The sequence below is a fragment of the Poecilia formosa genome, unplaced genomic scaffold, assembly GCF_000485575.1.
Source record: "Poecilia formosa unplaced genomic scaffold, Poecilia_formosa-5.1.2 Scaffold305, whole genome shotgun sequence".
NCBI classification, from domain to species: domain Eukaryota; kingdom Metazoa; phylum Chordata; class Actinopteri; order Cyprinodontiformes; family Poeciliidae; genus Poecilia; species Poecilia formosa.
Window position 1 is genome coordinate 628,491 of NW_006800244.1, and position 124,107 is coordinate 752,597.

A 124,107-nucleotide genomic window follows, 5' to 3' on the forward strand; every position below is an offset into this window, starting at 1 on the left:
TGACAGTTTGTTCACCAAGTTACTGTGCTCTCTGAGAGGATCTGTGGTTTAAGTATTTGACATTGTTCCATGCCAATGGTTGACATTAGTCTCTAACAAAATGTTGGATCATCTACCAGGAACACTCCAAAGAGCATGAGTTTCTGTAGTATAGTGGTCATCACATGCAAAAGGTCTCTGGTTCAAAACCAGACAGAAACAGATTTTGCATGTTCTATTCATCACAGGTGTTTACTAAAGGTCAACAAGGGTTCTGTGGGGTCATGGTCTGTACTCTGAATCCAGGCATCTGAGTGCAAGCCTCAGTTGACATTTTCATGTGTTGCATCTCACATCATCAACTTTGGAACCTCAAACTGAATCAAAGCAGAGAAGTTCAGTTCCTGTAGTGTAGTGGTTATCACATTTGCTTTACATGCAAAAGGTCTCTGGTTTGAAACCAGACAGAAATGGTTTTTGTAGGTTATGCATCTCTTGGGGTGAGTGGCCCACGGTGAAATTGAGTTTGACACCCCTGGTCTAGATTACAACTTTTCATTCTCTTTTTCTGCCATAGTAGTGTGTGTCTTTTTTTAACTACATTTTATTATGTAAAGCACTTTGAACTGCTTTGTAGCTGAGATGTGCTACAAAGCACATCTCATCTATAAGTTTTCATTATAACAATGATGTGTACCAGGAGGCAGGTGGGTTACATTTATGCGAGACTGTGAATGTGACATTAATGTACACTGTGTTGAATGTTTTTTTTTTTTTTTTTACAAATAAGCTTAAGTTACTAGGCTGTAAGACCAGTCAAACTCAACTTGTTTTTACTATGACATGCTAGCAACTCAGTGCATGTGGCATTAGGTAATGCTGACTCCACAAAAAGTACGAACAGAAGATCCGAAAATTGGTTGGGAATTGTTGTTAAAAATGTTTATTTTATACACTAGCACCTATGTTTATTTGTGTTGGACTATAGGCTTATTTTAAAAATCATAAGGCAGGTGAAAAAAAGCAATGTTGCTTTTTCCACCTGCCCAAGAGTGTAAGTCTGCAATTATTTTATTACCAAAGTACATTTAAAATGTGAATGTAAGGGGTATCTGTAAAAAGCTGTGGAGATACAGTCACTGAACATATGGACAAATTAAAGCATTTCAAACAGATGGCATATTGATACATTTTGAGTAACCCTACTCTCTTATTCAGTCTAGCTTTAGTTTTTGATTAATACAATTAACATTTTTTTCCCATCAACATCTGAGTAACTTATTGCAAAAATATAACAAATTATATATATATTTATATTGGATATCTAAAGCATATATATATATATATATATATATAGTATATCTAAAGCATATATATTTTATCTATCTTTTAAATACAATTATGTAAATATGTAAAAAGAAATGTAGGTCTTCAGTTACAATGGCGTCTGCAGAGAAGGTGCTCTCCTGAAAGCTTTGCTCTGTTTTGTCACCTAGATCCGGTTCTGACTGGTTTGAGCTAGTCTCGTGAGCATGCGCACTCGGTGTAAACAGGAAGAACCAAGGAAAAGTAGGTTAAATTTGATCATAAAGCGAAGAGGATGGTCGGATACAGACGGACGACGGTTTTTCTTACTTTATGAATTTGTCCACATGCATAGTATTCTTTGTGGCCTGATAACAGTTTTAGAACATTTTGCGAAAGCAAGTTTTGAATTTTACTGAAGAATATAATCGCCAACACCGTGAGCTTTGCCGACGTTACACGGAGAGTGACGCGGTGTATTTCCTTTGGGGTGCTTGTTTGTGCTAAAAAAAAACCTGCATTTGGTTTGCCGCCTGTTTTTTGTTTTGTTTTTTTCCTCCGGATTTTGTGATTGTGTCAAGGAAACCCTTGTACGATGGTTCAAAAAGACAAGACTTTAGACACTCCTCCGTTAGATGTTGAGCCGAGCCCCAGCCCAGTCTCTGGAGAGGCTTGTGTGGAGGCCCCGGGCCCAGTGGCGGACTCCAGCATCGTAGTGGAAACTACGGGCCACAGAAAATTCATTAGTGGTGTAGTTGAAGGTAATGATGACTAAATATAAAAATTCACTCTATATTAAATTGATTTTTTTTAATTATCTGTAAACGGTGAGAGATTGAACGTAGAAATGCTGCAGTGATAAGATGCTCTTTGTAATTTATCATTATAACAATGATGTGTTCCCGGAGGCAGGTGGATTACATTTTAGCGAGACTGTGAAAGTGACATTAACGTACAGTGTGTTGAATGTTTTTTTTTTTCTTTGCTTGCACCAAATGCATCCTCACCATGCAGGGTTTCAGCTCAGTCTGGAAAGCTCTGGAATCTAAATTGATCGCTTATTGAAAAAAAAAAAAAGAATGCAGTAAAAAAGACAGATATTCCAAATTTAATCATTTATCATCTACAAGATAAAATCGTGATTCATGGGAAATGAGCGATATTGTAGGTCGAGTTGCATTCAGGTTTGCTCCTTTGTCTTTCATTTGGCCCATGAAAGCTTATGTCGCCCCCCTCTTCCTCTCCCCAACTCATAAAATGGGGGCATTTGGACAGCTTTTTTTGGCTTTTAGATGATCACAGATCATCTAAAGATTGGTTTTGCCCTGGACCTCTTTTTTTGCCTCTACATTAATTTAGGTAGTCCAGTCCAGACTTATCATTTCAAGATATTATAGATTTGAGAATGCCAAAAGGTTGTAAAATAGTCTAGTAAAATACGATCAAATGGGAATCCAAAATTAGCATGTGTGCATGCAGCTTTAATGTCCTTTCCAGCTATAATTCATATCTGAGGGGTAGGTTCTTTAATATGGTAGCCTTGGAAGTCAAAATATGCTGCTAATGTGACTTGAAATGGAAAGAAGACTGCATTGAAATTCATTATACGTTTTCTCTATGTAGGCTTTTACGGGCGTCCATGGACTATGGAACAGAGAAAAGAGCTGTTCAGAAGGTAATGTGCATTCTTCTAATTAAAGGTGTCAATAAAATAATATCAGGTTATTTTGGATTATGACAATGACTGTTCTACATTACCAAATTACACAGGCAACAGAAGTGGGGGCTGAACACATATCTTTATGCACCCAAAGACGACTACAAGCACAGAATGTTCTGGAGAGAACTGTATTCAGTGGAAGAAGCAGGTGAATATTTTTGACTAAATTTCTCCATAAGATGTGGTGCTTAAGAAACACGAATCATAGTTGTTAATTGTGTGTATTTTTTCTTTTTTTATCTCATCCGTTTTGCAGAACAACTCATGACTTTAGTTAGTGCCGCCAAGGAGCATGGGATAGAGTTTATATATGCCATTTCCCCTGGACTAGACATAACTTTCTCTAATCAGAAAGAGGTTTCTGCACTTAAAAGAAAACTTGATCAGGTATTGAAATATTTTAACACTGGAATAAAACCTTAATCATGGGCACATTCCTAATGTACTACAAATTCACTTCTTTGTTTTTAATTCCCTGCCATCTTTTCTTTCCCCCCGCTCAGGTTACTCATTTTGGCTGCAAATCCTTTGCCTTACTTTTTGACGATATTGACCACAACATGTGCCCTGCTGACAAAGAAGTCTTCAGCTCTTTTGCTCATGCTCAGGTTTCTATAACTAATGAAATCTACCAGTACCTGGGAGAGCCTGAAACCTTCTTGTTTTGCCCCACAGGTACTCCATCTTTCTTCCCAATTTTACACAGTTCTCAATGCCTGTATTGTCATTCATTGAATTATTTTCTTCTTTGCTGAAACGCAGAGTACTGTGGAACATTCTGCTACCCAAGTGTCTCGCAATCCCCCTACCTCCGCACAGTTGGAGAGAAACTCCTGCCTAGCATTGATGTGCTGTGGACAGGTGAGTGTAAAAGTGTCCTTTCATATGAGCATCATTCCATTGGTTCAGCTAAATCTCATTGGTGTTATAGCTGCGGAATAATATTGACTATTTTTAATATGCTGTACTATCCGCAGGGCCCAAAGTGGTTTCTAAAGACATCCCAGTGGAGTCCATTGAAGAGGTGTCAAAGATCCTGAGAAGAGCCCCTGTTATTTGGGACAATTTTCATGCCAATGACTACGACCAGAAGAGGCTGTTTTTAGGTCCGTACAAGGGCCGCTCCACTGAGCTGATCCCCCGGCTGAAGGGAGTCCTCACCAACCCCAACTGCGAGTTCGAATCCAATTTTGTCGCCATTCACACTTTGGCCACCTGGTACAAGTCTAACATGAACGGGGTTCGCAAAGATGTGGTCATGAGTAAGTATGAGCCAAAGCAGCAATCTCAGCATGAAAAACATTACACTGAGAGATGCTATGCAGCTTTGAAAAGGTTACATTTCTCTCTATTTTACAAGTTTGGATGAGTGTACAAATGCTTAGAATTTTTCTAGAATTATTCTGAAGTCTGCAAAACAGGATTAGGTAATCCTATTAAATGTGCCAAAGAAAACATGCTAATTTGGACACCTAAGGCCCTGGTAACCGTTGCTCTTAAACAGGTTTGGTTTAGATCCTAAAAATGATTTCTACTTGAGGTATTTTGGAAGTAGAAGAAATTTGCTTTGAATAATCTGAAGTTTGCTTAGGGTCTCCCATTCACCCGCTTTCATTATCTCTCAGACAGGTCCACAGTGGTAGATTCGAAAACATTTTTTGTCTTTTCCTCACACGTAGGAATTGTTTTGAAGTTAAATAAAACTTCTGTGCGAACTCTTTACTAATACGAAATTGTGATAATGCAGCATAATAATGCTTGTAAGTTATTAATTTGCGTCTCTCTGGACCAGCTGACGGCGAGGACAGCACTGTGTCCATCCAGATCAAGCTTGAGAACGAAGGCAGCGATGAGGAGCTGGAGACGGACATGCTCTACAGCCCACAGCTCGCTTTAAAGCTCGCTCTGACAGAGTGGCTTGCAGAATTCAGTGTGCCTCTCCAATACAACAGTAAGAGCAATCCCAATGAATATTTTAGGCGCCTTTTTTTTTTAAGTGAAAACCCAGTGGATTAACCCTGTGCTCCTTCAGGCCGACAGGTGCCTCAGAGTGGTGCCAAAAGCACGGCCATTGATGTATCTTCCATGACAGCTCCGTCCCTTTGCTCCTCCACGTCAGTCACTACTGTTTTCCAGCAGCCCATCATGTCCCCTGCAATGCCCCCCCTCCTCCTCGATCCCCTCCCACATGCCCTGGTAAAAACGGCTGAAGAGGTAGAAGAGGTGAGATTTAAATAGTTGTATAGTTAAATCTAACAATTATTCATGTTTAACGATGAACAGAGCTGTTTGTATTATGAAATAATACTGTATCATTTCTCTAACCCTGCACCCGTCTCATTAAAACTGTCTTCAGTTGCTTTTCAAAAAATATATATATATTTATATCTATGATTTACTGTGTCAATGCAGGTGGACGTGGAAAAGAAGGATTCAGATGAGGAGCCGATGGAGATGGTGGTGGAGAAGCTGGACGAGCCAGAGGCAGAAGCCGACCCGGAAGAGAAAGACGTCGCTCCCATCTTGGCTGACAAAATGGCCGAGGACCTCAAGCCCATGGATACAGACAAGGAGAGTCTGGCAGAGTCCAAGTCCCCAGAAGAGTCGATCCAGGAGGATTCTGGGAGTGATATTGCTCCTATGCAGACAGATGATCAACTCAAACAGGTACTAAGATTCTTTATATTTGAAGCTTAAGACAAAAGTATTATAGAATAAACCTCTAAGTTCAGATTTTGCTTTTTTTTTGTGTGTGTGTGTGTTTTTAAATCATCAGGATCTGTATGTGCCCGGCCCCGACGAGAAGCCTCTGTTCACACCAGAGCCTCCGACGCTGGAGGACCTGTGTCTCCTGGCTGAGCTCTTCTACCTGCCTTACGAACACGGACCTAAAGCCACACAGATGTTAAAGGAGTTCAACTGGCTGAGAGCCAACAGCAGCGTCGTCAGCGTCAACTGCAAGAGAAAAGAAAGTGAAAAGGTGAGGCTTTTTCTGAAGAGAGAGACGTCTGTGTGAGAGCTGCGGTGCATTATTAACTAAACAAGCTGGTAATGGAGTTGAAAACAAAATGGCGGATGTGTACTACCCTCAGTGTCCATTGGGTGGTGTTGGTGTGATGGTAAACTGGATGCTTGCACAGTGTTGAGCCATTCTTGTTTGTTCAAACGGCTCCCCTCATATGAAGTCACCTGTTACTTTTGTGTAATGACATTTCGTTACAGTGGAAAAACACAGGTATAAACAACAGAACGATGTTCCATCAACCCTTTAATTATTTAAGCTACATTTGAAGACAGGTTTCACTCTCGTATATTAAACCAAAATCATATTTTTTCTGTGGAAAAAGTTGAAACAAGAAATCTTAAGATTTATGCTGTAGTTTTCACAAAATGAATTCAGTACAGTTGAGTTCAAACACACACAAAAAAAATAAAAAAATAACAAAAGACAAGCCGGTTTAATTCATCTCCAGATCAAAGCAGGCAGATTGATTCTGTTCATAAAACCTATTGGAAATAAACAGCTGCCTAAGGAAGAGGGGCCAATTAATTGAGCTGCGATTTTACATCCCAGATCGAGCATCAATGAACCCCTTATGCTTAACAACGAGTATTTATTATCTTTCCGGATCTTTACGTTCAGGTGGCTGAATGGCAGCTGCGGGCGGAGAAGTTTCAAGACATGTGCTGCTCCGTCATCCACATGTTCACACGGCTGTCCAACACAGCCAACCGCACCATCCTGTTTGACCTCTACCCCTACATCTGGGACATCAAGAGCATCATGTCTATGGTCAAGTCTTTTGTCCTGTGGCTCGGTACGTATTGAGGAGCTTTGGGGCCTCTTCGTCTTGGCAAAAAAAAAAAAAAAAAAGTAGCTTGGCGTCTAATATGTATACACAAACACATATTTGTTAAAAGAAACTTTCAGAAAATTAGATTTAATGGAGCAAACAGATCAGTTATTGGTTAGGTGCATAGATTTAATAAGTGAGGTTTATTTAAATGTTAAAATTTTAGCATCTTCACAAAACATTTGTTCATGACAATAATCTGAAGTTAGTACTATAAGCAATCATAGATCAGTTTTGCACAGACGAAGCAGAATGCATCAAGGAAATGCCTCCTTTTGCACACATGTTGATTGCTTTCTGTAATTTACATGTTTTTACGTCAGACTGAATGCCGCTTGCACTGCTAGCAGCCTCCCTGTTTATCCAACAAAAAGGTCCAACATTTCCGATATCCAGCATAGATAATACCACTCCAGGGTTACTGCTGCTTGCTGTGTGTCCAGTAACATCACTGCTACATTCCCACTCAGACACACTTGCCTCCATTTCTGTCTGTGGGGACGGGCATAGGGGAAATCCCTATCTCCCCCCCTCCGCCTTGTTTCATGCCCTGGCGCGCACGCGAGCTTGGAGAGCAAGTTGACTGACTCACTGTTGAAGGCCATTCTGGTGCATAGAGAAAAATAAACTCAAACATATCTGAAGTGTTTTAGCTGAAAGTATTTGAAACATTGCTGAAAATATTTTTGCAAAATTGCCTCAGAGACGAGGCCGCTAGTTGGATGATGATTGTCACCTGATTTGTTACCGCAGTCTGTATTAGGCATGGGCCGGTATGAGATGCTCGCAGTAAAAATACTGAAACTTGCATTAAAATGCAGAAAATCAATAATCAGTCCTGCCAAAAAAAAAAAAGTAACCTATTGTTAGAATATCTGTAAAATCAGAACACCAGCTAAAAGTAGTATAACGTAGATGTTTACTAACCTGAAATGTTTGGTTTTGCTTTTGTTTGGGTTTTTTTTATTTGTGGAATAGCACTAGTACAACACAAATTAGCTATATAATTAATAATCTGCTTGGGTGGAGAAGAAATGCTGCTTGTAGCTTGCCAAATGTAGTTCTTAATCAGTGGCATTTTAATGAAAACTAAAGGTCCTCCTTTAGTTGAACACATTCACTGTCCACGCTTTTTTTTTTTTTTTTAAATTAGAAATATTTCCAAGCAGATGAGTTTGTCTTTCCTGTAAATGAGCGAGAGGTTTTGTAGTTCTCTAGCCCAGCTGGTGATATCAGGAATAGGTGGGGGAGGGTCGGCACTGCATTGCTCTGGGAGAAATCTGAGTATACAGGCTATAATTTTTCGCAGCACTGAAAAGCCGTCGTAGCAACAAACCGCCTCATGCCTGATCTTTATTGTCTACCCTTAAAAGAAAGGAGGTGGTCTCCTCTTCGCACTTGTGTGCGCTTAAACACTGGATACAGTTTGAGTGGCGTCCACTATTGGAACGATGTCTCATTCTTTCAGAGTTGCATTGATTACCCTGAAGCACCAGCATGGCCTGTAGGTTACTTCCTGTAACCCAGTTTCATTCACAGGTTTCTTCCCCGTTCAGCTACTTTGTAAAGCTGGGATCTCGGCCAACAGAACACAGCAGGCAGCAAAACCTGCTCTGGAAAAAGGCTCCACTTCACGCGTTACACGTCTGACTTTACCTAAAATGGACATATTTTTCCATAAGCCAGAGACGCTGAGAAAATCAGTCTCCGTATTTTAATTACATTTTTATCTGCTGCCGTGTTGCGCAGTTTCTTAACGCTGTTTGTTTGTGACCTTACACAAGTTGTCTCATCAGTTCACATGAATTTCCCTTGATTAAAGCCTTGCAGCCGGCACTTAGTCGCAATCTCCCTAAATGTTGTACTAAGAACACCTACTAATAACTATTTTCTACTGTTTTCTCCCTTCACTATGTACAGATGGAAGAATCCACAGTACAAGTTTCTACTGCTATTGGATCGACAGTGGCCGATGTATGCACAATGCAGGCGTTGTCTCTTTCCTTTGTTCATGTTTGAATTTGATCCATGTAATTAAAAAAAAAAATTTCTCAAACCAAATTTATGTAAAACGATTGAATTGGAGGAAAGGAAACAACCCTCCGGATGAAGTCACATCCTGCGCAGCGATTTTTAAGCTTGAATTCCAGTGGTTAACTTCAAAAATTTCTCTCTTTAGCGGCATCTTCCTAACTTGTTTTTTGTTTCTGTCAGTAGGCCTAAATAAACTCTCAGACCAGCCTGATGCACCTGCCCAGAGGAACTTGAGTTTTGGCCTCAACATCAAATGCATAAGCTCACATCCACAGCAGCTGGATTAAAAACAAGCAGTCACTCCTGCTTCTTGTTTACATCCAGCTGATCCAGGTGGAGGTAAATCCACAGAGATTGAGCTTTATTTTATTTTATTTTTTTCTTAAACATAAATAAGTAATGTTCAGTTCAGAGTTCCTTCTTGCGGGTGCATCTGCATGCTGTGCTGTCAGCTCTTCCCAGGACATTGTTTTGATCAGTGTGAGGTTCACGTGTAAAGCAGGGTTAGGCGTCCTGCACGCGCGCTGCATTTGGCTGGTCACATGACAGGGCTTCTTGTCAACCAGGTTCAGACTTCGTTAGCTGCCGTTTTATTCAATCTGTCAAAGAGCCGTGCGTGCTTTAGACATACGTTTTCTCTACTGTGTTTTGACCTCGTAGTTATTTTTTATCTTTATCGTCTTCTCTTTTTGTTTTCCCCTCCTTTTTTTTTTTGACTGAGTTGTTTTATCTGTGGCTTTTAATATCAAACTGAGAGGCCCTTTAAGTCAGGGAGTGTGCTGACTCCAGTCTTCCTGGTTTTTAATGACTCGTGCCTCCCTCTCCCTCCCCCCGTCATGTGACAAGGCAGATAAAACGAGAATGTGACTTCACACGGGGTGCTAAGATCAGTGGGGTGATGGCAGCTAAAGCTTTCTGTTGTGAGCCTTAGACAGAATAGTTTATCCCACTGTTGGTCAGCATTGTTCCATCAGCAGGAGGAGTACCTTTCCTTTTCACACAACAAAGGTTGGAGGAGATTAAGAAAATGAGCAGATAACCTGCAGACTGAGATTTATAGCTGGTTAATTTTATTGCCAAACACATAATCTTGCATTTGAGTTTTCACCATAATTCCACAAACATGAGATTTAGATGCCTGAGCCCCATCACGTCATTGAAGTATTTTTATGCACCACTAATTTATTCCATTTTATGTTTTAATGATTAAAAAAATATTATAATTTATATTACATATTACCCCCTTCATTCCCCACTCCTTTCATCTGTATCAGAGCCCCATCCTGTGGTAACAATGTCCGCTTGGCTCTGCTCCTAACAGGGTGTCGTAGTCAGTCCTCAGCACAATTCCCTAAAGGAGAACAAGAGTCCTGGGCCTTTAGGGGAGGTCTAGCAGGAGAGTTCCAGGTATCTAATGCACCGAAATAATGGCAATAAAAAAAAAAAAAAAAAAACAGTGCTGTGGAAGACGATGGTAAATGTGCGCAGGTATGATGAGGTTTGGTCTGTCAAAGGTGAGCTGATTGTAACAAACTAATCCTGTAACATCCAGGTTTTTGACTTTGGAGTGTTGTCAAACTCTACGGGTGGAATGGCAATTTTCCCCCGTTTTCATAAAAGAACCTAAAGCCGTTCAAATTGTTTTTGACGTGGCGTTTTGTGGTTGACGTCTCTTAGTTTCTTTCAGCAGCTGCCAAAGGAGATGCTGTTTTTCCCTGGCGCAAGCGGCGCAAGCGAGCATGGCTAGGTTTTATTTTCATGACATGACGTTTCTTTGCAGGAAAGCACAGCGCAAAAAAAATTATAGATAAAAAAAACACCCCTGTGTTTGCAAGCGCACGCGCAAAAAGCATCGCAGCGCAAGCGAGTACGCAAGCGTCTGTGCAAAGGGAGAACTCCAAGATTAAACACACCAGCCTCCTCTCTAAAACACCACTTCCATTTGGTATGCCGTCGAGCAAAAGGACTCTTATTTGATTTCCACCCCTCTGGTATTTTTTTCTTGGAGTTCTCCGCATTTCTGCGCCAGCATCATTATTTTTCTCAACAGGAGGGCCCTGCGCAAGCGTAATATTGCGATGCCTTACCAAAGGGAAAGGAGCATCTCCTTCAGCCAGTAAAGCCTTAGTCAGACCAAAACGAAACCCTCACTTCACTGTGTTTGCAAACACGTGTTTTTCTCTGCGCCAAGGAAAAAGTTAGAAAAAAAAAAAAATTTGGTGTTTGCTCTAGTTGTCCACTGTCAGACCAACAAGGAACTCTGGGTCATTGATTAATCTTAACTTTCAAAGTCCTTCGCTGTCTTTTACGGTACGTTTTGGGCTGACAGTGGCACGACTTGGCAAATGCACAGTTAGGCAGTCAGCCGAAGCAACAGACTGCCTGTTCTCTGTTAGACTGAACCTCTTTGTTTTGATACCCACAGAGATTGTTGCCAATAGATGGGGCAAACGATCTTTTCTACCAGCCTCCACCTTCTTTGCCAACCTCCAAAATCTATACCATAAGGCCCTACTATCCCAAAGACGAGGTAATGTCCCTTTGATTGAAGCCGTACTTTGGTGTGCCACATTTCTGTAGCGATTTGCTCAGCAATCTGTAAGCTACTGCTGTCCTGGTGAAATGGGAACGATTGGTCAAAACTAATCAATTGTTGGAAAAAAAATATTTAACAGATGACTTCAGGGTGCCGAACAGTTTGGAAAACGGTGGAATTTGATTTCCTTATTTTTACAGCTAATTGATTATTGGAATAATAACTAGTTTAGTAATCAAATAATCATTAACTGGAGCATTCAGACTCTAAAACATGCCATTGACTGGAAGAACAACACCCTCAGAGTAGTCATTAAGACAAAACTGTACAAAAAATACTTTGCTTTAGACGATAATATGTTTATTTTATTTAAAAGGCACATTGTTTCAATGCATTTCTAATATTGCATAAAATAAACTTAAGCGGTCTAATGAAAAAACTGCAGAATGTGCCAACAAACGGCAATCAGATGACTAATCGAGCTAATTACTCAGTCATCGGAATAATAGCTTGAATAAAGATTACTGAAATAATCGTTAGCTTGAGTAGCAATTAGCCGGCTTCCTCTGAGAGCGTAAAACTTCAGTGATCGCTGTGTCTGCTTCTCTTTCAGACTGCGGTTTATAAAATCTGTAAGGAAATGTACTGCGAAGGGATGGAAGATGAGCCATTCGCTGAGGGGGAACCGGACCTCATTGGGGACAGGTAAAACATCAAGACGAAAGTTTTCATCAACTCCTTGACTGACACCTACAGTCAAGTAGTTGTGAGTGACCAAGCATTTGACTGCAGGCTAGTTGGAGGACTGCTGACGGTGAGCTCGGACTATGGGTTCGTGCTGGAAGATGACGAGGGGATCTGCGGTTACGCTCTCGGCACTGTAGATGTGAAGCCTTTCATCAAGAAGTGCAAGTTGAGCTGGATTCCCTTCATGCAGGAGAAATACCACAAACCAGACTGTGAAAAGGATCTTTCTGAGGCCGAGGTACGATCTCGCTTCGTCTGGATTGGCATTCTGCAGCACAGTGTCTCCTGTTATTGACTATATTGCGTGGTGGTCTACTTTTCATTTCTGCAGAAGATGATTCTGAGTTTTCATGAGGAGGAGGAGGGTCTACCGGACTCTTTCCTGTCCAATTTCCCATCTCTCATCAAGGTGGACATTCATGCCAAAGTCACTGACCCCAGTGTGGCCAAAAGCATGATGGGATGTCTGTTATCTTCTCTTAAGGCCAATGGTAAGTAGCAGCTATCCCAAAGGTTGGCCTGCCTTTATGTTTTTCAGTGTAGTGTAAGAATTCACAGGGTCAAAATGAGCGGCACGTGTGTTGAGTTATGTTATGTCTGTAATTATAAAACTTAATTTTAGGCCAATTAGCTCAAGTTCAGCCACTCGGTCTGATTCAGTTTCAGGCTCAAGGTGGGCAGAGTTGGTAGAGACGTTCCCCAAAATCACTTTGGTTCTACAAAATACTGACTCAGACTGGTTGAATACAAATCCATGCCACACTTTTAATATTTTTTGAAAACCATAATTTCTTCCACTTCGCTTACTTATCTTTGATCTGTTTAAATACATTTCTATCAGAATACATCAAACTCTGTGGTCGTCACGATTAGTTTTTTCTTCTTCCTCTTAGGTTCCCAAGGTGCTTTCTGTAAAGTTCGTCAGACTGATAAACGAATGTTGGAGTTCTACAGCAAGCTGGGATGTTTTGAAGTGGCCAAAATGGACGGCTTTCCCAAAGACGTCATCATTATGGGACGCAGCCTTTGAAGAAACGCACGGCGACAGAGCGAGATCGAGTCAACACACCTTAAGCGTTTTTGGTACCTTCATGTTGGATAAAACTTTCGTTATTTTTATACTGCCATTAAATTCAGGCTCACCCCAGGATGTGCTGTGATTTTTGGATTTTTGTGTAAAACGAGCACAAGAATCGCACAGAGAAACCATGATCCGCCCTTAATGGGTGTAGCTGGATTTGGCAGATCAAGAGCTGTAACATCCAATAAGAGGTCTCTAGTCACTCCCAGGTAGTAACATCAAGCGTTTCCCCTAGGATTGTTCTTGTAGGACCCCAAGACTTGCCACTACATCCATCCCTCCATTCATCATCCCTCTGAAAAAGGAGATGACTGTGAACAGCTGCAGCTATGAGAAAAAGGTGGCTCCTAACTTGGGCTGTTGTACAACCTTCAGCCTGCTGTTTTCAGCCTATTTTTTTGTAATTACACAATAAAGAAGGGAGTTGGACGTCAAACGGGAAAAGAGGTGCTGAAAGAATGTTTTGTGTTAATTTTTTTTTTTCTACATGATACACTGGGAGATGAAAACCTGAACATCAAAGAAAGTGTTGATGGAAATTAGCCAAGGGGTTCTTTGAATTTTTGCTCAAGTAGCTGTTAACATTTGCTAAGCGATAGAAAAGCTTCTACATGTTTACAGTTTGCTACTTTTTTGTTGTTTTTCTTTGCATCACTCCCCTCCAGCAATTACTCATTAGATCTTTGTATTTGATTATTCATATAATTTTAAAGTTTGTAGCATCTTCTGGGGCTTGCTTTCCATTATTTTTCTCAGATGTTTTTTTTTTTTTGTACATTTAATTTGCTTATGCTTTTCTAGAGATTATTAAGCTGTGTGCATTGAGTTTCTTCCTAATTGCAGTAGAATATCTACTTGATTACGCCCTTTTTTTTTTTTTTTTTTTGAAAGAAATTAAAATGCATCATTGGGACCAAAATATTTTAAGTTTTAGTAGCCTTTGGGTTTAGGTGCATTGGTTAAAAATACTTCACTTCTACTGTAGTTAAACTGTTTGTTGTACACTTTTAAGTTATTTACTCAGTGCTTTACATTAACCTCTGATTTCTCACATTTTCATTCAAATGAATGTATTCTCAGACGAGCCTCTGTTGGTGGTTCCACATGTTTCAGCTGCAGCTTTAAGACTCTGTAGCTAAATTACTGTCGGCCTTTTTCTTGCCCGTATGTTGATCGTTTCCTGTTCCGACTCATTTCCATTTGTTTCTGCAAATGTATATTTTTTTTCATTTTCCTTTTTAGTGAAGCACTTTGGCTAATAACAGGCGAGCTCTGTTGGTTAAATGAAGATCAGCGGTTGCTGTCCCGTAGCTGCCTGTCAATGTGACGTTTCCAATCTGTACATTCGTAACGTGCATGAGGTGTGTTCGGTTTGCTGTGGCTGACATTGGTTACAGTCGCCTCCATAAAGGAAGAAGCATGCCACTTTGAACTACATGCATAAAAGTGTTGTGCTTAGATGGTTTGTAAATATCATTTGTGAAGTATAAAAATGTTTTTGTATATTATTTTTGAAGATTGCTTCCATTCTGTCTTAGTGGAAAGAAAGCAGAGTGTTAACCCCTTGTTAGACAGAGCCGTCCGACTGGTCAACAAGGAATGAAACTAGCTAACCTGCTCTCCTCCAAATGAAGTTGGTTTTTAGTTTCTTGACTCTTCCAAGAGGATATTTTACAGTTTGATGCTTGTGATTTTTATTTTATTTTATTTTTTTTTTGCCAGCTGCAGAAATCCCTCAGACCAGACGGTTCAGGTTTGGGGATGGGAGTCATTAAAGTGACCGTTTATTTCTGTACAAATTTTTATGTAAGATAACATTACACTAATAAATCATATAAAGATCCTGGTTTGTGTCTTTGTTTCACTATTTTTTTTTTAATCATCAATCTATCATCTCGAAACTGAAAGGGTGATCAGAGATGCTTAGTTTTACGTACCTAAATATTTTGTAGCTACATTTAGTCTTTTTTTTAGTATCTTATTTGTGATTTGTGGTTAAAGATTGCATGTTTATATTCTGAAAACATTGCAACAAAATAAAACTTAAGTAAAATTTTTTATAAAGATGTATTTTAATATAAAGTTTGTTTTGTTTTTTTAAAAAGATTGAGGTAATCAATATTTTGGTTTTCTTTTATTTCTAATTTTTAACTAAATTGTGATGAAAATCCTAATCTGAACAGAAGTGTGATAACAAAATTATATTTTAAGGGATTAAATTCCAATTTTACAACCCCAAAACTTAGGTTTGTGTTGTAAGGAATTACAATATTTAATACCGCCTTGAATAGTTGCATGTTTTATTTTTATATTGATAATTTTGATTAGAAAGCAATCTAACTTTTTTCAGATATTCTCTTTTCTCTTTTTTAGTTTTTCTTTTTCAAAAGGCTGAGAAACTATTTTTGTTTGAATGTATTATTTTCTGACTTAGATTTTAGGGTCTGATATTAGAAAATGCAGCAATAAAACCTTATTGTGGTGTGCCCTCAAAAAGAGATTAGTATATCTACTTCGAGTGTACAAATTATATTCTTGGAATTTGCATTTGTTTTCCAAAAATTGCGAGGAAATTGTTATTTAAATGTACTGAATTAAAATGAATCAGATTTTGGCGCTTGACACCAAGCTTACTTAACGATACGTTACTAATTTCAGAAAAGTGGCAACAAAATTGATTTCTAGGAATTTTAAGCACTGTCCTGAACATTATTATTATTATTATCGTTATTATTATTATTATTTATTTATTTACTATTGTTACGGTTATACTATATGCCCCCAGTAATTTCCGCTGTTTTGTTTTCCAAAGAGCTTTTGCTGTTTTATAATGTTCATACATATTTCACTTTCGAAAATAAATCAAAAAGAAAAGCGGAATAAATATACATCAGAAAGAAAATGCACTAGCGAGTGATTTTATTTCCTTGACGGTGATTGGTCAAGAGGACCAAAACAAAAATCTGATCAGCTGGCGCATAAATATGACGTACCTCTTTCGCCCTTGCTTTGCGACGCTCTCCTTTTCACAGAGCGTTGGTTTATCTTAAAAATTTAGGATTTAAGACAACTTTTGACGCTTCTACACAATGTCTTTCACTGAAGAGGAATCCTCGGTCCTTCAACGCACCACAGAGCCAAAGTTGGAGAGCTTTTTGTTCAGTAAGGATAGTTTAATCAGTTTCAAATGTTGCTCTGACGGCGCACACGTGGATTTTTGAATGCTATGATGTCTCGTGTTATGCTGCTGTATATAAATTTCATGGTTTTATTTTAATTCCAGCCTGCGAGCTGTCTTCTAAAGTACCCTTCTACACTTTCCAAGGAGATGAAGAAGAGGATCTCGAACACTTTCTGGAACTTAGAACCGTATGTTCAGTTTTTACTGTAATCTTTTATGCCCACGTCACGTCTGTCGAGGTCTTTGGCCTCGATGTTGCAACTTTACAAACCCATTAGTAGATTTTTTTTTTAAATTTAGATTTGTGTTGCAGAAATGCAGATAGATAACTATTATTTCCTCAGATTTGCCTTGGTGAGGGAGCCAAGGAGGAGAGCAACGTGGTGGAGGTAATAGCCATTAACCACCTGGGAAAGAAAATCTCAGTACCCATAGCCAACCTTCACATCAAGTGTCTGCCCATGGTGAGTTAATCACATAGTCAAACATTCTAAAGATGAAGCTGTCCTGAAGTTGACTTACTTTTTTTGTTTCTTACTACATTTTTTTAGGTGAGTCTGGGAGAGTTTGAGCTGAAAGCCCCAGTGACTCTACGACTCAAAGCTGGAACAGGACCAGTTTCTGTCAGCGGCCTGCACCTTATCGGTAACTTTTACTCTGATACAGTCTGCTTACTGAAACCATTCACACACTTTGGAGACTTTCACATTTTGTCAAGTTACAAACACAAATATGAATGTGCTGAATTGGGATTTTATATGCTGTTTGGACAAATGCAAAGCAAGACATAATTTTAAAGGTCACATGGTTTTAAGTTTTTTTTTCTTTCTTTTTTTTTATTCTAAAGAGGGACATTTTCCCCACGTTCTTCCTCCGTTAGATTTAGTTCCAGGCTTTGACTAGGCCATTTGAACACTGCTAAGCCATTCCATTTCAACTTTGACTTTATCCTACTGAAAGGTGAAACTCCACCCAGGTCCAAAGTCTTTCAGAGCCTTCTTAACTTGGTCCATTCGCCCCATCAACTCTCACCAGTTAAAACAATTCCCACCACCGATGGTGTTTGAGTGATTTGCGGTGTTTTAGTTTTCACCCCATGTTGGGTTAGGGCTAGAACTATTTACTATTTACTTGAAATTCACTCAAATACACAGAGAGCCAACGTAGCTGGAAATGGATTCGCTTGAGAAAATGATAGTAATACTGGTTGGCTCATTATTAAATTCTGATCCTGTCTCTACCTTTCTTTCTCAGTCCCACAGAATGAAGACTCCGATCAGGATGAGGAGGAAGGCGAAGATGAGGAGGAAGAGGATGTTGAGGAAGAGGAGCTTCCTGCTATCAAACCAGCAAAGAAGAAGAAGAACCAGTAGACAAAGAGGACACTTAAATGGCTGTCGATGTGAGAAGTGATCAGGTTTTTTTTGTACCAGATGGACAGATTTTACACCCTCTTCCACACAGCTGCGTGAAAGCTCAGCGCGGTGGCAGCTAAACACGGCGTTAAAATGATTGGAAAAGACAGTTATTTGAATAAGAAGCGTTTTTTGATATCAAAATATCCACTTTTTTCTTTTTTACTGTGTATATAGTGACATTCCTATTGTAGTAAATTTCACTGTACTATCACTGGTGGGAGGAAAAAAAAGAAAACACGCCTGTTGCCACCAGCCAATGCTAATGTCATTTATAACATTGCGTTTGTCCTGCTCAAGGAGAAACGTTCTGAATGAAACAGGTGATTTATATGCAGTTCAATAAATGTTTGACAATTATCTTCAATGTTGAAAATAAGTTTTGCTCAGAATTTTGCATACACTCTCAGGAATGCATCAGTTCTGTGCTTTTTGTGATTTTTATCTAAGAAGTTTTCATTTCAGGCTGGTTTAATATACAACTATAATGAATTTCACAGCTTATTTTACTGTGGATTTTCTTAAATCATACAGATGCATCTCGGATTAGAATATTATTGAAAAGTTCATTATTTAAGTAACTCAACTTGTATGCAAGCATACATTGCACTGTTTTCAAGCCTTTATTTCCGTTATGATTTTCTGCTTGCAGCTAATGAAAAAATTTAATATTAGAATACAACACTGGTCCAATAAACATTTTCAATATAGATATGGACATAATGGGGAAAAATATGTCAGGTACCTGTTTAAAACTTATTTCATGTCAGATTTTATGACCCGTAGAGGGAAGTGGTTTGGAGTAAAATATGCGCTTCAAACCCAGAGCAAAAGTAAAATACTGGCTGAACCTGATGAGTCATTTACAGGCACATGAATCCTGTACAAACACAGGCTGGAAAACCCAATCAGAGACGAAGAAGCTGTTATTGCAAATGTAAAATAAAAAAATAAAAAAAGGTTATAGCGTGCATAATGCATTAAGACCTTAATTTGTAATGTGATAAAACTAAAATTGACCATAATGACTTTTGTTGCATATAGAGGGTAAAAAAAGGTAAATGGTGTCTAGGCTCAACGATACAATCTCAACTGAGAAGTTGCGTTATAACGCCACCTCTGGATGGAGCCCAGTTTTAATGGCTTGCATGTACTATAAGATCCCTTTTTATTCTCTGTAATCCAGGGGTGTCTAAACTTTTGTCATTTTATAAAATTTTTTTTACCCTAATTAAAAACAAAATATCTCCATCTACACCAACCGTGACACTCTTTCTATAATGTTTCTGCTAACTGACTTTATTTAAAGTCAAACGAACAAATGTCAGGAAAATTCAACTAAGGATTCGTATGTGACGTGTACACATCAATTTTACATTATATGTAGTAAAAGTAGTTGTTTTTTTAGTCTAATAGTCTCTACACATTTGTGATCCACGGTAGGTTTTGCTTTCATTACACATTTGCTGTTATAACAGGCCAGCCCTCATCAACTAGCATGATTTTGGCCTTACAGCAGGATTACCCGAAGAATCAATATGAATTTCACATTTTAAAGAGACCTATGATGTAGCCATATGTTCAGACTTCCCACAATTATAAACACAAAAGCGTATTGAAAATACCAGAAAAGCAGCCGAAGCAGAGCTGAGGAAAAGATAGATGGATAAGCTCAGAAATGTCCTCTAAACACTGACTGCAGGCTGCCTGCAAACCGCCAACAACAATGAATAACTTAGAAGCAATGTCCGTTAAAGCTTTATGAAGGCAGATGGGGGTTATATCCTGTTACGGTGAATCATCTACATACATATTCTCAACTGTACAAACAGCCTTGCAGGAAGACACGGCCTGTGGTGGGAAGCTATGCTGTGTTGTTTAATGAGCTCACCTGCAGATAGAAGCAGCTGTTCTGGTTTGTCTCGGCGGGTTTTGTTGAAGGGATCTTCTGTGTGCTTGAAATACAAAGAGAACTGAGTTTCTTTGTTCCACATCCTGATCTGTTCAAACTGTTTAAGACATTACAGCTGTTTAATGAGGGTTTGTTTTTCTTCTTTTTCTAGGATTTGATATTAAATTGTCAAAGTCAATGGAAGTTACATGTAAGCTGCCCCGCATAACTCACATGATCGTCCATGACGCCCAGGCATCTCAGGAGGAACATTCATTTAGTTCACAAATTCAATAAACTGAAACTCCTATGCAGTAGAATAGAAATTATTACACACAGGAAGCATTTATTAATGTTTGATGATTGCAGCATACAGCTAATGAAAACCCAAAGTTCAGAATATGAGAATATAACATGAGACGAGTAAAAAAAAAAAAAAAAAAAAAAAGCATTGCTTCTACAGAAATATAAAGTTATTGCATTCACAACCATGGGGTAAGACTGTTAACCTAACAGTTCTCCAGCAGACCCTCACTGACACACACCACAAGGAAGGTAAGCCATAAAAGTTCCTAACTAAAGCAGCTAGCTGTGCAGAGTGTTATATCCAAGCATATTATTAGAAAGTTGAGCATGCCGCACATAATCGAAGTTGCCTGAAGTCCATTATGAAGGTTCCCCAGACAGAGGCATGTCGTATTCTGGTGACAGTCCGTTGTCCAGCGTCAGAGCAGCCACCTACCAGGAAACATTAGAGCCCTTCGTGCTTCCCTCTGCTGACAAGCATTACGGAGATATTACATTTAGTTTTGCAGCAGGGCTTGGTGGCTCCCCATACTGACTAAGTTAGCGATATCTGCTTTGATGACTTCAGTATTGTTTCTGGGTTTAACCAGCATAAAACTCAGCTGACTTGAACCCCGCAGAGAACCTGTGAAATATGGACAAGAGGAAAATAAGAGACTCCCAAACCCACAATTCAAACAACAAATATGCAGCACATGCAGAGGCTTGTTAGTGGGATAACTTTTCTCTGATACAAGTCACCCTTTTATTGCTCTTAAGTAATATTCACATTTCTGAATAACTGGATCAGATTTAAGCCATAATCATCGAATTTAACTGAAACAAACACTTCAATACAGCATGAGCTGCCCTTTCTGACTCGAAATTCTTAACTTTCACTGGTATTTTTTATTTTTTTTATTTTTATTTTTTGTTATTTGTTGGTATTTTAAAGAATCACCCAGAGTTTAATTGTGAATGTTGACGGTCAGGACGCAGCAGTGGGAAAATGTATCCTGACTCAGTCCTGCTTCCGGTGCGGCCATGGTGGGTGATGCCCCCTAATGACAACTGTCTGTAAACAACACCGCCATCCCTCCTGTCAGCCAATCACAGGGCACCAACGTCATGTGACAGGTGGGAAATCAATGTATTACAATCTTCCAGTTAATGTCACCTTCACAGAGAGCAGGTGCTGCTGCTTCTTATTTTCTGAGTCATAAACCACATCGGGCCGCTGCACAGAAGGCTGAGGGAGCGTTTTGGGAACATTTGCACCAATTTTATTAGGCATAAGGATTTTATGGTCCAGTGCTGCGCCCCCCGCTTTCGTGTAGGTTAAATGTGTGTCCAGAGGAGTGTTTGGTCCTGTGACACAGAGTGCTTAGTAAAATAGTTGAAACAAAACAAAACAAAAAAAAATGTTATTCCATATGAATGTTCTGGCAAATTTTAGTGTGAAATTTATTGTAAATGGGTCAAAGAAAGTGATTTTTATATATATATATATATTTTAAATCATGAGGGTGTTTGGTTTTCAACTGTCTGTATTTTGATAATTTTCTTATTTATTTCGGCTTAGATCTTGTTTTTCTTGTTCATTACTACACATTACAGTTGCTTTGTACTTCGTATTCCTTGTGCATGTCTCTTCATTTTATTTTTCACCGTAATTATGGTTGAGAAAATCTTTGCAACATGACAGCTTTCTGTACAAACTCTTAAATTAAAAAATGTGAGTGGTCCTTTAATAACTATTAAACAACAATTATTATAATCATTAATACTATCCTTTTTCTTGTTTAAAGAAATGATAAGACATACCATTTTCATTTGTTTATTTCTGTTACTGTTGCTTTGCAGATATCAACAAAACAATAAATTGTTGCCCAGTAAAATGCTCTTTTTTTCTTGAAGTGTTTGCAGAAACAGTAGAAACCTGAATGGAAGTAAAAAAATCAACAAAAAAAACATTCAGATATTGAAGTTTGCATTGTAACCCCCCTTCAATCTTCACAAATGGAGACTTATTTATTATTTAATGAGAGGAGTTTAAACTGAGACATTGAGGGGCATAAAACTCCCTGATTATTTTTAATTTAATTTTAAGTCTTTCTGGTAACCATCCATGTCTGCATGTCTGAACACTGGAAAGTCCCAGTGTATACAAATACAAAAGTCAAAACATTTTTTTCCTGCCAGACGTTGCTCTTTCAATTCCTTAAATATAACTTTAAAATATAAAATCTGCATGAATACGACTCATTGTTAATTTATTCAGTGGGTTTAAACAAGCGAAACCAAGGACTGTAGGGTAAAAGAAACAAATAAGAGTAATTATATTTTCTATTACTATGGTGTAACAAAATCTCATTCTGATATGCACAAAGTGGGGCGTTGTTATTTTGAAATTCAATTCAATTCATTTTGTGGATTGTAACTATGCCACTATAATATTTAAACTCTCAGGCTGTTTGTCGTCATGTGTTGGATTCTTCTGTGGCCTGACTTTTAGAGTTGACACTCAGTAAGTTTTCTCATTTTAACCCTTGTTTTTCTCCACCTTCCACCTGGCAACGTCTCGTATCCACAGCAAAAAACAGTCTGTCTGTCTGTCTGTCTGTCTGTCTGTCTGTCTGTCTGTCTGTCTGTCTGTCTGTCTGTCGATACTTTTAGCGTTTCCACTTCCGACACTTCACGGGGACACTCTAGTGTATCCCAAAGTTACCATGGCAACAGCTAACACTGCTCTGTGCTCTGATTCAAAAACAGCTGTTGAGCACAGGAGAGCTCTAAAGTGTCTACTATTTTCATAATTCATGAGATGTTGAACGTATTACCGCGGCTTCATTTGAAGCAGCCTTTGCCCGTTTCTCCCCAGCTGAAATTTGAAACACGACATCGGACTGGTTCGTGTTACCAACGATTTCCACCAGCAAAAAATAGACCTCCGGATCAATAACTGTTGGCCATGGATCTCTGTGTTTGATGTGGGCTCGCTATGTGGGCATCTCTTGGTTTTTCTGAGTTGGCGTTTTGGCACGGATTTCAAAGCGGACGAGGGTTAGAATCCTAAATGGTTGATGAATGGCCGCTCTGTTTGCATTATGCTGTTTGAGTCCACGGCCCTGTCAGTGCTACTGTGTGCAGACCAGTACCACGAACACAGCACACTGCTCCATACTAGCAGAATTTATATTCATTTGCCTTTCATGTGGCCCTCATCCCAAAAAAAAGGCCCACGCATACCGCTGATGTTGGCTCCTTCTGTCATCCACTGCAATATTTTGCATGCATTCAGTAAATGCATCCCCTCCCCCATATTTGTAAAGTTAGCCTGAATTCAACCTCACAAAAGAAATATGTAACATTTGAAATGTAGCGTTAAACATTTTTGCCTTCATGTAAAACGCATTACGAGAAGGAAATCTCTGAAACAGGGCAAAACGGGAAGAAAACCTGTTAGATGCTGCAACAGACTGGAGAACAGCGTCATTTTACGTTCTAGCATGAAAACAACCTTGAACATACATCCAGAGCAACGAAACAACATCTTAGATCAGTGCTTCTCAATCTTGGTCCTGGCATAGTCAAATTCCAGATGTTAAGTCCAACTGACAATCTGTGATTTGACTAGAATACGTTTCCACAGACCCTTGCCATCCACTCTGACTGAGCTCTGGAAAGGCGGTTCTGATAACAAATGCAGACAAATCTTTTCAGATTTTTATTTGTAAAACATTTTCAGAACTATTCATCCTTGTCCACTCAGTTCATAATTAAGCACTGCTCTGAGTTTTTAACCCCCAGTGAAATCCAGTGTAACATTACGGCTATAACATGACATCAGGGAGGAATGCTTATATGCATTGTATGTTTTCTTTTTTTTAAAACTTTCCTTAAGATGCATTGCCAGCTCAGTGAAGCTTTCCTGTGGCAAACTGGGGCTACAAAGGCAACACACCTGTGTACACAATGCTCCACAGTTCACGGTGCCTCGCAGCATGAAGAGTGAAAGTAGAAAAATGAACATGTCAAAAGCTTTGAGGGACCCCAGATGAAAAAGTGACACTGATGCTGGAACTTAGACTCCTCCAAGAAGTGTTCATCCGTTCAACACTGTTTCTCTGAACCACCACCCAGCCTCTCCCTCAAACATTCACCCTTCTCCCTCCTTTAACTCCCACTCATCCCACTCATTCCTTTCATATGTATCAATCCTTCCTTTTCTCCTCCTCGTCTCCTTGTTTTTCTGGTATTAATCATGAAGATCTCCCATCTGAGGCAAATCAGAGCGCCTTCAGATTTATCTGGACTCCCCCCCCCTCTTCCTCCATACTTCAGCATGCCTCATTAGATGAGTAAACTCCCACTGCTGCAGAGCGGTCCATGCTATTTAGCGCATTACTCATTTAAATACACCATTAAGAAATTGCCTACTTGGAACCAACAAGGTCCTTATTTCTTCTACCTGTCTTACGCAAGGATTTATTTATATTTGCTGCGTTTAAAAGTTTTAAAATGAGCTGAAGCTTGCTTTACTATTCTTATTATTCAGAGATAAGTATTGATACTGATAAGTATTGGGTGTTTAATATAAAACGGGATCATAGGATCCAGGATCTTGTCACCTGACAAGTATTTTTCGATGTACTAGAAGGTTAATTTTACAATTTAAAATACACCCTGCAATATAAGCGATTAAATGTAAATTTTTAAAATAACCTTTAAGCCTACTTGTGGGTATTAAACATGCTTTTCATTAAGTTCTTATTTTCATAATTAGAAATAGTTATTTTTATTGGTCTGATGTAATATTCTTATTCAAAAGGTCATCTTTTATTACCTCTAAGCAGAAAATCATTATAAATAACAGAAATAAAGTCTTTCAGACATGTGGAATCAGTCTATATAAAGTCTTTCGTCTTATCTTTTGGGATGCTCAGGGTTTTTTCCTCCAAACCAGAGCCGGTCCAAGACAAAGCCAACCAAGGAGCTGCTTCACTTCTTCGAGCTCCACCAAAAAAGACACTTAAATTTTAACACAGACCATAGATCTAGAATTTTTTCCCCTTTGTTCATGGAGAAGAAGAAAGTTAGTAAATTTGATTTAACGGTGTCAGAGGACAATTTTTAAAATGATCTAAAATTTAAATTTAAGATTTAAAGGAATTGGCACGTTTGCTTTGTAAAAATGCAAAGAACATTCTTCATAATTTGATTGTTGTGCTGCCATAGCTACAATCTGATGCTGTGGGTTTAATCTTGTTGCTTAAACCCAGTTTGTTCGCAAATACATCTCAGCAAACAGATTTAAAGTCTTTCTGTTCTGCCATGTGTTTCTTTGGTTGGAAAAGTGACATTCTGAAGGTTTGGTTTGGATTTTTGGAAACTGAGTTTTCCAAAAAAAAAAAAAAAATTAGGGGAAAACTTTATTTCTCCCCCCAAAAAAAACTGAACTAGAGAGATAAATGGGTGGGGGGAGGGTAGGGGGAGGAACTCACTGATCTGATGAGTGTGTCAACAAAAAGAGAAGACAATGCATTAGGGAATATCTTAGAGAGGTGACAGCTGCCATCCATCAATCTGCAAACTGTAATGAGTCCATCTCTAAACAGTGAATCCATCATTCCACTCTGGGATCATTTGCAAGTCAAGACAGTTACCAGTCCTCAGAGGACCGGACATGTAAGCAAGCCTGCAAGAAATTTTAATGAAAGTAATTGCAAATAATTGGACGCTTGAGTAATCGTTTATCTCCATTCGTTGACTTTTAATTGCTGCATGTAATTCTAGATTCATTTGTTCACAACTGAATCTCCAGCTGTATTTATAATCACGCTACACATTAGCAATAGCATGTGGAACTCTCTTATAGTGACATACAGGAGGAAAAGGGGAGAAATACAGAAAACCAGCACCCATTTCAACTCCGTCACTTTCTGACCAATTGACAAAAAAACACACACACACACACACACAAAGAACAGCTGCGAAGCTTTCCACACACAGGTACGGCCGGCTGGGGTCCTGCAGCAGGCCGGGGTGTGTTGAACTCCTGCATATACAGCTCAAACACACCTGCTACGACCGCAGCTGCCGGTGCATCGCCTATGTACCCCAAATACAGAATAAACACTGTGGCTGTGTTCTGACACCTGAGCACACACCCAACTATAAACACAACCGTCAAAACAGCCAGGTTTGAGCTAGCATTAATGGCAGGTAACACGGTAAAGTTAATTTGAAATCAACTCTTTAATAATTCAGAGGGATTAGATGCGACCTCCTTTAGAATAGCGGCTGTACAGTAGCGCACACGTACACAGAGGTGGAAAAGCAGTGAATAATGACGACGCTATTTGGGCTCCAAACACAGGTCAGACTGTAGTTCTGTAATTAAATCTCATCTCCTTTCTTTACTGCTTCAGGGGGGGATATAGAAATGTTTGACGTATAAAATCAGACCGGGCTAATAAAACGAGAAAACAAAACAGGAGGGGGAAGATTTTACAGCCAATAAATAAGTGATAAGCTTCACTCCCCTCACAACCGAGCCCTTTCTCTTCCTTTTCCTCTCAACCCTGACTTTGCCCCCCAGCTCTCTTATTATCTCACTGTGGGGGAGGTGCACTGTTAAAAAAAAAAAAAAGAGCATGAGTGACAGATATATAGAAGATGACGATATTCCATCCAGCCCCTCATTAAAACCCTACGCTTATGTCATCCGCCGCTCAGACCCTCCCTCTCCTCTTCAACCACTGTCCTGCCGCTGCAAATCAATCCCGGCAGAGGAGGGGAGAAGGAGGTGCTGCTCATCAGTTATTCCACTTCTCTGACCTAACTTGACAAGCGGCTCCCTTAATGAGACAAAGAGGGATGAGACAGAGATTTTGCCAGAGACCAGGATGTTGACGAAGAAGTGAACTGTCCTAAATTGGCAGATAATGGGTCTGCTGAGGGCCACGCTGGAACAAATCATTGTTCAAACCTCCTCCACCGTGTTCTCTCTGTCTCAGCTGGATGAGCTACAGTCAGGGCTCTTTATTTGTTTTAAATTAAACTCTTGCATCCCCCCCCCCAAAAAAAAATCTGCTTTGTAGAGGAGTTTTTTTTTTTTGTCCAACTCCTTTGTGATTTGGTAATCAAATGCATTGGGCTAGTTTCTATATCTTCTGTATGTAGAAACTAGCCCAGTGCCTTGTTCACATGTGATTTTGATCCCTTCCCTCCCCCCCCCCACACATAAAAAATGTCTTCAAATCTTGACAGTTCCTAGAGAGTCTTCTTTGCTGTCTGAGCTTCAGATTTTTTTTCAGTCTGCTATTCTGTCGGGTTACTTTTCTGTTTTTCTGAAACCGGTTGAGAGTTTTCTTTTGTGTTTCGGATCATTTTCTGGCTAAAAAATTCACCCTTGTTTCACAAAGTTCTTATCAAGAATATGTCAGTACTATTCTACAATGACTGTTCCTTCATTGTGAGGTCTGCGGGAAACAAACGCTGGAAACAAGCCAAACCCTGGATGTTCTCACCGCCAAACTTCACCGTCGGTGTGTTTTGGTGGTGATGTGCAGCGCCATTCTTCCCTCAGAAAAATTACATCCAAACATTCATTTCTGGAATTGTCTGACTAGACTTTTATTATCTTGCCCAAATCTTCTGCAGCAAACTTTAAACAAGCTTCAACATGCCTTTTCTTCACCAGTGGAGTCTTGCGCTGTAAGAGTTCATTGAGTTTATTAATGGAAGCGCATTTTCATAGGAGAACAGTACCTGCAAATTCCATGTTAAGTGTAAAGGATGGCTGGACCTTGTGATATTTAATTCTTACAGAACAGAGAGAGAGAAAAAAATAACATTTGTTCCCTTACAGTTTTGTCCTGTTTGTATTGTTTGTATTTATTTTCTAACATTTCAATAGTTTTTGTAATCACATTTATCTTAATATCAAAGAAAACCTCAGTAAATATTAAAAGTAGTTTAAAAAATGATGATTGCACTTATTCAATGAAAAAAAAAAAACAACCAACCTTGCGCCATATGAAGAAATAATTGCCCCATAAGTCAATAATCAGCTACCTTGACGGGAACAACTAGCACGAGTTGTTTGTGATAACTGGGAATGAGATTTACATAATTGTGGGGGAATTCTGTTCATCTCCTATTTGCAGTATTGTTTTAAGACAAAGCAAGAAAAGTTTACACGCCTGAACTGCATACTTCAGTTCTCAATGCTGAAACAAAGCAAAGCAGTCCAAGGTCACCACACTACCACTACCATGCTTGACTGAAGGTATGTTGCTGTTTTTTTTTTCCTGAAAAACTATGTTAATTTTACAAAAAAAGATATTTAGTGAACTAATGCAGTAATAGAACAAATACAAAACGACAAAAAAAAAATTATATATAACTGGGCAGAGTTATTTTTTTCACATATAATCAGGTTGCTTTAGATGGATTTTTTTTCTTAATGAATTAAATCATAATTTTGTATTAACTATTTACAGGTTATCATTGTCTGATGTTAAAATTTATCTGATGATCTGAAATATCTAGGTGTGGCAAAAAAGCAAAACATAAACGAAAAGAGTCAAATACTTTTTCCAGCACCGTATTTTCCCCACTTTAAACTACAGCAGGACACAATGTTTGAGACGGCAACGTTCAATGAGACTGAAAAAAAAAAAAAAAACCTTCAAGATTCCTTCAGAGGGTTTTGATCTGCTTATTTATTCAACATCTTTCACATACTTTGGTTTATTCATATTCTTCTATAAAAAATACATGAAAAAAACTGACAAGCATTTGGAGTCCAGTGTTTTGTTTTTCTTTTCCTCAACCACATTGACATCCGTCTGCACTGAGACGTTTCCCTGCTCACTTTCAGCCGCAAGCAGGAAATAATCAAGAGCTAAGGAGATGCAAGTACATTAAGAGTGGAGTTAACAGTCTTTTTTAGGCACTGACGTCCCACAGCAGGACTCGTGATGAAGAACATGTCACTTCCTCATTTGCTGCTTGGATGGAGTTTAAGACTAAAAAATTCACATCAGCACTTACAGTGAAGTTGAAAAAAAAACTAGCTGCAAACTTACAACGGGTTTAGGAGTTACTAGTGTTACCGGGATGAACGGGCTACAATGATTTGCAGAAGTGTTGTCGAACAGATATTGAAATCGTATCCTGAAAGGGGTTCTGATGCAGTAACAGAACCAAACGCAGATTCTGATTCATTTGGTCCCATAATGCTTGGTTGAAGACTGGCCGTACAGGCCGTAGAAGTCAGGGTGCCTGGAGGTTTGCGACGCATCCATCAGGCCCCTGACGGGAAAATGCTGCAAGGTCTGACTCGCAGGAAGAGGGGCGTGCGGGGGGAACTCCTGAGAGGGGAAGGTATCCGCCGCCGGGTACGGAGGCTGGGCGCGGGAAGCCGGCGCTCGGGAGCAGCAGCAGTTATTCAGGGTGCACATCAGCACTTTCCTGCTCTCGTACATGGATTGCTGCGACGCTCCTCCGCTGGGGAAGTGGGACGATGGGAAAAGGTTTCCTGAGTGGTGGCTAGAGCTTGACCCCAGGCCCACCATGTGATGCGCCGCCGAGTCGAGGAGGCGACCGGAGGTGTGGGGAGTCTGGGGGAGGACCTCGGAGGAATACACAGAGGAGGAACGGTGGCTCTGCTCAGTCAGGAAGGGCTTTTTGCTGCTGTAGATTAAATGCGAAGGATCCTGCGAAGAGGAGTTTTCCGAGTTACTCTCCAGGAAAGCCATGCTGTATTTCCTCTTCTGCAGGCCTGAACTCATTCCCAGTTGAGAACCAGCATGGCTGCTGTGAGACTGGACGATCTCAAGAATGGACGCTTCATTAAACGGCTCTGGAAAAGTTAAACAGGCAAACTTTTAATAGGTTACACTCATCCATTCATTAGTTACTCGATGCGTCTCCTGCCTACCTTCGAGCATTTTTCGCAGGTTCTTCTCTCTCGTCGAGAGGTCGGATAAAAAATGATGAGAGTTGAGCTGGCCTACTCTGAGGGCAGGGAGGGCCCCACTTAGATGCGAGTTTAACCTGGAAGAAAAACACCCAAATAAAATCCACAACTGACAATAATGTGGATAAACCTGCAGGAATTCCTAGTTGGGGCACACTTAAACTATTATCCACATTCAACAGTGTTCCATTTGGGGTCATTTAGGTAAGTGAATGGTTAACTCTGCAAGATTAAAGGTGATGTAATTCATTAACACTCTGTACCTTTACCTCTACGAGGCCAGCATCAGCAGTACAGAGTCCCACACAGAACAGGATAACCCACGCAAAGTGGATAAACCAGATTTAATAAATCTACACCACAGGTGTCAAACTCAAGGCCAGGGGGCCAAATCTGACTTGCCGAAGCTCTTTATGTGGCCCTCTAGGCTACAAATTATACCAATAAGTCCTTCCAGTTTTTCAAAAATCTGCAAAACTCACACAAAAGTCAACAGATCTCCACATTTTGTTCTGATTTTACTGCAAATTTTCTCAAAATTGGTCAAAAACATGCAATTTGTAATTGATATGGCGAGTGATAAAAAAGTCACACATTAGCACAAATATTGTAAAAATTTCTTACAAACATTTCTAAATTAGCACCACAAAATCTGTAATTTTGATGGCAAAAAACACTAAAACGATTGCAAAATCCTGGAGGAACAGCTATTTATTGATATTTTAACTGTTTAATTGGTTTAATCTATATATTTTGGTACAACCGGCCCTTTAAGAACATCCAGATTTTTGATATGGCCCAAAATGAAAATGAGTTTGACACCCCTGATCTACACAGTCATTAAAACAATAAACAATTGTTCATACACTATCAAATATGCCTGCACTACTATATATGGAGTTACATCTGGAAACACAGAGGAAGCAAAACACAAAATGATTTTTTTTTATTTTAATGAGACTTTAAGCTGCTTCCATTCACTTCTGCACATGGTAATTTGCTACAGTGAAGAGGTAAACCAGGCTTGCCAAAGAGTATCATTACATTCTTGGGTGGGTTGCTGGGGTTTTAGGTGAACAAATTGCTGCTATCAGACATTTCTTTTGACTTCTTTTGTGTACATGTCGGCATAAGAATATTCGCCTTTTGAGCTGAAGCTGGAGTTCAGAGAGATAATCTGATGCCATCACTAATTTAGCCATGTGGTGCAATGGGTGTTCCATATGTCAGCTTTGGCTGTGTTTCTTCCACACTATATACATTTCTCCATTTGGACAGGGATTTTACTGTAACCATTGTGTGCTACAAGCCCAAACACAAAACAAGTGTGTTGCCTTTCAAAGTAATGCAAGAAAAAAATTACATACTGGCACCTTGTAACAATTTTTTAGTGCTTCCCTCAATCAGAATGATCTTATTTCTGCTTTGCAGCATACTAAACACTACTCTGCTGTTGCAGACCTTTCTCTGCATGCAGCTGTTTAAAGCCCCTCAGCTTGGATGCAAGCAATGATTTTTATATCTAAAGTTCACTGCCAAAGGAAGAAGTCAATAGCTGGCTCAGCTGAAGTAACATACTAAATATAGTGCTGCTTTTCAATTACTCAATGAATCACATGTAACTGTCAAAGGCTCCCTCTTAGTTTTCAGTTACCAAGATACAAACGTTTATGTTTTATCACATTTTAGATTGGAATTAAATAAAAAAAAAACTGGTTCCCTAAATAGACACCTACCTATCCATCAGTAGCTGGTAAGGTTTGGTGTTCTGAAAAAAAATAAAAAAAAATCCAAAGGTCATTAAAGCCCAAAACATGTCAGAATATCAACAATATAAAAAAGCGAAAGGAAAAGTTTTGACTTGTACCTTCATGAAGTTTAAACTCTCTGTTCTCTGACAGAAGGACTGAACCGAGCTCAGGAGCTTCTCCGACTCCTGCCGCTTCTCGTTGAGGTGCAGGACCTGCTGCGAGTTCTTCCTCGCATACATGGTGTAAGTGCTCTCCAGCATCTGCACAGTCTCCGCTTGGTTTGCCTCAAGCAGCGCATACATCCTCTGATACTGAGCTCGGACACGCTCCTTCAGCTCGCACACAGCCTCCTGTGGGGAAAGGCATTCATAAACAAGCGCGCATGCTATCAAAGCCCACCATTGACTTTGTCGACGGGCATTTTACCAAATAAATGCAAACAACTTCTGGAAAGTTTTTTGTTTTTTAAGAAGAAACAGTAAAAAAAGAAGAAGAAAAAAAGGAACTCGGCTGCTATAAGCTTCCTGTATTCTCAGAAGTGAATTAGGCAAATGTTTTACAAAATATACTTTCCTTCATGCAGAAGCTATTGTAGATGTGCATTTATTTGTAGCATGTATATAGAGACTCCGCTGCCCTGCCCTGTAGCATGAATCAACTTTTATTTCTATGTTTTTGCATCAAACATTTTTTGCTCCCTTTGTTACTTAGACAAAATTATCAAAATGCTAATTCTGGCATCCCAAGATGAAGTTGAGTTGTTCTGTTTAATATTTTACTGGAATGGTCAATAAGTTATCATAAGGTACAACAATGAACATTTGTTATATGAGACAGTTCTTTTGTCCAGTGAAATGGATAAGGTGTTTTAAAAAACCTTAAAAGTATCAATTGGTTTTAGCTAAGATAAACGCTGAGGGTAAAGGTCTGTGAATTTATCAGAATTTATAGAATAAAGTTTCCATTTAGCTCATTGGCTGCATCGCATTACATCACTTTGTTAAAAATAAACTCCCTATTGGCTTCATAAGCAGTGTGTGAAGTAGAAATATGACTTGTAGGTAGTACATGTGCTGTCTACACTGCTGTAGTTTAGGTGATCAATAGTTAATAGGCGTCACCCAGAATTATTCTGCAATATCTGTTCATTTTTGAAAAAACAATAATCCTAAAAATTAATACAAATCCACTCTTTTTATAAAGGTTTTATTGGCTCTAGAGGCCTTTATTTAATAGCAAATTGACAGGAAAGCGGGTAATGAGAGAAGGGGGAAGACATGCGGCAAAGGTAACCAGGCCGGGAATCGAACCTGCGACGGCCGTGTCGAGGACTAAGGCCTCCATATGTGGGTTGTGTTTAACCCCTGCGCCACCACAACACCTCACAGCCACTCTTCTTTATGATTACAAACTCAATGGTAAGGTGTAATTCCATCATATGAAGACATTTTTACTGATACACTATCTGACTGATTTGACTTTAATAACAACTGGAGCTGTTTGAGACATGGACATTTTGAAGCAGAGGAAAAAAGGTAACGTTGCTTTTACAAAGCACACAAAATTTGACCCCAAAGCCATCGATCCGATTTTAGCCCAGTCTAAGTTTCTGTGCGGCGCATGCTGTGCTTCACCTTCAGAAGGGTTTTATCCGAGTCCAGCTTGCTGAGCTGCTCATCGATGTTCTGAACACGACAATCCAGTCTGTCTTGCTGCCTCATTAGCATGGCCTGTTGAGAGAGAGAGAGAGACAAGGATCAGAGAGTCGAAGCACAACAGGATGCACTAAAAACACAAAGACAATGATATATAGAGACTCCGCTGCCCTGACCTCAGCAAACCTCAGATAACCATGACTTCCTCCACAACCCCGATTAGTCAGGGGAAACAGCTGCCCGCTGTAGGCACGTGCAATTACCCATTAGGAGGGAAGCGGCAAAGGCAAACACGACTGCACAAATCTATTTCTGATTGCTCCAAGGTTTGTGAGGGACCCTGTAACGATAAATGCAGCCCATTGTTGCGATCAGTCAACCTCCTTTCTCTTCAGGGCAAAATCAAAAAGAGCTGCAGGAGCCAAAGGCCAGCGAGAGAGCTAGTAAACATAATCCCCCTCTATTTACAGCAGGAGATAGAAATCAATCTGCAGACAGAAGCCGACATCAGAGCAAGAGCAGAGGAGGGCAGGTATGCTTTTTAATGAACCGTTTCTGCATGGCAAAAGGCACCGTGAAACCCTCGCTGTCAAGGCAACAAGGCCTTGCCTATGCATTTATATGTCAGATATATTTCATACGCAGGGGGAGCAAAAGCAGCACCACCTCTATGCTGTTTTACGCTGCTTTATGCGCATTACTTCCTACACTGGCGTCTGTGTGTGCATGCATGTCAGGGTTCAACTAAAGATAGGGTGCAAAAGTGCACAATGCAAAATATGACTTTGAGAACGGCGAGCATAAGACCGAGACTGAAAGCGAGCAAAGAAGGAGAAGGAGAACGAGGACATTCCTTTGACCTCTTGAGGGAGTTTCATGGTTGTTACATTAAGGTATCTGAGCAACAGGACTCTTCAGCTGCTGACAACACTCATACTGAAAGCAGGAGCTGATATTTTAACACCACATTACACAGACCAGAGCCAGCAGACTCAACTGGTTTTAAACAGCTATAAGAAAAAAGGTTAACACTTTATTTGAAGGGGGGGTGAATAAGACTGTCATGACACTGTCATAAACGTGATATAACACCTGTCATGAACATCAATAAGTCTTCATGAATATTTATGACTGTTGTCATAAAGTGCCATTCGGTAAATCATGACACTTTTAATAGAAAGTTGACATTATTCAAAATGTCTTTGTTATGACAACTTGTCATTAACCAAGACATCATGATCTGACATAAATTTGTTATAAAAGTATTTGGGTATAAAAACTGGTGTTAGATCTATTTATTTACTAATAAGCTTCTTGCAAACAACCCTAAGTTAGAGTATCTGGTTAGAAATAATTTAGAATGCTCATTAAGTAAAAAGATACACTCATATGCCTAAAACTATACATTAAATTATGCATTCGAATAACAGTGGCAGTCTGTCTGAACGTCTGCCAGACAAAAATTTGATCAGAATAATTTTGTTCAGCTCCAGTTATTATGCTACTTGTATTAAGAAATAATTGTATTGCACTTTATAACAACCAGTCATGTTAACTAGACATTTGTCTGCCAGTCTACCATTCTGACAGTGTGCAGCAAGGGACATTTTTGAAATGGTATTTAAATAAATGCTGAAATATGATGACATTGTTTTTTGTTTTTGTTCTTTTTTTAAGTGACCACAATGAATTGAGTCAACAACGACTACGAGAATGTCCAGAAGAGATTCACCAAGTTCGAATTCATGAAAATGATCAACTATTGCAAGAACAGCTGTAATTTCTGAGCATTTCTGGACACCTTCAAAGAGCTGCTTCCAGGAAATGAAGACAAGAAGAAGAGCTCCTGTTTTCAGAGCATTACAGGAAGACTATTACGAAGGAGATGGCTGACATANTACACAGACCAGAGCCAGCAGACTCAACTGGTTTTAAACAGCTATAAGAAAAAAGGTTAATACTTTATTTGAAGGGGGGGGGTGAATAAGACTGTCATGACACTGTCATAAACATGACATAACACCTGTCATGAACATCAATAAGTCTTCATGAATATTTATGACTGTTGTCATAAAGTGTCACTCGGTAAATTATGACACTTTTAATAGAAAGTTGACATTATTCAAAATGTCTTTGTTATAACAACTTGTCATTAACCAAGACATCATGATCTGACATAAATTTGTTATACAAGAAGACAAGAAGGAGATCTCCTGTTTTCAGAGCATTACAGGAAGACTATTACGAAGGAGATGGCTGACATAAAGCAAAAAATGTTACTGTTGAAAGAACCTATTTTCTTAAGTTAAAGAATAAGTAATTCTGTTTTAGTTTTTCAATCAGCATTTCAGACTAACAATATACTGACCAGACGTTAAACCCTCTGTTATCTTAGAACAAGTTATTTTTTGTTTTATTCCAACGTACAAAGGGTTTGTTCTACAGTTATGATGGTAGTTATAAGTAGTCCAGTGTGTTTCACTTCATTTGAGGTAAGACTTAATATCAATAACTCTGTTAGCATAACATTTGACACTGTAATACTAAATTACAGCTTTATAATTGTTGCTACTAGTTTCACTTTACTTGAGGTAAGAGATAATATTAATGACATTTCATGACAACTTCATAACTTACTTGTTTCACTTTACTTAATGACACTGTAATGAGACTTAATGACATTTTCATAACTATTGCTACTCGTTCCACTTTAGTTGATATAAAAAAATGTTAATGAGTCTGTTATTAAATCATTTGACAGTGTAATAAAGCTTAATGAAATCTTTATTGCTTGTCCTACTTGTTTTGCTTTATTTCAAGGAGTGGTAATATTAATCATTGTTTTGTTAAAGCTTTTGCTAGTGTAATAATTAAATCATTATGACAAATTTATATCAGTAATGATTTCTTGGTTAATGTCAAGTTGTCATAACAAAGACATTTTGAATAATGTCAACTTTGTATTAAAAGTGTCATAAATTACCGAATGACGCTTTATGACAACATAAATATTTATATATTTATATCATAAATATTCATGAAGACTTATTGATGTTCATGACAGGTGTTATGTCATGTTTATGACAGTGTCATGACAGTCTTATTCACCCCCCTTCAAATAAAGTGTTACCAAAAAAAGACGTATATGCTTACTAAAACTATTCGTACAGAGAAAAGCTGTTTTTTGTATAATTTTGAACCGAGAAATTAATCAAAAATCAAGAAAACAGTTAAATTAGCTCGCTCTGCTCTGCTTTGATAATATTTGGATTATTTCCAGCTCACTGCTTTAGATTGTTTAATAGAAAGAAATTTATTTAAAATGTTATCCCAGATTAATTTTTAGCTCCATCGCTTCCAAAAATGTAAACCATTATAGTACAATACAATTCAGCAACCTCCAGTTTTTTTCTTCCTCTCTATAGTTTCTTGTTTGACTTTCAGGTTGTCCAAGATCTTCTGGTGGTCGGAGAAGGAAAACGATAAAAATCATCACAAAATGACACCATGCTGTTGTAGGTTACCTATGCGCTTTCGGATCAACATATCCTATTGTGAAAGTTTTTTTTTCCCATCTTCTGTAATCGACATAAGACAGCAACATAATTACAAACCATCATGCAGCCACCTCAAATTAATTAGAAATAAAAACTTTCAACTTGTTTGTCTGTAATAACATGCTCTCTGATGAACTTTGTTGCTTCATTGCTCTACATCAACAAGTTCCAATGTACCTTGTAAAGCAGTGCACAAAAAATGCCTTTTTCCACATGACTTAACAAAACAACTAATCCTAAATTAGTTGGATTGTATTGGAGACAAAAAAAAATCCTTATTGGAACGTCCTTTCTCAGAAAACAAAACAAGACGTACACAATCTCAACTTTGCTTCTTGCTTACTCAGCATGCAGTTTTTGCTAAAAAAACAAACAAACAAAAAAAACCCTTCTTTTTTGAAAATCATTGAATAAAGGCTCCTATAATCATCTTTCTTTTTATGTAAGACAAATGTAACCAGCTGCTTTTTTTCCTGGTCAATTCCAGATTCACATTGTAGGGACTAACATAGACTCGTCTCCTTTTTGTATGTATTTTCTACGCCTTTGCTGCCGTCTGCCTCACAAATTACTTGACTTGAATGGTCCTGGACCGATATATATTGCATTGTTAGTATAACTATGAACCAAGTCGACCCCTTATGTCATCAGAAACCCACTCACTCAGTTTGCCCAGGACCAGAATTGAACCAGGAGAAGTAGCATTTAGTTTCTATGCTCTTCTATAAAACAAACTCCCTGAAAACCTGAAATATGCAGCAACTGTCAACTTCTTCAAATCCAGAACCAAACACATTTTTGTTCCTGCAGCTTTCAATCAAAGAATCCCACTAACAAACTGTTTTCACTAATCACAAATGAGTGGCTGAAACATGAGATCAAAGATAACAATCGTTGCTCTTGGAGTCTAATAACACCTGGCAGTGATTTGTTTTAAATTTGCATTTTGACATGTTTCCTTCGATGCAATGCTCTTCAGTGTTTGCTGTGTAAAAGCAAAGCTCAAATATTTTTACCATTTCATTGTATGTTTTTTTTATTTTTTATTTTTTTTGAGTTCTCATTGCGCTCTTTGGAAGTGTATAGCTGGAGCTATGCTAACATACTCGCCTGCTTGCCCTGTTTGCAGGTATTTTATAAAACTTAAAGGTGAAGCCGTTTCTTTCAAAATGGATGAGATCGTATTGCACTTTTTTGTTTTGCATTTTTGCACAAATACCGTGAAACCGCAGCTTTTCTAATCAAGGTGATCGTACAGAGAGAGAGACTCGTACCCATATCAGATGACTTAGCCATGAAGGCTCACATGACACCTTGTCTCTTCCAGTTTTAAGTCGCACCTTTTACACAGTATTCTGTGTTCATCAGTGGCTCGGCCTATACGTCGTATTTTCTAAAACAGCAGAGAAGCTTTGGAACGAATTATTGCTGTACATCACAATAGCTGCTTTTTCCACATTTTTGCCCCTCAGTCATATTTTCCAAGCTTTTTCATTTTCCTTCCCATTCCCATTTTTAGCTTGCTGCTTCAAATGCAACACGGAGGCCGAGGCCGCGCAGCAGGATGAAAGCCCACCTTTATCAACCTTAAATCTGCCAATGATCACTTTTCCACGCTGTCCTATTTAAGCTTCCCGACACCAGTGGGCTACCGGGAAGCTCATGTTTAAATGAGGAGCCTCGGGCTCAATGAACAGAGAGCCTCTTTCACAATCAACAGACAAATATTCCCCACTTCTGATGTCAGTGCACTGCCCTCAGCATTCTGGGGAACTGACTCACTCCAGCTATGATAGGAGAAAATGCAAACAGCAGAGCCTCCGTGAGGGACGGTTTCCTGCCGAGGTGCCTGAGAAAAGCCAAGGTGAGGTTGTGTGGGAGGGGTCCTCCTCCGCTTGCCCCGGGGGTAACATTGCTATTATATTACTCTTCCTTTCTCATCTCAAAATTACCAACGAGTATGCGGAAAGTTACAATTATTTTCTTTTTTTTTTTTTTTAAAGAAATCTCCTTAGAGAAGCAAAGACACCCAAAGATATGAACATACTGTTGCTACTTTGTTTTTTGTTTTTTTCCCCCTCCTCCGTTTGCCCCAAAAGCAACAAGAGTGCTGCCAGGGGAATTTAAAGTGCTTTCACCAAAATAGACCACAGCTCCGTCAAGGAGAAAGACCTCTCAGTAAATACTGATGAGAAGCCACTCCGAGCCTCAAATTACTTTAACAAACGACGCAGCGCAGAAGAAGCCCAACATTTTGGCTGCTGGAGGAATCAAAGTGGGTGTGAGGGTCTAAGCATGGACGGCGTTAATCTGAGAGAAGCCAGGATGTCTTTTTTTTTTTTTCTTTCCTCCCTGGGAATATAAGGTTGAGAAAGAACAAAAAAAAAAAATGGGTGGGTGTGTGCATGCAAGTGTGCAGAAAGGGAGAAAAGGGAGAGAGAAAGAGCAGCTGTGGAAAGGGCTGAACAGACAGCTTTTGTCCCAATAATAGCTCAGAACCGGGGAAACGTTTTGCACAAGGGACTTGGAATAATTTGGGACTTTTTGATTTACTTTGGAGAAAAAAAAAATGCTGTAACTTTCCCATTTGGAAATATTTCGGTCACTAAAAGCATCAATGACGAGGCAACGCGGCAGACGTAAAAACGTATTTGCTTCTTACTATCTTTCCCTCGCTGATGGGACGGCTCAGGATGGAAAAGTGCATGTGGGTGGTGGTTTTTGACACCTTTCAACTTACATCAGAGTTGTGAAGTCAGAGGAAGCTGCTATAAGACAGAACTTACACTCCCTGAACAGTTTCAAGCATCTCAGTGGGGTTTTGTTTGCTGGACAATCACAAAGTACATGATTCTAAAAAAGAAAGAAAACATATATGGTCTTAAAGATGCCAAATAAAAATTTGAAGTGTGACTTTGACTAGGCCATTCTAACACGTAAACCATAACATTGTAGTTTCAGCTGATGTAGTTTCAAGCCTTCTGCAGCTTCTAACAGATTTTCACCAAGCAGTGTTTTGTATTCAGCTGCATCCATATTGGGCCGATATCGATATCCAAAATTTATTCTGCCGCTGTGGCCGATAACCAGTCTACATTTTCCTGCACTTTAGACACCGTGTAAAAGTGACCACATCACCTACATTGGTCCTCTGCTTCATTTAAACACCCCATAATCAGTGCTGCATCACCAGCTCCATCACATGACCGAACAAATACCACATGACCAACTTTCGGCCAGTCCTAAAACACATACACAAACGACAACAAAGGCCAGGGCTCTCTTGAGAAAGAGATTTCAACTCAGGTGTTTTGCATAAAGGAAAACAAAAAAACAACAACAAGATGAAAATAAACAACGGTTTTTAATATCTAAACGGTTTTACTTATCGGACTAATACCGATACGATAAGAAATTACCAACATTGGCGGATGCCAATGTTGATGCATATTCATGATACAAACCTAATAGAAGCACACAGCACTTTTCAGGTTAAATATATACTATATATTTTTTACTTCTGCTTCCCACTTTGCACTGATTTGTGTTGGTCTATTGCTTAACATAAATGTTTTTGTCTTGTAACCAGACAAAACGTGGAAAAATTCAAGGGGCTGTAAATACTTTTCCAACACACTGTATCCCAGCCGCGACGGGCTGGTTTATGTGAGAACCTCCAAGCACCTCCCAGCCTAAGGTCAACCCTGCCAAGACAAATCATAACTCATTCGTTAACAGTTTGCTGCCAGATGATCGCTTCCTGCAGCATCTGCTTCCCACCTTTCTGTGTCTCTCCTTTCGAAAACGTCTCGCCCGGGTTCAGCTGAGAGCCCACGAGGGGAGATGAAACACTAAATTATCGGAAGCGTTATTCATAATGAGCCGCTTTAAATCAAGGCGGCTGGTATTAACCAACACACGAGGATCTGCCCCACCCTCCCCCCGCACTGGGGTCGTCACTTCCGGTGGGTGCCGACTACATTGCAGCACTTACCCAAGGGCGCAGTGCTGCTAATGCAAAGGCGTGGACCTCCTCCATGGGCGGTGTGATCAAGGTTAAAAGTGTGTGTGTGTGTGTGTGTGAGTACTTTTATCTGCTTAGAAGCACAGCTTTTTCCCCCCTGTCAAATCAGATTAAAAGACGACATAAAGAGAAAATATACTTTTGCCAGTCGAACTAGAAGAAAATATTTCCCACGCTGACGTGTTTTCTCCATCTTAGAGCGAACCGCTGTAAGTAGGTGTGATTTATACCTGCATTTGTACGCGCTGTGTGTCCACATCGCACACCGTGTGTCTTTGGTTCGTGCAGTGGGAGATGTAGCAGAAGGGGCACAGAGCCACCTGCTCTTCCTCACAGTGGAGCAGCCTGTATTCCTCGTGAGTGGGACACGTCCAGGCGCTCAGCTCTTCGATGTCTACCAACAGGTGTCCCGGCGCCGGGCACGGCTGCTGCAGGTGCGTCTGGACGTGGGTCTGGCAGCAAGGCTCCTTGCAACGCAGGCACACTTTTCTCACGGGCAGCGGGGGGCCTCGTCTGCAGAGGACACAGTGCAGCACGGCGGGGGCTTTCTCCGCATTCAGAGCGTTAAACCGCTTAACGATGTTGGCGAGCTTAAAGTTCTTCTCCAGCGCTGGCTTCTGGTCGTAGTCGTGGTTGCACTCAGGACAGCGGACCGCCGCGCTTTCCTTGGCCCAGGCCTCAGAGATGCAGCCTTTGCAGAAGTTGTGCTTGCATGGCAACTGGATTGGCTCATCAAAGACATTCAGGCATATCGGGCAGAGAAGCTCCTCCTCGAAGCAGTTTTTCCAACTTGCATCCATAGCTTCGGTGGAGATCCAAACTGATGGTGTACAGCTGGGAGGGGGAAAAAAAGAGTAGCAGAGTGATTTAGTTTCCAGAAGATCACATGGAAAGATAAGAAAAACTTAATTGTCAGGCAGCATCTAGTGTTACAATAGTAAAACAACAGGGAAGGGCCTTAAGAAGTGGTAAACATCAATGGCCACTCTGAGTTTATTAAAACTTTTATTCATTCTTAAAAATGTTTGTGTCCTTCATAGCACTACACTTGTAATCATCTCTACTAGCTCTACTGTTCGCAGAGTACTGTTTCCAAACATATTAGTAGAAAGTTCAGTGTAGAAAAAATAAATTGTAGCAGAAAAAGCAACACTATCTCCTAAGCCACTATCTTCAGAGGAACCCACTCAAGAGACTGGGGAAGGGGAGAGATTTACAAAGTATGAACAGCACGGCCATCTTCAACGACATACCATATTTTATCTGGTTATCAGCCTTTTGGAAATGCGGATTTCATTTTCCAGCTGGACTTGGCACCTGTCCATACTGCTGAATCCAGCGAGACGTGATTTAATGACGACAGTAGCAATATTCCTGAACTGCCAGTTAACTTACTTGAACTAAATAAAACAAGAGAGATCTATGATTTATCAAGGAGAATGTGAGAGGTACCCAACTAAACCATGCAGGCGAGCTAAAAACCCCACGCTCCCTTAGCACTTTAGCAGAGACACAGGCCGATCGCCTACATTCAGTAATACATGCAGTAATTCATGCAAAAGAAAACCCAACCAAGTGTTAAGTGCAGACATACTAATACATTTACATAATTTTCAGTAGGGTGAAATTTCTGTATTAAGAATACTTTTTTAAATGGCTCTGATGAAAAATTCAAATTTCCTAAAAATATGATAATTTTGCATTTGCCGTAAGCCACATTCATCTAAACTGACAAAAATAAACACACACAAAAAATGTATTGCTCCAATTTTTCACAGAATAAATTTACGTTTTTGTTGTGATGCACCTGCATACGACAGAAAAGCATAATAAAACTCCTAAAACTCTGTTCGGATTTGGTGGACCACCTCAAAATTATTAAAGCCCCCCTCCCACCCCCATCTGGCCAGTCCGACTGAAAACTTTCTGGAGACGCCCCTGGGCACAACAGGGGCAAGCAGGTACACAGATCTCATGTTTCTGAAGTAGCGGAAGAGAAACAAAGTGATTTTAGAGTGAACTTCATAAATCCTACATATGAATCTGAGTGTGATCTGATCTGTTCACCAACAGGGCCACACACGCTGTGGCGTTTAAAAGCGAGTGACAACTTGCTGCTGCTGAGAATTTGACTCCTCTCTGGTTGTTACACTAAGCTACGCTGACATTTTAATTACACGCTGTAATTTGCCGTTAAATGAGCTTTAAAGCATGAGTGTATTTCTGCGGAAGAGAACGACGTTACCAACTATTTATTGTCCATGTCGTCGGCAGACTCCGGTGCTCCTAGAATAAAGCCGAGGAGCTTGTCATCCAGCCCGCGATGAAACCCAGCGCTCTCCGGTTAGATTACAGCCGTCTGTCCGACGCAGCGCCCCGACGCCGGGCTTTTAGGACATTCCCAGCTGCTTCTGTCGACTGTTTCGCTTTCCCGTCAACTCTCTGAGTAAGGTTTTACTGTAAGCAGAGGCAGACGGTGACTGGTCGGAAGAGAGCACGGTGCTTTCACACCGACTCCAACCCCCAGCTCCGACACACCGTGACCCGTCACAGAGTTGACACACAGACGGGGAGGAGCCGAGAGGAGGAAGGGAAGGCGAGGCGAGCAAAGGAGCGGACACAGCAAACTCTACCGGACACACTGCAGAAGACCGGTGTGACCCGCCCGGCAACATGCTTTACATCCGAACCGGGAGAGGGCACAGCGGAGGCCCTCGGGGGCCCATGCGAGGGTCCGTAAGCAGGGAGGAAATGTGGGGAATAAATAAATAAATAAAAATAACCTGTGAAAAGACTTCTTTTCTTTGAAAGTTTTTCAAGCACTTTTTTAACAATGAACTGGAGTGCTCGTAAATATATTTGCAGGTTAAAACTACTTTACGTTTTTAGGTCCAGTTGCGATTTCTGCATGAAAAATGATCCTGGACTAGTTCTTCTACCCCTATCCTCTGTGCTCTACAATAATAATAGAAAAAAATAAATACATTTTTGCGGTGTAACTTATTTTTTTATTCTTTTTCAGTTACGCTCAAAATTATTCATTGATTTAGGTTTAAAGTGATCTTTTCCTGTTAGCAAGATGTTTCATTGACTGGAAGTAATAACTTTTCTGAACTGCTCAGCCAACAGAGGGCGATGACATTTTCAACTTTAAAGAGTTGAAGTTCATCGCCAAATATAAATAATCCACCAATTACTGAGAAAGGTATAAATAAACCATTTTTGACATGTCATCTTTGCAGAAGAATAACAATGATTTTTTTAACCCCCAGAACTACTTGTCCTTTTAGATATATTTATCATTTTGAAAGACGTGCCTATTTCAGATCCTATCCGAAACAACCTTCTTGAGTCAATGAAAATCATATGAAAACCAAGTCTAACTGAGGTATGAGTAAGTGTGAGTCTAACTGTAATAAATTCACCAAAATTCTTAATCATATTAGCAAAAATATTTAGTAGCATAATCAATTTGTGGTTTGACTAGTCTATGTATTTTTGTGAACTAGAGATGATCAAGTGCTAGTTTCAGCTTTACCAGACACTCACATTGCATCGCAGCTTATTCTGTACAGTACATAGGAGTGACCAGCCATGGATAGAAGAAAAGCAATAGGAAGTTGACTGATAGCCTTTTTTTCCCCTTTCAATTAGGTCCAGTGTTTGGTATTTACCTAACATTGATGTGTGACAAAAAATAAAAAAAGAAGCAAAAACAGAGGACACTTGAAAGGGAACAAGTACTTTTTCAAAGAACTTCAGAAAATAAGTTTAACAGAGCAGAAACGTCTTCGATATGTTAGGATTTATTGATCCAGTCCATTAGATTGCATTTGTCTGTATTTAGAAGCTGAACTTCCACCCACAGTCTCAATCTTTCTGCTGGCTCTAACAGCTTTTGTTCCTGTTTTTAGCTCCGTCCATCTTCCCATCAACTCTGACCAGCTTCTCTGTCCGTCCAGGACAAAAAGCCCTCCCACAGCTTCCTGCTGCTACCACCATGTGGATGACGTGTTCCTGGCTATAGAGATAAGCTGCAAGCTAGGTCTTCTTGTGAATTTCTTTTTTAAACCAGTCACTCTCTTCTTGTCACTCTTACATTAAGTCAGTAGTTATGATAATAACAGTTGCTCTGTCACCAGACTCAACCTTTACTGTGGGCCTCCTGGTTGATTGCCAAGCCTGTAGGTTCATGGGTAGGTTTAATGGTAACATTCATTCTGTCTAAGATAATACATTCAGAAGTGCTGACTGAGATGCTCAGAGCTTGGAATATTATTTCCTAACACTGTTTTGTAACTTTTCCACAACGTTAATCTTGCCGTTTTCTTTGTTCATCATGATGCTGCTTGTTCCCTACTAGTCACTTTAGATGACTCTTTAAATCGACTGGTTGCATTGCTTTTTTTATTTTATTTTTTTACTTATTCGTTTTAATTCCCAGGTTTCCACTTTCTGTTGGTTCAGCACATAAAATCCCAGTAAAACACATTGGAAAATTTTGGATTTTGCAAACCACTGTAAGAGTTATTCTGTCTGGAGGTTTTCTTTCAAACAATGAAAACAAGAATGAGATCATTTAAAATCCATTTGCAGAAGCTAGTTCCTTGTTTCACTTAGTGTCTGGCAATCCCCCTGCAGTCAGTCTGAACCTGAAACCTAATTAAAACTAAACACGCAAGTTCATACAGCAGAGCTTAATAAAAAGTGCAAACTAATTTGCACTCATTAATATTCTCCACATCTTCTGTCACTACTAATCCTTCATAATTAAATTACTACCAACACACTTTTGCACTTTTTTTTTATTTTCTTGCATACTAAGGATTGTTATTCATAAACTGTCGAAGGCAGTGACAACACTGTGTCCAGTATGAGCATTCAGACACATCCAACCGCTCACAACAACCGAGATCCACAACACTTTTCAATCAGTGATCCTGATTTATTTGTGCAATAGCTACACTCTTTAATGCACTTAAGATTACAGCCAGCCGGTTCACTCATAAAAAAAAAAAGACATTCAGCATCTAAACTTTTCTTTCATTCTGAATGATAAAAAAAAAACATAAATATGCCATCACATGCTGCATGAGAGTACTTATACAGTTAAGACATCACCAAAATATGCTGTTTTTACATTTCCGTGTAGATGGGGGAATGAAATATGATAGTTGGCAGCTTAACTAGTTTTTATTTTTTCTTCTTTTAATTATCAAACAATGTGTTTGTTTTTTTTAAACAATCAGGTGCTGTATATAAACGGAAAATAGCTCGTAGCTCAAGGCACTGAGGAGGTCCCATGTTATGGGAAACTGATATATTTTCTTTTGACATTTCCTGAAAACCTAATGCATTTCAACTTTTAAAACAACACACCTGGTTGCATGAGGAAAATAAATGTCATATGTAACACTGTGGGGTAAGGCTCTTGGCAAAGAGGGAGCTACGACAGCAGCGTAGCTAACCGAAGCTCTGCGGCTTGCTAAGGCAATGCTATTGAAAGATTTGAGACACAGACGGTACTGGCAGCCAAAAACTTTGGTGTGAACACAAACACATAAAAGAAAAATGTCCAGCATTTGTAAATACTATACAAAAAAAAAAAAAAAAGGAGCAACTGAAAACAAGACCGATAAACTGGTTTGCCATTTTAAGTCCCTTTTCTAAGGCCACTTGAATAAATAGTAGTGTTTCATAAAATGTAACCCAGTTATTGCTTCAGACAGTCTGATGATCAAGGATGCTGTGTCAGTGATGTATATTTTAGTTGTTTTTTGTTTTTTTTGTTCGTTTTGTTCTATTTGAGCAATACAAGCATCCCGTTTGCCTCGCAGCAAAGTTCTCACAGAACAACCATCTGAACGAGCTGGTTTGAGGCTGGGTTGGTAACCTCAAGGTACTCGCACCTCAGAGAGAAGTGGTAAACAATGGGCCTAGTCTGAGAGAAGAACACAGTAACAGTCAGAAATGTGTGGCTGATCCCCAGGATCGTCCTCCGGAGCGAAGCAGTTCTCTTGTGGATGACAGTTTCGATTTGCAGCTCGTTCTGGGAGCGATGCTCTTGGAAAACATTTGTCTGCGTTTTCTCTGCCTCATTGCAACGGGTTATCAAACACGGAGTCTGGCAGGATGGAAATCTTCAGCTTCTTCTCTGGCCAGCTGTATTCCTTAGGTAATTTTGACTGAACAAAAGGAAAAGGACACAAGAGGTGAGGCAGCTAAGCAAACCGAAAGTAAAAGATAAAGCACAAGGGTATTTTATTTTTATTTTTATGTTACCTCATCACGAGAGCCGAGCTCGTGTAAATCCCCCAGCATCTGCTCAACAAATTCTTCAGTCAGCAATATCTATGGGGGCAAAGGACAAACACCAATTAAATGCTTTGAGTGTAAACAAATCGCACCAAAACAACTCAGCCCGTCTTTGTGCGTACCTGAAGCCAGGGCCCATGCGCCGCGTACGGATGCTCTTCAGTGGCAAAAGCTCCTTCGACTCCAGTGGAGACAAACGTGATGGCCGTGTCTCCGTTGATGCTTTTATACGTGAAGTGTCTCCCGTGGAGTAACCTGCCCCTGCACACGATCAAATACAACGCAGCATGAATCCTTTAGTTCATCCGATTACGCACAGCTTCATCTGACCCAGACAAGTAGCAGGGCGTTTCTGCAAGTTCTGCAGCATAATCATTATTTTCAAGATTAAAGAAATAAGTGAAATACAACTTCTTCATTATTTTCCTCTCTCCCTCTGACTGCAGTATTTGTACATGCAGACTGCTGAATGTTAACTGTTGGCAGCTTTTAGTGATCACTATTTTATTCTGTTTTCAAGTCAAATCTCATGAAAGAAATATTATGGAAGTGAAAAACAATTATTTTGCTTTTACTTCCTAAACTATTTATAGTGAGACAACATCAAAAGCAGAAATTTAAGACCATACCACGCATGGCAAATGTTGATGCGTTTATTACTAAAATTGAGATAATTCATTTTTTGGGGCTAGAGTAGCGAATTGAAACCATTTCCAGTGGTAAAAAGCTCTACCAAGCTTCCATTTGACCTGAGTTTGAACCTGAACGTAGGGCGAACGCATCACTGGAAGTGTGCGACGAGAAGCTGAAGATCAGAGAGGTGGAAAGATGAGAGCAGCACCGGGTCGGCAGTCTGTTTACCGGCTGCATTTCAGGAGAGCTCTACCTTGTGTGTTCAGCTGCTCCAGCTGAGCAGACGGCCACAAAGCTGAAGGGAACAGCTGCTTTGACTCAGACTGGTTAATAGAAACACGTCGTAGTAAAGAGTCAAGATATCACATCGTTTCACAGAGAAACTATTCTTTTTTTTTTAAATTTAATTTTTAAGTGGAGCTACATAGCAGTTATCATCGCAATGTCAATACTGGAACTGCAAAAAGCCTGCTTTGTCGCATTAGTGGTCAGGCTAATAAACTGTAATTTGAGGTTTATAAGCCTTTACTGTTATCGTATGTGGATTTTTACCGTTGAGTTTCAAAGGGACGGACTGCTGCATGATGAAGAGGACGAGATCAAAAGTGAATTTGCCTTTAGACGAAATTGACATTGAGAGTGAAAGAGAGGCTGAGGAAGTGTGTGTGAGGCTGTTCAAATGTGACTGAAGTAGACGAAATAGTGTGCAGGAGGAAGATGAAGACGGCGATCGATTGCTTTTATTTTTTAAGCAGCTGTGCTACAGGTACTGTTTGGAAAAAGTATTCATGGTACACATTTCATTAAAAGTAAAAAAATATATATATTATAATAACAATTTCCAGTTGTGAGCTGAGAACGTTGCTCTGCCACATAGTAGCATCATAAAGGAAAACAATGGCCTGATGTATGTTTTTGTAAACCACCATCCCAAAACTATTTTCAAGTGGCATTAAGATGATGTGACCTTAGATGATCTAAGGGATATTATGTAATCTGCTGGGAACTTCTCATGCCAGTAAAGCTGGAAGCCATCAGGACCGTCCGCATCAGTTTTTATCCACATGTAAACGTCTCATATTTGGGTGCTCTGTAGGGCGAGGGTGCCTCAAGCATTTTGGAAATGTGGCCTTTTAAGACATTTTTTTTGTTCTTTTGAGGTCTGCGCCCTTCTCTCTCAGATGCCGTCTTGTGTTTATTGGCCTGCAGTAGGCAGGGAGCCACATTGTTTTGGCTCAACCAGTTTTTGCTCCTGAAGCCACAGGATCTTTTCAAACATTTAAAATGACTGCCTGACTGGACTCAAACACTCCAGAGAAGTCACCCTGTGAGAGCTGCCACAATCCTGCCATGTTCAAAGACAGAAAGCCGTTTTTACTTTTAGCCAGGATGCCCGACCTAAAATGACAGAAACTGATCGATTTTGATTGTTTAAGCCGTTGTCATAAAATGTTGATCAGCTGAAGCTCCTAAGATTAAGATTAAAACCTAAAGTCACAAACTTTTTCAGCAGGAATTGTTTATGAATTGTTAGTAGCATATTTACTAGAAGGTGCTTAAACAAATATTTTGAGGTCATCTGCACTGCAGATTACATTTAAAAGCTGTAGATCAGGGGATTGTCTGTTAGGGTTGTTTTTCCTTTGTTTACCTTTGCTGTGGCTCATCACACACGCTGTAGTTTCTGAACGTTCAATAAACGACAAAACTTGGACTAATTACCTCGTTCGTTTGTGAGCATACGTCACAACAAACATCAAATAGGACAAATATATTTCATTAAGTTTTAACAAATTACGTGAAATTAAATTAATTATATCCCGACTTCAGAAGATTTGCCTTTAGCTTTTCTGGGCTCTTTGGTTAGTTTCTCATATTGAGGTGATCAAACCAAAGTTCAGATCTACCATGACTGACTGACACCTCCTGGCCTCAGGTCTGCAACCAGCTTCTGACTGAGAAACCAGTAACCTGCTCCCAGTGTCAGAATCTCACTGAGGAAGAAACTGCGTTAGGTTTTCTGTCACTTTATTATTTCTGCTATAACTGATGCATATTCGCATATAAAATAAGTCAATAGAGTTTAATTTGTAATTTTTATGTCTTTGTGTCATGAGGTAGATCTCAGGCAGCTGGTGAGAGAAAAAGTAGATCTTGCTCTCAAAAAGTTTGGGCACCCCTGCTGTAGATAAACACAAAGTCAGTAACGCGCTTTGAAGCTTCCAATTAAAAGGCTCAACTAAAGGGAAATTTCACAGCTTTTAAGGAGTCTGGACAGAGTTCAATTCCCTCTAGTTGCAATTCTTAAAGTGTATAATCAGTTTTCAACAATCCTGTCCAAATGTGAGTTTGTGATTTGTGGGACCTTTATGACAAAAAAAATCCCCCCAAAAACCCAGAGGGATTACCCTTTCCAAAAATAGTGCTGGAAATCTTGTCTCGGCTCACGGATGACATACTAGTTGTGTGTCTATCCAGTGACATAACTTTATCTTAGGAAGTCGTTTTAAAAAGACAGCATTGTTTTTGTCTTGGCACACTTCAAACTGGCTGCTCTCTCTAAAACTAGTCTCTGGTCTCCCTCTAGTATTAACAAAGAGTCCTACACAGAGAAAGGAATAGTTTATGAACACTCTTTCCAATACATCTATAACAATTCGTCAACAAAAAATATATATTTTGATTAAAAAAGGAGAAAACTAGGCAACTATGCACAACTGCACCTTTGCTCAATTGAAATTGATGTTATCTATAATCTCCCCAGAGTGTTTCCTTATTCTGAAATGAACCTTGACCCATTTTTTTCCTACATTTTAAAAATGGTGAATTAAGTGTGTGAGTGGTGTTGTTTCGGCCGTACCGCAGACAGAGGGGCAGCAGAGTGCCGGACTCCTGGTTGAATTTCAGATGGACGCTCTCCAGTTGGCGAGTTCGGACCAACTCATGAGGAACGATGGCTGCTGAGCTTTCACTCTCCAAACTGTCCTTCCGACTTCTAAAAAACAAGATAAATTGTAAGGGGGTGGGGGGTCCCAAAAGTGACAAATTTCCTGATGAAACAGTGGAAAAACTGTAGGGCGGGGCCGGGGGGCGAGGGAAGAGTATAGGAAATGGCAGGGCTTTGTCAGCACAAGGGAATGTAGACAGATTGCCTCACAATTCCTGTCATGGAACCCACTCTGCAGGAGAAACCCAGTTCTAGAGAAAGGAGGAAATGAACAGAGACAAGCCAACGTAATATGCCGGTATCTTGGAAACAATGGTGATATCAGCTCAGATGTCAGCGGGGTTCTGAGTCACTGTGCATGAAGGAGGTCTGTCTCTCTCTCTCTCTCTCTGGGGCCTGTTGAGCTGAGCAGAGCCCATGCAAGTGGGTTGGTGTGTGGGAGGAGAAACTCACTGAGCTCTGTCGTGGTTCTGCTTCTGGCTGCTGATGGGTGGCAAGGCCGCCTTGCTGTTAAACTCCAGTCCTTTTCTCAGGGTCTCTCTGATCTGCTCTGTGTCTGTTGAGTGGAATAAGAAAAGAAAAGCTATGAGCCACTGAAAGCCGCTTCGTGCCTCAGTGTTTTAGATTTGCTCCTCTAGTCTTTAGGAGATGCCGCGCCTTTGTTTGAGAGCCGGCGAGGCTGCGATCCGATGCAGATGGATCGGCTGTCCTCCTCGTCGTCTGGAGGTCGGCTCAGGTCGTCCCACACACACTTGGCACTCACGCCGCTCAGGTTAGAGCCTTCGGTTTCAATACCCTGGTCCACTCTCTCCTGCTTGGATGTGCAACAGACATACGCAAACATTAACACTAGCTTAGGTGAAACTCACACGGGCCAAATATTTTAGAAGTGCATCTCAAGAAATAAAAAAAATATATATATATATCATCAAAAAGTTACGATCGATTTTGTTCAGGAAGCGTAGCTCATTATCTGGGTTCATTTACACACTGATCGATATCGGTGGTTCGTGCCGACTGAAACTGAACGCCGTCCATGTGAACAATTGTAATTATGAATGTGGCAAACTGAAACTGACTGTGCATGTGTGTGATATGTCAGGGAAGTAAAACTGGTTTGCTGATCTCTCATCCTGTAAGATGAGACAACAGCAGAAACATCAACAGCGCATTGCTTAGCCTGTAGCTTAACCGTCCCAGCTCCACGCTCGAGAAGAGCAAGCAGGTTTTACAGCAGCCGACGGGGATGTGAGAGGGGCGTCCCGTCAGCTTGTCAGTTCCCAAACCCACGGAAAAACCCCCCACAAAAAAAGCAGCTCATAAAGGCGCACGCGGGGTCAGTCTGACCTCTCTGAGAGAGTGGGAGGCTTAATTAAAGAGCGTTGTAACTTCTCAGGCATTATTAGAAGCTGCATGGGACCATTCTGAAAACACGTTTGTGTTTGTTTTCATGTTTAGCACAGACTGAAAAACAACTTCTTCTTTTTTTTTTTTTTAGGGAAATTTTACAACTCTGTGCATGTCACTGCTTTTATTCAGAATAAAGTCTGTCTTTGGTACCTTTGGCAGTGAGAGCAGGTGCCAACACCTGACTGGATTAATTCATTTTGTGCCCATATGAACGATTCATTCTGAATATTTAGTCTTGAATAGATTTCAACCCAATCAAGAAATTTTTGCGTACGTAGACACGGCTCAGCAGTTTCACCATGATTACAGAGGTTATAGGATTTTCTGAATTAAACATTTGTTGTTTTTTTTGCAACATTCTGATTTTCTGAAAATGTCTCTTTCAATTAGATGTAACTAGAAATACTAAAGATTAACTGACGTCAATGCGACTTACAGCGTATCGCTCAATGTGAGTTGAACGTTTGACTTTTTGAATTAGATACTGGAAATAAATTAACTTTTTGATGCTATTCTAATTGATGAAGATGCACAAACAATTCCTTAATCTACTCTCAATTAATTTTGCATTCATAATCTTTTAAGAGCAACTGTATGTGTGCAGATTTGAATGAAACCTTACTTGTAGATGTGGATCAATTTCAAAAATGGTTTCCCCTCTCCTCATGTCAGTGATGAGCCAGGGGCCGCCAGCTCTGCAAACCAGACAATCAATATTAACCTCAAGTTAAACTCGAAAGTCATCAAATGACCAAAGTTTGCACTCCCGGCTCACAACACACTCGAAGTGTAAGTGGTATGGATTGCTTTTCAATTGAAAGTTCATTTAACAGGAGCTGATCTGAGCAAAACACTATAATTTAACAAAAGAGAACTCATAACACAATAAATACTTTTTTTTTTTTATACTCAGAACTGTGAATTTGTCCAGCTGTTCGGTCACAGTTTTGCAGAGCCAGATGATTTTTTTATCCATTTCCTCACAAAATGAGTTCACATTGGCACTCACTACATTCAAAGTGTTTCATCACCAATACGGTGCTTCGTTTTGACTCATCAACACCCACGTTACTGAAAGAAGAGCTTCTCTGTCTTTCAACTTTAACCTTTTTTAGTTATGAATCAGAACATTAAATTGGCGTCAGATCATATTTTAACTCATTAGCGACGCCGCAGTTATTTTTGTCGGGGTTGTTACGCTCAAATGATCTACCAGCACGACGCGTCAGATTCATCTGAACAGTTATGAGATAAATTAACACCCACACTCGCTTCACTTCAGCAGCTCAGACTTCTCTAGGTAAATGTTAAAGTTCAGATTAAATATTTAAAGGTCTAATTTATTGATGCAGGAACCTAAAGCTGCAGCACAAAAATGTATGCATACCAAGCACATACCCAGCTGCAATTAGGTTGAATTTATGTTTATAAGGGACTAATTGTTTTTCATTAATTAATAATGTAGCAACAAAGTATTAACCTGAACAGTGCAGCAACTCTGATGTAATGTTTCTCAGGTTCTCTAGAATAAAACCTGCATCCTATATTTTCGTATTCCTCAAACAGCATCTAGTGTAAAATATTTTTGCAGCCCCAAAAACTGCTTAGGGAGAAGTCGGACAAGACTACAAAGAGTTCCAGATTCCCATTAAGTGTGCATGCACGCTTCCCAGATATTCCAATATAATGAGGTCGCATTTAATCTGCAGGAAGCAGGTTCAGTCCTAAAACACCCCGCCCAACAATCCACGGAGACTTAAATATCTACTGCCAAATGTCCTGTAGCAGTTACTTCAAGTCCCCTTTCAACATTATCTCAAGAGCTGAACAGATTACTTTTGCACTTCAATAAGACAGTAACTATTATGCAAACAAAACTCCTTGCTTTCAGCAGCTGCAGTTAATTTGCAATTTCAGCAAAGTATTATTCAAAGATAAAAAATATATATATATCAACATTTGTTTTGATACCAACATCCATAATCCTAAGAGCTGATGGCGCTGTTTTCAAGAATCTGTTTTGATTTAACGTAAACATAAGCAAACTGCATCAAATTCTATAAACCAGACAAAAAGTTATGCAATAAATCAGGATAATGACTGGGATTTTTCCCCCCCTTCAACGGTTTTACTTACACTTTGATTCCACGCATCAGCTCCAGGATGCCCTGTCCATTCCACTGCTGGGACGCCTGCAGCTCTTCCGCGCACACGCCCACAATCTATAGAGAGCGCAGAATTTCATAAAGTGTAGCAGGAACTCATGCAGCATGCAGAATGTTGTTTATCGTTTTCTTCCCCTTTTATTTACTGGACTTGATGCACCTGACTTGAGGTAAAAAAAAAAAAAAAAGCAATTCGAACTGTGCATCTCCACAGAACGGCATGAAAGTCTCGTGTCAAAATAACTTTTTTTTTATGTATTTTTGGGAGCTACAGAGGTTAAATCTGCTGACACTCAACTCTGTCTGGATTCAGGAACCTTGTACTTCTCAAACTAAGTGCTATCTTTTCTTCTGTTGGATAAAAGGAACGGCAGCCAACGTTTGAAAGCACTGAAAGCAATTTGTTCCAATCTCCTAATTAAGTACGACTCCCCAGCCTCTTCTCAAGGCCAACGGTGTATGTATAGCGAAGTTGTTTATTTATGTGAGGTATTGAAACCCACCTGGAGAAAGCTCACGGTACCAAACGGAGTCTGGATGGGGTGCATCTGTGGGTCTTCAGTAAGCAACATGTGCTGAATGCGAGACTCGCTGTTATCCAGTGGACTGTGCCATGACACATGATCCCCGCTACAAAATGTGTTTTCTACAGAAACATTAAAAAAAAGGAAAAAAAAAAACAGAGAACGTATGTTGCATAAAGTGAGAATTGCACTCATCCCTATTCTTAATTCCCTTAAGGTGATAAAGAAAGAGCAACAATAGAAGAAAAGTGTGAGAAAAAAGAACAAAAAGAAGTGAAACCAGGGATGAAACTGGGGTCCAGATGTGGAATGAAATGCATTAAAAATGGATTTCCATCTGACTGAATCCGTCTACTTGGGAGGTAATAAACACCCTGTCTAGAGAGGAAAGAAAACCAAGGGAGAGAAGATGGCCAAGAATCAGCATTGAGTTAACTTAAGGGCCCACCCACAAGCAAATTGACCCCAGCTGGAAAGCAACGCAAAGATCCTTAGATGTCCTCTCTTTCTGCAAGACTTTATCTAACTTCTCTCTGGTCGATAAATTCATTTTTTGGACATTAAGTCAATAATTGAACTGAAGCAGCAAATGGGGGGTGGGAGGGGGTCACAGGCAACAAGACTTCCTGGGAATCTAAGGTGCTGATGACTCTTCCATCCAGGCACATTGAAATATATCAGTCTAAGAACATATTCTGGAAACATGCATATAGAGGCAGTTCTAAAATAAAAATAATCCAGTGAGTCTAATAATGGTTGAGCAAACACAAACAAATTAAAGTCCAGAATATATCGTTGATTACTTTAAAACTGCAGGAACATTTTTCTTTTTTTTTTTTTTCCACTGTACTCTTCATCAGAGCCATTTCGTAAGATTTATGAATCTTACCTGACTGGAAGACGTAGCGAGCCAAGCCTTGCATGAGTTCTGCAGGCCACGTTGGAGGTGCTGTCTCTCCCGCTTCTCTCTTGAGCCTGAAGGTAAGTTCAAACCCAAATCCGCTGGGCCCGTCCGTTCCTGTAAATCTGGGGGGGGGGAAAAGTGGCCTAAGAACAACAGTAACTCCATGTTTGTTTAATCTTAAGTGCAAGGGATTGCTAAAGTCACAATGCATGTCAAAATCAATAAACTCCCATAACAATAGGTGGTTATTATGTAAAGTGTTAACATGTTAACCATTTCTCCCCACACAAAATGCAGTAGTAAAACAAACAAACAAAAAAAAACAACAATTCATAAATTAATAGAAATAAATATGTCAAATGTAGAAAAATAGCACAAAAAAATGAACTTACTCGTGGACCCGATTATCTCCATACAGGTCACTGAGTCCAAAGCTTACATAGTGCCAGTGTTCCTGGACGTCCTGAGCCGCACAGCCCGTGTTCCTGTACATGCTGATATAGTCTAAGGGGTCTGGTCCACCAAGCCTGGAAAAGGAAAACCACTGACCATGTAAAATTTTCTTTTTGTTGTCAGTGAACTGAGCTTCTACCACAGCCGATTTCTTCTTTCTAAACGCTATAAACCACAATATGAAACTATAAGTAGGATTAAATAATTAAATATTGCTTTCATATGTAGTGTTTGAACCAAGTTTATGTCGTTTTGAACTTGTTTTCTAAGGATATTCCTGGATGTTTGTTAGCGTAACTGTAAACGTTAGCATTGTGCGCTAAGCTAACTTAATGATATTTCTTAGCCTTTGACACACAAACTTTTCCTACTATTTGCTAGAATATCTACTTATGAATATAACTCAGACCAGCTACAGCATATCGTGTTACCTACCAATATTTAACAATGGCAGTAACTTGCAGCGGGTTGGCCTGATCGGGGTAAAGTCGCCGACATTCCCCATATATAGCCTGCAGTCCGGGAGGAAACAGCGGCACCAGCCCGTGGGCTTGCGCACCACTGTTAGGCCGTATTTCATCCATACTACGGCCTCGAATAAACCGGGTTGTTCTCTAAAAGTAAAACCAAAGTGTATGGAGTTTGTATCGGTTCTCCCCGATGAACAAAAGTATTCAAAACTACACCATAAAGGTCCCAGAAACAATAGTGCGCCCACTTTGCTAAACTCTTGTTGCTCCTTCCACACAAAAAAGCTCTAACAATTGGTTGGACAAGGATATTACGTCATAATACTGACGGGAAGTTTTAACCAATAAACATGGAGTATAGGATTAGTGGTTGATTATGATTGACTGATTCGTTGTGAGTGGGCGTATCCAGTAGCAGGGTTGGGATGGTGGGTTGGGCATTGAACGTGTAGAAGCTTCTCCTGAAACTGTACGTTGTTATTCGTGGTGGTCGAACTGATGCTTTCATAAAGTATATTAAGCCCTATTTATTAATTGTAAAACAGAAACAACTTCCCTTTTTGGAAGTTCAAATTAAACATTAATTAAACGTGTTAGCAAGGAACACAATATTGCGTTATAATATAATTATAATTAATTAAAAATAATGTATAATCATATTATAGGAAATAAGAAGCAGTCATGTTCAGTAAATTGAAATATTATTTAATATTAACTAACTCAATTCACTAAGTGAAACGCATTAACTATGCATAATGGTGTTTTCAAGCCTTTATTTATTTATTTATTTTTCTACAGTTAATAAAAGTACAGTTTAAGATTAGACCAATAAAAATATATTTTTACAGAAATGTGGCCTTAATGAGAAAGTATAATTTTTGATTACTACTGTAAATATATTCTAACATCGCATAATAGTACTGTAGATACGTATATATAAAATAATTGTCATAACTGACAATATGATGACAATTTAGATGATTAATAGTTCGTGTTATATTAAGAATCTATCAAATTTTGTCAATAAAAAATTAATTATGCTATTTGGCTTTTTTAAGTGATGCATTATTATAACTTTTACATTTTTATATTAATTAAATTATTTATCCAATGTATATTAAATTTTGAATGTATACCTGCAAGTTGTCCTGGTTTATTCTTTAGGTGATGTTGTGAGGTGGAGTTGTCAAATAAAAAAGGAACTCACAAGAACCTCAAAACTGCTCCATTTTTTAGCATGTTACTTAATGTTTTACTACACACAGATGCTTAATGTATAAATAGCTGTAATAATGTTTAAAGGAAATCACACAGAATATGAGCCACATTTTATAATAACTGTTTGTGATTATTCCTAAAGTGAATAACGTTTAGAAAAAAATACCAATCCGAATATTATTGTAGCTCAGCCAGTGTGACAGCATGACTAGCTCCCAGCATAAAGATCATCACGTTGTAATGATACCCTGCATATATATATATATGTATAAAAAAATAAAATTCTTGAGTCAACATAAGGTTTGCATATTCAGTTTAAATAGTACCAGAATGATTAGGACATCTGTTGTGAAAGTACAGATCTACGCAAAAATATTTTTCTGGCAGGCCATCGTTTTATTTAAGATAAATAAAGACAAGAAGGAAATAGATTTTTTTTCTTTAAAATATTTTATTTAAAAAATATCAAGTCCCAGGGATAAAATTAACAACACATACACAAGTTAAAGAAGTTATTTCACACCCTTCCTTCCTTGATCAGAGTTGATTGTGGTGTACGCGTTTCACAAAATCTTTTACTAACAATACCAATTAAACTTTGTGTAAATGAAACATGGGGGGTCAGACTTTGTGTGAAAAGTGCTGCACCAATAAAGATTAGTTGAGTTGCTTCCATTTAATTATTAAAATGAAACCTGAATAAACCCGAAATTAAACCCTCACTATGTTAATTCTTTGCAGGTTGTTTACGATGAATTTGGTGTGTTTCCATCATGCATTGATTATTCATGCAGTGGTGCAAGAGAAACCACATTTCCTATGCCACATGATAAATGGGGTATTCAAATACAGAGTACAACCCCCGTGACTGACGTCCATCTACAGCGTAGCTCGATCTGTGTGAAATAAACTGTATTCAAGTTGAACAATCACTGTCTCCGCCTCTGATTTTGTTTAAACTGTGATCAGAATGGTAGAGAATTGTGTAGGTTCACAGTGATGTACACACGGTTAAACAAAAAGGTCACAATTCCTATGAGTCAAATGCCCTGAGAGAAGTACTTTGTAGTAAATGGCAACAGCTGAAACTGTAGCGGCAACTCATTTCGTAAGAGCAGGCCTAACTTCTTTGTGGGTGGAAGTGAATAATAAGGTGAAACTACAATTAATAACCTTCCAATGTGAAACATTCAGCTTTGATCTCATGATGTGGCAGTCCTTATGTTATGATTCAGGAGGATATTATGAGTATAATGTCGATATTTCCTGTTTCAGTTTTTATTGGGTTTGGTTACAAATTAATAACATGAATATTCTTTCCAGCTACGGTGTTTTAGAAACTACATACATTTCTCAATGCTCTTGTTTTTAAACAGGTTTTTTTGTGTATATTGTTTCATCTGCAAAAACAGCTAGCAAGAGCAATTTTCAATTTACAAACACCTCGTAGTTCATTGTATTTACAGAGTCCTTTGCGAACTTTGTAAAACTTTGTAAACAACAGATTAAATCAGTTGTAATTTCTGCTTACATATTTTACCTGTTGTCACAAATTATAATCATAGTTGTCACAGAATTCAATCCCAAATACCGCAGGAAAAGCAGGAACAACACATATGAGGAAATATTGCATCATACAACAAAAAGAAATAAAATGAAATACAATAAAATAAAAACCAAATGTTACACACTTTTCTGAAATGCAACAAAAACATTCATTATTTACAATTATTATTCAATTCCAACTAACTGCCAGGAAAATAACTCAGGATTTTAGGCAACTTGGACTTCCAGTTCAAACACACAAATACAAAAATAGTCTGTATTCAACACTTACAGGCCTACCAGTATTAATCGATTTAGATGATCATGAGAGCTGCTGTCGGACTCCGTACAACGTGCTCGACAAACCAGTACCAAGCCAAAAGAACTGGATCCATAGATGACATCTTTACATGCCACCATCTATGGAATTCAGTTCTCACAGCGGAGCACTTATCAGCACGGCGACTTCAGAGGCGTCCTGATCCTCGAACGGCAGACCTGTCTGAAGAAACTCATATGTCAGTGTCAATTTGTTTAGATCACCACTCAGTCAGTCAAACACAGCAAAAACATCACAGAGTATGTATAAATAACCGCAACATAACTTCAGAGTTAAGCAAGAAAAAGGGAGTAAGAAGCTTGTTACATGGCGTACAGAATGACAAAGCGCCCATCCCCATTTCTCAAGAACAGCAGTGTGAGGATGAGATGATAACATCAACTCAGCTTCTTCCATGGTAAGATTGAGCAAGAGGCGATTACTGTGGTGACTAAACTCAGCCTCACGTAGCTAATAATGATTGTTAGTGGAGTATTTATAGCAAATATAGACTTCAAAGCTTAGGATATGTTTTATCAACGTGAGGCGCAAAATTGAAATGTGCATGAACAGTGTATGGGCCAGACCTGATTAAATAGATTCCCTTCTGGAGTTTGGAACGCCCCATTTCGGGACCTCAGACTTCTGCTAAACTCAAGTGTTCCTGGAAGCTCCGCAAAAACGAAAGTTTGTCCACTAACTGATGAGGGTCATGGTGCTCCGGTCAGGACATGAAATGAATCATCAGTTACACTGCCAGGAAAGGAACTTGCTGTGGGTCAGTGTTTTACAGACACACACAGTGTAAGTAAATTAGTTTGATATTAACTGGGCTGCTCTGAACTAAGCTAAAAACTTCTCATCCAAGGCCTAGAGTCAATATTGATAGAGACGGTCGAGATAAATGCTAATCTCAAAGTTACCGCATTGATGATGGTTTATGTATTAAAGTCTGTGCTCTCTGAGGGTGCAGTACAGTATAGAAATCCTTCTAAGGAAAACCACACCTGAGCACATTTGGGAAATTCACACCTTCCTGGCAGTCAAACAAGGAAGCAACCGGTTCTGCGGGCCGGCTCCTTGACAAGAAACATCCATTCATTAAGAAATAAACAAGAATTAATAAACGAAACGATAAGAGTTCCTGAACACGTTCAAAAACTGTTGCATTTGGTTTCGTTTTTTTTTTTAATTTTTTTTTTAAATAGAAAATCTACACTAATATCCATATCAAAATGTAACAATGTTGGATGTTTTACCACGTACCTGAAAAATATCTTCCCAGATCCTGGCTGTATCAGAAAAGTTCTTCTTCATTAAAACCAGGTGTTTTCCCGTGTGTACACACACACACACACTTCAGGAGTCCTTGTTTGTTCCATACACACATCCCTTCAAAGATTCACCTGCTTTTCCATGACCTCCAACTCCCAAGAAAATATGAAACAGTGCCTGACATTCGCAGCAAAAGTGCTTAAATACGGACCTTTCACTTCACCCATCAAAACCTCCCTCCTCTCTGTTTTTCATACACTCCCTCTGTACGGTAAGCCTGACAGTCACTTCCCAGTAAGAAGGAAGCAGTGGGTGTGAACAGCACGCCCCCTCACCATGAATCAACACATAATAGTTTCTGAGGAAAACCATCTGACTTGCCCTGCCCCCTGTTCCCATAAAGTAAGCAGGGGAAAGGCTGTGTCTACTCGAGGAACCAGGAATTCCCCCGCAGGCCACAGAACAGCTGTCAAGATGAGAGGAGATGACGAAGTGAACACACTGGAAGTTTGTCGGTCAGTTCATGCAAACAGAAACCGTGCTAGGACAACCCTGTGTAACATACTTGTTGAGTGGCATTTAACGCATAAATGTATTTGCACAATAGGGAACTGGAAAGTCTGCTCATACCCTCGTGGGTGTTTAACAGTACAGTCATGTAAGAGCTGCTGACTTAATGTTTCCAAAAGATTACTGTAGTTCTTTGAGCAATAGCTGCAGGGATGAATGTGAAAATGCACATACTCAGATGGATTTCTACCAAACTGTATGAAAAACTAGGTCTCGTATAACTTTGTTTGCTGTTCAGACAAAGTCAAGCATGATAGTGATGTAATGACTTCTTCATAGAGTCCTATTGTTCAGCTTAGTAAAGGGGGAAAAATAGCTGATTTCCTCATCCTCCTCAACTGCCTATCTTAAGTACAAACAACTAGTCTGGACTTGATGTGTTCCTCCTCAAAAAAATCCCTCTTAGATTTATTCACTGGATTTCCTTGTTCTCTACCAAAAGGGGATTCCAGATAGTTGGGAAACTATCACGTAGTTCCCTACCCCATGCTTGGCTACACGTCTATGCACATTTCCTGGATCCTATACATGCCTGAAACGTGTCAAGACTCATTGTTTTGGAGCAGGACCCATTAGGGTCATATATCCTGAAAAAAAAAAGAAAAAAAGGTGGTACAGAGACCCCAAAGAGATCCCCTCGCTATTGATGCGCCGTGATGCCAGCATCCACTTTCAAACTCTGTCCCTAGGCCTGTGGGATAAGTTGCAATTGACATTTTGCGCTGGATGGCCGAAACAAGCTGGGCTTTCATGCTGGTGTTTGAACACTGGGGAAAACACTTGCAAAGGTCACTGAGCCCATTTCCTTTCTGTCTTCCCCATGCATCTAAAGACCTGGAACACCCCCTTTTAACATCACTTTAATTCCTGACATATTCAAATGTCTTTGTAGGAAGTAAAAAGTAGAAAGAGAAACCCAAGAATGCATTTTTTAAAAGTTTTTTCCCCCTATTTCTTATTAAAATTCTAAAAAAAAATTAAAATTCCAAAAAAAAAAAAAGATGCAGCTAGAAATAGGCTGGTGACTGGAATGGGCAGAGTTTTTTTTGTTTGACTGGCTCTTATTGGTGTTGTTAGTTGGAATCTAAAACTCAGATTTTTCTATACGTTTTTCTGCAAGTTAACGCACAACACCTAACCCCCTAACAGGTCGCACTTATAAACAGTCTTCTGTGTGGATGCTGATCCTGAGGGAAAATGATTTTGCTGGAGGTTTTTGTCGGTATCGGTTAAGATGTTTCAAAATGTCGTTAGAGGAAGCACAACAGGAGAAACAAGCTCCTAGGAAGGAAACCATTTTCTGCAGAGGCATGCCGGCTGTTCATTCATGCAAATACTTTCAAGCTTTGGGGGCTGGGAGCATTTCAGTAAACAGCAGGAAGCTGACGTATTGCAGCAAATATACACCGATTGACCCTTTAAAAAGAAACAAAACTATGCTTCGTGGAATAGTTGGCAAACTTTTAGAAATTTTACACTCTAGGGAATACATGCTAATGTCTTCAGTTATTAACGCTAACAGCAGTAGCAAAGCTGAGCATTAAAATATGATGCTAATGACAATTTAGAGTATTACCTACATAATCTTAGCACATCGAACTTTGTTTTTATTATTTTATTATTATACAAAGTGTGATGTCTTCTGGTCTAAATATAATTATTGATTGTTCACAAGGGCTGCTAGAAATTTCTCATGGTAAAAACACCAGTTTCAGGGTATCGTGAGCATAACATAAAGATTTTACACCAACATGTTTAAATGACCTGATAACTTTTATTGAAAAGTGAATGCAAACCAAACTCCCCCATATTCAGGTTTACCAGAATAGGAAAAATAGATTCCCCTCCTTTAGTTACAACACCATGACTGTCCGTAATTGTCGGGAATATTTCGAAACAGGCGTTTTGTTTTGTTCTCCAAGTATAAGAAACGCCTTCTTTCAGCCAGCTGACTGGTTTACTCATTCTACACGGGTCATCCCTGGGATTTGGGGAAGTTTGTTTGAGCCTCATGACATATGGCATATTTCTGAAATCTCATTTTAAATGGTACAATGGTAACGGTAAATGGAAAATTTCAAATTATTCTTCTCGGAAAAAGTTCAATGGAAATTTTTTTTGAATTTTAAAACTGTTTTTTTATAACCTCTGTATAAAAAGATATGTGTAGCCACGCAGTGTCTGTTTGTAACAAAAAGTCTGCTTCATGTTCCTGTTAAGCTACAATTTAAAAGGATTTGGTACACATCTACATATTGAGTTTGGCAAAAACAAAAAGTTAGTAAACTATAACTGGACTTCTACAGGAAGTTCTATTTTTTTTTTCTTTTTATTGCAGAGGAACTTCTCCTCCATAACCAGTTGCACCATGATGCAGACAGCCTTGAAACATTGGGCTGCAATATCATTATCCAACATGTTACTACAAAAGACTTCAATGTATTCAAAAAGGTTTTTAAAAAGGTTTTATTTTTTTATAGTCTGCAGAGACAAAACTGTACCAGTCAGCTAGAGCTTCACAAAATCTGTGACTGGAAATCATCTATAAAGTCTCTGATCAGTGCATCTCTGAAACACTCATTTCACAGCTTGTCCATTAATAATTTCAAAACCAGCTGACATTTCCTTGTCAGTTGTCATTTTGCTTTTTAAAACGCAGCACCACTACATGTCTTTGCAGGCCTTCGGCCCCATCCCACAGGTGATCCAGGGAGAAAACGCCCCTTTGCTCCACAAATGTCTCAAACAGATGCAGCCCACCACCGACACCAAAGTAGTGTGATTTGGTGGCCAGGTAGACTAGACCACTGGGTCCCAGCAGTTTGTGCAGCGTTTCATGTAGGGCAGGGTAGTAGCAAGTGTTGTAGATTGTTTCTGATGTGAATATGATGTCAAATTTGGGCTGTGGTTCTTTCTTTAAGACCAAAGGAAGAAATGTCCTCCAGTCCCCAGAGTAAAAGAGGCACTTCCTCATTAATGGGTGCTTGGATAGATCTGTTGCTCTTTTCTTAGGAGGGGGGCTGCCAGACTTCAAATCCTCTTTCCCTTTCTCTACACAACCATCTTCTTGTTTTTTTTCCTTACCCTTCCCCTTTTTCTCACCATCACCCTCTACCTCATCATCCTCTTCACAGTTTAGGATTACGTTTGGCACCGTGAGCTGTTCGATGACTGTGCTGTTATAGTCTTGAAAAAGGATCTGCCTGGCTCCTCGCTTCAAGGCCAGTATTCCCAACAGCCCCGCTCCACAACCCAAATCCAGCACTGTTTTCCCACTGAATGTTTCTCCCTCTTTTTCCATTATCTCCAGAATGTCATAAGTGCACTCCCACACCTTCAGGCCGCCCTTGTACACACCAGAGATGAGATCAGAGTTCTTCTCCTCCCTGTGAGACAGGATTTTCTCCCTGTCCTCTCGCTCTGAGGCCGTCCTCTCGAAAACGGTTTCGTTGAGGAAGTGCAGAGGAGGAAGGGTTCCGATGGTAATTGTTTCAAAGACTCCATCAGTGAGGAGGAACTCAGGGTCAGATGGAGGAAGGTGCTCTTTAGCCTCTTTTACTGGACCGGCTGGTAAATCATCATCAACTTCTGCCTGCAACAGAAAGCAGTATGCTTTAGGGAATGAAAGAGCCGACCGTGAGTTTCAGTCAGAGACAATGTGATTGAAATTCAAATGAAAACTCGTAAGAGAACATGAAAGAAAAACTGATTGAGATTTTGACTTGAGTAATGGTCTAGATGTTTTCCATTTTGTCCAAAGGCCCTTTCAGAAGCCTCTGTGAAATCATGGCAGCACATTATGACAGAAAGTTAAGAAAGCCAAGGCTTTGCGGCTTTGGCTAACACCAAATTCCTCTTAGGTGGTTAAAAACTTTACATAATCAAACACAGAGTGCAGATCCATCGCCATAAATGATCAAAACTAAGAACTCATTTTCAGTGTACAACTGCAACAACCAACTTTGATGTGTTTTTTCAGCCAGGGTCTCAAAGCGTGACAGCGGACAACCTTTGATTTTTAATTCAGCACCATTTTCCCTTTGTCGTAATCTTTAAATTGATCAAAATTAGAATTGACAGGTCAAAGAAAGCTGATAATCAGTATCGTTCAGGAAAAGCCTCACAGCAAAAATGTTTTAGATTTCTAACAAGAAACCCTAAGTACTAAAGAGGACATTTATGTAAGCTGTGTTTTAGCTTTAATGTTACAGATAAAGCTAAAAGCACATCTAATAGATCTACTAATTTAATTTACAACATTAACTAGTGAACGTGTTAGCCCAAATTCTTGAGTTTTTCTCTGTCAGTTTTCTTTCCTTCTATAATAATAGCAATCTAATGATGACATAATGAGCTGGCTGACTGGTTGCTAAACTTGGACATGAGATTGCTGATCAGCCTTGTGATTCATTATGTGACTTAAAAACACTATTTGCATATGTCATGTGGGTCACACCCACAGCCACAGAACAATTCTGGTAACAAAAAAAAACAAAAAAAAAACACAAAAGCTTCCATCATGCCTTAGTAGTTTAGTGTCTGCACAGCTAATAATGATTCATACAGTCTACCCATCAGTAAGAACGCCAACGCAAACACATTTTTTTCTCTTTAACCTTTCGTTGTTACGGGTCTCCTATTGGAAAATAAATGAACTAACGCTCTCTAGTGGTTAACAGCTGACATTTTATTACAACTTTCTTTTGTCTGTAGCACAAAAACTGAAGCGGTTCCACTAAAATGTCTGAATTGTGAGCTTTTGTTGTATTTTTTTCTATTACTAATATACATGGCTTTAATTTAAATAGCGTGTTCTAAATAACTAGGATGGAAAAAGTATGTAAAAGATTTTGCTATATCAATAATGTGAGACAACTAAGAAGTTCAATGTAAACTGACAGCTACAAGTGGAAAGTAAGCCAAAGGACTTTTAAATGCTCCTTCCCTCATCAAAATAGTTTAAAAGTCAAGAAGGGCTCAAAGGATTTGATGTAAAAATAAAAGATACTTTCCATCAATGTAAATCCTGTCCCTCACTTTTGTCTGATTTCTAAAATATTAAGATACACACAGTCATGTAAGAAAAAAATTAGAGTGAGAGTGAATAACATGATCAAGAGAGCAGCTTACAGAAAAAAAAACTGTAATCGATTATTTTTTTATGTTTTTATTTGGCCTTTATTTATGAGTCTGGTAAAAATATTTAAATAAGTATTAAATAATTTGGGACCTCCAAATTTTAAACCCAAATGATCTGGGTGAAAATTTAAACATGGAAAGGCCTGGGCCAAGATGAAAGAAAGAAAGATAGAAAGAAAGAAAGAAAGAAATAACTTTCCAAGTTTATATGCTTTTAAAAACTACATTATTCTGCAAAATGACCAGTAAGCAAAACATTACTAAAATAGTCCTAAATTTAATATATCTGTTTTTTTTATATATATAGTTTAGAAATATATTTTCACCTAAAAAAGTTTAAATGTATACCATATGTATTTTTAAAGCCGTGGATAAGTTCTATTTATACCGCTTTTATTGTGGAAGTAGACTACCAAAACAAAAGCTGAATAGCAGTTTTATTTCCATGCTAGCTGGTACGTCGTGAATAAAATTAGAAATAAGTTTTCAAATCCAACTTAATAATCTTGTACCCCAGTGCTATCATTATCTTTCCAGCAAATCAGACTTCTGCTACTCTCCCGGGCAACTAAAATAAGCTGTAAGAACGTAAGATTAAGAAACAAACATTCCTCACATATTTAGCGCCATCGTCTTTGCTTCCGCTTTGCACTTTATTTCCATCCACTTCTGGAAAGGCGTTTGCTTGCCCTGAAATGTCGAAGTTAAAACAAAACGACATAATGACTGAAATCAACCACGACAGACTGCCGCTAGCTAGGTAGATAGACAACTCCACATGTTGACCTCTCGGGAAGACTTCAATTCCCACAATTCCTGAAGCAAATGATCAGTTTTTAGATTATTCGTTGATTTGACAAACTTGTTGTATGATTTTTTTAATTATATTGGATTTATAGTAATACAAAGATAAAGGACAACATTCAATAATAAAAATTAGTAACGAAAATTAAAATCTGATGTGCGTTTAATGCGCAGTTCCTGACTCAGATAACCATGATGCATCGAAATAAGTCTACAGAACATGCGCAGTAGTTCCAGGTCAGGATTCAGCGGCGTTTTACTGACAGGTCCGATACCCACTCTGGCACTTAAATAGCAACAAGCCCGCTTTATCTTCACTTTAACTATGACGTCCTTAAAGGTTAATTCGGCTTATTCCTCTTCTCCATAACAGGTAAGTTCTGTAAATTTCTATTAACATTGTCGTTAAATGTCAGTGTGAGCCGCAGTACACAATGGTATCCAAAAGCTGCCTATGACATCCACACAAAAGGGATTTGGGAGTATTTTATGTCGCAGGGAGACAGTTAACTGGGAGCATGAATTATGCACAACATACTATTCTTTCATATAGAAACAATTAAAGGTGCTTTGTTGGTCATTGTTGAATATCCTGTCATTGATTGATGAAGTGAGTGTGTTGGTGACAGAAATCTGTTGCCCAATAGACCACTAACTCTCCCTTTCACCTGCACAGCCACAGCAGCCTCCACCCAGACACCACCCTGTTGGGAATGCAGTCAAGCCAGACTGCCTCTCCCGTTTCTTTTGACATGTTATACAAATATTAGCTTTATACTCTATTGGAAATTATTTTTAGTTAACTGTATGTCACTTATCTTTCTCATCTCCGACTTCAAAATGTTGGATGTGCCTAATTATGGTCAGTTGGGCTCCGAATTAAATTGTGAAATAAATTAAACAAGGTTCTAATTGATTCTAAGACAGGTTTCATGGCATGATCAAGAAGATTATCCTTTTTCAGATATTTATTAAACTGCAAAAGTATGTGTTGTTTGATGCTTTTATGGACTAAAATGCTGGGAGTTTTTATTTTTTGTATATTTATTTCATGAATAAAATTAAACAAATCTAGTATTTGATCCTCCAATCGTTGATCAAAGCCATGATAGGACAATTGACCAATTTACAATAGTTTTGTAAGCAAGTATCACAGCTTTAATGGCTTTAAGGTTTTGATTTCTTTATCAAACTTAAGTTTTAAAGACCGTTAACTCTGCATCTTTATTTTTTCTCTGCAGGCATCTCCTCATCACAAATGCAGAATGCGGTGCAGTCCTGGTTCCGTGCTCAACCTGCTTCGCAGCGGGCGAATGCGATTCTGCAGCAGGCGAGGGAAGAGCAGACTCCCCCTGTGGCTCAGGAAAATATGGGCCTACATGAGGCTGCTGGTGCAGTCGCTTTGTTTCAACACCCTCACAGACTCTGATGTAGTGTTTGACTCCATCTTTGAACCAGTGTTTTGGACTGTGGATTATGTCACACGCTGGTTTGGCTTGGTGAGTGAGGCTGTAAATTGAACTGTGTGTGAAGATTTCTCTTGAAAGAGTATCTCAGGCTTTTCTCCTTGTTTTGGACAATGGAGATGTATTGATAATAAGCCTTATTTTGTTTTGGCGTACTCCACGTTCCCGGCTGTTTTTTTTCACTGCGATTGAGGTTGGATGAACTTTAAATTGGGTCTGTAATGATCCTTTAAACTGGACATCATTATGTTAATCTGTTGTGTCCCAGCTTTATCATTCTTATGGTAGATTTAATTATTACTGAATCAGGAATCTGGGAGGCCGCTTTTAGGACGGCTTTTCAAAGGTCAAAATTATCCTTGAAGGCAGAATTTTGCATCCACTACACATTTATCAGCCTGAAAACAAAATGTTAAGGACTGATTTCAATTAATTGTCTTCTTTGTGAAAAACAATACTTTTTTAACAAGGATAAAATTTGCAGCGACGCATATGATTGTAGTTGATTGTCCCATTTTTGTACTTTCTTTTTTTAGGTGTTTGTTTGTCTGGTGGTGATACTGACCAGCTCCATTTTGGTGATAGCCTACATGGTGCTTCTTCCTCTCGTCTTAAACACTTACTCCCCTGCATGGATTGCTTGGCACATTTGTTATGGACACTGGAATCTCATCATGATCGCTTTTCACTACTACAAAGCTGCTAAGACCTCCCCAGGGTATCCCCCCACAGTAAGCTCTCAAAATCTGCTTCTCTGCAGAACAACCAGTTTAGCTGTGCTGCCATTTTTTCTTTTTTTTTTGCTCTTTAAAGATACACAACGCGTTCTCTTTCTCGTAGGAAAAAAATGACAGGCCGTTTGTGTCGGTCTGTAAAAAGTGCATCATGCCTAAACCAGCAAGAACACACCACTGTGGTATCTGTAACAGGTGAGTGAATGTCTTTACTCATTAGTGGCTGATGTTTTTTCCGTTTTGTATAAGTTATTCATATGTATGGCTAAATGTTTGAAGGAAAATTTTGTTTTGTTGTTCCACTTTGTCTTGTTATTTAAAGTGTCTGGTGCTGCAGTTCAATTTTAGTTTTAATTGTTTTTATTTTAAATTAATTTAAAAAACAGATTTAGAGTTTATTAATTAAATATGTGTTTATTATTATTATTTTTCATGATTTGTATTCATATTTTCTTATGTGAATGTTTTTATTTGTTCAACTTGTATAAAACTTTTTTTTTTTCTGGAATTGTGCTTCAGACCATTATCTGTGGAAGAGGCTGCTTTTGAATACATTTTGGAATAAAGGACTTGCCACCACTGACTGCTAATAAAAGTACCTAAAATGCCTTTTTTGTTGTTGTCCTTGCAGGTGCATTCTGAAAATGGACCATCATTGCCGTATCCTTTGTCATTTTTAACTCAATTGGTTGTATAAGCTTTTTCAGAAAGTTTATTTAGAGGCTGAAAGCATTTTTTCTTCTCGTTTTCCTTAATTTCCACCTGCTAGCTTGGTTAAATAATTGCGTGGGTCATTTTAACCACCGCTACTTCTTCTCTTTCTGCCTGTTCATGACCCTGGGCTGTGTCTACTGTAGCATCAGCGGCAGAAACCTGTTCCTTGACGCGTACAGCGCTCTTGAGGTCAGACAGCTGGCCTGCTGCTTTCTCCTTGTGATCCTTGCACTTTTTAAAATTATATATATATATATATATATTTTTTTCAATGAGGTTAATTTTTTGCTGTCTTTTTGTCTTTCACACCTGGGCGGGCTGCTCTTTCAGCGGTTTAAGCATTTGGATTTGGAAAAGCCAGGCATTCCTGTAACAGGGATGGGACTTCTAATAGGGCTTCTCCCATCTGGCCAGGTATCATCTCAATAACAAAGCACAGTCACGTGATTAAGCTAAGGAGTGGTTCCTTTATTCATTTGATTGGTGATTCATTTGTACTTTTTTTCTGTTTTGATAAGACCAACTTCCACACGCCTGCACCTTCATACACCTTTAAGGACAGGATGATTCATAAGAGCATCATCTACATGTGGGTTCTCACCAGGTAAAAAGTGTTTTCATTTATCAATAATTGTAATCTACTCTCAATGTAGGGAAAAGCCTCAAAGCAGACAAAAGTCTTTGCTCTAACTGGTTCCACTCTTCTAATACAACACTGCTGTCACTTTGAAATTGATGGCAGGCTGTGGTTTTACTTTGATTACAAGAAGATATTGTCTTTTGTTGTTTTGGCAGTAGACGAACTAAAAGGTATTTTGTTTCTGCAGCACAGTGGGCGTGGCTCTGGGAGCTCTGACTGTTTGGCACGCAGTTCTCATATCCAGAGGGGAGACGAGCATTGACAGACACATTAACAAGAAGGAAAGACGGAGACTGGCAGCCTGGGGAAAGGTATTCAAGTACCGTAATCAGAATTTAAAAATATATGCCCTATAGTTGCCTCTTGATTTCTTACGTTTTATTGTTTTTGTCACATGCAGTTTCCCATTTTCAAGCTCATTTGAATTTCACACAAGATAACCTAAGTTAATACAAAATGCTGAACCTGAACTCTAATTTAAATCATCAGTTAATGGTAATTGGCTACATTTTTGTAGCAGCAACAGAAGGGTCCTGTAAGGAGACAAATACTTTTCCACAGAACTGTTTCTAATAAGAATTCCTAGAATTCTTATTAGAATTCTAGGAATTCTAATAAATGTGCTGGAGTTAATCTGATAATAAAACACCATTTAAACCCCATAACACCAATGGCAAAATGATACAAGTGGTTTCTTTTCAAACTGGATAAAACCGTGTTTTTATTTTTTTAACTACTTTTTTTTTTTTCTTTTTCTAATTTGTCAGGTTTACAGAAACCCTTTCAACTATGGCAAGCTGAACAACTGGAAAGTATTCTTAGGAGTGGAGAAAAGAAGGTGTGTTTTCATTGTTTGTACAAACACGCCGCTCAGGTTTTTATCTTATATGTGATCAGAGATATGATGTTTGTTTTGTCTCTCTCGTGTTTAGCCACTGGGTGACCCGGGTCCTGCTCCCATCTGGCCACCCGCCATATGGTGACGGCTTGACGTGGGACATCTTCCCAGTCAGAAAGGACTTGATACCTGTTTGACGGACTGCTTCGGCAAACCTGTAGCCTGAAATCATTGCTATATCAACCCATTTTTATCCAGCTGGCTCGCATGGTGGCTCCACTGGGCACCATTGGCCTCCATTACCTCAATAAGACAGGGACTGCATATGAATTATGCAATATAAATGTTTCTTGCAAGCTGACGCTTCTTGAGTCGGAGCTACAATGATGCTGACTGAATTATTTGTTAAAATATCTTTAAGGTAAAATATTTAATCTATTCCCCTCAACCCCAATTTGTTCAGTGTTTTAAAGAATGTCAAAGAGACACACTAAAGTTGAAAATGAAGTGGGTTGTTTTTGTTTTTCTATTCCTGTATTTTCCATGTTAATTTATGAAAAGCCACTCAAATGGTAACCCATGCTTAAAGCATTCAATTCCATCCAAACACTACCCTGATGATGTTCTCTGTACTTTGCATATCTTAATAATAAATTTTTATTACTTTTTTAGAAACCTTTTGTCACTTTTTATATTGTATGACATGATCTCTATTTTTTTTTATAAATGTACCTTTTAGCTCTACTCCGCCATGTTTCAGCTCCAGTTGCGCCACCGTTTTGATCGGAAGCCAATCTGGGTACGAGCATGAGGGGAAATTACAAGAGATGCACTCTGCGTTTTATTTATTTATTATGTCTCAGAGATCAGCAATGAAATACTGTAGCTCCCTTTCCAATTTAGATTGGTAAATTTTGTGGATTTAGTGAATTTCAGTTTGAAATTTGTGAATATTTAGGGCTTGCCGTTGGAGGGGAAGAAAAGTGCAGGCCTTGGTTTTAAAATAAACATAAGATGGTTTTGGGCTGATTCTATCACTCTCATCTTGCGTATCTCAGCTGCACATCTGCCTGTAAACTGCAAGGATGAGAGGATTTAATCTTCCAGCAGATGTCAGTGTTCCAAGTCATAAATTTGTCCAAAACCTTAATGAGGTGAACTTGGAACAAATTGTGAACCTACTGTTTTTTTTTTCCCTCCCACTTGTCCTGTTTTATTATTTATGTTGGTGTTATATTTGATTTGAGCAACTAGCTGGAGTTGAATGTTGACTGAAATTTTTGGCTCAGTTTCATTTCACCAACTTGCCACATTTTCAAATTCAGATTGAAAAATACTTTAATCCCAAAGGAAAATTAAATGAATAAACAAACGAACCCTCCATGTGCGTATGAGTGCAGAGCCCTGAAGCTGCAGGCTAACCCCTCATTCTCCACCTTCTAATGATATTTATAGTGTCAGGTGTTTCCATCTTCACCCAATCCGCACCTTACAGGACCTTTTACTATCTTAGAGACCATACAGTTTAAATGAAGCAACATATAAGCTCCACTGAGCTGACTGACAGTCTGTGCCAAGGGTAAGTTTGGTGGGATTACTCTGTTCCCAGACCAAGATACAACATAAGCCTCTTCAAATGTAAACACAAGTTATTTTTTCCTTGAGGATGTAAAATAAACCTGAGCACATTTTTATCTCACAGCATAGAATCTTACAAGTAGCCAAAAGGTTCCATAGGTTCCAAGGTTTGCCTTAGTTTGTTTCGTCTCCTACGCCAGTAGTTTGCTAAGTTGGGGCTGAGATTTCACTTGGGTTCACTAATATGTCACTCTTAAGACCTGCCTCAGAAATACTTGAATGGTAAAAAAAAATTAAGAAAGCCTTTTCCTTTTAGAAATGAATAAGATTTTGTTGCTTGCTCTCAGTAGTGACTTTCTTTTTGCTACCTTTTCATTAAGGTAGGATTCTCCTAGCTGAGCCATGGATCTCTGTAGCTCCTCCAATGTAGCCATAGAGTTACTGATTGCGTTTCTGGTCATTTTTCACATTGTCTGCCCTTCAGTTGAGGTGGCCACACATATGCCTTTGCACATTTGGAGTTGTGGCATACTAGCTCTTATTTTGATGGGTTAAAGCTTCCTTCAACTTGACAATTATTAATCGTGTTGGTCTACTAAATAAAACACCTAAAGGTACAGTCGAGTTTATGGTTGTTTCATAACGAATTGCGCAAAAGCTTGAGAGAGTGAATGCTTTTGCAGCGACTATATTTTCCTCAATAGATGCTGTTATTCTGAAGGAGTCTCTTCTCCGTTTCCGCTGGTGTTACTGAGCCTGTTTCACGCATGCGTGCTGGGCTTTAGAGCATTAATTCTGAGTTAGATCTGAAACGGACTCCCCGAGTGGGCTTTGCCTCATTTTCAGCTGAGAAAATTTAGATTTTGTTTGTTGCATTCTTGTAAAGAGAAAAGTACATTTTTTTACAGACTCTCAGTGCGCCCATCCATCACCGGAGCTGCACCGACACTCTTTCCACTGTGGTCTGTCATCCTGCAGACTCGCAGCTTCAGCTGACCCGTCACGTCACGTCAAGATCCGGAGATAAACTTCTGTTTGCCAACAAGTTCTGATGTGGCAAGCAAACTGCAGACGGATGCATAATATAGCAGACTGGATTTCAGGTGATTTGTCTTTTATTTTAAACTATAGTAGGATAAATATTCTGCGATTTATACAATATTTCGATTGAATGAAAAGCGCATCTGTTAATTTAGTACGGCTAACAACAAGAACAGTGAACTAAAGTGAGTTTTCTTTTTTTTTTTCGAAATTATGAATGAAAGATGGGAAGCATGGAGGCATGATGCTGTGCAGGCGCGTGTACCCATCAGCTGGCACTACACGTGACACAAACATAGCAGCTTGTCTGACCTCACAGGAACAAGCAGTGCTGAGCTGTCATTTTATCCCAAAATCATTACTCGTTTCTTGCACTCTTCCCTCCCACTTTAAAGCTCAATGAAAAACATATCTATTGTAAAAAAACAAAACAAAACAAGAACAAAGTCAAACATGATTAAATAGTTACATTTCCCTCCTTGTTCTGGGACACAGGTACAGTGATGGGAGGCTGCGTGGGGAGGAGCAGGATGGATGGACCAGGGAGTGCCCATGGCTCCACAAGGACTAAAAAACGTGGAGGTAAGAAGCTGGAACACATTCAAATGCTTTATTTACAGTGATGTGGAGCCTGGGATAATGCTCTTCCTAATGCATATTTAATTCTGCTGGATGAGGTTGTAACTAAGATAGAATATATGTCCGCATTATGGTGAAGAAGGGCTTCTCAGATCTAGAGAATCTTCTTATGTTGCTAGAACTATTATACTTGACTTCAATCGTTAACATTCAGTTCATGGACTGAGATAAAATAAAAAAATTTCAATAAGATATATGACATGGGTGTGGTCCGTAGTTTATGATTCACTTGGCTTTTTCATTCTTAGATCTTATATGGAGGAAGGCCTGAATGATTTAGCACTAGCTGAACTGTATGAAAATAAAATAAATTCCAGTAGAATAAAAGGTTAGCTTAAGTATTTGACAGTTTTTGGCATTAAAACCTTTTGCCAGAACAATTTACCTCAGTTGTTAGCAGAGGATAAATAGCAGTAGTGGTATTAATGCCTTTTAACCTATGTTTGTTTTTATGGATCAGTTTTCAAAATGTGTTAAACACTAAGCCATTAGTACTCAGATTTGTGTAACAAATGCCGCCGTAGTAATAAGTTATATTAAGTGAATCTTTACGCAAACCAATGTATTAAAATTAGGTTGTTTTTTTTTTTATCTATTTACTCTGTACATTTGGTTGAAGGTTGCAGTTCAAATATGCTGTTTTTTTCTTACTTATAAGTTTAATTTTTTTGCCTCCAGGTTAGAAAAATAAAAAAAAATATTGTCCTCCAAAGTTAGAAGTTTTCACTGACCTCAAACATCGACCTAAAAATCCAACATGGCTGCTGCAGTTAAAACGTACTTCTAACTGCAAACAAATAAAATGAATAAAATGTATTCAAAAATGTACATTTTATGAATATAGTCTAAAATGCTGTGAAAGGAATTGTAATTAGCTTATTTTTTGTCATTTTAGTCAGCCAAACATATAAGCTAGCAGAGTCCGATGATTTTCTGACTTGCTGCTTGTGCAGAGTTATGATGGGTGTAACGTTATTCTCTTACATCAGTTTCCCAACTTCAGAAGTATATGAAACACAGCATTACATTTTATGTTTTCTTTGTGAGTTATTTTTGAGTGATGCAGAAATGAACCTGTTTCAATGACAACAAATGTATTTTGCTGTTTGAACTCATTATCCCTACATCACAGTTTATGCGTTGTTCATTGATTTATAAGATAAATCAATGGTTCTAACATTTCCTTAGCATACCACTAATGAGAGTCCTAGTGTTACTTGTACTGTAGTTTGAAAACCACTGGAAAACATGTTTATTTGTTGTAATTCTTATGTCAAAGGTTGTTTTTGGGTGCCGACCAAGCACAATACTCAAATTCTTGCTTTTTGACCTTGTGCAACTTGATTATTGTGCTCAGATTTCCTTTTCATTTTTTGCTACCGTACAGCTGAAAGATGAATCAGTAATATTTTAATAAATCTTTGTGAATTATTTAATATTTTAATACCTCCTAGAAATCAAATATCTAGAGCTGCACAATATATCACATTGCAGCTGATTGTGCAATATTGCAATTGCAAAGGACTGCTTAAATGCAGTACTGGCTTGAATATATTTCAACTTTCTGCATATTAATGATGTATTTGACGTCTTGGACAGACACTATCAGCCCCTCATGCCAACAGCTGATGTCTGTTGTTAGTGGCTGAGATTTCAAAGCTGGTGACTAAATAAAATAGCATTACGGTGCGTATTTTCCTTATGTGGTGCAGATCTACATGTAAACATCACTCAGAGCCACAGAACCTTTTGAAAACGTCATCACACTTTTAACATTCGTGCCGCTCTTCTTAACAGTTAGTGTGACGAGGTCTTTTCATCCCGCTGCTGCTTGGAGGTCATTTTCAGTCTGCAGATATCTCACGAACCTCTTAAGCCTTATCTTTTAGTCCTGTATCTAATCTGTACCGATGACCTGACAGATTATTTCGACACTCGTTAATCTAGTATTTTTGAAATATCAACCTATGTGGCGGGGAAGATGGATGTGCGGGACACGTTTAACTGCAATAGCAGCAGAGGATTTTCCCACTCTCTGTCCGAATTGTATGTTAAAATGGTATTTGCATGTCAGGCTTTCTTGAATTGATTTATCAACTTGAATTTTGGCCAGATGTTGATACACACGCTGTGTGATGGACCACCTCGCTGTCCTTTCTGTGACTGAAGCCACTTGGAGAAATTCCGGGTAGCACAACATCTTTTTCTTCCAGCAGACTGGAGTTTATAGCTTGCTAATAGCTTTAGTATGTTGCCTTGGGTATTTCCATCCTGTCTTTAAATAGAGCTCAGGGGATTAGGCCTCTTGTGTAAAGGTAAAGCAGCTACCCGCTTGTGAGGGCACAAGACTCTTTCTCCGAATACACTGAAGGAGTTTCAATTAATTGCTCACCTGGTATTTATGGGGTCATGTGTTTTTATTAGAAGTGTTAAAACAGGAGAAGGTGGCGACATTTTTAAGCAACTGGAGACGTGTACCTGAAGGCAAATGAGCTCTGAATCTCAGTTGGCTCTTTGAGATGAACTAGATCAGGCGGATCAGCATTATTCGGCAGACGCAGAGGGGATTCTCCACCTTCTTTGAGGTCAAGCTCCGTGGCTCATTTTGTGAAGTTTTTGATGAACAGAAGCTTGATTCTCAGCAAAGCGCAGACAAAAACACAGCAATGGGAGTTCCTAACTCCAGGGAATGCAACTACTATCACGCTCCAAATGCACCCTTAAAGATTTTGCTCAGAAGTAAGTACGGATTATTTTATCTTCGGGTCAGTTCAGCCAGTGGGCCATGTGTGATTGTTGCTGCTGCTTTTGGGTTCAGTTTTATAGAAAGCCTCATTGGTTTGTCATGTGTTTTTCGTATGTTCCATACATTAAAACACACCGATGCACGAATCTGACTTTTCCTTACAGATTTCCAGTTTCCTTTGAGGTTTTGCCTCATGTCTCTCGTTTTAACCATTTAACTGACTAAAACTCATGAAAGAAGGAAATGAACTGCAGGTTCTTTAACTGAATTAGATTTAATTCAATCTGTATTAGTTTTAGCTTTTAGGAAAAAAAATCCCTATAGTATATTGAATTATTAAATGTATACCCTCATAGGAATATCCAACACATTCATGGATTATTAATTTATTAATTTAAAGGATCACTGTGCTGGTTGCAAAACTGTCATGTCAATCCCAGTTGCTAAACAGATCAAACATAAATAGGTGTGTTTTCAGTATTTTCAGCATTTATGTTTCATCAAATTCTTCAAATCTGAAATTGTGCATCAGTACTGAGATTTAAGTTAGAAAGCTTTATTTAATATTAATTTGCTTTCAGGACCTCGAGACCCAACATATGGCTCTGACAGGTTACCACATCCCTCTTCTAATTTAAATAAACCAAAGCCCAAAATTAGACTGCACCACATCAGGAACACATTTATCTTTATGGTTAGATATTGTAACGAGATAAATACTATTCACCCAGATTTTCCTTGTGAGCTTTAGCATCTCTGCCACTAAAAATATCCATCTACTAAAAATGCCCATCCAACAGTCCTGATGTGTTAACGGGAAAGCATAATTTGCATGCGTGGCTCTTGAAACATGACCTCCTACCACATAATGGATCCAAGCAACCCTTTTCCGATATTACAAATGGTGATATTTTTGATGATATCTGCAATTTGAGATAAATTGCATACTTGTGTGGCTCTCCCAATCGTCAAAGTGTGCACCTTGAGTGAAAATATAATTTGAGTTAGATAATAATTAAAAACATTTTTTGGTTATTCCGCTAAGAGAAGATTCTTTTTTCCTTCCACGCTAATTTTAAAGCTGCTTCTCATTGGATGTTTAAGGTATAACTATTATCACCATGTGATAATTACTCAGTAAAATTAATTGCGCTTGCATTTCATTTTGACTGTGTTTGCATTAAAAGAAGCCAAATTGAAAAGAAGACTCATTAACTTAATGAAACTCTGTATAAAAGGTATGGATTGGTCTTCACGACCAATATATACTAAAACAGTTGATTGTGCGATTAAATACATTTGCAAACTGAATCCTGTGATTTCTGCACCCTTCACTGATGCCTCTACCATGCCACATACTTTGTGACAGAAGCAGTGATAAATCCTGCAGTTGAATATGAATTAGATTAAAAGTGCACACATTTCATGTAAGATGCAATCAGATGGTTTATTTAGGCTAGACATTGTTGTATAAATGTCTGCTTTTACTCATCAAAGTCATCCATAAAAATAAACCATCTTTGTTTTTAGGCGTTCATATGAGAACAGAGCACAAGTAAAGTTTTACAGAAGTGTGAAGTTATTTTAAACGGAAAGGCTGTTGATTAGTTTTGTTTCCAACAAAATATGTGTATGAATTCAGTCCTAAAAGCAGTTATCATACTGCTGTACAAATGTAATAACAAAACCTTAAAAAATGATTGCTGTGTTACAATTGCACTTCTGTACTTCCCTACATGTAACGTTAGGACAAATATTTGCAAGCCGGTCTTGTTTCAAGTGTCACAAAGAATATCTTTGGTGTCCATTCTGGTGAATTTGGAAGTTAGTGTGTTACATAAATATATCTTATGTAAGGTTTTAAATTCCGCTCTACTAGAGAAAAAAAAAATCAGAAAAACAAAAAACAGTCTCAGAGCAGATAAAACATGTTTTTATATATCTAAAAAAGTCAACAGATTAAAACATATTTTTTTTCCTTCCTAGCTCTGTCTAGTGGGTTTGCGTTTCTATGCAGGCTGTTAGAAAGGTGTTTTTTTTTGTTTTGTTTGTTTCTCTGGTTCTCATTGGTCAAAGAATGCTCATCTCCTCTGATGCCCAATGGGATAGTGGCAGATAAATCCTGTTATGTGGAACCTGATTACAGCCTATAATCCATTGCCGTGTGTCTGTGTGTGTGTCCATGCACATGTACAGTACAGTCTCTGTTAGTAGCGACTGCAATAATCCACTGTGCTATAAATAACAAGTTTGATTTTCGTCTAGCAGTGAATCAAACTGACTTTGTGGGTAATTCTGTATAACAGATATGCTTTATGTTTAGGTGTCGCAATCCTGCGCAAGCTGCACTAACAATTTCAGATTTTTTTTCCACCTCTGGAAAAGAAAACTTAATATATCATATAATTTGTTATATGTTAAAATAACCACAGAATTATCTTTGCTTGACTATGTATGCATTGTATATTTTTTATACTGCACTTGATCCACTTTGTGTTGCTAATATATCCCCCCCAGAGCATTCTCTTTCATGTTATTACAAAAGTGTATTCTGCTCATAATATGTTGCTTTAATGTGACATCAGAGATAAATTGCATATTTGTGTGGCTCTCTCAATCGGAAACAAAAGCTTAGGACAAACATCAGAGCAAAATAAAAACATTACCTAATGCTCAGTGGCGCCAGAGGTAATGGAAAAGAGCTTAGCTGTTTTTAGATCAGCCGTGACGTGGGTCAACGTGGCGGCTATCGCCGCACCAAGCATTTTTTTCTCTGAGGTTTGCGACTTCATTGCCGTTAAGATTCTTGTTAAGAAGTCCAGAGCTGTGTAAAAGTGTTTATACTTGTTGATCGTTTTTGTTAAATTACTACCACCAACTCACATACATTTTATTGGGATTTTATGTGACAGAGCAACACAACAAAGTTTAGAATTGTAGATGCGGTATGCATTTGGATTAATCCCTTCCTGAGTGAATACTTTTTAGATTTAAGTTTCATTGGATTTACTGCTGCTGCTTTTTGGGTTTGTTTCTACCTTTGTTAAATTTTTAAAATAATAGTTTTTTTTGCCCATTCTCTCTCTTGCAAAATAGTATTTTGCAGCCTCTTCCTTCTAGGAGCTCCAAGTATCTTCCCATCAACTCAGACCATCTTGTCTGTCCCTGCTGAAGAAAAGCAACTCCTCACCATTATTCTACCGACACCATGCTTCACTGTGTGGTTGGTGTGTTGAGGATGATGTGCACGGTTCTGTTTTGCATAGAGGCCAACTGTTTGATTTTGGTCTGAGGTGATTTAAGACCTCCTTCTTCCGCATATTGGCTGCGTCCCAGACAAACTGCAAACGCTGGTGGGAAACTTGAAACTTTCTTTCAACAACAGCTTTCATCTTGCAACCGGTCTTGGAACGTTTGCAGTTGTATGATCTTTTTTCGTTTTCAGATGATGGATTGAGCCGTACTCCATTAAATAAATGGTCAAAGCTTTGGATATTAATTTCAACTTTTCCACAACTTTATAATCGACTTGTCTGCTGTGTTGCTTGTTAAATATTAACTTTTTCATTTGTTCACTAATGTTTTGGAACAAGCCTGTGAGGCAATGGGTGTGTAACTTGATTTATGCCAAGATTAAATCACAGACACATAGACTATTTACAAATTCTGAAGGTAATTTAGGGATATTGAAGGAAACTGTGCTAAACAGATATGTCTGTTAGACTTCTCAGATGTAAAGGATTTTGAAAGATATGCTTCCACTTCACTCTTTGTTGGTTTTCAACATAAACCCTCCAAAAAAAAAGCACTGTAGATTACAGCCATTTGTAGATACAAGCAACAATCTTTTTGCAATTTCTCTTTTATAGCACGCAATGAGCCTCTCAAGAAAGACCGTCCTAAATGGAAGAGCGAGTACCCAATGACCGAGGGCCAGCTGAGGAGCAAGAGAGACGAGTTTTGGGATACAGCTCCCGCCTTCGACGGACGAAAAGAGATCTGGGATGCGTTGAGAGCAGCAGCCCTGGCTCTGGAGTGCAATGACCTGGAGCTGGCCCAGGCTATAGTGGATGGAGCCTGCATCACTCTGCCACACGGTATAAAACGCTGACACAATCCGTTTCCTATGTGAAAACATATCGCACATGTCTAAGCTTTAGACGCGCTGGAACGCACTGGTTGAATAGTAATTCTCTCAATGCCGTAGAGCGGTTTGCAGAATCCAGTGACTGATTTGTAAGAGATTACTGTTGTAATTATGTAATAGTGCTGCGTGACCACTACAGGCAGATACACCCAGAGCTCTGGGATAAAGCACAGCGTGCTCCCTCAGAGGAGAGTATTTATCTCTAATCTTTGAAGGTTTTTGAGAAGTGGGCGCTTACTTGGGTGTCCTTTCCCCTGCAGGGTCTCTCACGGAGAGCTATGACGAACTGGGAAACCGCTACCAGCTCCCAGCGTACACCTTAGCGCCACCTGTCAACCTGATCACCGAGACGTCTGGCGAGAGCAAACTGTCTGAAAGTGCACAGAAACAAGTTCAACCTCCACCGTCTAGAGAGGAGTTCCAGCTGCGGGTGCGATTATCAACAGGTAACTCCGCCAGATGTTTAAAAGCGGAGATGTTTGTGGACACCCAAAACATCTGACCTCAGTCACAGCTTCATAAAAAGAAAAATAATGGAAAGCAACTTCAAAATGCTCTCTTTCATTATCCATGTAGTTAGCAAGCAGAAATTATTTTTGGATAATCATAAATGACCAAAAGCAAGAAGAAATAGAGGGGAAAAAAACTTTTTTTTTTGCATAAAATTGACAATAATTTGGCCTCAACTCTGTCCGGAAGCATTTAAATATCTACAGCACAGCACATTTCTGTTTCAGGGAAGGATGTGCATCTGACGGCCAGCCTGGCGGACTCCATCGCCGTGCTGAAGAAACAGTTGGAGAAACAGGAGGACATCGAGGTGATCCGCCAGCGGTGGTTCTTCTCTGGGAAGCTTCTGACAGACAAGACTCGCCTCCAAGATGCCAAGATCCAAAAGGACTATGTCGTCCAAGTGATCGTCAACATAAATCCTTCGGTCATACCCAACTGAGGGACGGAGGTCAGAAAAGGACGTGCCAGACAAGGCTGCAGAAACAGGAGCAGGTTTCCAGCGGGGAAATTTTATGTACATTTTATATAATAAATTATTGCTTTTATATTGTTCCTTTTTCTATTTTTCCCCTTTTTCCAAATAAAGAGATACTACTGAAAAGCACTGAAACACTTTAGGTGACAATAGCGCCCTGATAAGTACCTCCCAGTGTCTGTCTGTTTCTGAAGACCTCGACTTGCAGCTCTATTGTTTACATGGGTTCCTCTCCTCGTCTTGTTTGTTTGTACTTATGCTTGTTGATGAATTAAATGCAGCTCACCTAAGGAGAACAAGTAAGGAAAATCTACTCTCTTTTTTTTTTTCTCTTATGACAAATAGATGAGTATTTCTAATTGTAAACATCAGATTATTTTCTTTTCCACTTCACTGTGTGAACAGCACATTTTGACTGAATATAGACACTGAATATAATGGAACCTTTTATTAGGTAGAAAGAGATGAACGTATTTGTTTTTAGTTCATCATTTCAAACAACTGTACAAACATGTAATAGCTTTCTGTCTAAAATTATGCACACTGTAATGTCATTTAATAAATGTTATAAATTTAAACTCATCTTTTGCTTTTGGGAATTTATTTCATACTGATTTAATGTTTTCATCTTTCCTTTTTGTCAGTCCAAAAAATGGGGGAAATCTTGGGTCAGGTGACAGTTTGTGTCACAGATCAGTTTTAATACATTGAAAGGGCCATTCTGCCTTGTGCTGAAGAATAAAATACCCTTAAAATGAATATTTCAAGAAAAACAACAACCTCAAAAATATCAATAATTCAGCAACATCTTTGTTTCAGACCAACGTTATTAACATTGTGAAGCCACCAGCCTAATCGCTGCTGGACCTTGGTCAAACCAAAAACTTGCTGGTTGCGATTAAACACAGTGTTTCTGAGGCAAAACCAAGACATTCAGAGAAATTGTGGAATCAATTCCTGCAAAAACCAAGTGGAACTTATTAGTTTGTAAGTTGCCTGTATGGCTATGACAGAAATCATAACCGTACAAATAGGACGGAGCGCTGTGTTTTTTCCACTGTTGTTTGTAGTGAACAGCGCCATCTGCTGGCATACCAACATAACGTCGAGTCGGACTCGCACGCAAACCTGTGACGTCATCCGATGAGCGACGGAGTCATCTGGAGCTCCACCGTCAGCAGTGGAGAAACGTGATTATTTTCGGCCCTGAAAATGGTGAAATCAGGGAAACTTCGGTCGGGGACCGGGGTCAAGTTGAAGCGCTGGAAGAAGGGACACAGCAGCGACTCCAACCCGCAGACCAGCCGCTTCCGACAGGCGGCGAAAAGCCGCTTTTTCAGCAGACCCAGCGGTAAGAGATACACACGTGGGTCTCGGAGAGCTAACATGAGCCACACTAGCCATTTAACTTAGCTAGCTTTATCTGTTCCGCTGCTTAGCAAACACTCGGTATCATCCTCTCAGGAGTAAATCCCCCTGACCTTTCTGTTCAGTCGGTCTGTAAACTCACTAATCCTAGATGGAGTTTGTAAACACTGAGAAACACATGATTACTTCACTGCTTCAGTTTACAACAGAGAGGCATAGCTGTACATAAGCTACAGATATTCATGTATTTTTGCCTTTTTGTCACTTGCCAAATGTGAAAGAATGCCGTTTTAAGACATCAGCCTCTAATATAACTCAGGACTCACAGGCCAGTCTGGATAAGTATGCAGCTTTATTAAAGTATTTTCTATGTTTGGATAAGCATGAAAAATCAATGGAACAAAAATAGTAATAGTTTCACTTTATCCTGTTTTCTGAATGATGTAATCATAGATTGTTTATCCACCCATTGTTTACCACTCATTCACCAATCCATCTGATTCATCTGTTTATCCATCTATGTACTCTTACGAAGTTGTTTTCTTGCATATTCCATACTTCTTTTTTTTTAATGAACCATTATATGTGTGGTGTAAAAAGAGAAAAGAGGAAAATATTAAGCTGTAAAAATGTTAAACTTTCATGGAGAACTTGCGTAGAAACTATGGATATAATTGTCTAAACAAGCCTGTAAACACAATGATAAATAAAATGTTTTATCACATAGTAAATCAGACCCTCTATTCTCGTTTTGTGGGCAAATGTTGAAGTTTAGTTTGGGAGTGACAGCAATAAAGTGATATCTTTCCGTTTTGTTTTTATTTGCACAGCAAAGAGCGACCTGACTGTTGATGCTCTCAAGCTTCACAATGAGCTGCAGGCTGGGCCCCTGGAGCTTAATGCAGGGGCCCGTAAGGATACCCAAATGGAAGAGGAGCCTGATGAGAGGCTGTCTGAGAGAACGTCGGGCACCTTCCTGAGTGGCCTGTCCGATTGCTCCAACCTCACATTCAGAAAGGTGCAGCGCTTCTGGGAATCCAACTCCGCTGCACATAAGGAGGTAGGACTGCGGGTGTATTGCCTGCCCCCCTGCATAGTCTCAGTTTGTAAACTTAGCACGTGTGATATTTTGTAGCGTATCTGCACCTGCTGTAACTGTGTCTCTTGATGTTTGCCAGATTTGTGCAGTTTTAGCTGCTGTTACTGAAGTGATCCGAAGTCAAGGCGGGAAGGAAACAGAGACGGAGTACTTTGCTGCTTTGGTGAGTGTTTCATTGGTTTACATTTTGTTTAAAGTTTATGGTAAAAAAACCCCAAAGCAAAACAACAACAACAAAAAAGCAAGGTTATCCCCTTAGGTTGATTAGCTTTATTTCTAATTAGTCTTGTTTTTGATTTTTGCTAGATGACGACCTTGGAAGTTGTGGAATCGGAAGAATCTCAGGCTGCAGTGGCCTATCTTCTCAACCTTGTCATGAAACGGTAGAAATTAGAAAACCTTTGTCTTTTCCATGACTGAACATATTATACCTGATTAATACTGACTGCTCAGTGTTTGGGTCTCACCAGCGTTCCAGCTCCAGTGCTGAAGTCCAAGTTCTCGGACACCACCAAGGCTCTCATGGACGTCATGTCTAAACAGGTTTCATCTGATGCATCTTCAGCTCTCAGATGGGTGAGAAGATTTTCCGGCTTGCCTTTGTCTTGCTCTATTTTCACTCTGTTTTTAAACCCAGATTGTTTATTGTGTTTGCATCTATAGATCTTGTCCTGCTTGGCCACTTTGTTGAGGAAGCAGGATGTTTCTGTCTGGAGCTACCCATCTACTCTGCAGGCTTATCATGGTCTGCTCAGCTTCACGGTGCACTGCAAGCCAAAGGTCACTCCCACTAGATTAAATAAGAAGATATCTTATTTACTTTTCATCCAAAAAAAAATACAATTCAAGATTTTTCTAACAAGTGATTGTCTTATTTATTTCCCCCCCCCCCAGGTCCGTAAATCGGCTCAGCAAGGCGTTTGCTCCATTCTTCGAGGCAGTGACTTCCTCTTTACTGATGACGCTCCGAACCATCACCCCGCTGCTGTCACTACAGCCAAGTTTTGCATCAAAGAAATAGAGCAGGCAGGAGGTGGGGCATCATGCTTGTTAGTTTACTTAACTGATGTAAGTAAAATGTTCACTTTCCGGTTAACGGATGGAAGCTTATATCTCGTAATTAGTTAAAATCAGCAAATTTTGTACACAAAGACAGTCAGAAAGTGAATTAAGTAATATAAGGACCTGCATTTAATGTAATTTTGTTGGGACTTTGCACCATAAACCAACACAATGTATTCATAATTGTGATGCAGACTGTAGACAGGAGAAGAGCAAATATACGCCACATTTTAGACACAAACAAATGCTATTATGCTGTATGTAGTTTCCTTAATCCCATTGTGCATTAATGTGACAAAATGCAAACTAGTTCAACTGGTATGAATACTTATGCAAGGGTCTCAACTGGTTATACTGAAGTAAGTTCCTAAATGGCCGCAGAAAGTCTTTGGAAGACCAGGTCCGGTCCAAATGTTTGCTTTTCGAAAGTTGTGGTGATCCAAAGTGAGAACGTCCTCTTTAGCAGTGATATTAAAATGCGTCCGATGATCCATGAATCGATCTTTGGCACCTCATCAGGCAGCAAAGAGGACACCACCACCCTCCATGTGCTCTGCCTCCTGAAGGAGCTGATGGGATCGTTTCCTCTGGGATCCGTTAAGTCCTGCTGCGAAACTCTGCTGCGCGTCATGACTCTGAGCCACGTGGTGAGTTCTCCCAGCCGCAGCTACTTTGGTGCTTCTTTGGACTTTTTTTTTTTTTAAAGCAATGCTTCTTCTGTTTGTCTCGACTGTAAGATGGTAACAGCCAGCGCCATGCAGGCCTTTCATCGGCTCTTCACTGTGAAGCCGAATGCGTCGTCCCTCTCCGCAGAACTCAACGCCCAGATTATCACGGTGAGACAAAAAAAAAACAACGTGCCCCGTTACTCGTGGCGTAAAATCTGCTAAAGACTCACTCTCGGTTGTCGTCCTCAGGCTCTCTATGACTACCTTCCCAGTGAGAATGACCTGCAGCCTCTGCTGGCCTGGCTTACCGTCATGGAGAAAGCGCATGTTCACCTGGCGAGGTATAGTTGGTCAAGATTGGAGAGCGAGATTGAAAGGACTTTTGTCAGGTGCGCTGCTGACCTTCTGTGTGTGTTTCGGTCCAGTTTGCAGAGTTCTCTGAGTTTAGGTCACCTCCCTCGGCTGTTCTCTGCCGCCATGTCCTGCCTGCTGTCGCCGCACACACAGGTGGTCTCTGCAGCCACCAACACACTTAAGGTAACAGGCGCCGAAACTGACTGCAACTAAACCTTTGGGTGTTGTTTTTGCTGGGTGCACGGTGCTAAGTGGTTATGTATGATGTCTTTATATCTCAGAGTTTGTTGACTGAGTGTGTTGCTCCTCACATGGAGGAAATGGGGATGATCACTGCCACCGCCTCGGCAGGGAACCCCTCATATGTCTGTAAAATGTTTCGGTAAGATCGCAGATATTTTTTTTTTTTTTTCTTTTAACTGTTTTTCCATAAGTCACTACACAACTACTGTCTGTACTTGCATTTTTCCAGCATTGTGGAGGAAGGATTATCCTATCGCTTTCACGCCTCCTGGCCCTTTGTGCTGCAGATCCTTGGTTGCTTTTACAGAGTTGCAGGAAAACAAGCTCACCCCATCATGACTAAGGTATAGCCTTGACATGTTGAAACCCTTACGTGGATAAAGAATAAAATAAAGCGGACTGACACTTCTTCCCTTGCGCCGGGCAGTCCCTGCAGTCCCTGTCAGACCTGCGCTCCATCCCTCAGTTCTCCTTCAGCGGGGAGTTGGACCTGGCTGTGGGAGGCGCTGTGGAAAGCATGGGGCCTGAAGTGGTGCTGGCTGCTGTGCCTCTCAACATCACCGGCTACAAGTACGACGCCAAAACGACAGGATGCTCTGCTGTCTTTACTGTGATTTTATTAACTTTTGCTTGTGTTTTTGTTGTTGTTGTCGTTTGTTTTTTTTTTCTTAGTGATGACTTGGAGTTCCCTCGCAGCTGGTTGGTTCCGGTCATCCGAGATCACGTGAAAAACACTCGCCTCGGTTTCTTTGCTTCTTATTTTCTCCCTTTGGCCACAACACTCTGGCAAAGAGGTAAGTTAAATGTTTATTGAGATAAAACTATTAACTAGATTTAGCATCTTGTATTAATGATCGGTACTATTAGCATTGCTAGTAATCAGTTTCCAGATCTATTGCCTACAGAATGTAAATCCTGACCTTAGTTTTGAAGTTTCCATAAGGTTACTAAAATTTCCAAAATTAGCTGTTTGTTGGAATAAGACCAGACTTCCTGTTATCTATTGAAAGTCTTGCTCTCTCTCTAGCAGCTTGAATGAATGTGGACTAGGAAATAAAATGTTCTGTTTTTACATGCTTTAACTGACTAATCCTGTTTTGTAGCTGAAGAGTTGGAGCAACAAGGAAAGAAGCTGGAAGCAAAAGTCTACCAGACATTACAGCTTCAGGTAACAAAAACAAACAAACAAAAACTTGTCTTGTTGCTTTAACTTTTCTCTTAATTTTGACTGGTGTTATTATAAGTGTTGATTTTTGGAGTTATTTATTTAATATTTATTGGATCCGGGACAAGAGGTCAAAAAAAATCTACAATCATTATCCACAGACCCTCTAGCCTAAGACCTCTGCCAATATCAGTTATGATTAGCTTTCATTTTCTGCTCTCTTTGCATTTGCTTCTAATGTTATCAAAGAGGATGTGGTTACAGTGCATAGAAACGGCAGGAAAAAGAACTCCAACAGAGTGGGCTAGGAAGGACCAACAAAAAAACAAAACAATCATTGATCCAGAATTGCTTACTCCTGAGGTTAAAAAATGTCCACAGATTAAATGACAATACATTGACAACTAAACACACAACCTCTGGGCCAGGACTTTGTTCTGTAGTTTAAAAAACTAAACAAAAAAGAAACAAGACTAAGAAAGCTAAATGCACAGATAGGTAGATCAATGTCTTCATCCAGGAAGTGAGCCTGCTAAGGCCAGGTGTACTTTCCATGGTTACGATGCTGACCTAAGTTCTGTATTTCAGATTTGGACCATGCTTCCTGGCTTCTGCACGTGCCCAGTGGACTTGATGGCGTCCTTCAAGGGCGTCGCCCGGACGCTCGGCATGGCCATCAACGAACGGCCAGACCTGCGCCTCACCGTGTGCCAGGCTCTGCGTACGCTGATCAACAAGAGCTGCTCCACAGGTGGCAAAAATGTTCACAGAGGCCGTCTCTTTGTGCAAACCGTTGGCGTCTTTGCGGTGTACTAATCGTTCCTGCATGCGATCATGTTGAAGCGGAAGAAAAGGCAGAATTGGGACGGTTCTCCAAAAACTTCCTGCCCATCCTTTTCAACCTGTACACCCAGCAGCCTGCAGACGGGGACTCCGGTGCTTACAGGATGGCCGTGCTCGACACCATCAAAGTCTACTTGATTGTCACTGATATGCAGGTAAACTTTGAACGCTTCTGTTGTGCTGGAGAGTGTCGAAATGATCCGCTTATGCAATTTAACCTCGATCATCCGCAGCTGATCTGCACATTGCTGCAAAAAGCCTCTGACCGGCTGACCAGCACGGAGAGCGTTGAGTTCACACGGTAGGACATCCAACCGGGATCCACTGGGTTTGATTTCCATCAGAAAACGATTAATATATCTTCATCATCTGTTTGGTGATCCTGTTCCGGTCCAATCTTCTTCTCAGGCTTGCAGTGATGGACCTTGTGGTTGCCATGGCTCCCTTCGTTGATGAAAGCACTATGGCCAAAACGTTTGAGCTCATAAGACCGTATATGGAGGTATGGTTAATGATGCATCAAAATAAAATTAAATATCATTGAAAAGTTACTTGAATCAAAAAGTGAAACTCTGACTCTGTCTCATATCGAATAAAAACCCAAAATTCAGTTTCCCAGAAAATTTGAAACAAATTAGACCAATAAAGAAGTATTTGTAAAACAGAAATATTGACCCCCTGAAAATGACTTTTATGTGCTGCATGTTAGCCGCCCGGTTAGAGCTTCTTTTTGCTTCAATTACTGCATGAATGCAGAGCGGTTTGGAGCCTGACTGAACGAAGCCCAGGTTCCCTTTATAGAGTCCTGCAGCTCATCTGCGTTGTTGGCTCTGGTTACGTCCCATCATCCTCTTGACAACCTGCTGTGGATTCTTTATGGGCTTTAGGTCAGATGAGGTTACTGGTCAGCCACATTAATCACGTCCAAAAGAGTAAGCATTGTTCCCTTTGGCAGTGCGTCCAGGAGTCGAATCCTGCATGAGAATCAGATCAGCTGCTTCACAGTCTTTGCCAACACAGGGAGGCATGAAGTGCTCCCGAATTTCCGGGCAGACAGCTCTGCTGACTTTGGACTTTATAAAGCACAGCGGGCCAAAAGCAGCAGATGCCACGGCTCCCTAGTAATAACACTGACTGGAAACTTGGTAGTGATCTCCACTCCTCCAGAATCAGGGATTTCGATTTCCAAATGGAATAAACTTCCTTTATCTGAAGCAGTTGTTGCCTACGTCCTGCTTATCTATGTGGGTTTGCTTGGGTGCCTTTTTTTTCCCCACAATTTTTTTTTTTTTTTTTTGCTAAACTTTCTAATAATGTACGTCAATACAGCACTTTGGAAGCGCCCGGCTTCTTTATTTCCTTATTTTTGAGTAAACCTGCTTGTGAAGAGAGTCAGTATCAAGTTAGCAGCCTTTCCCATGACCGTGTACCGTTTCTGTTTTTAACTATTTTTAGTCGGTCCTAAAAAATGTAACAAAAATGTGTCGCTCTGTGTAATGAATTTATTAACAAGATTTTTAACTTTTTAAAAATCACTTTTCACTGACTTCTAGAGAAATGTTGGTTGCCCTTGCAGTTTTTTAAGTCAGGCCCTTTTTAAGAAGGTTTCTTAATTTTTTTTTTTTAATTGTGTTTGTGTTCAGGTCAAAGAGCCGGGCATGCAGAAGAAGGCGTACCGCGTGTTGGAGGAGCTGTGCGGAGCAGAGCGAGATGAGTGTAAATCCTTTGTCCTGTCCAACCTGGAAACTCTGAAAACTGTCCTGCTTGACACTCTTAAAAATGCTTCTTCACCTGCAAAGAGGGTAAAACCTTTACACACGTGGAAAAACGTCCCGTACGCCCGACTGTTGTGATTCACTCCCACTTGACTGCTTTGGTTTTGCTTTTCTCAGCCGAGACTCAAGTGTCTGATCCATATCGTGAAAAGGTTGAATGAGGAGCACAAAGGCTTCATCACTGCGCTGCTGCCGGAGGTGCAAACGCAAATCGGAGCTGGTGACACCAGACACAGACGGAGTTGATGTATTTGGTGTTCATGAGGGTTTCTGCCCTGCAGGTGATCATCTGCACCAAGGAGGTTTCAGTTGGAGCTCGTAAGAACGCCTACAGCCTTCTGGTGGAAATAGGAAACGCTTTCGTTCGCTTCTGTGGGAACAAAAAAGGTGTCGCGTCGTTTCTGAATATATGTAGGTTTGAAAGATTGGAGCTTATCAAACGGCTGACGTTACCTGCCTCGATTATAGATGCGATGGAGGGGTATTTGGCTCTGGTGTATGCAGGACTCACCGGATCCGTCACCATGATCACTTGCACCGTTTTGACATTGACTCGTCTTGTGTTTGAGTACAAAGGTGGGTTTCACTTGTGTGTTTTCACCTGGACTTATAAAAAAAAAAAAAAAAAAGACATCTGTGCGGCAGACTCAGTTTTTCTTTTTACATTTCTCTTTCAGACTCGATAGACGTTTCCACCATGGAGCAGCTGCTGCAGAATGTCTGTCTGCTGCTTTCGTCTCGAACCAGGGAGGTCGTCAAAGCGGCTTTGGGCTTCATCAAAGTCATCCTCTTCGTCATGGACCCCAAAGCTTTGGGCTCACATGTTACCCTCATGGTACGAACTGTACATTACCAGTGACAAAAGCTTCCACAGGAGCTCTCCATGACAGGGAGTTAGTCCCTCCACAGAGAGTTGATACTCAGAAATGTTCTGTTTTACGTAATTTTCTTAATTTCGACAGATTAATATGTTTTCTTCTTTGTTTTTTTGCACTAAAACAAAGTATGAGACTTTCCAACTCATATTTAACTTAATTTAAGGTAACACTTTCTGAATAATGACTAAAGTTATGGGTCTGTCTGCTGGTTAAAACTCCAGAATCCTCTTTTTAAAATGTAAATATTTTGAACTGTTTGAATTCTGATTGAAATAAATGACCGGCTAAGTTTCCATCACACTTACGTAGTTTAAAGGTCACATGTACACTGCACACACAGGACATTTTGTCCAAATAGTTGCCCGTTGATGACCAATCAAACATGTAAGACGTAAAACGTCTTATCTAAGAGAAATTGTAAAGATTTTGATGTAATTAACAAAAAAAAAAATATTGTTGATATTTAAACAGTGGATTAAAAGTTTAGTGCGTAAACACATTTTCATTTCACATTTTGTTCTCTCTCTGTTCAGATGGAGGGAGTTGGAAACATCAAGGATGACGTAAGAAGGCATTTCAGAACCAAACTCAAGAACATCTTCACTAAATTCATCCGAAAGTTTGGGTGAGTCTTCTTCCCCACCGATGTTATCTGTTAGCGTTACGCTCTCCTTCCCCTGAAAGCCCTGATTGTGGGTTTCCAGCTTCGAGCTGGTGAAGAGCATGCTGCCCGCAGAGCACCACAAGGTGCTGACGAACATCCGCAAGGCCGAGGCCCGAAACAAGAGGCGGAAACAGGTCGCAGAGGACCAGGACGCGTCGTCGGAGAGCGAAGAGGAGACGCCTAAACGAAAAAGCGAAAGGTACGACAACAGCAAACCCCCACACGAAACTTCACTTCAGTTTAAATGTTTACCACGTTCCCTGTTTTCTTTCCAGCATCGAAGACATCCTGGCTGAGTCCGACAGCGATTTGTCTGAGGATGAAGGGAAGTCTCGTAACACCCAGAAGAAATCGGGCAAACGGAAAGGGAAAGCGTGGCTGAAGGAGGGAGAGGGAGATGATCCGTTGAACTTCTTGGATCCAAAGGTTTCACAAAGAGTTCTAGGTACCACGGCATTGTGAGGCTTCTTGCTTTAATCAGAGAACCATGGTGAGGTTCAGAGGCGCTAAAATGACGCTTTGCGGTTTCTCAGCCACAAATCCGCAGCTGAAGAAGAGCGCCAAGGTCGAACACGGCTTCAAGGTGACCTCAGACGGACGGCTCATCATCAGAGAGGACGACGAGGACGATGGGAAAAACAAAGGTCAGAGGAATCCGGCGGTGTCGTTGCAAGAGCTTGATGTGTGAACACACTGACGGCGGTGCGGTGCTTCTCTTCACAGGCGGAGAAGAGATGGACGACATCCTGGAGGAAGCAGGAGTGAAATCTGTGAGTTTTACAGAACATGGCGTTTGGGAACATTTTGCTGTTTTGCTTACAGTTTTCTTTTTTTTTTTTTTTTTTTTTTTTGGCATTTGCATTTGCAGAAAAAAACCCAGAAGAGAAAGTTTCGAGATGACAATTTAGACGAGGACATGGATGTTGAACCTCAATTGAAATATAAAGGTAATTAAAGAATATATTCCAATTGATTACTGAACTGCCTTGGAGATGAAATGACCCTCTTTACTCTTTTGCTCATTTTGTTATGTTGTAACCAGAAACCTCAGTGGTGTTGTTTTATTTGTATTTTAGTGTTGATTATTTGTGAAATGGAAAGATATCAATATGTGTTTTCAGTGTGCTTGCATGCATTTAAGGCCCTGACTCAGCACTTTTAGTTCAGTGTGCTGCTAGAGATGCAAGCCTTCCGAGTTCAAATCTGACCCACTTTTCTTTCACAAAGTGGCTCAGATTAGACGGAGTGGATCTGTGAACATCAAGACCGGCCACAGATTACAAATTTGGTTTTATTCTGGTCTTTGGTTATGCAATTCTTACAAATGAATGCACTTTGCTTTGATTTAAGCCACTCCTTTTTGCTCCGACTGTATGTTTCGAGTTGTTCTGGTGGAGGGCGAACCTCTGCCTCAATCTCAATCTTATGCAGATTTTCTTCAAGGATTTCTCCCTGACCAGGCTCCTTTTCCCTGGTGAAGAAAAGCATTCCAGCAGCAGGCTGCTGCCACAGCCATGCGTCACGGTGTGGGTGGTTTGCACAAACTGATGTGCATTGTTAATGTTCGACCACACAAAGTGTTTTGCACATAGGCCAAAAGACTCTTCCACGTTTGCTGTATCCTGTACACAGCTTGTGGGAAACTGCAGACAAACATCCATTTTTGCCTTCAGTCCAGCTGAATGAAACTCATTCAGTCACAAAAGTTACCAGATCTTTTTGAAGAAAGAACAATTTATTATTTTTTTAACACACATACTTTAGAAAATGTCTCTCTTTTTTAAACCACTGCCATTTTCCTATATTTGACAAACTCAAAACTTTTGCAAAAAAGAAAAGAGGATGGATATGTGTTCTTTCATGGGGTGTAGAAAAAATATGGTGGGAAAAAGACCCAGTTTTCAACCTAATGACCAGGAAAAAAAAAAATATATATATATATACACAAAATAATATTACTGGCTCTTTTGGATAATTCAGTGGATATGCAATACAATTATTCCATGAAAAGAACCACAAAATTGCTAGACATTGCATTTGCTATCATATCCAAATCTAAAAACATTGGTTGGTTCTTTATCATTTTTAGCCCAAGTTATGAGGAGCCGTTACGGAAGGGCCACAGGTTGCAGACTCGCATAAAATCCAGTTAAAGTACATTACGGTTTGCAGTTGTGTTGTGGCAAGGTTCAAATAGATGCAAACACTTGTACATAGCACTGTGTGACGATGATGCTTTTCTCACAGCCGGCGGCTCGGGTATCCACAGACCTCTGGGACAAAGCCAAGATGTCGGATCCGATTATAAATCAAAGGTAAGCAAGCACAACAATCTGCAGCTGCAGTGAAGTTTCTTGGGTCTACGCTGTCATTCTGAGTGTCTTTTTCTAACTCTTGACAGAAAGGAAAAGGAGATGTGAAGAAAAAAGGAAAGCTGGATCCTTACGCTTACATCCCTCTGAAAAAGGATCAGCTCAATCGCAGGTATGAGCATCAGCTCACGCCACCACGCTGATCTGAAGGCTTAGACTAGAGCCTAAAGTTTTTGCTTTGCGCTTACAGGAAGCGAGCCAAAATGTACGGTCAGTTCAAAGGCATGGTGAGAGGTGTCCAGAAGGGGGCGCAGTCTGGAAAGAAAATGCAGAAGAAAAAAAGGAAAGCATGAAGAAGATGACTTGTATTGTTTGTTGGACTGCTTTTGTAACGTGTGTATCAAAGTGAGAGCACACCCTGGATATGTGTGTGTGTGTGTGTGTTTCAAAGATGCTCTGAACATTTATCAGTTTTTACATCATTCAGTGGGATGGAAATGAGAATTTCATGCTGATTATGCTCCCCTGCCTTGTTGTTACTCAAGTGGAAGAAAAAAGAAAATCACATCGTACTCATTTCGACAGGCCTCAAATTGATCGCATTCATACAGATGCAACAGTTTTGCTGTCATTTCCTCATTTGGCCACTTGAGGGTGCTGCAGCCTTGTGTACTGTAAGTTGTGAATAAAGCATTCACTAATGGTATAAGGTTCCTTCAAGTGTATTATTAAAGTGAATTATGGAGTGAAAAGTGAACTTGCTTTTCTGTTTTGACTCATCATAAACCTGAAATAAATCCCATCTTGAACAGGGAAGTTTTGCAGCTCAGCTACGAAACTTTGGGTGAACAATTGTTTTTCTGACATACCATAGTGCTGATGTGATTCATTTTCCCGATGGGGTAATGCGAGTCATGTAATGACAGGCTGACCTTCGAGTCACTCTTCTCTGTTCAGTATGTCAGCATTTCTTAGGAGAAAAACAACAGGGACCTGAAGTACGAGGCAGGACTTGGGACAAAGATTAAGATTTAACCCTGGATTTCCATTGTTCTGTATGTGGGAAAGCCTTTATTTGCAAATAATAATAAAAAACGATTTATCCAAAGTCAATTACATTTCACTTGTGTTTTAAATCCTACATGGATCAACACACAGCTTCTCTGCCTTTTTGGTTTGTTCTTGCTATTGATATCCAAAGAAAGTTAGACTGTTGTAAAAGAATATTTTAGTAATCGAGTACTCTGTGGAATATTTTTACGATTATCCGAGGAATCAGATCTTTCTCTCTGTTAACCTGGATGTAGTCTAAATCAAAGACTAGTTGGTTGATATTATTTATTCTGATTTTTACGCACAAAATTTATGCGTGTAAGCATATTCTGAAATTAAAAGGGTTTCTATTTCCCCACAAAATGCTTTATGTATTTACATATGTTTATCTGCAATAAGATTGAAACCGCTGGATTCCTAAAATGGTCTGGATGACAAAAAAAAGTCTCACCAAATATTGCTTTTAATACAGTGTAACTTCATAAAGGGTGCTCCATAGTATGTTGTTCAAAAAGGGGGCTAATATATCTCTTTCTACTATTATATAACTTTAGGAATATAAGCACTGAACTTCATTACTACACAAATATATTTCCTGGAAAAGACAAAAGTTGCTTCATAATTTTTATGGTTTCCAACATACATTTCCTGTGTAGTTTATAACGGCCCTGACGTTTTGTAATTTGCTTAATTAATCTGATGTAGTTTTAAGGCATTAGATCAACAAGTGCTAACAAAATCCAATCAGCTAATGACCATGTAATAAAATCTGTTGACCACTAGTTTGAGTTACACCATCACGGAAAAAACTCACCTCTAAAAACGTAAAACAAAAACTACGAGAGGCGGCACATAAAAAAAGAAATGTCTTTATTGAAATCAGACGTGTTAATATTGAAGAAATAATGCAAATGATCATTTCAGTCAGTAAATGCAGTATACAAAGAGCCCTGAAGATACACGATTTTTTTTTCAATACAATCTTTTACTTGAATGTGTTCAAAATGATCTCAAGCACATCAGATGCCATGCCACAAAGCTCGCTAATATCTGCCACGGTGCTCCCCACCCTGCAATGACGTCATAAACCTACAACCCTAAGAAGATGCTAAAGAAACGAGGGCCTGTATTACAATAAATAACATACTGAGAAACTGCCCTGCAGTTGCAATAAGACCGGTGAACATTAAAACTACATTTTAAGTAGGCTGCAGTAAAGGTTTCTTTGGTTGAAAAGGTATAAAAATGTATGAATTGTTAAAAAAAAGCCAACATAAATGACCCTGCTACCACCCTTTTTGTTTACTGCGTGATGTATTTCATACCACCTTCTCCTTATGGATTAATATTGTGCTGCATTTATATATATAGAAAAAAAAACATTTCTGTTTACTTTCATAAACCATCTGTCACTAGCTCACTTTCAGCATCACTAAAGTTTGATAAGCACTTACAATCACCACCTACTCTACAACACTGTTACTGTACAAACAGTCCCAGTTGAATCTATGGTCTTTTTTTTTTATTGTTTTGTATTTTTTATTATAAAGGTTTTGACATCAGATTGATAAATTTTGCTGTCCAGCAACAAGACACAGCGCTCAGAAAAATATCCGAGCTTCTGGCCTGGAAGATTTTTTCACTACGACTTTCGGTTTTCTACAAAATTAGTTCAGATATGAGAGTGGCTTGCAAAAGCATGACCTGCCTTTGAACTTCTAGCATTTTATCATGTTACAACAACAAATTTTTATTACATTTTATAAGCGCTCTACAAGTATTGCATGGCTGTGGAGTAGCAAATGCATCAGAGATATCTGATGTGAATTCAGTTCTCGTCGCTCTGATCCCATAAAATGAAACCTAGAAGTGTTAGCAGTTTGCCGCCATGTGAAAGAAGGTGCTCTGGCCAGCTGAAACCAGAGTTGACTTCATGTAACCCCGATGTGCAAAACTAACACTGCACATGATGTAGATGACAAGATTAATTGAGCAAAGTAAAGAGCAAAATCTATTTGAGACAGCAAAACATTTAAGAGGTGGGTTGCGTACTCTCTGTCTCCCATGGACACATTAAACACATTTCCACTGTGAAACACTGCGGTGGCAGCGTTATGCTGAGGATCACCTTCCAGGAGGAAAAATGAATGTCAACAGCTGCTCTGTTGTCTATCCAGCTTGAGAGACGAGTGCATTTCAGACAGAAGATATGGACGATAGTAGAGAAATAACCCAAGTAGACTTGCAGCTGCAACTGCAGAAAAAGAACATTTTCAGTTTCACAATTACGCATTCCCAATGAAATACATCTACGGTAATTCTTTAGTTGTAACATGACAAGATGAACAAGCTCAAGTGTTAAGAATACTTCTGCAAAGCTCTGTATTTGCATGACGTTCTCTTTGTCATTACAGCCTCGGCGGAGGCCGGGATGGAGGGCGTCCGAGGGGCCCGGGCGGAGCACGGGTCGGGGGAGGGCCAGGCGGCAGTCGTGTCACAGGAGGGGGCGCGCGGGACGGAGGCGCTGTGAGCGAGGATGGAGCAGTGCGCGGCCCTCTTGACGGGGGCTTCGTACGGGGGACGGAGTTGGAGACTAAAGGTTGCTCCTCAACTTGGGGAGGAGGAGGAGGAGGAGGAGCAGGAGAGTGAGGCATTCGGGGAGGAGCCGGGCGATCATCATCTCTGACCCGCTGGAAGCGAATACAACGACCCTGCAGAGCGAGGAGACAAGGTTTAATCACAACTGCTTTTATGCAGAATAATGAATCAAATAGTGGCTCTCTTGATAAATACCATGCTTATAAAATGAGACCAATTAAACCAATTTTTTTCACATATCGAGTATTTATCCTAATCAAATTAACTAATACACCAACAAATCTCTTAAAAGTGGAAGAGGGAATGTAAAAAAAAAATAAAAATAAAAACATGGAATAACAAATACTTAGTTTCACCATTTTATAATTATATTCATTCTAATCAAGATAAAGATTATATATCCTAATTAGGAAAAATAAAGTTTACAAAGAACCAGAGGGATTTCATTGTCTCAAGGTATCAGTCAGAAGAAGGGCAGAAATCATTTATCTATATTCCACACCACAATAAACAATTAGAATAAATTAAAAAAGGCAAAGAGACTGAAGGAACCTCCAACAAGGATGTGTTGTGTTTTCAATGTGACAAAAATTTCCTGTGTAGTAAAGGAGTAGAGTCGCGAGAAAAAAATCTTTTCTCAGAGAAAACATGCAGTCCTGACTACAATCTATCAGAATGTTATGGGGTTTTGTATTCTTGTCTAGTGAGCCTTACTAAAATAACATTTTGTCCTTGGTTGAAACTCGGTGTTGGAAGCATTTACTTTTTCTGTTTTGTAGTCAAGAGACTCTGGAGCTCACTTTCTGAAAATGAAGCCAAGTGGTGCAGAATTAGAGAAAATGAAGCTTCATTTTAAAGTGCTGCTATATTTCCTGCAACCGCTAGGTGTCGCCTGCGTTTACATGTTTCCCAAGTCTCAAAGAGAACGTGATGGGGCTTCATTGGCAAACTGCTACTTTTCTGGACTGTTTTCTTTTTTTAAATTATTTTTGTAAGAAAGATTAAAATATGGAGTCTTAATACAAACTCTCCAAGTGTCAGGTAATGAATTAAAAATTAATTTCACTTTTAAACATCACACTAAGTGCATGTGACCCAAGTCAATATAGACATGTATTCATGAGAGGAAAATGCAAGGTTTGGAATGGCCTAGTCAAAGCAGGAGAACTTTATCTAAAGAGAACCTTGTGGGCTCATCTGAAGAAGGCTGTGAGCAAGAGATGTCACCATAGTCTGGTGGATTTGGAGAACTTTAACAAGGTAGAGTGGGATAATATTTTCAAGTGAAGATATGGTGAGCATAAGTTTAAAGGTGTGTACAATTATTCAGCTCTGCTTTTTAATTCCCCACCTCACAGATGTATTATTTTTCAATTCAATTGTACAGGATAAGGGTCACATTAAAAAAAGTGAAAATTTATTATGGTGTAATTTTTTTTCTTACATTGCAAAGCCCTGGCCTTTTAGCTGGAGATGTGAACACTTTCCAGAAACAGGGAAAAATAATTCCTTGTATAAACTTAGTGAGTTTTTTTAGATTCAACATGCGTTGCAGATAGACACAGGAGCGTCTGATGTCTGACGCCTCAGGGAGCACACAGAGAAGCTTCTGTTTTCCGTTCACACCTGCACCACAATAGCTGTGATCCCGGCTCTGACAAAGTGCTTTAGTCTTCCCTTTTTTCTTTCAGGAGAAACCGCCACTGCAATTTGGACTCTTTAGATACTAAACAGAAAGCATGTTATGTCTCTTATGTGCTTGATTCGAAGCCATATAAAGAGAGGGATCTATATTTCTTCATACCAGTGTTGAGCATAATTTACAAGTCTTGGAGAAAGGGATGAGTCTCTCATTGTCCCCATTGATGGGTTTTTATCTCTCCTTGCTCAGTCGCTGAGTGAAAGATGGAGGGTGGAGTCTCTGAGTGGCAGACCCTTGGTGGTCTGATTATAACACCTTATTAAGCAGAGAGGCCCTAAAGTCACACAGGGGCCATTAAGAGGACCCGGCAGCAGAAGCTTTGTGACTGAAGGGGGCCATTGTGGGTTCAAGCGTGTATATATGAGGGGTGGGTAATTGATTGAGGGCAGCTTAGTCGGGAGTGCCGGGGTGGACGGAGAGCGGGGCTCTTTGGGTGCTGTTGCTGGGCGGCCATGAAAAGCCAGTTTGTGAGCAGCAGCACAACAGGAGAGACAGCATATGGACACAATGAGAGGACAAGCTCATGAATATGAGGATGTTTATGTGTGTGTGCATGTGTGTGTGTGCGACTGTAAGCATGGTTCTACCACAGCATATGGTCTGAATGAAAGCTCGTGAATAAAAGAGACGGAGGATGGGTGGCGTGGAAGTGCATCTTCAGAGTATTTGGTGTGAAGCGTTTCGTCATGACGGTCAGTCTCCTTGTGTGACCCCCCCTGGGGACAGGGGTCAGCGACCTGCAGCTCCACGGCAGCATGTGGCATTTTGGGCTCCTCACACGGTGACTCTAAATAATTTTGGTCACAAATTATGCAGCACAGAGGAGGGTTTGTTTTTTTTCTCAAACATGTGTTTTACAGTTAAATTAAGGAACTGTGTTTCTATTTTGACTTTTAGAACAATGAAAATTCAACTTTTACGCAGATCCACCAGACAGACAAGTCTAATAAAATAAACTTGTAACATTTTCTCTGTTTGCCTTGGTTTAACAAATCCACAGCAGAATGAGCCTAATGGAACAAAACAAAACAAAAAAAACTTACTGAATTTTCAGGTTAGGATGCAAACTACATGCTTTCATGCTTTTCTTCATTTTCCTTAATCAAGCAATGTTTCCTTAAAATGCATGTGTTCATTTTGTTCTAATCAAACAAATTGTTTGCATTTTTAGCGTCAAACTAAACAGTCAACATGACAAAAAAAGTGAGGAGTTTCACATGATAAGAGCAAGGCGTTAACAGCAGGTCAGCATATTAACAGCTGCATGCAGAGGCTTTGTAAATGTCTGGTGCATCTGCATGTCGTAAAAGTTGAATTTTCATTGTTCTAAAAGTCAAAATAGAAATACAGTTCCTTAATTTGATTGTAAAATACATAATTTTTTAAAATATAGTATATTAATTACATGTACAAGTACTGGACATTTAAGCTTGATCATTTGTTTTTGAGGGGCTTTGTTGCTCACTAGGACCGAAAGCAGAAATTGCTCTTTACATTGAAGAGGTTGCTGACTCTCGCCTTCGGCTGTAATATCTGTCACTGTGATTGTTTGTTTCGATCCTTGAACATCTGCTCAGAGACAAAAGCAAACCCTGACACACCTCAAGCATCCCCTTTACATTCATCTGCTCTCTATTTCCACTTCAAACCCCAAAGACTTTGTCCTTCTTACTAATGCAGACATACAGGGGAAATTGTTTGTGGATATTTACAAGTAACTGGTACACACACACACACACACGCACACGCACACACGGATATATGCACACACATTCAACCATCATAGTGAAGAGACAGTGGGGGACGAAACAGGAATGAGACACATACGAAGTGACAGCTCAGCCCATCAGGTCACACGACCTCACAGCTCACGCTTCACTCACATATGGAAACTGTTGCATGGGTGCTTGTATGATTCAATGTTTTTCTTTTTTTCTTTTTCTTTCAGGAAATGCATCTCTTATTCATCAGTTAGAAGCGTATGATAAGGTCTGAGGTTTTTTATGTGCAAAACCTTTTAAACGTTCAGAGAATGTTATCTGAATGTTCAGTTGTCTTATATATATATATATATATATATATATATATATATATATATATATATATATATATATATATATATATATATATATATAAAGGGATTTTTCTTATCCAAAGTCGCCACATGCATATTCATTTTGAATGATTGCTGCAACTTTGACGATTAGATGCAACCGACTGTCCATTGTCTCCATAAGCTCATTCAGAGAGAGGGGAGATTGCTGCAAAGTCATTGTTGTTGGACGCAATTCCTCAGAAATAAAACTTTCTTTTCCTTTCCACATGAATGCATGTTTTTGATTTCGCATCTATCAGAATGATTGAATTGAAATTGATTCTATATGTCTGGATTAAAACTGTGCCATAAAAAAGTGCCTTGAGATATTCTAAATATAAACTACCTGCTCTCTTTCAATACAGAGAAAATGTAAAAACCCTTAAATATTAACATACTTCCAAAAGACTTAACACTCTTTGATCCTTAGCATTTTGTGTGATTAACTCTAAAATATTGCACAATTGTGAGGAAGCCAGAACAGTCGTCACAGTTGTTAAAATGCTTGACTAATGCAAGTCAGTAAAACGGTCATGTTCATTTTTATTTAGCTCCTTTTATGGTAACGACCCAAAAATAAATCAAGCGCAATTACATCCAGAAACCATCATTAACATAAATAGATTTAGCAATAAAACACATTAAAGTTTGTGTTTATAAAATGACCAGAGGCCTAAATGTTGTCAGAAACTGTAAAAAACAGATCATGTGACGGTGCTTAAACTCTTTTCTTAGGTTATAGCCTTATTTTTATTTTTTAAATATGTGATGTTTTGAAAAATGGGTTTCCTGAATACTCAGGATGATTTTGATTTTATCTGAAGAATGTTTTTGTAAGTGGAGAAAGCAAGAGGCGATGAAGATTTCGATGGCCATCAGCTCTGGGAACAAAAGAAGGCAATCCCGTCTGTCATTATATACCTCGCGGTCTTCCAGCTCCCCGTCTGTATATGTGACTAACAGGAAAACTAACACAAACATGCACACAAGCGCACACACCTACACACACCCGCGCTCATTCATTAGTGAAAAAAATGAAGTACAAACAGGAAGCGTGGCAGAAACTGGCAGTCCTCCGATGACCCTATACAGACAAAGTGATTTAGACAGTAATGAGTGGAGGAAGCAAAACAGATTCCTTCTCAGATGCGGTTTAACAAACCAGATATACTTTGCTGTCTTTTTTGAGCCATCAGTCTTCTGCAGAGACGTTTGACATTCACTCACATTCGATCTCGGATTTTAGATCAACTTTAATGCACCATGTCCTGCACCAGTTCTGCACAACTATCTCCCTTGGAACAAAAGTGGGCTTTCTGCATCCATTTTATTTCTGTCCAGCTTTTCATTTTCCCCACTTAATGGCGCGTGAAGGAAACTGGGTCCTTGCTGAATGGCTCTGTGAACCACACTCCCATAGAAAGTGACTGACAAAGACTCCAGAAACTTCGACGCTGACAGACACTTTTTGTTCTGCCATGTAAAAAAAAAGAAGAAGAAAAAAAAGAGAGAAATCCAGCACAGGCAGAAGAGATAGAAGCACCAATGTTAACCAGTTTTACAGACTTTGCATACAGCAGACACACACTGACACACTCAGACAGGGTAAAGATGAATCATGCCATTCAAAAGCATAAATCAATAAGTGATATGTGAAGCGACAATGACGCCATTTACGACTGTGCAGATGTTTCGCCATGACGACCAGTATGATGGTGAAAACATGACTCCAGGGTTATGGGATGCCCTTCACGGGGTCAAGGTTGGAAAACAGAGAGCACTTTGCTCATTCTTCCCTCTGACACTTGGAGGAATGATAGAGATGGCACAATTTAGGACTCGCAAGTACAAGAGATGGCATCTAAAAAAGTAAATTCTGTTTCGTACACAATCAATGTTTTGTCTTTTAGGAATAATGAACTTTTTTTTTTTTCACATTTTCTGACATAAAAACCACAAACTTCTGTGTAATTTATTGAGCTGTGTACATTTCAGTTCGGTCAGTTTATGCCCATTCTTCTTTTACAAAAAAGCTTAAAATCAATCTGACTGCAAGAAGAGTATTTCTGAACCTCAATTATCAAATCTCACCACCGATTAGGAGGGCCACTCTAACACCTGGATATGTTTTAGTCTAACTTATTGCTCTGTAGCTCTTGTGGTATGTTCCGCAGTCTCCAACTGGTTTCTTCAGGATTTCATTCTGCTTTTTCCATTTTTTTTCCATCACCTCTCAACCTGTGCTGCTGAAGTAAACACCCCTACCATGTTTAACATTGAGAAAAAAGTATTTGGGGTCTTAGTTTTCCACCAAACAGAAGGTGGGAACTTGTTTTCTTTTTTTTTTTTTTTTTGAAACCTTTACTGAAACCTTGTTATTTGGAGGGAATTTTAGGGGAAAGGCACAGAAAACAACCGAAGTCCTTGTGTGTGAACAATCGCAGCTTTGACAAGACGAGTGGTGTCAACGAGTCTAAGTGTGAATCTAAGAAGGAGTGGGAGGAAAATCTGAACTGACCTCTACATGTAACGTAGAAACAGTTGTTAAATGAGTAAGACATACAGATCGAACTGCATGGTCTGTTATTCACATCTGAGCAACAACAACAACAACAAAAATAATCCAGTCTCTACCATGTAACTTACAATTAAAAGACTCCTGGGTAGTTGTTACCAAAAGAATGAGCCTCTAGATTACACCAATTGTTAAATTACAGCTTAGTGTACAGCTCTGTGTGCTAAGCTGACTTTAAGAAGCGCGCTCACCTGATCTCCAGCCTGCGGTCTCATTAGAGATACTTGGTCATAACCTCTTCTGAACAGAGCCCACAGAGCATCTAGTTTCCCCTGGAAAGTAAAAAAAAAAACAAAGTTACAAGGTAGATGGGGGGGAAAAGATGAAGTAAAAATGAACTATGTCTGTAGCTGCAACACACTGACCTTAATGGGTGAGTACCACTTCTTCTGCTGCGGGGGGCGGCGTGGAGGTTTCCTAGGCTTGGGTTCATAAGGCTCAAATTCCTGATCAGGCATCTTTACGATCGCGTTTTTAGGTTTGTCCAGCTTGGCGCCTTCCTCGGTCGACCCTTTTTCCCCCCATCGTACCTTCAATTTATAAGGAAAAACAACTCAAATACTCTGTGCGTAATGATGTTTTTAGTTAAAAAAAATCAAAAACAAAACAAAATCAAAGTGTTGAGTCTGAGTTTTACCTCCATACGCTTGATGCCACCAACTCCTCTTCCTCCATAGTATGAAGCGTCCACTGTGGGCCACTTCTTCCTGGGCATCCCATCATCCTCATCTGATTCCTTTGACAGAAAACGTCATTGTGATGCTTATGTCATTTAGCTTGTACTAAGGTTGAATCATTTACAGCACAAGTATTTATACTTCTTTCATTTTTCTTCATATTTTGTCTAATATAACCAATGTATTTAACTGTGATTTTATGTAGTAACCAATACAAAGCAGTATATTGAGAATAAATATATGAGTTGACTCTGTTTACTGCTTAGGTGATTTCTTATGGATTCACTATTACAGGCGTAAGTGTAAAGGAGGCTAGGGTGAATACATATTTCAGATTTTTATCGTTTTCTTTCCAGTTCATAAGTATGTGTATTTTGTGTTGGTCTGCCACATTAAACTGAAATAAATATCTTAAAGAAGGTCTTGTGAAATGTGCGAAAGCTGAAGAGATGTGATTATTTTCCAGGGCACTGTTCAAAGACTGCAACTTATGTTCTGCATACTTTAGAAAGCATCAGCAAAACAGAACAATTATTTTCTGGCATGTTGAAGGCGCTGACTTACTGGCTCTGGAGGCGGAGGAGGTGGCGGTTCTTTGATTACCTGACGCAAAAAGGACACATAAATATGAGTTAGCCTGGGTGTAACTGGCCTAAAATGCTTTCAGAAATACCGATCGGGTATATTCGGAGCGATGAACTTTCTGAAACGCTCACACTTACCACAGTGCAGCAGAGAGGCCAGAACCACCACATCAGCAGCAGAGCCAAGAGCAGGAACACAACCAGCAGTGAAATCAGAACGATGGTGCCGTCAAACTACACAGAGGAATGTGCGACGATTAAACTCAGCTCACATGCACTATTTGCAAAACCAAAAAAAAAAAAGGGGAGGAAATGAAAAGTACTCACTGCCCCCTCTGATGACAAACAACAAAGGAAAGAGGGGAAGATAAGAGAAGCAGGAGAAAAATAACTTGGAAGAAAAATTGTTTAACTAAGGCAGAATGCCAAAGACAGATATGAACATGTGTTGCGCTTCCACGCAGGCTCTACTCACACATTCAGTCGTTGTGATGTGAACAGAGCTGGTGATGTAGGAGAGGCCTTCGTTCATGCTCACCTGCAGGTAGATCTCCCTAAGCAAACAAAACAAAGCAAAAAAAAAAAATCTCTGATCATCTCGCCTGAAAACACTCAAAGATGTCGGCATGTGTTAACACATTTATGGCTGTCGAGGCTCGCCTGGGGTGTCAAACGCATTCCTCTATCTAATGGAGTTGTACTTACTGCCATTTTAAGCACACAAATATGCTGACAAAACTCTCAGCTAAAGCAAATGGGGAGGTCAAAGAGCTCTCCACCCACAAAAAGAATCTCCACTCCTTGGACTAGACCCAAAGCTCTAATGTGGAAACCGCTGAAGGATAAACTTTCTTCTTACTCTCCAGAATCTACCGCTGCGTCGAGATAGGCAGGGTGGGGACAGGAGACCAGAGAAAAACAGGCAGTTTAAGATCCAAAACCATTCAGGGTTATAGATGTGAAGAGGAGATTGGACATTTACACAGCTTTACAAATGTATTCATACCCCACTGATCTTTTTCACATTTTATGAGTTAAAAACCACAACTTTCATTGTAATCATCGAGACTGTATGTGATACACTCACGCAAACTTGTGCGCAGTTGGCAAAAGAGAAGCAAATGTTTTTATTTTTTTTTATTTTTCACAAACAGAAGCCTGCATGGCGGACATCTTAATTTAGCTCTGGGTGATGGTGTGATCAGGGTTTGCACACCAGCCACAGACTTTAACTTAGGTCCTATAAGACCTGAACATCTTCTTCCGCATGTTTTCCCCCTACATTGCTAGTGGGAAACTGCCGAACGCTCGCTCTTATTCAGGAGTGTCAGTGTAAAGGGTTGAAATATCATTGCACGCCACACTTTCCAGATCTTATTTGCTCATTATTTTCCTCGCACGTCTTGCGTTAGTCTATCGCAGCAGGTCTCAACAGAATATTTTGCGGTTTGCGGCTGTAGGACGACAAAACGTGAAAAAGTCATGAACGCTTTGGCAAGGCGCTGTATCGTTATTACGATTTTAACGGCAAACCAAAGAAGCAAACTGTTGGACTTGAGCATAAAACAGCTACTTGTTCTTATGGGAGGCAGGAACAACAGCAGGCATTGAGCTTTAGGTTAAAATCTGAGGAGGGGTTGACAACACGGAGGTCACTGCAGGGTGGTGGGTGGGAAGAAGAGAGGAAACAGAGCATGGGGGATGGTAGGGGAAAAAAAAAAAAACCTTCTCCCATTCTTGATCCTCCCTTAAGAGAACCCATGCACACTTCTGCAGTGGGTGACCGCGGTCTGCAGCCATTGACTCGGGAGGATGGAATTGGAGGTGCAGGTGCCACTAATCTTTCTGTCTAATTATTCCCTCTGTTTTCTGGCTGGCCTCCCCATCACATGGTGGGCTTTCCTTTCAGGCAGGCAGCAGACATGATGCTATCAGCTCCACTCTGACAGAGAGATCTCAGTCCCTATCAATCATCAATGCGCCCACTGTATACATTTTTTGCCCTGTGCAAGTTTGTGTGGGCATATTGCGCAGGAGGAGCATGGTGAAGGTTGGGGGTGGAGGGTCTGCATCCTTGAAGGTTCCCAGTCAAAACAGATTTATGTGACAGCGACCTCAGAGACTTCATTACATGCGACAACGCTAAACAAGAGCTACTTCAAAACCTTAGTTTTCACATGCTTTAAAAAGTTCGCGAACTACATTGCGTTGCTCGGGTTTAGCAGAAAGCCTCAAGAACAGCTACCCAAAGGCCTCAGAAAAAGAGAGAAAGTCCAACCCACACGGTTTTTGTGTTCGTTTACTTATTCAGCACCATGTACAAAAATATTAACGTCCCATGAGAAGATGTGCACTGCATCAGCTTCAGTAGCTGGCGACGTTCCAACAAAAATCGGAAGCAAAAGTATAAAGACATTAGCGGGTGGTTTTAAAACGAGAAGGGTGACTTTAAACCTCTGCTATTAAAACATTTATTTTATTTTTTTTTATTAGTATAGCACAATAAAATGTGGTTTTAATGGCAGTGTTGGCACTATCCAGAGGTTTATGCCAGGAAATGTTTTCTTTTACGCAACATGGCTGGTTTTCCAGTGGAGTGACAAATTGGTTCTGATGTATTAATTTGGGTTTTAGTTGTGGGTCATTTCTTGGAAGGCATGGTAAGGAGCGCTGATCTCTCCTGCTGGATTCATTACTGGTAGCTTTGCCAGTTACAGGGATACTGAGCTGTGTACGCACAAGGAATCAACAACAGCAGATGGCGGTTTATGTCAAGGCTAAAAACCCATTTGTTCAGAGTTGCCTCCGATGAACAATAACTGGGACATAAAATAATTTTAGTCTGGATTGTAACTTTTCATTCCTCTTCTTTGTTTTGCCTCCGTACTCTCACGCTTCATTCTTTCTTTTTTATTGCGTTATGTTTTATCACGTAAAGCACACTGAATTGCCTTGCTGCTGAAACGTGCCATGCAAACAGACATGATAAGTTACTATTTTGTAGCAAAAATTGCAAAAACACACAACTGAATTTGGGCTTTAAAAATGCACATTGAAGATTTAAATAAACACGTGTTTGCGTAAATACAAATAAATGACTTAATTAAATCCAGAAGCATTTGTCTTACGTTTAGGTAAGGAAAATGTTTTTGAATCGCCAGTGCAGTTTCCTGCTCACTGGATGACATTTGTCTACGTCTCAAACTCATCAGCCAGATGTTGGCCATCTCTCCGGGCCCTTTGGCCAGTCACAGCTGACATCGTCTTTAGCAGCACTCAGGCAGCTAAGCTCTGCTGACTCTGCTCTGATGGGCCCTTTGTTTCCTGGATAGATGCTTCCTTAAGGCCTTACTGCAGTATTTAATGATGTTCTGCTCTGGTCTCAAAAAAAAGCAGCTCCATGTGGCACAAATGTCTTCAATCATATAAAACACCCTAAATGTCTGCTTGAGTTTTTTTCCAGTCTAAATGAAAGGTAAAAAAACCCAAAAAAAAACCAAAAAAAAAAAAACCTTTACTGCTACAGATTTGTAAATTTAACAGAACAATACACAAATAAAAATGACTTTCTCCCGGCCCAGGAGAATAATTTCCCTATCATTTTTCGCTGGGGACAAACTCAAACTGTGGTAGACATCTGAGTGACAGAAACAAGACAGAGGATGACTGGGAGGTGTCTGAGGCTGCAGGCCCAAATGTATAATTATGTACCAGACTGCGGGCAGCCGTGAAGGGAAGGCTGCGGCTGCCCGGTCTGAGCTCCGCCAAAAGCAACGCTCCGTCTCCCCCGAAAGATAATGCTGTGATGAATTACTGGGAGCAAAGCTGGGAGCCCTCAGAGGGAACTTTTCCACTGCCTGCTGTCTTCGCTCACACTTTGTCACTCTGAGATTAAATGCATCAAACCTACAAACACATCCGCGCCATTCTCTCAAGCAGGCTCTCATTAACTCGTGTTCCTGGGCTCTACTCCTGCCGTCCCCTTGTGATTGGTGTCTGGCTTCGTTAGCGGTGACAAACATTGATTGATCATCAGACACTCAGCGACTTTGGTCCTAATTTCTTCAAGGACAAAAGTCTTCTGAGTCCACACAAAACTTGCGGTGCAGCTGGTAAATATCAGGACCACAGAAAGAGAGCTTACCTCCCCACCTCCTCTATGACAGGAGCAGGACAAAGCAGGAACGTGTCCTCTATTCCAGTGGGTCTTTCATCTTCACAGGAAAGAAAAAAAAAAAAAAGCAAAACCACTCAGTAATGTTTCTTTCTTGTGAAATGCAAAACATTTCAAAGCCCAACAGGCATCCAGATTTGAATAAGGAACAATATAAGCTTTGGTATCAGCACTTCTAAGGGTTTTCTCTGTAAACTCATTGCATCAGATTTTTGCCAAAATCTTTGGAAATTGCAAGGGGGCGAATACTTTTCCAGGGCACTGCATAAACTTAACTATTTTTATTTGTCACTACACTGTCCTGCTCCTCTGGCTGCACAAACACATCCTGCCATATGCAACCACATAGAAAATTTCAGTCCAACTTCAAAAGGCAAAACTTTTAAAGATCCCTTTTGCCCTGTATGAAAGTATACATCTGCTTAAATGTGTGTCCATGTGTGCAGAACTCACCCATACTATGCGTATCATTGAGTTTGAAGCTGCAGAGGACCTGGTTGATGTTTCTTGCATGCAGGAAACCATTGCCTCTAACGACCACTTGGAACCTCTCTGGGAAACAAACAGAAGGCAGACCAGCCGTCAGGAGAGATGGATAACATGTACATTTGTGGTAATGAGCGTATTTATATCTGAGATAGTCATAAAACATCAAGATTGTTCTCACATTCCGATTGCACAGAAAGTAAATCGTTCAGTGTGCAATTATGGCGAATCCTGACAGCCACTCCTTTCTCTGATGCGCTGAGCTAAAGCTGCAGAAAACCTGCACATGCTTCATTACTGTTTGTTTACATCTGTGTGCTTGTGCGTGCATGTGTGGAAAGCCCATGATATGCTCCGATGGTGCTAATGTTGAAAGGGCTGCTATTCACAAATATCCCAGACAGAGCAGCAGCCAGCAGGAGTATGTGCATGTATTCATGTGTGTGTGTTTGTGTGTGTGTGTGTGTGTGTGTGTCTGACCTTTAGTCTCCCCAAGGCACTGTTAAAGTGCACTGACAGAAGCTTGCCAGCATATGCTGGAGTGTCTATGTGGCTGCTACTCAGCATATGTTAAAGAGCGAGGGGGGAACCGCTTTCCTAAAAACATGCCTGGAAGGCTGACAACCGCACTGTCAAAGTAGGTCTGACCTTACCTATGGCACCATGGCATACAGGCATGCACACATGTCTGTATGGAGGCAAACATATGTCTATTTTTTTTTGTTTGTTTTGTTTTTTTAAAGAATATGTAAGCATTTATCCTCTGTAATTGCAAGCAGGAATGCGAGTGTGTCTCTCTGTGGTCTCTGCATGTGCGCTGAGGTTTCCTCCAGCAATATCTTTGCTAATAGAAGTGAACATTTGCCACACCTTTACCATTTAAAGCTGCAGCGTGAAGATCACTGATAAAAAGATCACTGGGAGAGGGTGTATACGTGGCAGCCCTTCCTTAAAGGTCAGGCAAGCTGCTACGAAAACTATAACGCACGTTTATGCATGAAGAAGCACAGCTGACAGCAAAAAATCCCCCCCCAAAATGTAGACGAGTGAAGGACTGAATTGAGAGGTTCTTCAGAGAAAAAAGTGATGATGTTTGAGATTTATCAAAGCAGGGATATAACGCAGCGGTACGACAGACTTTACACCACCAAGTCACTGCAAAGACTGCACCTCAGTTTCAGAAGACGAGTCCGACCTCAACGAGATAAGACCCCCCTTAGGTCGCTTTTCTACTGTCCTGCAGTTGTGCACAGAGCTGACCTCATCATGCTGAATGGCTTAGCACATGTGTGCGCAAACTCAGTTGCAGATGTTCAATGATTTGCAGCATGTTAGTCACTGGTTGCCATTTCCAGCTGCAGTAAAATCTAAATGTGTTGACGTTTAGGCCACATGACTGTGCATCGCCTCCAAAACACAAAGATTATGTCATTTCGATAAATAGATATCTTCTAAAATAGATGTAATGTGTAATATCATATAGTGTAATACAATATAATACAATACTGTAACTAATCCATATACATATTAAAAATTTGCAGCTTTTTATAATTATATGTATTAACATATTGGTGATCAGTGTATTTACATATAATTACATTTATATTTCATTGTGTTATTGGTTCATTTCAAATCACTGTTATACGTTTTCATTTTAACGTATGTTTTTACACTATAATTTTTTGTGTGAATGGTGCTTCCTGTATAATATAATATAATATAATATAATATAATATAATATAATATAATATAATATAATATAATATAATATAATATAATATAATATAATATAATATAATATAATATAATATAAGGGGTTAAGAGTAACACAGTTTGGCTGATTTAGCAGTAATCATTCTCTCACACCATATTAACACTCTCCAGTGTGTCACTTAGCATACACAGAAACATACAATGTATTCATTAATCTAGCACAGCTGACTATTATTAAAACTACTAATGTTTAATGATTGCAAAAATTTTTTGTTGTTGCATTTATTTATGATTGATTTTTTTCTTCCTGCACATTCTTTCTCTTGACTAAACACATACCAATAGCTATTTTTTTTTAAAATGCCAGACAATAGTCCAACTGAGCCCTTTCTGCAAACATTGGAAGACGACAGGCTGAAAGGTCAGCGCTGTCAGACACATGGTGGGCACACACTGGTGTTGCCCCGCTGACATGCACCACCCGCATGGCTCCGCTTCCCGCTGCCTGCCTGCCCTGGCGACCACAAGTCCCTTCACATCTACACCTGAACGCCTGACATGGATTTGATTGGTCTCAGTGCGCATCTCTGTGTTGACACACTTAATGCACATATGCATGTATGTCCTTTTGTCTGAGCATGTGTGTGCGTGTAGAAGACGTGGCACGACTTGTCTGAACGGTGGATCTTCAATCACGCTAGTGAGAGAGGACACTGAAAAGCGGGGAGGGGCATAAAAAGGAAGGGACAGCAGGGAGTTAAGGGTCAGACGTTAATGAAAGCAGCAATCTCTGCTGTCATGTTGGATCTCAGGCCGAACCCTCGCTTTCCTGTGTTTGTGTGTGTGTGTCATGTAAGGGGGAATCGTTGCTGTCACGTCAGATAGTGTGGCCCAGTGTTCACTGTCCGGTCTGATGGCCTGTTCGCAGGCAGCTCGGTCTGGTCACTTCACATCAACGTGAGGGACATGTGTTTACGTGCTTCAAGAGCCTCGTGTGTGAGCGTGTGCATGTGGCTGCTGCCGACTGCAAAGCATCCAACCGTGAGTGTTAGTTCAGAAGATGCGTCGACATGCTTGCATGGACGCAGAGGAGGAAGTCGACGGTGTCACAACATGCATGCAGAACGTCAGTATGTTTGCAAATGCAAATGCAATGGATGTGGATGTAGGATTACAAACTAGTGACTGATTTCTGCTTGAAAGTAAATACTTAACAGTGGTACGTTTTCATGATGAGGCAGAAAATATTCTACTCTTCAATAGCAAGTCAGTAAGATCTGACTTTTTGGGACTTAGAAATAAAAAAAAAAAACTTTTATTCTAGTTGAGTAAACTTGCATCGAAACATAAGAGTTATCAACCTTTAATTTAATTATTGTTAGTCAATGTTAAGAATAAAAATGTTTTTTAAAAAGGAAAATGCTTAGAATATGTTAGTGATTCCCCATTTTACCATCTCATGCACCCTGAAAAGGTTCCTGGGTATTTCTTAAGATAAATTAGCCCACAGCATCACAGATTTCACATGATCATTTGTTGTACACCAAGCCCAGTCGGAATGCTTGTTGCCAAAAAGATGAATCTTAAGCTAATGTAGTCAAACCGTATAGATTGATCTGATGTCTCAGAAGAGCAGAGAAAAGTGCATGTTTATGTTTATGATGGCAGGATTTCTCCTAAACAATGAGATGCATGTTTCTTTTAATGGCTATAATGATCATTTGATGACTTTAAGACTTTCTACCTTCCCTTCAATCCTGCTCAATGTGTGTGTTGGTGAGAAAATGCTACCCAAACAGAGGCAAGCCAATGTGCATGTGGGTATAATCTCCATTAATTAGGCCATAATCAGGCTTTGGTCACTTGGTTTCTTAGTTCTCTTAGTTCACTGAACATTAGGAGATTCATCAATCTAGATGCTGAATATGTCTAGTGAGACATGCCCAGACTCAGAAACCAGAGACGGTAATTATATCTGGTAATAACAGAGTTTTTTCACTGTGTTTTACTTCTAAGGCAAGATATTTCTCCAGTCTCCTCCTCTAACATGCTTTTCTCATTCATCATATCCCATAATGCGAGGTAATCTCCATTAGCGGCCCTGGTAGCAGGCCCGCAGACGCACTCTCTTAAGTGAGTCCTAATAAGGTCATGTCAAAGCTCATCCATTGTGCCGGGCGCACATAAAAGATCTCTCTCAGCATTTCCTCCACTGGTTCTGGCTTCCTCAAGCATCATACAGGAAACAGCATCGCTGGAGAAGGAGTAGACAATAGAGCTCGAAACAATCTCAAAGGTCTGTTTAGCATACACAATGTGGCAAACTAAGCCAGAGATGCAGCCATGGTTAAAGATTTTTTTATTTTTTATTTTTGCACACATGCTGTGCTGGAGCGGCCATGCTAATTTCCTCTGGCTGTGAGTGACAATACGCTCCCTGTCACTCTGCGGTCATGAGCATCCATGCAATTACTTAACCTCATGTTCCACTAAAAAGGCTTTCGATGACTGACACAATTGCTCACCCCATCCCCTGTTTTAACCAAGACCCTCACGGCTCAGACCTCTTACCTCCCGCACACACACTGGATGGCTCGGCTGCCAGAATCTCAATGCAAGACTTCTTGATTATCTGAAAACCACAAAGGGGGGGGGGTGAAATCACACGTGACATTTCGGGATGCAATATGCTTTAATGAGTCTTCCTGTGTGGGCAAGTTTTTTTCTATAACATAAATGTGGTGCTGCATGCGTGTGTCATACCGAGTCAATAATTCCTCTGAGGGCTTGGAAGCCTCCCGTTACTGGAAACACATGTTCCATGGTATCTGCAATAGTTGCAAGCTGCAAAAATATAGAAACAGGAAGCAAAACTGAGTAGATGCTTTAACACATTTGCGACATTTTATTTCTATGTGCGTCTTACCTGGGTCTGGTTGAAGTCTTTGACTCCTACACAATAAACAATGGCTCCCAAAGACCTGGCTCTTTGTGCCTGCAAGGGTTGGTCGAACATTTGGTAAGATTTTAGTGTCTCTGCTTTTCTGCTCATCTAAAATGGCCTTAGAGATGTTAATATGTGAGCAAAATGAACTTTTAGGCTATTTCTCAAAGCTTTATTCAAGTCTCTCATAATAAAGATGACTTACTGACACTTTGAGCTGTTTTTGTGTCATTTTGTTCTGATACAAAACAACAAATAATTAAATCCTAACCACTACATTTCCTTTTAATTTTGAACACTCCATGATTTATTGTCATACAATTAAATGCTGAATATCCATTTTGTCATAATTCTTCAAGCGAAACAATTATTCTGCCAGTCTTTTCAAGAGTGACGTATAAACAAATTCACCCACTGTGGGAGCTGAGTGTTTTTCAGCATAAATCCAAGTCATCACAACCTTCACTGTTCTGTTCCTGAGGCTCAGGTCTCGTTTTCTGGATGCTCAACAGCTTTGTTCCTTGCTTTTTCCTTCCCCAAACTTCCCTTAAAAATTGATTTAGAGCCATAATATGGAATTTTAGTAATTTCTTTAGTTTGTCATTAGTGGTTAGTAGATGTTGATTTTATGTAATTTTCTCTAGCTGCCTCTGTCAGATCAGGTCATAAATGAAATACTTCATTTCAGCCACTTCCACTCCCAGCAAGTAAGGAAGCAACATTTAAATGGGAATTTCCTAAGTTTAAGCCACAAATTCAATCGATCAAAAGTTTTCTAGAGCAAAACTGATTTCAACTAGAGTGGTAATAATCCACAACAAGGCCGCATGCCATAGCGCATTTCTTCCCGCATTAAAACGCATTAACACACATTAACACACATTACCTCACGCTGTGCTGTGTCGTACTGCCTTTCCTTCAGTTCCCCATCTGTCAGAGCGATGATAACACTGGCAGTCCCTACAGAAAACATGGAGCATATATGTTTGTTTTTGCTATTATATTTAATTGTGGTTAAAAAAAAAACAAACAACAAAAAACATTTCAGATGGAGCTTACCTCGGTTCTCATGGTAAATCTGTGCATTAGCCTGTAATAGCAAAAAAACAGGTATCAGTCAATATTCCATTAAAATGGTTTCACACAGTAAAATAGTCACATATTATTATTTCTGCTAATCCCAGGAGATGCAAGTTAGATCATGACATTCAATTAGAGATTAATAGAAAAGAATTTAATGCGCACATAAATGTGTGCCAGTTTTTCTTGTGTAAAATTAACAATGAGTGACTGGAGGAAATATTATTATTTTAGCATAAAGGCGTTAAAAGTTTAACAGGAGAAAAAAACATATTGTGAGGAAAAAATCATGCTAGTCAAGGTAACTGTCTATATAATAATAATAACAATAATAATAATAAAAACTTTTAAAAAATGCATAGTTCCCAATTGTGAATTCTAGCATAATAATTATGACTGCAGACATAAACCTGCACACCTAAGTGTTCAAACCACAGGGAGTTAACCTCTGCCTGCAAACCGTCCAACTTGTTTTGTTTTGAGACTTTTCCAAACTTTGCTTTATGATGTCATCATTTAACATTTTCGCTTACATGCTCAACTGTCCTAAGTGAAAAAAAAGTAACTGTCACTACCAATTACTATAAAGTGAGCTGTAAAAGAAGGGGTTGTTAAAAAGTCAGGCGGTAAAATGAAGTGCTTTGGACACACATACACAGGCAAAACAGCAGTTTGCAATTTTTTTTTCAGATTCAGGCAATTCAGCTAAACCTTTGTTTAACTGAATAATATAAATCATTGCGCCACAGGGGAGGCATTTAGTACACAAAAACAGAATTAGTCATACCATCTCCAGGCCGAGGTTCATGCATGTGTCTCCTCCAGGAATAACATCGTTCAGAGCCCTCAAGCCTTCGGTTATGGCCTCCCTGAGGAGTAAAAAACAAACATCCAGATTAAAAACACCCTAAACAAACTGAGGGGGAGTTCTTATTAAAATAAATAGAACAGAGTAGGTAGAGTCAACAGAATGTTTTTCAGTCAGGTAGAACCTAGCGTTTGGATGGATGGATGGATGGATGGATGGATGGATGGATGGATGGATGGATGGATGGATGGATGGATGGATGGATGGATGGATGGATGGACGGGCAGACGGACGGACGGACGGACAGATGGATGGACAAAACACTGAGTGTGTTACCTGTTCTCGGTCAGCTCCATGATGATTTTTCCTTGTGTGGAAAAGACGATGAAGGACATCCTCAGCATGGGGCTGCAGGCACAAAGTTGTTCCACTTCAGCTTTCAGTAAAAACAATAACAAAACATCCAACAACTTATATGCGTCGTCGTCCATTTTACCTGATAAACTTCTCTGCTAGGTGCTTCACAAAGGAGTAAATCTCGTTCCAGTGATGCTTCACGCTGCCAGATCTGAAAATCAGCAATTTTCCCAGTTAAAAAAAAACAAACTCTGAATCCATGTATACATAGCAGTGTTAATATTGTCCTTAGAAAACACGCAGATGCATCCCACATGCTTCAGAAAAAAAGTCACCCCTCTCTCTGCCGAGGTCAACCCTCTGATGATTTAGTAACATTCCTTTAGTTTGGACTGCAACCCGTCATCTGTGAGCTGCTGGTTAGTCTGCTGCATGATGCCATAAACGGAACCGTCTCTTTTAAGCCCGTCTCACAGTGCTGCTAATGGGAGCTAATTGCTGCTGGGCCACAGGGTTGAGGTTAGACAGGGACAGATGCAGCAGTCTGCCTCTAAACAGGGACCGCGTAGCAAGCAGCTGGCCTCTGTTCGTGTTCGAGTGACAGTGTGTGTGCGTGTGTGTGTGACTGTGAGGGGGAACAGATGGTCCCACTATGCACGGCCAGCCCAACAACAGGTTGGGTGTCCGTCCGCTAGAGTAAAAAAGGCTTTGACATGAACAACAGAGGGAACCATAACTAACACTCAGCAGGGGGGAGATGTCTGAATGTGTGTTGCAGGAAGTAACATCAAAGCCCTTTAGCAGCAAATCTGCATGAGTTTTAGAGGGTCATAAGTAAAATGAAACACAGAGCCTGTTGGGTTCAAGTGGGACTGTTTGTATCCTCTATATAAATGTAGACTTCTCTCTCAGTTTACCATCTTCTGTGGAAGTATCTGATAAACAGAAAAGCAGCAGGAGGAGCTTCCTGCTTGATCCCTATCTTATTGAGAAACTTTGTGCACTAAAGCTCAACAGAAACTCTGCGTCATTTCACTGTGTTTGTGAAAAGGATCGCATAAAGTTAAAACGGTCTAGCTGATGTTCTTTTTATCAAAATAAGACCTAAGCACATTTTTCGACCTACGTGCGTGCAACAGTAACGTGCAGAAACGGCTAAAGCGAAAGAACTTCATATTATTAATGTTCTATAATTTGCAAAGTCAGAACATGGTAAATGAATATTGCTGCAGTTTATTGTTTGACTTTTAAGTCAATACAAGACAAAACATAAAGACAATATTTTGAGATGGGGGAAAAAAAACAACAACTTACAAACATGTTAGCCGCTGATTAACTCAAACACAAGTATGTAAAAATGCAGCTGAAACCAGAGTGTTATACACACTGTTTAAAAAGACTTTTTTTTTCCTCACTGTGAGACTAAACATTTCCTGTCAGCCTTGATTACCCAAATAATTTTGCAGCTCTTAAACAGCAGAACAGTGAGAGGGAGAAATCTTTTTAACTTATTGTTTTAATTCATGTCTTTTCTTGATATTTGGTTTCATTTCCATTAAATTACATGACTTGGGCCAAACATGTTGGGTATCCTTCCACAAGCTTCTCACAGCAATTTGCTGGACTTTTGGCCTCTTTCTCCAGACAGAGCTGGTGTAACTGAGCCAGGTTTGTCAAGCTGCCTCACTCGCTCACGCCTTTTCTGCTTTCTGTGGGAATGAGACCAGGGCTTTGCAATGGCCACTCCTAAATAATGACTCTGTTGTCCTTAATACACCTTCTAACTAACTTGGCTGTGTGCGAAGGGTTATTATCCCTTTGGAAGATCCATTGGTGGTTTAACTTCCTGGCTGATGTTATTTCTGAGATGTTGCTTCAATATTTCCACATAATGTTCTTCCCTCAAGCCATCTAATTTGTGAAGTAACCGTTCCTTCCTGAAGCAAAACATCCCCATGACAAGTAGAGGTGCACTGATTGCAGTTTTCTGGCCGATCGCCAATTACCAATCTTTAAAAAGCCAATACCTGTTTTTTTTTTGTTTGTTTTTTTGCCTGAAATGTTGTAAATATAGAAAGATAGTCACTGCGTTGGTAACGGTAGTGTGACTAACATGCAGATATGATCTGGTGGGTTTATCTACCAGTCAAACTTCTCTCATATTAGAGCAGAAGAGGACGGTGGTCGAGTTTTGGACCCTCGCAGAAGTAGATAAGATCAGAGGATATGATCAGTTTCACATGTAGGTATCGGTCGATCACCGATCTCCCATAATTAAGGAAATTTGCACAGATAAATCAGTGCAACCCTAATACTGAGGCTTTCAAGCTCCACGTTTTTTCCTGTACCTAAACACTTAAACTTTAGTTTAATTACATCACAGGACATATTTTCCAAAAAATAAACGTATCTATCTCAAAGTATGTTTTCTAACTACAAAGTTGGCTTTTTAAGTTGCTGTTGAAGTAATGGCCTTCTTTTTGCTGGGTAGACTTTCTGCCCATATCCAAATGACACTCTCCTACCAGCTTCAACCAGCCTCCTTACAAGGTCTTTTACTTTGGCTTCGGGGTTGTTATGCATATTTCTCACCAAAACACGCTCATCCCGGGGACACAGAGTCGGTGTTCTTCCTGAACGGTATGCCGGCTGGACTTCCCTGCTATGTCTATACTCTTAATTATTTGAACAGATGAATGTGGTGCATTCAGCCATCTGGAAACTGTAAAGAATGAACCAGACTGGTGGAGATTCACAATTCCTCTTCTTGATATTTCACTGATTTCTATTTATTTTTCAATAACGTCAGAGGAGAAAGCCCTGTTGTCTTAAAATACATTCATAGGTTTGAATCCATTTAGCTCAAAGGTTGTGAATTACTCTATCCATACTTCCTGAAGTCATGACATTAATTAACCTAAAAAAGGAACACTGTTTTTTTTTTATCTTGTTAAACATCAGATAGTTGGGAAAATCTGATTATTTGAGTTTTAAACAATGCATGTAAATATTTGGTTTCAAACTACATATGAAAATTTGATGTCACTTTTTTTCAATGTTGTTGAATTCAATGTAAAAATTTTTTTTAATAATAATAATAAAAGACTGGGTTACTTCTACAGCTAAAATCAAAACTTTAACAAAAACAAAGTTATCGTCATTTTATTTCGGTAGATTTATTTTTAGGTTCTGAAGACCAGACATGACAATGCTTCCCCCTTTAAAAAAAGAACATAAATCTGTTTGAGACCTCTACACAACAGTCATTATTACTGAATTTATGAAGACCCAGACTGGGAGGACAAAAAAAAAAAAACCCTGTAGCCTGGTTTGAAGTGAGGATCAGACATGGCTTTAAAAAGGTGGCGCTCATGGTAATTTAGTTTTTCTGTTGCTTGCAGTTATGAGCTCATAACCCTGTCACACAGCCAAAGTCAAACATGAGGGACAGACAAACACCAATGAGGTGATGTCTAAAACCTAGATGCACATTTGCTGTTTTCAGCTTTGCTCTGCACTCTGCCATGGAAATATTAGATTGGGTCACTGGGTGGCATTTAAGATCCGCAGAGCGCGGAAACGAGACAGTCCTATCTCGGAGGAAAGATCAGCGGCTTCCTGAAGGCCTGACGAAGCTTGCAGCTCCAGAGGCTTGGCCATGCATGATGTGCCGCACTCCTGAGGCTCCGACTAAACTTTTTGAAGCAAAGGGTAAAGACTGAACAGTGGCAGACAGATGGCGAGGTGGACATCTGAAAGATCGCCCAACGTGTCTAAACCCGACCTAAATGTCACTCAGTTTGTCAACTTCACAGCTCATGGGGCGGTTCCACTGAGGACACTGGAAGACGGGCATTCTTTCTCAAGCTTATGCTTGCAAGTCTTGGATTAAGTGCAGCGTCGTCTCAAACTCAATCTTTACTCCATTAAAGACTTGTTGTAATTTTCATCTTCTAGTCAGATTGAGCAAACAATTCGATTGTGGTGTTGGGTGTCTGTTTTATTTATTTTTTTTTACCTCTGCTAAGACATCATGTTTTGAAAAGCCATAATTTCAGTACATTTGGCTCATGATGTGCATAAGCAGCAATTTTATTTTGGTGCACTCACCACCAAATTAAAAAAAAAATCAAACTAATTCAGGGCTACGAGATGAAAAGTTTGATGTTCCTGTGTGAAAAATTTATCGTGGTCTCAGTAGAGATTGCAGCATTTTCTCGATGGCCTATTTGGCACCAAACTCTCAGTGCCTCAAGATGACCAAGATCCTTTTCTACAAGCCACATCACCACATTTCTGCCAACATCCACTTTGAGTTTTGATGATAAAACTGAGCTTGTTAGGATATTTAGCATGCCATCACATATGAGACAAAGACTTGGAAGAAATGTTGGAAACAATAACAACTGCAGGGTTGATTTTGCTGGGAATTTTTTCAGTGTGTGGTTTTGTCTTGACCTTGTTGCAAAAGCATTTTTGCTGCGCTACAGTAAGGTTGCTCCTAATGGTGTGTGAGGTTAAAAAAAACAACAAGATAATATTGTTCTTGGAGAATCACTAGCCGTGCTCAGAATATATCTCCCTCCCCTTCCTTTATTTTTTTTTATTTCTGGCAATATTATCACCAGTTATTAGCCTGGTCTGTTATTTCAACATTTCTTTTGTTTATGTTTTCTTTTAATGATAAGAGAATCTTGAAAATGTGCATGTAAAAGTGAATTTAGTGTATTCAGTGTCTGCATTTCTTTTTAAGGAATGAAGTGTAATGCCGTATGCAATGTGTCTGAAGTAATAAAATTGGTCTTTTTTTTTTTTTTACTAATGAATATGTTCTGCTCTGGTCCTGATTTGCAGTGTTTATTAAATAAGATGACAAATGAAGTGAGGTAACTGAAAAAAAAAACAAGCTGCAACTGAATTTGAATGAAACTAAAACACTTATATTTAGAAATAAAAGATAAATAACCAAATAGAGGGCCGACTTAGCTGGAAATCACAACACTACATAAATTCACTCTAAGGTAAGGAGAAGCATTGCAGTGAAAAAGAATGACGACCAAACAGATCAATAATTACATAAATTGTTTGTACATCACTCCATGTTCTCTGCTGCTAACTGGTTTCACCTGATTTCAGCTGCTGTGCAGAAGTCTGGATGAGAAAGTGGACGGTAACTAGCACCGGCAATTTCTTCATCAAAAGAACATAAAACAAACATAAAATGTTTCAAACAAACCACTTTAAAACGATGTGCTCACGAAAAGAAAAGCAGCTGTTTGTGTGTGGAGTCGTGAACATAGGCATGTTGGCTAGACATAAATCAATGCTCAAGGCCTGAATTTAAATACGGTTCAGATAAAAACCTCAACATATGTATGAGGTTGAATACATATGCATGCCACACTTTAGAGTCCTCAGATTTTTAAGTCTTTTGCAGGTTTTTAGAACGTTTTCTTCCAGGATTTCCCCGTATTTAACTCATCTGCATCATCCCTTCAACTCCCATGTTAAAGAAAAGCTCACAGCACAATGCTGCCACCACTGTGTTTCATCATATCTACATCTGCATAGTCCAGACACAATATAAGCCACATCGCACTTGTAG

The 124,107-nt window shown here is 39.6% G+C and overlaps 9 protein-coding genes and 1 long non-coding RNA gene across 15 annotated transcripts; 5 read left to right on the forward strand and 5 right to left on the reverse strand.

Moving 5' to 3' along the window:
• Window positions 1-1,537: 1,537 nt before the first annotated feature.
• oga (O-GlcNAcase) lies at window positions 1,538-15,102 on the forward strand. Of its 2 annotated transcripts, XM_007572625.2 has the most exons (19): window positions 1,538-2,045; window positions 2,908-2,959; window positions 3,055-3,152; window positions 3,261-3,391; window positions 3,508-3,679; window positions 3,767-3,865; window positions 3,982-4,266; window positions 4,797-4,955; window positions 5,037-5,227; window positions 5,417-5,671; window positions 5,781-5,984; window positions 6,648-6,822; window positions 8,779-8,832; window positions 10,214-10,299; window positions 11,318-11,422; window positions 12,042-12,133; window positions 12,221-12,413; window positions 12,507-12,666; window positions 13,069-15,102. In XM_007572625.2, exons 1-19 carry the CDS (start codon window positions 1,880-1,882, stop codon window positions 13,203-13,205), a joined length of 2,814 nt encoding a protein of 937 aa, XP_007572687.1. In that variant the 5' UTR covers window positions 1,538-1,879; the 3' UTR covers window positions 13,206-15,102. The 2 variants fall into 2 exon arrangements, with proteins under 2 accessions (XP_007572687.1, XP_007572688.1); XM_007572626.2 differs by lacking the exon at window positions 8,779-8,832 and having other exon boundaries at window positions 1,539-2,045.
• A 1,135-nt stretch (window positions 15,103-16,237) lies between these two features.
• npm3 (nucleophosmin/nucleoplasmin, 3) lies at window positions 16,238-18,353 on the forward strand. The gene is made up of 5 exons (XM_007572627.2): window positions 16,238-16,418; window positions 16,540-16,625; window positions 16,782-16,901; window positions 16,989-17,082; window positions 17,692-18,353. The coding sequence occupies exons 1-5, from the start codon at window positions 16,346-16,348 to the stop codon at window positions 17,808-17,810; spliced, it is 492 nt and encodes a 163-aa protein (XP_007572689.1). The 5' UTR covers window positions 16,238-16,345; the 3' UTR covers window positions 17,811-18,353.
• A 10,380-nt stretch (window positions 18,354-28,733) lies between these two features.
• Window positions 28,734-43,642, reverse strand: LOC103152238 (probable E3 ubiquitin-protein ligase TRIM8). Of its 2 annotated transcripts, none has more exons than XM_007572628.2 (7): window positions 43,253-43,642; window positions 41,234-41,837; window positions 33,402-33,497; window positions 31,884-32,117; window positions 31,753-31,784; window positions 29,978-30,093; window positions 28,734-29,899 (listed from the first exon to the last, which is right to left on the reverse strand). In XM_007572628.2, exons 1-7 carry the CDS (start codon window positions 43,264-43,266, stop codon window positions 29,259-29,261), a joined length of 1,737 nt encoding a protein of 578 aa, XP_007572690.1. In that variant the 5' UTR covers window positions 43,267-43,642; the 3' UTR covers window positions 28,734-29,258. The 2 variants fall into 2 exon arrangements, with proteins under 2 accessions (XP_007572690.1, XP_007572691.1); XM_007572629.2 differs by having other exon boundaries at window positions 43,249-43,641.
• A 2,285-nt stretch (window positions 43,643-45,927) lies between these two features.
• sufu (suppressor of fused homolog (Drosophila)) lies at window positions 45,928-57,397 on the reverse strand. Of its 2 annotated transcripts, none has more exons than XM_007572631.2 (12): window positions 56,790-57,397; window positions 56,294-56,428; window positions 55,887-56,023; window positions 54,977-55,119; window positions 54,445-54,530; window positions 52,931-53,003; window positions 51,556-51,709; window positions 51,352-51,454; window positions 50,812-50,946; window positions 47,441-47,579; window positions 47,286-47,354; window positions 45,928-47,188 (listed from the first exon to the last, which is right to left on the reverse strand). In XM_007572631.2, the coding sequence occupies exons 1-12, from the start codon at window positions 56,936-56,938 to the stop codon at window positions 47,099-47,101; spliced, it is 1,413 nt and encodes a 470-aa protein (XP_007572693.1). In that variant the 5' UTR covers window positions 56,939-57,397; the 3' UTR covers window positions 45,928-47,098. The 2 variants fall into 2 exon arrangements, with proteins under 2 accessions (XP_007572693.1, XP_007572692.1); XM_007572630.2 differs by having other exon boundaries at window positions 51,556-51,712; window positions 56,790-57,396.
• Window positions 57,398-58,473: 1,076 nt separating this feature from the next.
• On the reverse strand, window positions 58,474-61,403 carry LOC107833002 (uncharacterized). Its single transcript, XR_001658713.1, has 2 exons — window positions 61,173-61,403; window positions 58,474-60,085 (listed from the first exon to the last, which is right to left on the reverse strand). It is a non-coding gene; the product is annotated as an uncharacterized LOC107833002 (long non-coding RNA).
• A 2,797-nt stretch (window positions 61,404-64,200) lies between these two features.
• mettl18 (methyltransferase 18, RPL3 N3-histidine) lies at window positions 64,201-67,778 on the reverse strand. Its single transcript, XM_007572632.2, has 2 exons — window positions 67,507-67,778; window positions 64,201-65,343 (listed from the first exon to the last, which is right to left on the reverse strand). Exons 1-2 carry the CDS (start codon window positions 67,609-67,611, stop codon window positions 64,381-64,383), a joined length of 1,068 nt encoding a protein of 355 aa, XP_007572694.1. The 5' UTR covers window positions 67,612-67,778; the 3' UTR covers window positions 64,201-64,380.
• A 160-nt stretch (window positions 67,779-67,938) lies between these two features.
• On the forward strand, window positions 67,939-72,761 carry zdhhc16a (zDHHC palmitoyltransferase 16a). The gene is made up of 11 exons (XM_007572633.2): window positions 67,939-68,067; window positions 68,936-69,193; window positions 69,697-69,891; window positions 70,001-70,089; window positions 70,526-70,554; window positions 70,664-70,797; window positions 70,939-71,022; window positions 71,127-71,212; window positions 71,436-71,559; window positions 72,016-72,086; window positions 72,181-72,761. The coding sequence occupies exons 2-11, from the start codon at window positions 68,960-68,962 to the stop codon at window positions 72,281-72,283; spliced, it is 1,149 nt and encodes a 382-aa protein (XP_007572695.1). The 5' UTR covers window positions 67,939-68,067; window positions 68,936-68,959; the 3' UTR covers window positions 72,284-72,761.
• Window positions 72,762-74,429: 1,668 nt separating this feature from the next.
• Window positions 74,430-83,807, forward strand: LOC103152243 (ubiquitin domain-containing protein 1-like). 2 transcript variants are annotated; one of them, XM_007572634.2, is made up of 5 exons: window positions 74,430-74,767; window positions 75,201-75,287; window positions 81,960-82,187; window positions 82,498-82,683; window positions 82,975-83,807. In XM_007572634.2, the coding sequence occupies exons 1-5, from the start codon at window positions 74,716-74,718 to the stop codon at window positions 83,187-83,189; spliced, it is 768 nt and encodes a 255-aa protein (XP_007572696.1). In that variant the 5' UTR covers window positions 74,430-74,715; the 3' UTR covers window positions 83,190-83,807. The 2 variants fall into 2 exon arrangements, with proteins under 2 accessions (XP_007572696.1, XP_007572697.1); XM_007572635.2 differs by lacking the exons at window positions 74,430-74,767; window positions 75,201-75,287 and adding an exon at window positions 77,442-78,083.
• Window positions 83,808-84,340: 533 nt separating this feature from the next.
• On the forward strand, window positions 84,341-96,413 carry rrp12 (ribosomal RNA processing 12 homolog). Of its 2 annotated transcripts, none has more exons than XM_007572638.2 (34): window positions 84,341-84,576; window positions 85,424-85,653; window positions 85,772-85,855; window positions 85,999-86,075; window positions 86,163-86,235; window positions 86,356-86,472; window positions 86,587-86,725; window positions 87,274-87,401; window positions 87,492-87,590; window positions 87,672-87,763; window positions 87,848-87,959; window positions 88,058-88,158; window positions 88,249-88,363; window positions 88,447-88,589; window positions 88,692-88,813; window positions 89,123-89,187; window positions 89,773-89,935; window positions 90,028-90,182; window positions 90,261-90,328; window positions 90,436-90,529; window positions 91,671-91,829; window positions 91,920-92,000; window positions 92,084-92,189; window positions 92,271-92,378; window positions 92,480-92,637; window positions 93,214-93,305; window positions 93,385-93,543; window positions 93,620-93,789; window positions 93,878-93,988; window positions 94,068-94,114; window positions 94,213-94,291; window positions 95,592-95,659; window positions 95,746-95,828; window positions 95,907-96,413. In XM_007572638.2, the coding sequence occupies exons 1-34, from the start codon at window positions 84,438-84,440 to the stop codon at window positions 96,007-96,009; spliced, it is 3,840 nt and encodes a 1,279-aa protein (XP_007572700.1). In that variant the 5' UTR covers window positions 84,341-84,437; the 3' UTR covers window positions 96,010-96,413. The 2 variants fall into 2 exon arrangements, with proteins under 2 accessions (XP_007572700.1, XP_007572699.1); XM_007572637.2 differs by having other exon boundaries at window positions 84,342-84,576; window positions 86,163-86,268.
• A 1,149-nt stretch (window positions 96,414-97,562) lies between these two features.
• Window positions 97,563-118,740, reverse strand: LOC103152245 (anthrax toxin receptor 1-like). Its single transcript, XM_007572639.2, has 17 exons — window positions 118,642-118,740; window positions 118,482-118,553; window positions 118,125-118,206; window positions 117,317-117,347; window positions 117,144-117,217; window positions 116,240-116,308; window positions 116,077-116,157; window positions 115,885-115,945; window positions 111,568-111,666; window positions 111,085-111,154; window positions 107,416-107,494; window positions 107,079-107,174; window positions 106,921-106,959; window positions 106,317-106,415; window positions 106,045-106,209; window positions 105,871-105,951; window positions 97,563-99,420 (listed from the first exon to the last, which is right to left on the reverse strand). The coding sequence occupies exons 2-17, from the start codon at window positions 118,547-118,549 to the stop codon at window positions 99,118-99,120; spliced, it is 1,497 nt and encodes a 498-aa protein (XP_007572701.1). The 5' UTR covers window positions 118,550-118,553; window positions 118,642-118,740; the 3' UTR covers window positions 97,563-99,117.
• Between the last annotated feature and the right edge of the window lie 5,367 nt (window positions 118,741-124,107).

Bases quoted from the DNA above. Each gene is read 5' to 3' on its own strand.
- oga (XM_007572625.2), top strand. From the start codon at position 1,880: ATGGTTCAAAAAGACAAGACTTTAGACACTCCTCCGTTAGATGTTGAG. The intron at 3,153-3,260 runs GTGAATATTTTT...TCCGTTTTGCAG, and splicing joins GTATTCAGTGGAAGAAGCAG to AACAACTCATGACTTTAGTT. The intron at 6,823-8,778 runs GTACGTATTGAG...CACTATGTACAG, and splicing joins GTCTTTTGTCCTGTGGCTCG to ATGGAAGAATCCACAGTACA.
- npm3 (XM_007572627.2), top strand. From the start codon at position 16,346: ATGTCTTTCACTGAAGAGGAATCCTCGGTCCTTCAACGCACCACAGAG. The intron at 16,626-16,781 runs GTATGTTCAGTT...TTATTTCCTCAG, and splicing joins ACTTTCTGGAACTTAGAACC to ATTTGCCTTGGTGAGGGAGC. The intron at 17,083-17,691 runs GTAACTTTTACT...TTTCTTTCTCAG, and splicing joins CAGCGGCCTGCACCTTATCG to TCCCACAGAATGAAGACTCC.
- LOC103152238 (XM_007572628.2), bottom strand. The intron at 32,118-33,401 runs GTGAAGCACAGC...CTTTCCCCACAG, and splicing joins CGGATAAAACCCTTCTGAAG to GAGGCTGTGTGCGAGCTGAA. The intron at 29,900-29,977 runs GTAGGCAGGAGA...TAACTTTTCCAG, and splicing joins CCTGCGAAAAATGCTCGAAG to AGCCGTTTAATGAAGCGTCC.
- sufu (XM_007572630.2), bottom strand. From the start codon at position 56,938: ATGGATGAAATACGGCCTAACAGTGGTGCGCAAGCCCACGGGCTGGTG. The intron at 53,004-54,444 runs GTAAGTAAAACC...TCTGGTTTGCAG, and splicing joins CTGATGCGTGGAATCAAAGT to AGCTGGCGGCCCCTGGCTCA. The intron at 47,355-47,440 runs GTACGCACAAAG...TTGCCCCCATAG, and splicing joins CGCATGGGCCCTGGCTTCAG to ATATTGCTGACTGAAGAATT.
- mettl18 (XM_007572632.2), bottom strand. From the start codon at position 67,611: ATGTCGTTTTGTTTTAACTTCGACATTTCAGGGCAAGCAAACGCCTTT. The intron at 65,344-67,506 runs GTGAGGAATGTT...TTTCTGTTGCAG, and splicing joins AAGACGATGGCGCTAAATAT to GCAGAAGTTGATGATGATTT.
- zdhhc16a (XM_007572633.2), top strand. From the start codon at position 68,960: ATGCGGTGCAGTCCTGGTTCCGTGCTCAACCTGCTTCGCAGCGGGCGA. The intron at 71,023-71,126 runs GTATCATCTCAA...TGTTTTGATAAG, and splicing joins GGCTTCTCCCATCTGGCCAG to ACCAACTTCCACACGCCTGC. The intron at 71,560-72,015 runs GTATTCAAGTAC...CTAATTTGTCAG, and splicing joins GACTGGCAGCCTGGGGAAAG to GTTTACAGAAACCCTTTCAA.
- LOC103152243 (XM_007572634.2), top strand. From the start codon at position 74,716: ATGTGGCAAGCAAACTGCAGACGGATGCATAATATAGCAGACTGGATT. The intron at 82,188-82,497 runs GTATAAAACGCT...TTTCCCCTGCAG, and splicing joins CTGCATCACTCTGCCACACG to GGTCTCTCACGGAGAGCTAT. The intron at 82,684-82,974 runs GTAACTCCGCCA...TTTCTGTTTCAG, and splicing joins GCGGGTGCGATTATCAACAG to GGAAGGATGTGCATCTGACG.
- rrp12 (XM_007572637.2), top strand. From the start codon at position 84,438: ATGGTGAAATCAGGGAAACTTCGGTCGGGGACCGGGGTCAAGTTGAAG. The intron at 88,814-89,122 runs GTAAGTTAAATG...CCTGTTTTGTAG, and splicing joins CACAACACTCTGGCAAAGAG to CTGAAGAGTTGGAGCAACAA. The intron at 95,660-95,745 runs GTAAGCAAGCAC...AACTCTTGACAG, and splicing joins GATCCGATTATAAATCAAAG to AAAGGAAAAGGAGATGTGAA.
- LOC103152245 (XM_007572639.2), bottom strand. From the start codon at position 118,549: ATGCTGAGGATGTCCTTCATCGTCTTTTCCACACAAGGAAAAATCATC. The intron at 115,946-116,076 runs GTATGACACACG...TGTGGTTTTCAG, and splicing joins TCAGAGGAATTATTGACTCG to ATAATCAAGAAGTCTTGCAT. The intron at 111,155-111,567 runs GTGAGTTCTGCA...TTTCCTGTGAAG, and splicing joins CAATGATACGCATAGTATGG to ATGAAAGACCCACTGGAATA.